General features: G+C 43.2%; 2 protein-coding genes across 5 annotated transcripts in view; both read left to right on the forward strand.

Annotated features, from left to right (window-relative positions):
- Nucleotides 1–12,811: 12,811 nt before the first annotated feature.
- Nucleotides 12,812–107,200, forward strand: Map4k5 (mitogen-activated protein kinase kinase kinase kinase 5). Of its 2 annotated transcripts, none has more exons than XM_076550550.1 (31): nt 12,812–13,087; nt 33,263–33,320; nt 46,652–46,742; nt 47,165–47,229; nt 49,798–49,853; nt 55,207–55,254; nt 55,341–55,383; nt 56,346–56,418; nt 59,874–60,005; nt 62,465–62,527; nt 64,171–64,252; nt 65,279–65,389; nt 70,166–70,244; nt 76,367–76,425; nt 77,163–77,230; nt 79,648–79,690; nt 80,265–80,418; nt 81,424–81,521; nt 82,027–82,068; nt 83,084–83,168; nt 84,451–84,530; nt 84,927–84,987; nt 89,409–89,523; nt 89,835–89,893; nt 91,909–92,012; nt 92,381–92,558; nt 96,809–96,877; nt 98,405–98,497; nt 101,730–101,800; nt 103,773–103,828; nt 105,601–107,200. In XM_076550550.1, the coding sequence occupies exons 1-31, from the start codon at nt 12,827–12,829 to the stop codon at nt 105,686–105,688; spliced, it is 2,685 nt and encodes an 894-aa protein (XP_076406665.1). In that variant the 5' UTR covers nt 12,812–12,826; the 3' UTR covers nt 105,689–107,200. The 2 variants fall into 2 exon arrangements, with proteins under 2 accessions (XP_076406665.1, XP_076406666.1); XM_076550551.1 differs by lacking the exon at nt 12,812–13,087 and adding an exon at nt 13,811–13,942.
- A 16,432-nt stretch (nt 107,201–123,632) lies between these two features.
- Nucleotides 123,633–144,179, forward strand: part of Cdkl1 (cyclin dependent kinase like 1) — a 44,138-nt gene continuing 23,591 nt past the window's right edge. For 2 of the 3 annotated variants that reach the window (XM_076550555.1, XM_076550554.1), the window contains exons 1-3: nt 123,633–123,773; nt 124,413–124,696; nt 142,511–142,632. In XM_076550555.1, coding sequence (XP_076406670.1) covers nt 124,529–124,696; nt 142,511–142,632 — 290 coding nt within the window. In that variant the 5' untranslated portion in view covers nt 123,633–123,773; nt 124,413–124,528. Of the gene's footprint in view, nt 123,774–124,043; nt 124,183–124,412; nt 124,697–142,510; nt 142,633–144,179 lie in introns of those variants that run through there. The other variant, XM_076550556.1, reaches the window with a different exon arrangement.

A 144,179-nucleotide genomic window follows, 5' to 3' on the forward strand; every position in this document is an offset into this window, starting at 1 on the left:
CAGAACTCTCAGCTCCTCTCCAGCACCAGGTCTGCCTGCACGCTGCCATGCTTTCCACCATGATGACAATGGACTAAACCTCTGGACTGTAACCTAGCCCAAATTAAATGTTTTCCTTTATAAGAGTTGTCATGGTCATGGTGTCTCTTCACAGGAATAAAACCCTAACTAAGACTGTTGTGGGATATTTGTTTACACTGTGTGAAGATGTGTCTGTCTTTGGCCTCACCTGCCTAAGGCACCTGATTGGTTTAATAAAGAGTTGAATGGTCAATAGCTAGGCAGGTGAGAAGAGACAGGACTTCTGGGCAGAGAGAGGAACTCAGAGGGTCAGAATCTGGTAAAGTGGGCGACACAGTGAGACACAGAGGGAGTCAGACGTACAGAATGGAAGAGATGTAAAAAGCCATGTAGAAGGTAGATTAGTAGAAACAGGTTAATTTAAGTTTTAAGAGCTTAGCTAAAGACCAAGCTTTCATAATTAATAATAAGTCTCTGCGTTGTTATTTGGGGACTGGTGATCCAAAGAAAGTCTGACAAGAAAGACTAGCTACATAAGACACAACTCAAATGCCAAATGACTAATGGGTAAACAAATGTAGTCTATCCATATGATGGAATACTATGTCATAAGGAAGAAGTACTGATACATGCTACAACATGAATTAACTCTGAGGTAAAGCTTTTGCATCTCTAACATCTTATATAACCTGTTTTCTACTCTGTATCCTCAATTTTCCTTCTATTGGTCCTTTCTCACATTCATTTTACCTTATCATAAATAAAGTCCTCCCTATGCCAGGAGTTTTTCTATCACTGATGCCCAAACTTAATGCTTCCCTCCATATTAAAGAGTCTATGATATACCATTTATGTTATAGAGTCTATAATAAGCAAATTTAAAGAGGCATTTGTATCGATCAACATGCTTTTACATGTATCTCAAAAAGGCTTAAATAAAATAGGACATTACTCTCATATGAAAATTTGTTTGAAGACAGGGTTGACCCTGGCTAATTCATCAGCTCAACATACCATGGATTATACTAGTTAGGGAGTGAACTGGGCTGCTGTAAAACAAACTCTAGTGGCTTAACTAGGAAAAGTATTCCCCTCTCATGGAACAACACGAGCACTGAACATGGTACCTTCAAAGGAAGATCAAGATTTGTACTTTCTTTCATCCTTTCCTTGGGGCTTCCATCATATGATCCAGGCTACTTGTTCTAGCTTGAGCATTAACATTATTATTCTAGCTAATGAGAGTATTAAGGGGCTCCAGATAGAGTTTCCTCCCTTTGTGGAACAATAACTAAGCCCAGCGTGTAGAGACAAAATTACAAATAATAAGTTATAAGGACAAAAACTCTCCAACAATTATTAGGAATAATCTAAAAGCAATGAGACTTCTAATCCTTGGTTCACAAGCCCATGAATTCTGATCATGGGTTACATATGACAAAATATGAATACTGGGTTAATTTGTATGCCATATCTTCATGGAGACCACATCTCAGTCAGCAGACAACCCCCCCCCCCCCATATCAAATTAGCCATTTCTGACTCACAGGTGCGAGGCCAAGCACCTAACTCCAAAGGCAGGACTGTACTGGCACACTGCATTCTTAGCAAACTCAGTTTCTTGTCCAAAGACAGTGATAAATGGAGACGAAACAAGGTGTTCTACGAGCCCCCGGGTTATGACACCAGAAGGAGTTTATGGACAGGGAAGGCAAACTCTGTGCAGTATGTGTCTGTTTCTGTGGAGGCCTTCCCATCAAAATAGAAACCATCTAGTACAATTAGATTACCATCAGATGGCTGGCTCATCTAGGCACCAATATCAGACTGGAGTCGCTGTACTGACCTCTGCTAAAGCCAGTTAAACACTCCATAGTGACAATACTGAATTACACCTGGCAAACAGACTTCCACACTGTTAAGTCTATTTAGCTTAGGTTCTTATTGCCATCTGGGGCAACTAAGAAGCACTACAGTGGCTGAAAGACTGGCTGGCTGACATCTAGGGCAGACTACCTTGGAGAATCACTCACTTCTCAGGGTGGCAATTCTCAGGTGGGGGGTCATACAGTTCACAAATATTTTCACGTTCTGTGTAATTCTAATAACCCACCCATCATCATACCTTATCTACCAACTTCCTTAATTTTAATCCTCTTTTTAAGTCACTGACCAAAGTATTACCTAATGTGCACAAATCAATATTGATTCATACCTCAGGCCAATTCTCCTTCCTAACAAAAAGGTCAATGAAATGTACTATCAACGTTGCACCCACTGGGAGAATCTTTCTTCACTGTCATTCCTCTTTGTGGAATCAGGGCCATAAATCAGCAGCAAGCTACTTCACATTGGTGCTAACACAGAATTCTGACTATTAATAAACCAGGTCTGCACATGTTCTCCCTCCACTAAATGACCCTGAGCCAGAATATGTAAGTAAAAGAAAAGGGGTGTGGGGTGGGCAGACACCATGGAAGCTTGTTAGAAATTTACCTGTGCTTCCAGAGAGTGCCACGTTTTTCCAGTATGTACTATTCCGTTCAACAATCAAATTCTGATGCCTGCATTTGTAATTCAGTAAACTAGATAACACACAGTTCCTAAGGACCAGTTTATGTCACAAAGCCACTTAGTACCCCATAGTCTGGTGTTAAATATCTACCAAATGCTTGGTAATAAGCCAGGAGTCGGCTTTCAGTAATGCAGTCATCACAGATTGGGCATGTTCATATTCCAGAAGCCTAGGTAGCATCCTTAGTGCTGCAATTCTCATTTGGGGTTTGCAAGAAACTCCGTATCATATTTGTGTTCACCATCAGGTCTGCTGAGCCCTAAAGGCCAAGTATCAGGACATTGCATGGCAAAGCACGGGTCATCAGCCAGGTGTTACGTTGTTAGAGGTCCCATGTAAACTGGTAGTCACGTGTTACGAGAGAAAGGACCACAGAGCAGTAAATGTAGTACACTGTCTTCAAAATCCAAACAGGACAGCTGAGCACATCAAGTCATCCTCTGAGATGGATACATTTCACTGATGTGCTAGGACCACGTGGATTTATGTTTCACCCTCTGGTATAAGGGTAATTTGTTTTTGTTTTGTTTTAAGGAATGAGTTAAAATATTTTTGCTCAGTTTGGTCCCAGACTCCTAGGCTCATGGATCTCCTGTCTTAAGTCCTAAATGGCCATGACGATATGTGCCAGATCACATCTGCCTTAATGGTCTTTCTAAAGTATGTAGGATAATAGATACTTCCTGTTCCTCAGGTCCTATTTATATAATGGAATCAAAATAATAAACTGCCATGATGTTCTTCTAGATAGTAAGGAGACATAGATCAGTCTACAATCACACTGTGTCACTGAGCAGAAAAGGTAGAACAGTGACGTGCTAACATAGCCCCAGGAAAGCAAAGTGCTTCAGATTATCCTTGTTGAACAGGAATTGAAAAAGATACATTCTGGGCTTTAAGTAAGCAGCCATGCTCAGGCTACCAAGTTTATGTTTATTAGCTCTAGAAAAGGTTCTAAATGCAGTATTTCAGATTAATTGACTGTTCATGTTTATGTGTGGTGTACATGTGTGCACATGTACAGGTAAGCTTTTCTATGTTTGCTCACTTATGTGTATGTATATGGAGGCCAGGGATTGACCATTTCTTCCTCAATTGCTTCTCTGCCTTTTTATTTTGTTGAGGCAAGGTCTCTCACTGAACCCCAAGTTCAGTTTCAACTAGATCGGCTGGCCAGCAAGCCCCTGAGATCCTCTTGTCTCTGCCTCCCTGGTGCTGGAGTTACGGGTGATACCACCATGCCTGGCTTTCAGATAATGCTGGAGACCTGAACTAGGTATGTTTATTTGATCAGCAAGTTCTTTACCTGTAGACACATTTCCCCTGAAACTGGTGAATTTTTTTTCCTAATTCACAAACATCTCCAAAGCTAATTTGTCTTTTAGGGGTGGTTTGGAAGTGTTCACCAAAGTTCATATGCTGGAAACTTAATCCCTATTGTGACCATGTCAAAAGATGGGCCCTTTAAGCGATGATTAGCTCATGAAGGCTGGGTCCACTTAAATTCTTTAATGATGAGTTTCCCTCATCTATTCATTTCACTAGCAAGTTCTTGTCCAGCTGCCTTCTGCTAAGTGATGCTAGAACCAGAGGTTTTGTCAGACACCAACACCTTGATATTGGACTGTAGAGCCTTCAGAACTAGGAGATGAATTCTCAGTCTGTGGTATTTTGTTATACCAACAAAAAATGGACCAAGACACTACTGAATGTCCCCAATGGATGTGCTAAAAGAGAAAGACCTCTGTCCCTCAGATTTAAAAAATTTTACTTTTTAGATTTTACTTAATGTGTATCTTGCCTACATGTATGGTGCCTGTAAAGGTCAGAAGAGAGTGTTGGATCCCCTGGAATGGAATTATATATGGTGTGTGGTGATATACTGTGTCCCCCAATATATTGTGCACTCTTAATAATGCTTATCTGAGGATCAGAGGAAAAAGCCATCTACTATATTAAACATAGAAGTCAGGCAATGGTAGCACATGCCTTTAATCCTAACATTCAGGAGGCAGAGATCCATCAGGATCTCTGTGAGTTCAAGGCCACACTGGGGAACAGAGCCAGGCATGGTGACACACGCCTTTAATCTCAGCACTAACCCAGAGGTCTGGAGGTCTGTACAGACAGACAGGAAGTGATGTAGCTGGGCGAAGAGAGGAAGTGAGATGCAGAACAGAAAGGCTTATAGGCTTGGGTATGCAGGGAGTAGGTCTCTTTGGCTGAGGATTTCCAAGTGGCTTCTTTCTGTTTTTCTGATCTCTCAAGTTTTTACCCCAATATCTGGCTCCAGGTTTTTTATTAATAAGACCATTTAGCAAGTTGTCTTACAATGGTGACCACCATGTGGGTGCTGGAAAACAAACCTGGGTCCTCTGAAGGAGCAGCAAGTGCTCTTACCTCTGAGCCATCCCTCTAGCAACCCCTCTCAGATTTTTAAGGAATGCACTCATGTCTTTCAGATCTTTAACAGTGACACTAAACTAATTTCCCAAGTAATAAGGTTTAATTGATTTACTACTTTACGCCCAGGGGTCACACTGGTCCTACCAGTCCTACAAGTTCACATCCCAGGGTTGACATTCACAAGCCTCTTGCAGAGTTTCCTCTGTGCAGTGTGCCCATTCTCACATACACTCTGTAAATTGGAGAGCAACCTCAGCATTTATGAGCTTCTTCTAGACCTTTCATGAAAGACATCTGCTTTCTTCAACCTCTACTAAGATCACTGGAATTCTGATATATTACACTCATGCTTCAGGGAATGTTGTTCAGGCTACTACCCTCTAAATTGTGAGAATTTCACATTCCTCAATTCTTATTCTCCCGGGTGAAAGGTCACATGTCTCTCTGGAAATAGCCTCAGGAAAGGATCAATCATCGTATGTAGCCATAGGCAACATCCTTCCTCAAAGAAACCTGCCTTCCACCCTTTAATTAAAGGATTCCAGGTTTACGAACTGGCTTACGATCATAGGTTAGATAATGTTCTATATCTCTACTATAGTGACCAGTTCCTTTTCTGCTCACCATTTCTGTAACTCTTCTACTCACATATATTAAGTAGCAATTAGGCAGGCCACTGGTTTCATTCATTCCAGAGATCTGAGGATCAAGAGGCCACCACTATAATCCCTTGTGATCCCTTCTTTTTGAGGGTTATCAACAGTAACTGTACTCAGCATGCCTTTGAGAGTTCGTCTTCTGGTCTCTCCAAGGATCTCCCTGTGTTACTGTGGCAACATCATCTCTAACCTACTGAGGACAGTCACCAGAGAAGTTGGCAAGCATCTCTCTGCTCCCCTTCACTCAGGGTTGGTTGGGTAACTTCTGTGGGCCCTCCCAGGGGAGCTGTGCACAAAGCATAGCTGTACAGGACGGACACAGGACAGCGTATGAGTCTTCTTTCTGTCACTGCGACAAACAGTTGACAAAAACAACAGAAAACTTAACTCAGAGGTTATGAGCCACAGTCAACCGGCTCCATCGTGTTGTGTTCTGAGGGAAGGGATCATGGCAGAAGAACCTGCTGAAGCAAAGCTGCTCACCTCATGGCAGCCAGGAAGGACCGAGAAACAGAGTAGGGAGCTGGGCACAAAAAATACCCTTCAAAGGCATGTTCCCAGTGATCTTCCTCCAATGAGGCTCCACCCTCCATAGTTTCCAACACCTTAGAAAGTCCATTCAGATTTTGATACTATCAATGAATCAATCCATCAGCTGAGTCAGAGCCCTCACAAACCTATCATCTTCCAGTGACTGGATCTACCAGCTATGAAGAAAACCTTACACACCTAAGCACTTGGAGGTACACGTCCTATCTAAAACAAAGTGCAATACTTCCATCTTCCTGAACCTACAGAGTCCTTCCTTTACAACAGACGAGGGAATTCTGACACTTCCATATAGATACTGTAAGTCATTGTCGTGGTCTGGATGAAAATGGCCCCCATAAGCCCATATATTTTAACATCTGGTCCGCAGCTGGCAGAACTGTTTGGGAAGGATTAGGAAGTATGGCCCTGTTGGAGAAGGTGTGTCCCTAAGGGTAGGCTTTCAGGTTTCCAAAGACAACTATGATTCCCAGTGACTGCTCTTTCTGCCTGGCTGTTGTGGATCAAGATGCAAGCTCTCGGCTGTCCCTTCACCCCACCATCATGAACTCTAATATTCTGAGACTGTAAGCCAAACTCAATCCTTTCTTTAGTCTTTCTTGCCTTGGTCATGGTTTTTGATCACAGCAATAAAAAAGTAAGACAGCCTTATTAAGTAGCAGCTTCAACTGACCCATGTGGAAGGGCTTCCAGATGCTCAGTCAACACAGACATCTCAATTCTAGGCAAGTATTTGGCAAGACTCTGTAACACCTTCAAGTATATGAGCTCTTCCATCCAAGACCAGGCTAGAACTTCTCCATCTGGGCTATGCTAAAACTCTAACCCACAGTCAAGACTTTGATCCTGACTCCTATCTGCTCAAATGCCCTGGCACAAGGTTCTAGACCTTCCCCTCCAGCGCCTGCCTTTACCTTCGCCTAACAGACACAGATCTTGGAGTTACTGAGTTTGCAACTCTGTAGCTCTTGCAGTCAGGCCCCAGCCTTGATCCTTAGCCATTGGTGGCTGACAGTTATAAGAGACAATAGAATTCTTCACAGCTATTCCCCCCCCCAAAAAAAAAAATATCTTTGGAGTGTCTGCGTATACTTTAAGTACAGAACTCAAGTCTCTCAGTCTCCACCCTGGGCCCCACACACCGTGTGTGTGTGTGTGTGTGTGTGTGTGTGTGTGTGTGTGTGTGTGTGTGTGTGTGTGTGTATGTGTGCTTTCTCACAGAAGCAGTAAGACCACACTAATGGCATTACAGTCTTAGGAACCGTTATTATCATCACCAGCTGAGTGCTGGGGATGCAGCGCTGATGCCATGCCCTCAGCCGGCACTCCGGCTCACATCACTACTAATGCCATGTGGAGCATGCACACTATGGAGCATCACTGCTTCACTTTCCTCTGCAGGTTTTAGTAGTTCACCACCAGATATGTAGCACCCCCGAGTGCAATCTCGAAGGTCTTTTTTTTTTCTGAGACTATTTCCAGCTCATATAATTTTACCAATCAGGATTTGGAGAGGAAAAAAAGACATAAAGAGAAGCTAATAAAAGAACTTCTCATAAAAGTAAAGACAGGTTAGGGAAATCAAGAAGTCAGTGTCCCACCTTCCCTGGGTGTATACTTGAACCAGGGACCTGTTGCTCCATCTTGGTGGCACCTGTGTGTGACATGGAGCCTCTCCAGTGTCTCATCCTCCAGTGTCTGCACATAAGCAACACAACAGCTGGGCCACAGATGTCCACCTACCACCCCTAGCAAACAGCTTGGGTGTACTAGCATTTCTGAAATTACAGTATGACAGCCCCTGCGAGGAGAGGGTGCCCTTGCCTTGCTTCATTTGTTTGTTAAAGTAACTTCTTCCAAGCAGCCACCTTCTCCGGGCCCCTGGAGTACAGGAATGCTGAGGGTGGCTGTGCAATCACGACTCCGTCCTAATCCCTGAGCCGATGTGTTTGTGAGAGGAGGAATTTCCACAGGGCTAATTTAAGGGGAGTCGGGGGCCCCATAGCCCTGTGCTGGGAAGTTTTAAATTACTGACTTTGTATAATCTGTTTGCTAGGGCGGAGGACAGAGTCTCAAGGCCTTGACTGAAGTTTGCAGATGTGTTTCTGTGACCCTGATGTGAGTGTGGGGGTGGGAGTTGTTTAATGAGATGTCTGGAGGTCTTTTTTATACAGACATTTCAATTAAATTATATATCTGTGTGTGTATGTGTTTATATATATATATATAAACACATACACACACACACCACACACCTATTAAGAAGGCATAGTGAAGGGCTGGTAAAATGGCTCAGTGGTTAAGAGCACGTGCTGACCTTGTAAAGTACCATGGTTCAATTCCCAGCACACAAGTGGTAGCTCACAACTGGCTGTAACTCCAGTTCCAGGGATCAACCCTCTTCTGGCCTCCCTGGGCACCGGGCTTCCACATGGAATATATATATATATATATATATATATATATATATATATATATATGTGTGTGTGTGTGTGTGTGTGTGTGTGTGTGTGTGTGTGTGTGTGTGTGTGTGTTTGTGTGTGTGTGTAAAACATATATATAAAACATATATATATGTAAAACATTCATACACATACATACATACACACACACACACACACAAATAAATAAAAATCTTTTGGGTGGTGGTGGCACATGCCTTTAATCCTAGTACTCGGGAGGCAGAGCCAGGCGTATCTCTGTGAGTTGGAGGACAGCCTGGTCTACAGAGTGACATCCAGGACAGGCACCAAAACTACACAGAAAAACCTTGTCTCAAAAAGAGAAAAAAAAAATCTTTTAAAAAAATAGGAAGGCATAGTGATACATCCTGAGATAAAAGGAGATCTTGCTGGAATCCTGTAAGAAATATAATTGGGCCAGATGTGGTAGTGCATACATTTAAACCCAGCACTAGGGAGGCAGGTCTCTGTGAATTTGAGGCCAGACTGGTCTACAAAACGAGTTTCAGGACAGCCAGAGGTGTGTATGCATGTGTATGTATGTATGTATGTATGTATGTATAGATAGATGATAGATATAGAAAGATAGATAGACAGATAGACAGACAGATAGATAGATAGACAGACACATATATAGAGAGAGAGGGGGGAGGGAGAGAGAGAGAGGGAGTGCACTTGTCTCCAAAGAGGGGGCGGGGTAGCTGTAAGATAGGGCCATAGCCAGGCACCATGGCCTCTTCTGCTCACAATTCTTGTCCATGTGATATAAAGGCAACCTTTGGGTATCCTTCCAAACATTTTACCTGTTACAAAGTGAAGATAAGGAACAGCAGGAGATTATTTGTAATTTGTTTTCTTCTCTTAGCTACTGAATTTTCAGACAGAACAATTTGTGAGCCAAATATAGAAGGAAACCCCTTTTCCAATCCCAGTATACTCCCCTAAGCCACCCCCTGGTTAAAATAGTAGAAACAGCTTCTTAACATGTCCAAAGATAATTCCAGCTGCATTATCTGTGAACCACTTTCATATCTTCTGAAAACTTACATCACAGTGACCAGATCTGAATTCTAAACGAAGTCCATGTTCTAGTGCTAGCCAGGACAAACTATAAGAACCACCCTATACTTTGAAAATATGGTTTTCTCCTTAAAAGACTTCTCCTTATAACAAGTAACAGAAAGAATGATTTAATATCAACTATCTAAAAATTCAGATCATAATTGTCACAATGTCTTCTGACAACTGATTAATTTGTTAGATTGATATCTAACAACTACAAGGAGCTATTTGTTTAATCATATAAAAATACTGCAGCTGCACACACCTTTGATCCCAGAACTCGGAAAGTAGAGGCAGCTGGTCCTCTGTGAGTTTCAGGCCAGCCAGGACTACACAGTGAAACCCTGTCTCAAACAGCCCAGGGTGGAGCCAGGGAGGGGTGGGTAGAGATGTTACATTGCTAAAATCTGTATGTTCTAAGACAGTGTAGCCCTGGCTGGCCTGAGCTCACTCTGCAGACCAGGCTGGCTTTGGAACTAACAGAGCTCTGCCTGCTTCTGCTTCCTGAGTGTTGGGGTTAAAGGCGTGCACCACCACATTCAGCAGCCTAATTTTAGCATTTTATTAAGCCAGTTTTGCTTGGATAATAAATTTGAACCTTAGCTACATAAAACGTAAAACATTCCAAGGCCTTGGTTTTTGTTGTCATTTAGTCTTGGCTAAAATTCAAGTTGACTTTAGGATGACCAATCACAAGCAGCACGTTACTGAAGAAGATTAAGAGAGGGCAGCATTACAAGCAGACAGTAAACCACCACCGTTTGCTACATGGAACAGAGAAAGAGCTGGAAACACGGAGGCAAGACACTCAGCCTGTACAGGCCCTTGCCTCCACCAGATGGCCTCAGCTTGATCTACATGGTAGAAAGACAGAATCGACTCCCACAAGTTGTCCTCCAACCTACACACACACACACACACACACACACACACACACACTGGCATTAGCACTGCCCCCCACCAAAAAAATAAATTCTATCAAAAATAAAATTTTTCAAAACTGGAAAACATTTTCATGTCAAGTATTGTGTGTGTGTGTGTGTGTGTATATGTGTATATATATATATATATATATATATATATATATATATATATACACACACACACACACATATATATTAGTTTTGAATGAGATACTTAAGTCATGTTTCATGTTTCTTCTCATTCCATATCTTGTCATTATAAAACTGAGCAATTTGTAGGAGTTCTTTCAATGTTAGCTCCAATGATTTACTGTTATATAACTTTTAACCTTGAAATTATATGCATAATTGTTTAATATACAAACTAAACCTATTCATAGTTTGTTCATAAGTAAATTGAATTTAAATTTCTTTAACAAACAACCTTTATCAGCTGATCTTATTAAAATTAACTCAGCTAGCTCTGAAAAAGAAAAATCTTTAAAATTCCTTTCGAGTTAGTATAAAGCAAATGTTTTCCTATTTGCATCATCTGTGGTACAAGTAAAATAATGATTATTGCAGACACTGTTTTAACCACCACTCGGGATCTTGGCTTCCCGGGATATCCGCTTCATGGTTGATGGTCGAAGCATATGGATCTGCCATTACTGGCCACATACAACATCTCCACTTGTGACTTCAAACTCTTTATTACCTAATTCATTTTAAATATTGTGTTTCAAAAATAATACATTAAAGGGTTGTCACAGGGCATTTATTCTTGTCTCAGACTGGTTATTTGGAGTTTCCACTTTGTGACAGCTTAGGAGAGAAACTTTTCTGAGGCCTTAGCATCAGGGATGATCAGCTTGTTCATCTTTATTTCAAAAACAAACAAAAAAACCCACTATCAAACCTTCTGCACTTTTTTTTTTTGGTTGCATTGTTCTAGTTTCCTGTTTCCCCCCTTTCAAATTTCACGCAGTTTCCTCTCACTTATTCTTATCTTGTGTAAAAATAAGTATCTTGTGTGAGCCGATCAAACTCTCTATGGGATAACGTAGACATAAATAAGGACAAATACATTTCATGCTAGAGAAAGGATCAATGCTCCCCTTTTGACCCTGACCGTGGAAGGCTGCTTTCCCATCACCCTCCAATTTTACACCCTCCAAGTTTACCTGATTATGCTGGGGACAGTCTGGTGGAGGGCTCTCAACCCATGAATGCCCCTCAACCCATGAATGCCCCACAACGAGCCTAGTCTCAGAGTGGGTAAGGGTGGGTTTGACTACATGACCAACATAAATCCATGACAGTAAACAAGTACTAAGATACCAATTGAACATTTGAAGCGATTTTGAGTCATCGAAGCCAAAAGTATGTGCCCACCAAAACAAGTGCCAAGAAGCTTTGAAAGACAGAACTGTTCTTCAGCAATTTTTTTTCGAGGCAGCACACACAGGCTTTGTCCCTGGAGCATGTAAGCCTGGGCTTTACTTATGTTCCCTAAATAAGTGCCCTTTGTGTGTGGAACACAAGAAAATGCATATATTCCCTGTTCTAGTAAGGTGTTAATTTAATTTCTTCATTTATTGACTATAAGAAGCACATTTCTCAAAAACAGAATTGGATTGTGTCTGGAGCCACACACCATCTGAAACTTGTTGTAATTTTCCAGTCATTAAACATACAGTAGCCAATTATCAACCTGGTTTTTCCAATTTTTCTTAAATTTTTCTTTAATTTTATGTTTTGCCTGCATGTATGTCTGTACACCATGTGTGTGCCTGGTGCCTGCAGAGGCCAGAAGAGGGCGTCGGATTCCCCTGACTTAACAGTTACAGACAGTTGTGAGTCTGTGTAGGTGCTGAGAATCAACCCAAGTCCTCTCTCTGTAGAGCAGCGGGTGTTTTTAAGCACTGAGCCATCTCTTCAGTCCTTATCTGGTTTTTCTACTGAAAATCTCTGCAGGACTCTAGAAATAACTTTACCCGTCTACCTAAAGATGGTATCTTAATTTCAACCTTCAGAACAAGATTGGAACTCAACAGACTGTGAAACATTAACCAAACCACTTCTCTTGATTCCTGTTCAACATTCTGTGGATTGTTAAGCGTTTCAAAAACCTCTTACGTTTGATGATCCTCTTTACAGAAAGCTTTACAAACATTTCCCGGGTGCCAAATGCAAAAACCTCATCTTCTCCCAACTACAGATAAGGACACTGAGATGTTGCCAAGCATTCCTTGTCCCAGATCACCTACATGGGAAGTGTTGGAGCCAGAACCAGACCCAGAGCCCGAGCTTTCTTTTAGCATCTCCAGAACTCCTGGTCCCATGACAATTGCATCACAGCGGTGGTGCCCAGAGACCACCGGAACTTCGTGGGAACTGGGGGTTTTCAGAAATGGGTCGGAAAACCCGGGTGGAAGACAGGTTGTGCAGGTAGGTGTGCGGTCCAGCCTCAGAACCGGTACCACGGGGAACAACAGTCTGTAAAACAGGAAGGTGCAGTCGGGTGTGCCGGCGTTTAGTTAACCCGGCACTCCCCCACCTCCTGCCCGGGCGGCCTCAGTTTACCTTGACGGCTGTAGAACTAGGAAGGCAGCGCTCCCGCGGCCTGCATCCAAGCCTCCTCCTCCTCTGGTCCCCGCGGGCAACCGGACGAATCCCGGCCAGGCCTGGGCGGGTCAGAAGCCGCACGAACGCCCCCGGGCGCCCCGCAAGGCGCTGGGAGGCGGAGCGCGACGGCGACGAGGGTGTCGTGCGCTCGGCGGGCCTCAGGGCGGCACTCTGGGCCTGCGGCCTGTGCTCTCGGGCGGGCCGGCTCGATCCACGCCGGCCGCGAACGTGTCTCCCGGTGACGCAGCCGCGGGTGGGGAACGTGGTGCGGCGGCGGCGGCGACTGTGCGCACGGCCGACTTGGAGCGGACGCGGGTCTCCGGCGCGGTGTTCGTCCGGGAACGGGCGGCCCTTCGCGTGCGGACGGCTCGGGGCCCGGCGGGGCCGGGGAAGGCCCGGAGGCCGCCGGGGTCGCGGCCCGTGACGCCCCCGCGCTCGCTCCCTCGCTCGCTCGCTCTCGCGGGTGCAGGCGCAGCGGCGCGCCGAGGCTCCATGTTGGGAAGCGCCGCGCGCCCTCGTTAGCGGGATCCGGGCGCCGCGGGCAGGAGCCCCGGGCTGGGCGCCGCGAAGATGGAGGCCCCGCTGCGGCCTGTCGCCGACATCCTGAGGCGGAACCCGCAGCACGACTACGAGCTGGTGCAGAGGGTCGGCAGCGGCACCTACGGGGACGTGTACAAGGTGAGGCCCGGGCCCCGGCCTGCGAGCGTGCGGCGCCCCCCCCGGGATGCGCCGGACCGCAGCGTCCGGCCAGGAAGCGGCCCGGACCCCCGCGGCACCGTTCCGAGCACCCTGGGTTCCCCACCGCTTCTAACGCTGCCGACGGGCAGGGAGAGGGCTAACCGCACCTTCCAAACCGCGGCTGGGCTTTTTTGTGGTTTTGTTTTTTTTTTTTTAAAAAAAAAAAGGCGTATTGTTTGGTATTGAAGTTACTCGGAAGGATGTTCTGGTGTCAGCGCGGAAAAAAAAAAAAATGCTTCGCGGAAGGCGGTAGACGGGAGAGAATATTGCAAATCCAGACACTTGTAGTCTCAGTTATTGTTATGGATGAACTTGACATAAAAAGCACTGTGGAACCTGGGTGTAAATTGTGAACTGTAAGCAGTCTGGTTCTGGAGTAGAACGATAGGTGTGTAAACGTGACGGCCTGTAGGAAGATGTTTTTAGGGACTGGTGAGATGGCTTAGCAGGAAAAGGCGCTTGCTGCCAAGCCTTCCGATCCCAGATCGGTCCTCGGGTTCTCCCGGTGGCAGCAAGTCGTCCTCTGACCTCTACACGCATGCCCCCCACCCCACACTCTCACTCTCACTCTCACACTCTCTCTCTCTCTCACACACACACACACACACTCACACACTCACACACTCACACACACACCCAATAAATAAGTAAAATGCAATTAAATTTAAACAAATTTAAAGATGTTTTTCACCTGGCAGAAGTTTAAGCATTTTTGCCTGGTTGGTAATAAGAAATAAAACTTAATGGGTTTCCCTACTCCAGCAATTCCTCTTTTCGGGATTTATAGCATTCCATAACCCTGAGTAGATAAGACCTGCTGTCATTTTAGTGCACTCTTATATTAAGATAAATAATAATTCGTAATTTGCCATTACAAAAACAACAGCAAAAGCCACGCCGTTGCAAAGCACATCAGATTCTTAAGTCAGCTATGTTCCGGAAGGGTTCGGAAGGAAAAGATTGTCCAGGATTCTCTTATGGCTTTTGTTCTTTGTCCCCAAAGGATAGACTTACTGCAAGCCGTTCCTTATGGGTATTAAGAAAAAGTTTCTTTTTGCAGCAGCTTGATATTTTGACCTATGTATCAGTCTGTTCCAAAAAGCAATCTACATATATAGCCCAAATGGCTTGTTTCAGGAGCCATCACTTGGTTCCACTGAGGTATGTTGACTTGCTCAGGTGGTCCAATGCAAGGAGAACATCTCTTTTCTCTACTTGGTTCTGAGTGATTTTGTTAGGAGTACCTGGGGGTGACGTCAGGATACCACTAGCACTGATTCTGAGGTGAGGGCTCTCTGGTGAGGCTGTTTACCACCATAAAAACCAGCACTTGAGTCTAACCAGACAGTGTTCCAGATACTGGGCTGCTCCACCAGTGAGCGCAGCCCCAACGCTGGGCTTGAATACCTCGGATGCAAAGTGCACAGTTATAAAGGACTCTCCTTCCTTATGTAAATTGGAGTAGTTAGTGCATCCTTGGTTATCTGGGCATTTAGGAAACGCTTGCTCTTTAAGAAACAGAAACTCCTGTTTGCTTTCTCAGTCCCATCCTAAATCATCTTTGTCTTATGATTCACTGTAAGTTAGACCAGTTCTGTTCATGTAATTATACAATAATCTAAATTCTAGTTCTTGCTTCACACACTGCCCCCCCCCACTACAGAAATTTAAAGGGAATATTTTCTTCCAAAGGATCTTGCCAAGACCTCCACGGTTTTCTTTACAGAGGACCAGAGCAGCTCTCTGGAAGGACTGTATTCTTGCCTGTGGAGAGCAGAGTTTGTGTTAAAAGGACAGCTGACTGCCTGCTTCTTCTCCAGCTGCTTCCTGGCCCTGCAGCTCCCTTTTACACCGGACAATCAGAGGCGAAATACTTCCCACCTCAGCCTCCCACCTTTCCCAGCCAAGCTCACATCATATGTATTCTCCTCACACGCTAGGCCAGCCTTGGAGTCTCAAACGGCCTTTAGACATTCATGTGGCCTGCCTTCTGTTTGGTTTTGTTCTAATTACCCGGGATCACCTCCCTCCCCCATTCTCCACCTGTTACCACTGTTGCTGTCCAGGAAAGCCATACTCCCTCCCTGACCTCCAGCCTCACCCACCACTCTCTTCTCCCTTTCTGCTCTGACCACACCGGCTTGCTCGCTGTTCCTTAAACGATAAACATCTTCCCACTTTGGAGTCTTTGTTCTTGCTGCTTCCTCTGCTCAGCATCTTTTCCCAGACAGTAAGTGTCTTGTTGCCTTCCTTTTAGAGTACCTGACCATCTCTGTACTTACTGCTGGCAGACACGGTGTTTGTTCTTTTGTCTGTTTTGGTCCAGTGAAATACTTCACAGACACAGAACACCCCCCCACCCCCCACCCCCGTTTTGTTGTATCTTAGCACCTAGAATTAGGCTGGGCACAGAGAGTACATGGTCCCTGGAAGGTTGACAGGGGAAGACAAAGGAATAAATGACTCCAGGTGAGTCTGTTACCGAGTTGTCTGAGCACTGAATTTTGACACCACAACAGTGTGTGTACAGTTCTCTGTATCCTGCACTGCTCTTTGTGGTAGCTATATCCCTGTTTTTATTACAAATTTCAATAACTTGTGTTCCCTGGGAAAACATCTCTGAAAAGCTGTTTCATGGCATATTTATTGTCAGTGATCTAAGTCCTGTGGAATTTTGTGAGTTTATACTTATTCCTTCATATGCCTAGAACATGAAACTGTGGAATTTTTTAAGGCAGAGTGATTATATTTTGATTGTGTATTTTTAAGAAACTGAAAATCCTAGGGAGCTTTAAAAGTGTTTTCCATTCCTGATACAAACTAGTAAAATAATCACGGTGAAAAATAATGTAGTCCCTTCCACCACTTACTGGACCTAGGTTGTTTTTATACCTGAGCTATATTATGAACTAATAACTTTAAAAGGCCTTGAGATTCTTTGTGAATTATTTTCACACCCTGCAAACACACAGGGTTTGTTGGAACCTCTGGTCTTTCCTAGAACTCCCTAAGAGGTGCACACTCCATCCTAAATGGCTCTTCTCTGCTTGAAAGAAAAGGAATGTAAGATTAAGCTAAATGCAGGAAATCTTTGTGGACAGAGCAGGAAGTGGTGGCGGGGCAATCCCAGAAGAGAAGAAGAATGTGGTGGATGGGACGAAGGACTGAGTTCCATCGAGGCAGATCCTGTTTGTAAAATTGAACACTTGCTAACAGGAAGGGGGACTCTGAAGATAAGTGTCTCCTACCTTCTGTCCACAGATGATTTGGGCACACTGAGCGGTCGGCGGGTCATTATCATGATTCACAGCCAGCAGCCGGAGCTGTTCTACCATTTTGTACCAAAATTGCTTCCAGTTTAGTTTCCAGAGAATTCTAAGATCTTTCCACTTTTTGGAGGATGTAAATTTAGAGTAGGGCACCAAGGTGCCTCTTTTAAACTCTTATTCTTTAATTGATCATCTAAGTGTGACATGTTTAGTTCCAGGACGACTGTACGATAGCAAACAGAACGATTCTTGGGAAATATTTGTTTAATGATATTAGTGGTAGTAAGTTGCCTGGATATAATAATAAATACTGCTAATAATATAGGGTTTCCCCCCAGGCCTTTTAAGTGTTTTTAAATGAATCTGTTTCTGACTTACATTGTTTTGTGATGCCAGCCATGATATAGCATGTGCTTGGAATGACCAACAGTTTTCTTTAAAATTGCTGTTTTTAAAAGGACCCATTGAATGAATCTCTGAATTTCACATTAGTTATTTCCAATTTTTAAGATTCTTTTGCCATTACAAATGACATAATTTGTATAGAAATCTTTTGTCATACGGTCACCATTTCTGTGGGTTCTTCTGGAATTAGATGTGTTAGAGCTGCGGTAATGAATCTCTCTTTTCTTCAAGGCCTCCCTTTCTCTCCCGCCAGCCCACAGTCAGGATTCTGGACTGGCTTTAGGCATTGGAAACCTATGCTAGGATCCATTGTAAAGAAGCAGCTTAGTGCCTCCCGGCACTGGATAGTGGTAGAGAGTGCTGACCTGTGCTGAGGTCTAGAGATGCAGGCCTGAGGAAGAGAAAGCATACTATCAGAAGGAGTGTGTCATTTGTCAGGAAAGGAGACATTCAGTAATTGATAAGTGCCATGACAGATATGGAAGAAATACTCAACCCTGTCTTCAGTAGGGATGGGGCAGGGTGGTCAGCTGAGGAAGATTAACAGAAGAGTCAGAAACTGGAGTTCTGGGGTTGTCGTTGTTGTTTATGCAGATTGGTTATTAGCTTGACGAGATAGGAAAAGAGATTTCAGATTGTTGGACTACTATGTGCAAGCACCTAGGAACCTAGGGACTGGGGGAAGCCCTGATGAGTCTTGATGGGCATGCATCCTCCCAGGTCCCTTGCATCACGCCTTTCAGAAGAGTTGGTAATGAGGGCAGAAAAAGACAGAATGGCAGATCTTGTATGCTGCTGAGATGGAATTTGTATCTTTTTCTGTAGTCTGAAGAAGTATTTTAGGAGGAAGTTTTCCTTGGTATAACGGTAGATAATACAGAGTGGTTGGAATGGAGAGAATAGTCTGGATGAGAGTTGATGTAAGTTTGAATGCTGGTATAGGAGACCAAAGAGTGATGGATTTGAGTTCAGATTTATACGCTGGTTTTTTAAAAACACACGTGATCTGTAAGAGAAAGAGAAGGTAATTGGTGGCATTTAAAGTGTTTTGTTTGTTTGCTTTTGTTTGTCTTGGGTGACAGTTTTGTTACTGTTAACAGGAAATACAAATTTTCTGTGATCTGAATTTGGGTTTGGGTTTGACCGTCAGACATTGTGTAAGTGATTGTGTCTCTTGGGTAGGAGGAAATGGGGTTCCAGCCCTGGGAGCTCTGAACTGGGGATACAGGTTTAGGAGTCATCTCGGTGCATGTGATGTGTAGTGAGGTCACCCAGGAAGTGTTTAGGAGAGCCAAGGAGACTCTCCTTAGCAAGGGCGCAGAAGAAACAGGGCCCAAGGAGGTCCTTTCCTGCTTCCAGCTGCCCTGATTGTAATGAGGAAACATGGCGGTCTTCCAATTATTACTATTATTATTTTATTAATAATTTTTATTAAATTTCAATTATAATAATAGCTATTATTATTATTATTGAAACCACATGAAAACAGTGACCTTACATGTACCACTGTATCAGTTAGCCTAGCGTGGTGCCAGCACACAGTATCTGCTTAATAAAGAGTTTTTTGTTGTTGTTGTTGTTGTTGTTGGTTTTTTGTTGTTGTTGATGTTTTGCTTTCTTGAGACAGGGTCTCTCTGAGTAACCCTGGCTGTCCTATAACTCACTCTGTAGCCCAGGCTGGCCTTGAACTCAAAGATCTGCCTGCCTCTGCCTCTCAAGTGCTGGGATTAAAGGCGTGAGCCGCCGCCGCCGCCGCCACCACCACCACCACCACCCACCCTGTAAATAGACCTTGAAGAAGAGAGCAGTGTAGTCGTCATGGAAAGCCACGGGTTTGTTAAGAATGGAGGTGTGGGGCCGTTAAGATGGCTCAGCAAGTAAAGGCTCCTGCTGCCAAACCTGAGGAGCTGAGTCTGAGCCCAGAACCCACTCGGTGGATGGCTAGAGGCAGCTCCTCCAGTGAGTGCCAGCCCGTTTTCCCCGAGATGGTTCGGGTGAGGCACATTGATTGATGAGGAAGTGATGGAGAGCTGGGAGAGCAAGGTGAAGGGGATGCTTCTACAGGTTTCTGTAGGGTCCCTTATAGAACAGACACTGCCCTTGGGCACGTCAAGTGAACAAGGTAAGGATTGCCACCGTCATGGAACTGATATTCTAGCATGCAGGAGAGAGACAATACATGTGTGTTATGTTGGAGCCACTAAAGAGGAAGAGGAAGAAATAAGTGAACAGGTTAAGGGGATCTGGAATGCCTGGGAGGGATGCAGGAGGCAGGTGGAGGAATCAGCAGCATCGTCAGGATCAGCTTCTTTGAGATGCTCAGATTCGAGCAAAGCCTTGGAGTGAGGGAGTTAGCCAAGTGCTCATCTGAGGACTCAGGGGTGGGAGATACGACTCTGCTCTGTTGACTCACCTGAGTCTGGTTCCACAGCTAAATTGTGAGCTCAGGGGCCAGCACTGGAGCTAAGACAGAAACTGCCATCTTACAACTTTTGGGGAAGAACTACAAGTTATTGTAATTAATATAAATATTTCATGTTGTTAAATAAAGTTCACTAGTTGCATGACCAAATCTTGTGTTACTCTTTGAAGCCTGATTTTGTAGGCAAAGACAGGTCTTAGTCTTTTCTTAGTCCTGCTCTATGTGTATTCTCTCATCCTTACATCTAATAAAGCCTGTCAGTGTACCTAATGGCCTCAACCCTGAAGTTAAGAGAGAATGGGACATGATTAAAGTGTGTTCTCTTGGTGTCCTGGGTGGCTACATTGAAGAGAACATTGGTTTTCACATTGGAGTTAGAGGGTAACTTGGAAGTAAGGCTAACAGTAAGAGATGAAGGAATGCACTTCCAAAATCTCATCCTAAATTACATTTTTGTTAAGCTGCGATACCTTATTGAAAGCTTTTAAAGTAGAGCTTATATTACATAGTCTGTTACTATGAAAATAAAACATGTTTTGTTGAGATGAAGTGTTATAACTGTTTACTATTTTACAAGTCATCTGGTTAAGATCTTACTTAGTATTTATTTTTATTACAGTTCTGAAATAAGTATTTTTTAAAACTGTCTGAAAAAAAAAAAAAACATGGTTCCAATGATGGGTGTGAGTCTCTGAACCATAGCTGGGAGCAAATTATTTCAAAACGTTTTTCTGCTTGCCTAGAAATGTGAAAGCTAGGAAAGAAATCTTTCAAGTATTTCAGCATGGAGAAGATAGATGTGAGATGGATGGTCATCAGCGTGGGGACACAGATTCTACAACTACATGTCACCCCAGCCTTGCACAGAGCTACTTCCTTTTCTACACAAGTTAAGCATTTTTACTTGGAGCATTTCCAGTGGTTTTGATGAAGATATGTAGGATAGAATGCAGGTTAGCTGATTTTTTTTTTCCCTCAGTTTTGCTTTCAAAAATTAAAAGTTTCACTTCTAAACTTTAAATTGTGGTTTGGGGCCAAGAACACATGAAAAGAAAGATGAAGCCTGTTAAAAGTGATACTTGTGTTTTCAGGGCTTCCTTAGCGATTTGAGAACTTCCCCAACACCAGGTGAACCAGAGCAAAGCACTTGCTCTTGGGGCTTTGGACCATTTTCACTGTTTGTGCATTTTAGAGTACTTTTAGAAGGCTTTTGCTTCCTGATTTTGCAAAGTACTAGTTAAAGTGAAGAAAGTGCATGACCTTTGAAAAGGGCAAAAATGTATGGCTGATGTAACTATTTCTCTTGAATATCACTATCTCTCTGGGAGATTTTCAGATGTCTGATGGCCGGGTCTATCCTCACAGGTGTTTGAGCTCATGAATCATAGTAGCCCCCACCTTCCAACATTTTTTAAAAATAAAATCGGATTACAGTGACTAAGAGTGACTAATGTTTGCATAACCCTCCAGGACATTATTTGTTTCTCGAAGTAATCCTGTGAAGTAGGTGGGACAGACGTGTTTTCATCCCTATTTCACTCAGAAAAGAAACTGGTTTCTGCCCTGTTGGTAGATGGCACACTCTTAGGACTTGAATCTAGATCTCCTAGTCTTGGAGTTTCTGCTTTTTGTCTTTATCCCAGGTTTCCTGGAAACTGCATCTTTTCATTCACTAGTTAACATTTAAATCCACGGCCCTGCACACACTGCCTGGTACATGATAAGCTCTATACAAATTGTGGTGAGGCTTGGCAGGCTCCCTCCCCCGCTGAGAGGTGTAGGGTTTTATGGACTAATGTTTGATTATGCACATAAGCACCAGTTTGTAAAAGCACTTCCTCCTGGATTTTCTGTGGTCATCTCTCACCCTGATGGTTCCCAGGCTCAGCCCCGGCTCAGAGTGTCTTTACTTTTCCTAGCCAGACTGCTGCTATCCGCCAGACAATCCAAGCAGCACTGCCAGGAGACTGCCCCCCTCTTCTGGCGTGGTTGGACCCCTGCCTGCCTTGCTGTCTTTTGCCCTCTGTTTTGGAATTTTGGATTTCTGGTTACTGTTACTGAAGTTATTGGGACCCATAGACTAGTTGTAAATGCAAATATAAACGAAACAAAATGCTAAGCATTTTAGACAAAATCCTGATTCCGCAGCAAAGGGTGCTTGTCTGTCTCTAAGGAAAGGAGGACTGTCTGAGCAGACTTCACCCATGCAACTGCCAACCCCGCTTTGGCTGCCCCATACCTTCCTCCCCACCCCTTTAATCCTCCTTGTCATTGAAATCAACCGTGTGTGTGTGTGTGTGTGTGTGTGTGTGTGTGTGTGTGTGTGTGTGTGTGACCTTTAACATTTGAGACAGGTCTTACTCTGTAGCTTGGCTGGCCTCAAACTCTCAGACCTCCTGCCTCCACTTTCTGAGTTGTGGGATCCCAGTGTGTGTTAAGTGCCCTGCGTGGATTAGTACATTGTAAAACAAGCAACTTGGACCGAATGGCTGAGAACTTTCCAGCCTGTGGCAGCTGCTTGGGCCTTCGTGGGTATTTCTGCAGCAGTGCAGGCTCACTGTAGGACTCAGTCTGTGTGGCTTTTCTTTTCTTTGCCTGTGGGTAGGTTGTTTTCTCTTTACTACCGTAAAAAATTTTTAAGTCATATAGGTTCGTTTTAGAGAACTGAAACAGTGAGAATTTCCTTGTGTTTTCTTTACTAGCAGTTAGACATTGTTAAATATCATCCTATACTTCAAATATGCCTATTAAGGACATAGGTCTCCTATCAGTTGTCAATTTGACACAGCCTAGAGTAGCAGTTCTCAGCCTGTGGGTCAGTTATCTTGCATATCAGATATTCACATTATAATTTGTAACAGTAGCAAAATCAGAGTTATGAAGTAGCAATGAAATAATTTTGAGGTTAGGGGGTCACCAGAACTTGAACTGTATTCAAGAGTTGCAGCATTAAGAAGGTTGAGTACCACCCGTGTACAATATCTGAGAAAGTCTCAGTTGGGGATTGCTTAGATCAGATAGGCCTGTGGACACGTCTGGGGGATATTTTCCTAATCACTAATTGATGTAGCATGGCCTGGCCCGCTGTGGGCGGTCCCGCCCCACTCAGATCCTGGGATGTGTATGAAATGCAGCTGAGCAGAGGCTAAGGAACAAGCAGTAAGCGTGGCTCCTCTGTGATGTCTCCTTCAGTTCCCGCCCAAGCTCCTGCCCAGACCTCTTTCAAAGATGGATTGTAACCTGGAATTGTAAACCAAATGATTCCTTTCCTCCACAAATTGGTTTTGGTCAGAATGTATAATCACAGCTACAGAAAGCAAACTAGAACAATAGGTATAGATGATAGCCTAGACATCATGTATAATCATTAAAATATGAGTTGTATAGACATATTTGGGATGTTTCTTAAGTAGTGTGCCAAACTTTTAGTTTCAGTAAATATACATTTTTAATTTCTTGTATTATTTCTTTATATGGTTGTATAATTTTTTTCGTGTGTGTGTGTGTGTGTGTGTGTGTGTGTGTGTGTGTGTGTGTGTGTGTGTGTGTGTTTGTTTGTAAGACAGGGTATCCTGCTGTAGTCCAGGTTAGTCCTGAACTCCAAGTTTTCCTGTCTAAGTCTCCCAAGTGCTAAGATTACAGATAGCACCACCATGCCATGCTAGTTTTTTTTCCCCTTTAAAAACTTGTGTTTTTATTTTTTATATATATATGTGAATGCCTGTGTGCACATATGTATACCATGTGCATGCCTGACACCAGAAGCCAGAAGAGAGAGTCGGATCCTCTGGAACTGGAGTTACAGATGGATGTGAGCTGTCATGTGGGCACTGGGAACCCAGCCTGGGTCCTCTGCTAGGTCACAAAGTGCACTTAAACCCTGAACCATCTCTCTGGCCTCCCTGGTAGTTTTTAAATGCATTCTGTAGTTCCTTCTTATAAACAAAGCTGTGGTGGGTACCCACGAGCAAATTCTTTTCATGCATTCTTAATTATTTAAGAACATTTCTAGAATTAAGTTTTCTATGTTGTTTTAAAGTTTTAGTGAATTTTGACCATTGTCTCTAAAGGAGTTGGACCCATCAGCAGTGACTAAAAGTCGGTATCTTTCCTACTTTACAAGTCACACCCTTTCTGGCTAGCAAGATCCTTGTTGGGTAAAAGCACTTCCTGCCACCTTGACTACCTGAGTTCCGTCCCCAGCACCATGAGGATCAACTTCGTAAATTGTCCACTGTGTGCATGCGCACGAATGCACACTAAATAAATGGTTATAAAGGTAAGCCTTTGCGACCTCCAGATAAGAGTTCAACTTGGATGATCCTCCGAAGCAGCCTGCCTCTCCGTAAAAGCAGTCCACATTAGAAGAGTTAGTCTTTTCAGGGACAAACAAGCATCCTAGCAGACTAAATGGAAGGCTTTAGTTGCCTGGAGATAAAATCATGTCCTCCGGGTCCGGGGTCTGCACCAGATGGGGTCCCCGCACCGAGAGGAGAAATGGACACAAGTTCCCTTACCTAACCCTAAGCCTTCTCCACTTGACCACAGCTTACTTTTCTCCAGTGGTCTCACAGGCTCACCACTCTTAAGGCCAGGCCCTGCGCTCAGCAATGATGGCCAACACAAAACAAACTCATGGTAATTTTGGAGGGTTTTTGGTTTTTTGTTTTTGTTTTTGATCTCAGAATGCTTTGTCTGAGCCTCCCCCCCCCATACCCTATGGGTGTGTGTGTGTGTGTGTGTGTGTGTGTGTGTGTGTGTGTGTGTGTGTATAAAATGGCTCCAGGTTTTATGGTTTTAGAGTTGGGGGAGGGGCAACTATAATCAGAATATATTGTATGAAAAAAATCTGTTTTCAATTAAAAAAATAAAATTGAAAGCCGGGCGGTAGTGGCGCACGCCTTTAATCCCAGCACTTGGGAGGCAGAGCCAGGCGGATCTCTGTGAGTTCAAGGCCAGCCTGGGCTACCAAGTGATCTCCAGGAAAGGCGCAAAGCTACGCAGAGAAACCCTGTCTCAAAAAACCTAAATAAATAAATAAATAAAATTGAAAAAAATCATGTGCTCAGATTCTGGCTAGAGAATCTGAATTGGTCTGCCTAACTGTGGGAGAAACCCTGCAAGTACAGACTTCTCCTGTGACAGGATTCTCCTGTCCAGATTTCTTCAACTGTGTGGAAGCAGGCACGTCAAAACTATGGAGCTTCGTTGGTGCAGTGAAAGGATCTCTGCAATGGGCAGGTTGAGGGACAGGGAGCAAATATGTGTGAAAGGCTGGGTGTGCCAGTGCATGACTAACTTCAGACTCAGGAGGCAGAGGCAGAGGGATCACTGCAAGTCCAAGGCCAGCTGAGGCTACACAGTGAGCTCCAAGCCTGCTTGGGCTACAGATGAGACCTTGTCTCAAAATAATAAGGTAAACAAAAATTAATATAATTTTGGCTCATGATAAAGCCTTGCATGCACAAAGTCCTGGGTTCATTCCCCAGCACTGTGTAAACTGGACTTGGGGGTGCGCCATGTGATTCCCCAGCACTGGGCAAGGAGAATCAGAAATTGAGAGGTCAGCAGGTGGAACTAAGTGTTGAGAGCAGCAGGAGTAGGGTAGAGAGGAAACTGCCAGGGGTTGTTTACTGAGCTGTAGGAGGGAAGGACTCGTGTCTAGAATTTAGTGGGTAATCACTACAGAAAAACAGAAGGTGGTGCAGTCCGTCCCGGGCTGCAAAGCATCCTTACCTGTCACCTCGCATGGGCTATGACCAGTTAGTGGCAGACGTGTTGACTTCTTGGAACTGCCCATCTTGTCTCCTGTCCTTGGGCTATTGCATGGGACTCTGCTACCCATAACCCTATAACAGTGCCTTCCCCTCCACCGAGGAAATCTTTTCTATGGTCTCATTTTGGATTTATTTTTCCCTCTTGGAAACTTTTTCTCCAATCTACTGTCTGTGGGCCAAGAACACTCCCATGCTTTGAAATGCTCAGGATTTAACATATTATGGTGTATTGGCCTTCTATGTCTATATCTCCTCTCCTCCTCCAGTAAAAATCCCCTGTTGTGGAATAATCCTGTTGTATACGGTAAAGATTTGTCACTCGAATTGGTTTAATAAAACGCTGATTGGCCAGTAGCTTAGGCGGGAAAACCTAACTAAGAGTGCTGGGAAGAGGAAGGACAGAGAGTCAGCAGTCACCAGCCAGACACAGAGGAAACAAGATAGGACTGTCGTAATGAGAAAAGGTACCAAGCCACGTGGCTAAACATAGATAAGAATTATGGGTTGATTTAAGCTTAAGAGCTAGTTAGTAATAAGCCTGAGTTACTGGCCAAACATTTATTATTAATTTAAGCCTATAAGTGGTTATTTGGGAATTGGCAGGCAGAAGAGAACCATCTGTTTGCAGTCCCCAAAGACAGCACAGGTTTTATTATGCCACTGGTACCTGGAACAGTGCCTGGCACTTAGTAAATGCTCTGTAGTGTTGTGGTATGAATGAACTGGTCGAAAAATAATATCCTTAAAGAATTGGGCATAGAACTTTAAAGTGTGAGGCATACTTCTTTTGTGTGTGAACCAGCTACTATTCCTCTTTTAAACCTTGTAGATGCTATGTTGCTATTTTTGTAGTATTATTCCAGTTCTTAAATCTCAGGTCTTTAGTCCTGACCCTAACAAATACTGGACACTAGAGATAGCTTACTAAATATTGAGACTCTCATTTTCTAGTTATTAAAAAATATTTGTAGGAAGAGGGCATGTGTAAGATGAAAGCCTCAAGTTGGCATCATGAAGTTTTGTGACCCTAAAAATATTCCAGAAGAAAGTTAATTTGGAGTAGGATGAGGCATCTAATGTGAAGGGCAGTAAAGCCTATTTAGTAGGAATTTATCTTTTTTCCATCTAATGATCTCAGTACTGGCTGGTAAGCATTAACTAAGGTGTGTAACTATACTAACTAACTACATTGATTAGATTCCTGGGTGCTCACCATGCTTGCCTGCTTATACCAATAACCTACTAAAACGAGAATTAGCAATACACCGAGCTTTTTTTGTAGAGGTGCTGTGGGATTTTAGTTCCTTTTGTAAGCAGTGCAAGATCTTCAAATTCTGTGTGTTAGTTTAAAAAGTACACTGGGCAATAATTTGTTGCATGGGAATGTTGAACTTTAAAATTCAGTATTCTAAAATCCAGTACCCCTTTGAATTATATTGTGAAGTTACATAGTTAAATTTCTGAAAGATCTCTTGATTTGAATTGAATCTGAAGTCTCTCTGTGTGTGCATGTGCGTGTGCCCCCGCCCCTCCCCCCAAGCCTCTTTGCCTTTCATTATAAAAGAGCCTGGTACTGCTTTCTGTTTTAAAAATTCAGCTGGAAAATTACAGAGTACAAACATTTGCCCATCAGTTCTTCCTTTGGAGATGACAGAAATATGTCTTCCAAGTACAAACTGACATTTGAATATTTCTGTTTGTGGGAGTTGTAGTTTGTGGTTCTCCGTGTGTTCTTCTATAACTACATGTATTCAGGCTTCTACACAGTGCAACTGAGTTTTAAAACACCATCTTTCTGTGGTTCCATAGTTGTTTTCAAATTTTCCAAAGCTGTGTTTCTTTCTGAGCAACTGGGGGGGCGGGAGCATCAGTCCTTGGACCTTGCTTTTTTATCAGGTCCAAAGGAAACTCCACTTCCCCAAACCCCAAAAGCCTGTCCATATATCCAGAAATGAGCTCAACCTGGGCTACAGGAGGATTTCTGGTGGTTAGATAAAAGCCAGCATTCCTCAGGAACTTGAGAGACTAGTTCCCATCTACCAAAGGAGTCCTTTCCCTTACTTCTGGCCGAAGGGACATGGCTACCTGTGGCGCCTATCAGCATATCAAAGCCCATGCCCCCTCAGCATCACAAGTACCGACCACACATTTCAGAGTCCAGGCTGGCATGCTAGTTCTCCTCTCCTCTTCTGCCCTACACTCCGTCCAGCTCATGGGCTTCCCTCCCCACAGCTACTCATTCTCTTTCTAACCCTGCTAGTCGCTCTCTGGTTTTTTTTCTCTCTCAATGCTCCGTTCCTGCCTGTCACTGTTTTCTCTGTTCTCTACCCCCTGCTCTTCTCCCCTCCCTCACAGATTTCCCTGGCCGTGGCCAGTCTGCTGGCCATGTTCAGTCTACTTCTTTCTCTTTCTGCTCTGGACTCTTTCAGATGCCTCTGGATGTTCTCTCTCACACATCTACAATAAAACCTCCCCCTTAACCATACCATAGAGCAGTCATGTTGTCAGTTTATACAGTTCCAATCTTAAAAAGTGATTTTTAAAATGTGTCTGAACAGATATATTCTTAAAAAATATTTTAATTTTTTTATTGGTAGACTTTTTATATTTACAAAATTGATCAGATAGTACATAGAACTGTATTTTCCTATCCCTAACCCATATACAACTTCAGCTTTTATTATCATCTTGCATTAGTGTGGTATGTGTCTTATAATTACTATGTTTCCGTATCCTTTAGTTTACATAAAGGTTTACTCCTAGCATTGTGCTTCTGGGGTTACATCTTCACACACAACACCTTGACTGCCCCAAGAAGCCTCTGCATGCCACCTATTTATTTCTCCTTCTAACCACCTGAAAACAGTATTTACTTTGGCTTTTGTTGTGGTTGTTTGGTTAGTTTTGGTATGGAGGTTGTGAGTGAAGTCGTTTTTTCCCATTTCTGAAGCTTTGCCTTTTCACATCATATAGGTGGGATTATATGTATAGCTTATTATATTATATTTATACCTTCTTCAAATGGCTTCTTTAGTTTACCATCTATATTTTAGGTGTCTCCATCTGTGTTCATGGCTTATTGGCGTCTATCTTTTTAATACCAGTAGATACACCAGTTATCTATGTATCTATTGAGTGACATCATGAATGTCACCTAATTTCATTATGGATTGACTGCTGTAAACATTTGTACGTAGCAGTAAGTCTTCAGTTCAGCTGGGTACCTGCCTCAAAGCGGAGAGTGCTTGGTCATGCTAAGACTGCTTAGCTTTGTGAGAGACAGACACATTTTCAGTGCCCATGTCTGTACATGTGTGCTATTAATTAAAAATCAGTCTAATCCAGGCTGGAGAGATGTTCAGCACCTAAGAGCACTTTCAGAAGACCTAGATTTGAGTCCCAGAACCCACATGGCAGCCCATCGATAGATGTCACTCCGGTTCCCGGAGCTCCGAATCCCTCTTCTGTCTTCTGTGACCACCAGCATGTGAATGGTATACAAACACATATGCAGACAAAACACCCATACACAGATAATAAAAATAAGCCTTGAGAGAATGTCAGCCTGATCAAAAGCCTGGAAGCATGAACTCTAAACTATCAGCAGTAGTCACCTAGGAGGGTGAGATGGGATGGAGAGGACACCATGTTTGCTGACTCATATTTTTAATTCTTTTTACAACAAAATCTTTATAATTTTTATAGCCTCTCCCCCCCAATTTTTTTTAATTTGTGGAAATAAAAATAGCAATGAATCAACATACACACACACACACAAAAATGCTTCAGTGTGTTTTCACTCTCATAACATATCCTAGTGTCCAGAGATTGGAGCATTTCATTCTCTGTATTCACAGGATTGGTAGAGTACCTACCAATGACTCTCCTCCAAAGGCTCATGTCCTGGGGACAACACACTTAACTGGCTTTGAGATACCAGCAAGACTTGGAATACTGACTATCCTGAGACTAGTTTGTGGTTGGAATTGTGTTAGTCAGTCAACGTCTCATGCATTCAGCCTTGTGTGTCCTACCTAAGACTCCCAGGTATGCATGTTGCTTAAGTGCTGTCTGTGGTTTTATGTGTTACTTCCTGGTGTTCTCTGTTGCCTCTGTTCTTAAGCCCCTCTTCCCAATAAGGAAACTTCTGTGTCCGTGGAGGATTTCCTGTTTTCTATAGAATTCTAGTGAACAGTTTAAAAGATCCTCCTAGAGGAGGAATGCAGGTCAGGAAACGTGCGGACATGCACGTGTGCGGGCGCCTGGTTGGCCCCAGGCGGCTAAGAGAAGAGTTCAGTCTGAACTTGATTTTATCCCAGCCTTCAAGGGGCGGGCGTGTGTGTGTGTGTGTGTGTGTGTGTGTGTGTGTGTGTGTGTGTGTGTGTGTGTATTTAAAAGAATATTTTCTGTGGATGAAGTTTAGCTTTTAAGATTTTTAAAAAGATTTTAATGCATAATAATTCAAATTCTGTGACATTAAAAATCACTAAAAGGACCTAGGAATGTAGCTTGTCTAGCATACATTTATTCCCACTATACATGCATCAGTGTATGAATAAATAAATAAAATCCTCTTGGAAGCATTAATTCAATGTAAAAGATGATTGTATTAGTGGATTTTTTTCAATAAAAGTCATCAATGTTAGATAGTGTACAGTTAATACTTCACCAAGTACCTGTTACATGTTAAATGGGAAGAGAGACACTCATTCTGGAAAGAAGCCCTGTCACCTTCACGGTGCCCAGTTGGTTGGTTTTGAATCTGACCCTGCCATTGGCAGCTTGGCCTTGGACAGTCATTTGATTTTACTGAGCTGAATCTTTTTATGATAAATTAAATAATGTAAAGCACTCTGCAAACCATAAAATAGTACAGGTGTAATTGCCGTCATTGTTGTGGACTCTGTCTTCTAAAACACATTTTATAATCCACCAAGTAAGTCTCTCAGGAGGTCAGTTAACTACCATTCTGTAACCTCTTACCATGGCTTTTGCACCCGGGTCTCAGGAGGTCAGTTAACTACCATCCTGTAACCTCTTACCATGGCTTCTGCACCCGGGTCTCAGGAGGTCAGTTAACTACCATTCTGTAACCTCTTACCATGGCTTCTGCACCTGGGTCTCAGAAAGGTCAGTTAACTACCATTCTGTAACCTCTTACCATGGCTTCTGCACCCGGGTCTCACTGGCGTGAGGACAGCCTCAGTGTATATGAACCAGTCTTTCTACAACCCAGGAGAGATAAAAAGCTGCAAGACCTGAGTTAATGGGCAGTCAGTCCTTTTATTCAAGGACAGAAGGAAGGTGTCGGAATGTTGTGAGCGTCTGTGCTCCTGTTTTCTCTAAATATGTCCATGGTCTGGGGTAGGGTGGCTAGGGATGAGGGAGTTACAATGAGTGGTCACAGTTCACCTCGGGAGGAGCACGTGAACTCATCGTGTTGGACGTCGCCGTTGAAGATAACAGTCGTCCTCCATTCTGCTTGTCTCTCTCTCCCATCTTGCCCATCTTTCAGCCTCCAGCTCGTTCTGAAGGCCTCTCTGCTAGCATTCTTCTCGCTGCATTCGTTCCCCGAGTCCCTTTCCTTTTTCGTGTGTATCTGATGAATGATCTACCCAATCCAGCAAATTACCAAAACCATTCTTGCCTCTTCTATCGTATAATACTTATTTTTATGACAAAAGTTGTCATTTAAATCTAATATAATAGTAAAAATGTTATCAGTAATTAAATTTAATTTTCACATACAGAATGCATCTGGTCATAGTGAAAATGAGCTCTGATATTAATAATAAGAATATAATATTCTTACGTTGTTTTAACTGTGTAAACAGCTTTAAGTATTCATAAGCTTTGATATGAAAGTCTATTGTCTTAGAAACCATCTGGAAGAAATAATTTAAATAGTGAAAAGATGTATAGAATCAATAAGGATTATAACATCTGTGATATTAGTAGGAACTGCAAATGGACTATTATATGGACTGTTTTAGAATAGCTACTTAAGATTATGCATAGCAGGTAGAGAGCATATTATTTTTAAAGCACTAAAAATTCGTGCCTACACTAGACCTTGATAGACTGCTTATACCATCCAAGGTGATAAGAGTATAAATTCAGATTTTTCAAATCAGCATGTATGTTAGATACCATGTGAAAAAATAAACGATGCTTTCATGGCTCTCTTGCCATATTCTTTTCTGAAGTTTTTAGAGCATTGTGGGAGCATAGACATTTTAAGTCACATATCTTTTAAACTAAGAATTCTATGTCTAGGTTACTATATTGATAAGCTTAAAATACTTGCAGGGATATTCATTGCAGCACTGATTATAGTTTGTCCATGATAATTATAAAATAGTAATTTTTCTACTAACGATTTGTGTGAAGGTAATAATCAAAGCTATGGGTAGAGAGAAAGCTACGATATATGTATTCCTTTGTTAATAATTACAGAGTGTTAAAAGCGGGAGTGAGTTATAAATTGTGTATCCTGTTGGTGAAAATTAGGTAGCACTGCAAATGTTGTAGAAGACTATGATGGGATCCTCATCTTGCATCACACACGTGCACACACAGTCACATACGTGTATACATGGGGAGGAGTCAGCACGGGAAAGGTTGCTTTTTCTCTGGATGCTTAGATATGAGTCATTTAGATTTATTTTTCCTTTAGCGGCTTGTGGTTATAATTATAGTATACAATAAACATGAATGTTCTGTTTTTGTGGTTTTGGCTGTATAGAAATTTCTGTTTGTTTATTCATTTATTGAGTACTTACCGCTCTGTGCTGCCAGCTGGTCTCAGATCCTGAGTTCAAGGATCATTTCTGCGCCCCCCCCCCCCTCCCAGCAGTTAGGACTGCAGCGTGTGCCCTGGTGCCCAGCTTCTTTGTTAGTGTGTAAGCCGACACATGATGATCGTATGCACTTCCGAGGTCAGACTGACAGATGGGTACGCTGCGTATGCCGACCTGTCACTTGAAACCCGCGTCATCTCTGTCTCTAATGTACCACACGTAATTACCTGTGGTCACGTGTCCTGCAGTAGAACACGGGGACTGTCTCCCCCATCCAGCTGTAGTTTTTTTCTGAGAAATAATACTGAGAAAATAGCCCACATATAAAGAAAAAATATTATAAGAAATATACTACAAAATTTAAACAGTAGCTGTTTTTGAGGAGTGGGACTAAAGTCATTTTTAAAAAGACTTTTGTTTCTTTTCTATATTTTTCCTTAATGAGAAAATGACTTATATCCATTTTACTGGAAAAAAGATTTGGGGTTTTGTTTTGTTAAAACCATGGTTGATAAGCAGTTTTTAGGACAGTATATTGTAATATTTATACACCTAACAAACCTGAATTTTTCTATTTTCATTTTTAGGCCAGAAATGTACATACAGGAGAATTAGCTGCAGTAAAAATCATCAAGTTGGAGCCTGGTATGTATATATATATATTGTGTGTGTGTGTGTGTGTGTGTGTGTGTGTGTGTGTGTGTTGCTAGGGATTAAACCGTGCCTGGTGTGGGTATGTATTAAAAATACTTTATACAATTTTTTATGTAATTCTAAGTCTTACATGCATATTCTATATTTCTTTCCCTTTTTTTTCTTCTTCCTAAAATAAATCTTTATGTGTTCTTTCAGGTCAGTAGAACATTTCCAATATGATCATATTAAATTGCATCAAAGATAGTCAAAGTTATTTTTAATGTGACAGTTTTGTTGCTAAAGGGAATTAGAGATGTACATGCTCAAAAATTAAAAGCTTTATCAACTCACAGTGACAAAGTATTTTTCTTTTGCCACTATAGTGAACATTTTAACTTTAACTTTCGCTGTTAAAAAGTGTAGTTGGAAGTCACAGAGACAGTCCTAATTAAACTCTGGGGGACACTAAATGAAACCCAAACTAGTAAATAGGGAAAGAGATCATGGGCAGGAGACAGGGCTGGTAGAGGTGAGAGAGAACTAGAAGGTGAAAGAGAATGCCCAGACTCCGCAATATACATGTATGAAATTGTGAAAGAACAAAATGTACTGATAAAGAGGAATTTAAAGGAAAAGTCAGTTAATATTCAACATAATGATATTCTGTATATAAGCTGTTCTCTAATTGACTCAGTTTTCATAAATCACTTCTCAGTTCAATGCTTATTTTATCAGCACCTCGTGTATTTCAGAAGACAGTGTATTTTAAAACACACGGAGAGATCAGTTTTGAAAACAAAAACCGTATAAAGCTGGCCAGTCCCTGCAGTGTCTGATGAGGGAGGGAAGTCGTAGAGCAGGGAGGCGAGCGTCTGGTGGTCCTGCTCATTTGCTGCTTCATAAACGGAGACCTGTGTGATCACATGTGGTTATAATTATGTGGGATTCTTAATTTGAGCACCTCTTACATTTCAAATACATTTTTGGATCATCATCCATATTACTTCAATAAATAGCTGATACTTTGAAATAGCCTGTTTTGGAACAGTTTAAAATCATATTTTCAGACATGACACAATACCTTTTCCTCTGACAGAAATTGTTGTGATATTTCAGAATTCTGTTACTATTCCATGTGATGGTATAGACTGATCTCTAAAATGTCACTAACTAAAGAGACGGGACTATGAACAGACTTCCCTGGAGGAGTCATTTGAGTGAATGGGTCATAGTGGGTCACATTGTATCACATCATGTCCAAGGGCTGTGGATAGTCTAGGTTCTGGGCTGGGCTGTAAGAGGAAGCATGATGTTTATCCTTTTGCTGCCCACAGGAAGTACACGAGGCTGGGTTCTGTACTGATTGATTGACTTATACGTGACTTACTTTTCATTATAATTCACATTAATAAGTATATTTTTAAAGTCTGCAAGTCTCACTTATCAGGTAACCATATATTGTGAATAATGCAGAAACTTGATTCAATAAAAAGGAAAAAAAATCAAGGCTAAGGAGATGACTTACTAGATAATTACTGGCCTTGCAAACATAAGGCCAATGTTTGGATCCCAGCACCCTCAATGCTGGGTGGGCATGGAGGCCTTACTGTGATCCCAGCACCATCCGGACAGAGCAAGGATCCTGGAGCAAGCTGGCTAGCTAGACTAGCTCAATCAATAAACTCTAAGCTCAAAAGAGAGCTCCTGCCTCCGTGTATAAGGTGACAGGCCATCAGAAAAGATGCCCACTGTCAGTCTCTGGTCTGTATACATGCACACACACACACACACACACACACACACACACACACACACACACGTATGCACACCAAGGAAAGAGAGAACTATACCATGCATGGTGGTGGTGTTTTAGCTTAGTGGTTAAATATGGGGTCATAAATTAAGACTCTAGGAAGGGCTGGAATTCTCACTTCCTTGTTTTGTAAAAGCCCTTGGTTTCATATTAGAGGTCACTTATAAAGACTGATGTTTAAACTCTCCCTCATTCAGAAAATATTGACGATGTGATCTCAGTATTTTACCATTTTGTCTGGATATGTGTATGATTGTGTGTGTGTGTGTGTGTGTGTGTGTGTGTGTGTGTGCACATGTGTGAGTGTGTGTTGCGGGCGGGGGGGGGGGGGGGTCGGCCTGTATTGTTAATCACTATATACACTCAAGCTCTCCATGGCACTTGTGGGGATCCTCCTGTCTCCACCGCCATCTCACTGTAGCACTGGATTACAGACACATGTATCCACACCTAGCCCTATAAGGTTCCAGGGATTTGAACTTAGGTCCTCAGGCTTGTGCAGCCAACACTTTTCCCAGGGAGCCGTCTCCTCGGTAGACGACATTTCTGTATTTAGTTGATGGCTTGTCGGCTGCTCTGCCTGCCTCTGTCGGGTTATTCTTCCTCATGACTGACTTTTAGATGTTCGCGTCTGTAGCGTCCCGAGCCTGGCCTTATCTCTGCTCTACTTCTGGTCTTTGTCTTGTTTGCACAGAGAGATGTCTTTTCCACTTCTCAGCCTTTCCTTTCTTTTTCTTTGTCCCCGTTTTCAGGCCTTTTCTGTTAGATAATTATATATATTTTTTAAATTAACTGAAATTTCTAAGAGTTGTCTCCTTCCAGATTTAAATATCTTATCCATCAGAACACTTCTAAATAGTGAGCAAGCGCTAGGTGTGTGTGTATGTTTTTCAAACTGTTGAACAGTTTCCACAGCCATCACCACAAAAGCTCCCTTTATTGACAGATTTGAAGTGTGTTGGTTGGATTTATATCATGATACAGTGGTTTCTGCTTTCTATTTTAAGTTCAGTAACATCCTGGTTTTGAGTAAAATAACTTTTTATTATCTATTAAAATCCTCTCTTATTTTTCAAATGTTTGCTTTTTTTATTATTTATTTATTTGGTTTTCTGAGACAAGGTTTCTCTATATAACAGGCCTGGCTGTCCTGGATCTCGCTCTGTAGACCAGGCTGGCCCTGAACTCAGAGATCCACCTGCCTCCACCTCCTGAGTGCTGGGATTAAAGGTGCACAGCACTGCTGCCTGGCTTATTTATTTATTTTACAGTAATATTAAATCTTTTTGTTTGTTTTGTTCTGGAGACAGGAGTCTCACTATTTGCCTAGGTGGTCTCAAACTCCTAGGCTCAGGCAATCCTCCTGCCTCGGCTTTGAGTAGTTACAACTACAGCTGTCTGCCACTTCCTGTGCCTGACTGTAGAGGGGAACTTCTTGAGTCTCAGTGTTGTCTCTGGCCGTCTTGTAGAACTGATGTCATTCCTGATAGTCTTCACATCTCTAAAGTTACTGGTACATGTACACATCATATAGGTGTATGGGTGCTGCTGATTTGGGATCCAGGCTTCCGGATCTTGGGATAGTGCTCTCACTGTTGTGTAGTGAGCATCAAGGGCCGCCGGGTTCAATTTCCAGCACCCACATGACAGCACACAACTATCTGTAACTCCAGTTCCAGGGTATCCAACACCCTTACATAGAAAAGCAAGCAAGCAAAACACCAATGCACATAAAATTAAATAAATAATTTTTCTTAAGAGAAAGAAGATTCCTTGCCATTCAGAACTCAGCTGAGATGTTATGTCTGCACAGGCCAACTTAACCCAAACCCATGTAGATTTGTAATTTTGCATAGCATGTGACTGCTTGGTACTTTTCCTATATGAATACTCATTTGTCTCTCCTAAAATGTATGATCCGTAAGAATTTGATCCTACGTCTCCACTGCTGTATTTGAGCATGTAGGACAGTATAGGCTCATACTGGAGACTCCTATTCTTCCTACAAAAGTACCTGTGTTTCTGTTGCCTTTGAAGAATGGCCGTTGACTAGTAGGATGGTTGTGTACTCATTCTTCTGTCAGAAAGTCAGTAGCAGGTCTCCTTTGAATGTTGGAGGAGCATGCTGTTGGGCCAGCCTGGAGGTGGATTTCTCCCCTTATTGGGAAATTGCTGTTTCTGTGTTAGGGGAAGTTGGCAGTCTGCCCTGGTCTTTAAAGCTAGGTTCTTCATGGAATACATCTAGATCTTTGAGAATTATTTGCAGGATTCTTCCTCCCAAAAAATACAGTGAGTCAATTATTTAAAATTTTGTTCTTTCTCTCTTTCACAAAATTTTATCATTCTTATATTTTTTTAAAAAAGAATTTCGTCGCTTTTAAGAATGTCAGTTTCTGGGGGCTGGAGAGATGGCTCAACAGTTAAGAGCACCGGCTACTCTTCCAGAGGACCTGGGTTCAATTCCCAGCAACCACATGGTGGCTCACAACCATCTATCATGGGATCTGATGCCCTCTTCTGGAATAAAGGCATACATGGAGATAGAGCACTCATACATTAAATGAATGAATGAATGAATGAATGAATCTTATAAAAGAAAAAAGAATGACAGATTCAAGCTGAAGAAATGACGTGGTAGTTAAGAGTTCATACTGTTCTTTCAGAGCACCCGAATCAGTTCCCAGCACCCACTTTGGGCAGCTCACGCCCACCTGTTAACTCCAATTCCAGGGATCTGTGCTAGAGAGAGAGAGAGAGAGAGAGAGAGAGAGAGAGAGAGAGAGAGAGAGAGAGAGAGAGAGAGAGAATTTTTTAAAAACTAATGCCAGTTAAAATCACGGAGCTCTCACCTTCCCTGTTTTTTCCTTGCAGGCATGTTTGCTTTGGGCTGTGTGTGTGTGTGTGTGTGTGTGTGTGTGTGTGTGTGTGTGTGTGTGTGTGTGTGTGTATGCATTTGTGCTCTCCTTCAGGGCTTCCTTTGTCTCTAGTTGGTTCTGTACACATGTTGCTTCTCCTCAGCTTCTCGACTGGACTCTCCCAGCGTTCTTTATTTCATCTGTAGCCTAGGCATTCCTGTATTCCCTCCTTTCATTTCCTTCAAAGTTCAAAACTCTGTTGTCTAAAAATTTCTTTCCAAGGGAATTCTTACGGCTTTTGCATCCCGTAGTTACTTTCTTTTCATGATACATTTTTGAGCAGAATCATTGTTTTTTTCTTTCAGCATTGGCAGTAAAGCCAAAGTGGATAGTAGTGGTTCCCTTGTTTTTATAGCAGACTTTGGGAATATTAACTCAAAAACAGTGACATGTTAATGAATTTTCCTAGCATTAAGTTGAGATATTTTTAAAAATTCTGCAGACAGCATTATTTCAAAGTTGAATTCTTAACTGTATTTAGCCTCTGAGGAAATTGTACTGAAGCCATATAATACAAAAGCACTTCCTTGTATGGACTTAGCAGATGAACTGGTTTAGAATTGTGTTAGACATGAAAAGGTAATTACTTGCCAGTATGACCAGAAAGAGCCTATGTCTGGTAGACCATAAACAAAAGAGGTTTATTATTATTACTACTATTCAGTGAATGGAATGCCAGTTGTAGACATAGTAATAATTTTCCTTCATAGTTAAAAATAGTGCTTATGATAATTTAGAGTCTCAAATTTTGTTATAGCCTTACTGACTTGCCCTTGGCAATTTAATTTTATAATATTTCAGTCAAAATTTTACTGAAATAGATTGCATTGGGGCTCTTCCTAATATTCATAAAAATGCTAAAGTAAACCTTTAAGAATGCAGATAAACACAGAAAATTGTTTGTTAGCCACAGAAATGATTTTGAAAGAAAGGGAAATCTGCTGTCCTTCTGTGGCCCTATGTTCACTTTGTGTTTTTTTTTTTTACAGAAAGACTATTTTCAGGAATGATTTGACTGTTTCTGTCTCATTCTCAGAGTAGGTACTGTGTTAACCGAAGTAGTCACCACCTTGCACACAGTGGCATGAGATAGGATTTGGCTTACCTGTGCTCACCTTAGCTGAGGCTCAGATGGTGGTGATGTGTGCCACCATGGCCTGTCTTATGTCTGGATGCTTACCTCAGCCTGCCGCCTGCTCAGCAGTCTGTAGCTGATGGTGGCCAGTAGCCAGAGCAGGAACAAAAACCCCAGGAAAGCTTCCTCTTCCTTTCTTCTCTCCTCTTATCCTGTTAGAGTGAAACTCCCCCGTGTGTTTGTTGGTGATTTGTTTATTGTGACAGGGTCCTGTGTAGCCCAGGCTGCCATCAGACTTGCTGTGCAGCCAAGGCCTCCTACCTCTGTCTCCCAAGTGCTGGAATTAGAAGGGTGTGTTACTGCTCCTGGCTCTACAAGTGTTTACTTATTTGCTTAGACAGTTTCACCATGTAATGCTGCCTGGCCCGAATTCACTGTGTAGACCAGACTGAACTCCTGCCTCTACCTTTTAGATGCTGGGGTTAAAGGTGTACGCCACCACTGCCTGGCTGTTTTTTGTTTTTGTTTTTTGTTTGTTTGTTTGGTTGGTTGGTTGGTTGGTTTTGGGGGGGGCGGTGTTTTAATGCTGTTAGGAATATTCATGAAATGATCTAGTATTTTAAAATAAAAAGTTGAGAGTACTTCCTTAGTTTAGGGTTTTCTAAATAAGTGGGAATGTGCTAATATCTTTCAATAGATGTTTAAAAGTTTTTTAATGCTACCAGGAAACCCTGTTTCCTGGAAGAATTAGAAGAGATTTTAGGGAGAAATGTCCAGACGTGTATAAAGATGTGCCTTGAATGAAACCATCAGCTGTTCTAGTTAAGTGGTACATTCTTGCTTTTTGAAACTATTTAAAAGCTTAATGACCTTTAAGAAAAAAGGGGAACTAAACAGTTTTATTTTTTTCTTTCTAAGGGGTGTATGTGTGGGGGGGTGGTTATGTAGGGGTGTGTGTGTGTGTGTGTGTGTGTGTGTGTGTGTGTGTGTGTGTGTGTAACATGGAGGTGCCTACCCTCATTCTGTCCTTTATTCCCATGAGACAGGGTCTCTCACTGAACCTGGAGCTAAGCTGGCAGCCAAAAAGTTCAGGTCATCCTCCTGTCTCTGCCTGCCCCCTGGCCCTGTGGTTAAAAGCATGTGCATGACCACATCTGCTTTTTATGTGGATTCTGGGAGTGAGAGCTCAGGTCCTTACACTTGTGCAGCAGATGCTCGTCTTTGCTGAGGAAGACCCATAGTTTCAGTCAAAAAGTTCTGTGTATATCCTCTGTGTGCATGTGTGTGTGCAGGCGTCCACAGATGAGCTACAGGGAGTTGTGAGTGCTGAGAACTGGAGCTCCAGTCCAAGGGAAGAGCAGCATGCCCTCCTAACTGCTGAGCCGTGTCTCAGCCTACAGTTTCCACCTTTAAAACGCTATAATATAAAATATTTGTAGCCCTCTCTTCACTGTTTGGATGCTTCAGTTCTGAACTGGGGAGATGTTAATAGTAATAATAATAAATTTCAGGGCACAAATGAACATCAGAATTTCGTTTTAGGGGCAGGAGAGATGGCTTGACATTAAGACCATTTTCTATGCAAGCAACAGAGCTCAGCAGTTAAGAGTCCTTTCTGCCTGTTCTGGTTTGTTGTATGTCAGCTTGGCACGAGCTAAGGTCATCTAAGAGAGAACCTCAGTGGAGAAAATGCCTCCCTAGGATTCGCCTGTAGGCAAGCCTGTGGGACAATTTATTAATTGATGATTGATATGGAAGGGCCCAGCCCACTGTGGGCAGTAACATCCATGGATAGGAGGTTCTAGGGTGTGTAAGAAAGCAAGCTGAGCAAGCCACGGGGAGCAAGACAATAAGCAGTACTCCTCCATGGTCTCTGCTTCAGTTCCTGCCTCTAGGTTCCTACGCCGGCTTCCCTCAGTAATGGACTGTGACCCGAGAGTTCTCAGATGAGATGAACTCTTCTTCCCAACGTTGCTTTTGGTCATGGTTTGTATCACAGAAATAGAAACTGAGACTGCTCTTCCAGAGGACTCAAATTTAGTTCCCAACATCCCTATCAGGTGGCTCACAACTCCTTGTAACTACAAGGGACCTAACACCTTCATCTAGCTTCCTCGAGTACCTGCACATGTGCACACACACATACACAGTAAATCTTTTTTAAAAAAAATTGTTCAATTTAGCCAGGTGGTAGTAGAGCATGCCTTTAATCCCAGCACTCTGGAGGCAGAGGCAGGCGAGAGTCACTGAGTTCAAGGCCAACATGGTTTACAGAGCAAGTTCTAGGACAAATCTTTATTTATTTATTTATTTTTAATTTCTAGCACCCATATAGAAAGCCTGCAGTCCAAACCTGTAACCCCAGCACTGTGAGGATGGATACAGACGATTCCTTCAGGCTTGCCGTCTTGCTGTCTAGCCTAAGTCCAAGTTCAGATTCAAAGAAATACGTTGAGTAGTGATAGAGTGGGGCATTGAACATCCTCCCCGGCCCCCACCTCTGCACGGGCACATGTTCTCACATGTGTACATATGCATGTACCCCACACACAAAAGTTCTGTTTTATTGTTAAGTAATAGAAAATGAATAAAGGCTAAGTAGAAAACTTTGTGCCAATTAAAGTGTAGGTAATCCTGTGTATTGTATTCCTAAGGCGCTCTGTTTCCCAGTTTGTCTTGGAACACAATATTAAAATTATTTTCATTTAAAAAAAAAAATCCATGACCTTCAATGCCAGGTTCTAAATTGGCCTCCAATGTCAGGTTCTACATTAGTAAATTTGAAACTTACAGAGATTTTCTAGGTTAAGAAAATTGAAGCAGAAAGATTGTAAGTTTAAGGCTTGCAGGTTACAGTGAGTTCAAGCCTAGCATGGTCAACTTAGCTAGACCCTGTCTTAAAATATTTTCTTAAACAGGGGAGGGGCTGGAGATGTAGCTCAGTAGTAGAGCATTTACCCAGAATGCAAGAGGCCCTAGTTTCAAGCCCCAATACTGTTTTTTTTTTGTTTTGTTTTTTTAATGTTTTTAAGGTACTTTATCAATAAGCATTCCACACTCACTTGGCTCAGTGGGAAAAAAAAACTCATGTTTCTTGATTACCACTTGAATCAACCAAACCTGCATGATCCCCAGTGTCACTGTTTTTCATTGCTGTTTGAAGCTTAGCAAATACAATATTTATATCCCTGATTTTACTGCATTTCTAAAAACAGTTAATTTTTTTAAACTGGGTGTGCATGGGTGTGCACGCAGTGTGTGTGAAGTATTCACACGTGTGTGTGTGTGTGTGTGTGTGTGTGTGTGTGTGTGTGTGTGTGTGGAGTAGGTGAGCATGGATGTGTGTACACCTGCATGAAGAAGCCAGAGATCAACCTCAGGATCCATTGTTCCTTGATCCTTGTTCCTCAGGATCCATTTACCTTATTTTCTGAGACAGGGTCCATCATTGGAACCTGGGGCTCTTTGTTAGCTAACTTGGCTGGTCCGCAGTCCCAGGGATCATCCTGAGTCTGCTTTCCTAGTCGTGGGATCACGGGCCCGCACCTCCGGCCCGGCATCTTACATAGATACTGGGGCTTGGACTCAGCAAGTGCTTTACCAGACTGAGCTGTCTTCCCCCCCTGAATTCCCCCTTTAAGGCTGCATCATTTCCGTGTGTGTGTGTGTGTGTGTGTGTGTGTGTGTGTGTGTGTGTGTGTTCCCACTTACCTCACAGTGAAGGTTGCGTCCACCTCTTGGCTACTTTGGATACCATTCTTTGACCGTGGGCATGCGTGTATCTCCTTGAGACTCCAGACGTGCTCTTCGGGTGTATACTTAGTTGCTTACTAGATAAATAACTAGATCATATAATCGTGCTGTATTTATTTTAAATTTCTTAGGCGCTGCCATACTGGTTTTTTGTAGTAGCTGCATCATTTTATGATTTCAGCAGTGCATAAGGGTTCCATCATCTCTACATCCCTATTGTTACTTTAAAAAAAAAAGGCTCATCCTTATGGACTTAGGTGATACTTCTTTGTGGTTTTCAGTTGTATTTTCTCTGATTTTCAAATGGTTAATATTTGTTGTCCTTGGATAGATGTTAACATCTGTTGCCTATTGTTTGATGAAGTTAATTTAATGTGTAGTTGTTGAGTTATAGGAGCTCTTTATATATTATGGATATTAACCCCTTATCAGATACATTGTTTTCACATATCATTTTTCCATTCTACAGGCTGCTTCTTAGTCTGTTAATTGTGTCCTTTGATGAATGTGAATTTTTAAAGTTTCATGTATTTTTGTCCTTTTTTTTTTCCACTTTAATTATGCTTTTGGAGTCATGCCTAGTAAATCTTTTACTAGGATTTCTTCTAGGAGTTTGAGTAATGTTTAGGTCTTTAATTCAATTTGAGTCCCTTGTTGCTTTCCAGTTTGGGAGTTTTTAAAGTGATTTTTAATGACAAGAACAGTGTTTACTTTATCATTGGCTGAAAGTAGTCTTGCTAGGCTATGGCATATAAGTCCCATTCATGTATATAGTGGAGGGAGCCTCATAATTACATACGTAAAGAAATGGAAGAAAACATCAAAATGCTAATTACCAATGTTTATCTAGTTGGTAAATTTATGAGTAATTTTAATTTTATTACTACTTCTCTATAGTGACAAAATATTTGCATTAATGTTGCAAACATTAGCCAGTCTTGGCTTTCAGTCATGTAGTTATTCCGGTGAGGGCTGGTCCAGTGTCTGTCATGTAGTGTGCGGAACTTCCATCTCTCTTTGATGTGGGATGGATTCCCTTCTTGGCTGATGTGTGAAACGTGATCCTAATTAGTCTTATCAATAAAAACAGGAGTCGAAAGATCAGAGAAGCAAAGGAGCAGCCACTACTGACTTCTTACCTCTCCCGAGCCTCAGATAGAATGGGGGCCTAGATCCTGTCTCCACCCACCTATATTCTGTCTCCACCTCCTGCTTGTGCTGGGATTAAAAAAGGTGTGAACCATTACCTGGGCCCTAAGGTTAACTAGTGGCTAGCTCTGCCCTCTAATCTCCAGGCAAGCTTTATTTGTCAGAACACAAACAAAATATCACACAATAGTTGTGGGTCACTCTTCCTGGGGTTCTCAGGCTACATTCTCCATCCCCAGGACTGAAAGAGGCCGGAGTGACAGTCACATGGCCTCCGTGGCGCCCAGCTTACTCTGGTCCGCTTTGGTGCAGCCAGCAGCTGCCCATATCAGAGTCAGAAAACACAGCAGAGGCTTCTCTGGGGGGCTCTCTGTTCCCCTGTCAGGACTTACTCAGCATGTGGTTTTCAGAGGACATCGAAAAGAACTGTAGCCAGATAACTCATAGCTTTGGTTGTAGATTCCAAAATTCTATATTCGATATTCCAGAGTATCTATATATCCAGATTCTATGTAGAGCAGAGTTATTGATTCTGCTAATAACTGAAAATAGACTCATTTTTCATATTTCAACTTGTAAAGACACCAAAGTGGTCTCCTGCCAGGTTGTAGATGAGTCCTGCCCCGTCCTGTTGTCTACCCAGGTACCATCAGCAGCCAGATAACTTGGCACAGACTGTAGCTCATGCTGAAGGGAGGAACATCATCTTAGAAGGGCGGGGCGGGGGGGGGGGGGGCGACTAGTAGAGGGGTAGTGGAGTCCTTTAAAGTGTGTTTAACATAAACAAAATAGGCCGGGAGTGAAGCTGGCTGTAAGAGAGACTGGAATCATAGTGAATGTCAAAGTGAAGGCACTTGAAGATACTACGTGGGAAGGAGGAGGCACTGAAACCAGAGGTAATGAGTCCTGTGGTTCTCAGCTAACGAGTCTCATCCTTAAAATGGCCTGGATAGGATGAAACTCACCTTGAGAACACAACCTAAAGTCCACTTCTGCAGGAGTAGAAGTAGCCTGCATCCTGCATGCCCAGTGTGCAAACCACAGCCTTTCCTGTGAACTAGCAATGAGCGTGCAGAGAAAGAAATCAGGGAAAACCAAACTAAGAATGAGTCTAACCAATTAGGTGAAAGATCTAGACAAAAAACCCTGAGCCAGGGCCAGGAGAGGGTTCAGCTCACTTGCCGCCAAGCCTAATGACCTGAGTTTAGAACCTGGAGCCTACATGGTGGAAGAAGAGAGCTGACCCCAGTTGTCTTCTCAACTCCACATGTGTGCAAATGTACACACACACACACACACACACACACACCCTCAAATGTAATTTTAAAAATACAAACACTGATTACATTAGGCAAAATTAAGCCAAACCTAGGAAGATCAACATCACATGTATTCTGTCATATGTAAAATGTAGATTTAAAAGTGTGTGTGTGTGTGTGTGTGTGTGTGTGTGTGTGTGTGTGTGAGCGTGTGTGTGTGTGTGTGTGTGTGTGAGCGTGTGTGTGTGTGTGTGTGTGTGTGTGTGTGTGTGTGTGTGTGTGTTTTATGAAAACAAAGGGGTATTATTTGGGAAGAGGAAGGACCGGTGGGAATGTGGTGGGAGAACAAGGGATGGGAATGTAGGAACAGGCATGAACAAAGTGCAATGATAGACACAGGAAATTGTCATAAGGAACCCATTGTTGTGGCCAGTTTTAGAGAGAGAAAGAAAATAAAGGTGCAGGCTCCGGGAACAGATAAGAAGCAAGAACCAACTGATGTCTGTCCACGAGAAACTAACCTCACCGGAAAAGGTGCACGTGAACTGAAAGTCTAATGCTGATGTTCCAGGCAGTTGGACTCTGAAAGCAAACATGAGTGGTTGTTCTCATGTTTGACAAAACCAATTAAAAATGAGTCAAGAGATAAAGAAGTTCATTTTATATTAACAAATGGAGCAGTCCAACTAGAAGATATGATTATAAATAGATATGTATTGAATGTTGGACCCAACTGCATAAAACAGGCACTGTTGTGCATATAGGGACTTTCAGTTCAGACACAATAGTAGTGAATGACTTTGGGGCTGGGAGGACGGCTCAGTGGGTAAATTGCTTATCATCCAAGAGTTGGCACCTGAGTTTGAAACCCTAGCATCCACATAAAAAAGCTGTTGCTGGTTGGGTGCCTGTAGCCCCAGTCCTGGGAGAAGGAGACAGGAACATCCCTGGGACTCACAGTCAGCAAGCTTCAGATTTATTGAGAGACCCTGTTTAAGAAGGAAATAGGGAAGTGGTAGAGGAAGACACCCAACATTGACCTCTCAACTGTACAGGTGTGTCCACAAATTCTCACTATCCCCTTCCTCTTCTTTGCTCAAATAAAAGTAGTGGGTGACTTCATTACCCCACTTTCATTAATGTGTAGATCACCCACAAAGAGTGAGCAAAGAGATAGGATGTAGTTCAGTGGTGGGAGCATCCTAGCATTCATGAGGTATATAATGTAGATTATGTACATAGAAAAACTTAAACTGTACCACAGATCAAGTGGGCATGACCATAACTACAGACTATTCCAACAGCTGCAAAATACAGTCTTCTCATATTTCTTCAAATTTGGAGTAGCGTAGTGACCAACTTACTTTCTTTTTCAGGTGATGATTTTTCTTTGATTCAACAAGAAATATTTATGGTTAAAGAATGTAAACATTGCAACATCGTGGCCTACTTTGGGAGCTATCTCAGGTAAAATCCAGACGCACCATCTCTTGATCTAGTTTTCCTGTTCTCTTCCTTACCCCCTCCCTCCATCTGTGCCAGCGCCCTCACGTGTGTGCGTCTTGAAAACGGTGTCCAGAATTCTAAGTCCTGTAGGGTTTCCCTCCATCTCCCTGCTGGGTTAACATGTGCACCCCCGTTTCTGTGGCCATGCCCTGTCTGGCAGCCTTAATGGGTCGTTACGAATGACGGTAACAGAAATCCTTTTTCAGATGCAAACCAGACGGACAGTGATGTGCTCTCATGTGTGCTGAGGAAGGACTGCTTGGCAGCCTCCTGTCGCCTTGTGCAGAGCGCCCAGTGTGCTGCCAAGAGTGAGAGCTGTAGAGTACTTACGTCAGTAGTTGAGGATTACAGGCCGCTATAATTTTCTTTCTCTCTCATTGTAGTAGGGAAAAACTGTGGATTTGCATGGAATACTGTGGTGGCGGATCACTTCAAGATATTTATCATGGTACTGTTAATACAATTTTACATCTTAAACTCTACTGTGGCTTTTATGATTGTTGTTGGGCATTTCTAGCTAACAAGGGAAATGATTTGGGTAGATTTATTCTCTGGCATTATTCTTCCTGTCCCCAGACACATATTTAAAAACTAAGAATCTTATTGTTGCCCTTGATTATTCAGCTAATTTTGCTTGGGGCAGAACTAAGAGAACCATAAATGCTTGTAGAGTGTCAATTTTACATGGTGTGTGTTCTTGTTACCCCAGATGCATGTAGGGCACAGTGAGAAGGGCCAGAGTTTAAGGCCAATCTGGACTGAGCATTGAAACTGCTAACAATTAAATCCTATTTAGAGTTAGTTTTAGTTAGTTCTCGTTTGTTTGTTTGTTTGGTTGGTTGGTTGGTTGTTTGGTTTGTTTTGTTTTTGAGACAGGGTTTCTCTGTGTAGTTTTGGTGCCTGTCCTGGATCTCGCTCTGTAGCCCAGGCTGGCCTTGAACTCACAGAGATACACCTGGCTCTGCCTCCCGACTGCTGGGATTAAAGGCGTGCGCCACCACCACCCGGCGAATTTTTATTTTTATAAATATACACAAATGTAAATGTATAGCAAAATGGGAGGACTGATATGCCAAAGTCTCAAGTCACTGCCTCTAAGGGAGGAAAAGTGGAGTCCAGAAGAAAGTTCTGAATTCCGATAAATATGTATTATTGTGTCATTCATTTATAAATTTTAAAATTGCCAATTTTGTCACAAGTAACCATAGCAAATAACAAAAAAAGTCTTGGCTACTCCTCTTTATTTTTTTCTAAAAGTTTACTGCATAAATATTACAAGCACACAAAATCCTGCGGTTTAGACTGTCTATTGAGAGTTTTAATAAGGGCCTATTTGGTGGTACACACCGAAATTCCAGCACTTGGGAGGCAAAAGTACAAAGTCAGAAGTTGAAGGTCATCCTTGATTACATGGGGATTGACTCAAGGCCAGCCCGGGCTACGTGAGACCCTGTCTCAAAAGAAAAAAAAACTTAGTAAGCTATAACCCTACTTTAAAAAAGAAAGAAAAACATTTTATTCTTTTAGTAATATGAAAGTTTTTCTATATTAAAACTACCAGAATAACTATTCTCTTTGTCCTTTTATTGATTTTAAAGAAATATTGATTAAATAACAACATCTCTATATCACTGACTTAAAATTCTTTTCTGTTTTTGCTTTGTTTTGTTTTGTTTTTCAAGAAAGAGTTTCTCTGGGTAGCCCTGGCTGTCCTGTAACTCACTCTATAGACCAGGCTGGCCTCAAACTCAGATATCGTCTGTCTCTGCCTTCTTGGTTCTGGGGCCACCACCACCTGGCAATTAAAATTCTTTTCTAAGATTTTTAAAGAATTATAATTTTTTATGAAAAGTTTTTACTTAATTACAATCTTTACCCACTTAACCTTTTATAAATGAGAGCTCTTGAAAATATGGAGAATACGGCTGATGGTTTTTCATTTTCCCTTTTATGCTTAAAGAATTATTCTGAGACATTTTTATGAAATTTCTGCTTGCAAAATTAAAACCTGATTACTATTTTTCCTAGTTAAATTGAATTTAAGGATTATTCCTATAAGTAGTATACTTTAAAAAAAAAAATGTCTGCACATAAGCAGATCTCTGAGTTTGAGGCCATCCTGATCTACATAGAGTAGTGAGTTCCAGGCCAGCCCAGGCTATGTAGTGAGACCTTATTTAAGAAAAATATGTGTGTGCACACATGTGTAAATTAGATGCTACTAATAAAATGACATCACTTCTTGCATCGCTATTTCATCAGCCTACTAAAAATCGAACTTTTATGTTCCTAATTAGGTGTAGCCAGCCAGCATTAAACGATGTAGTAAGTTATTTCTCTATACAAAGATCTCATGTCAGTTCTAGTTTGGATTGCAGCAGCAGCAGGCAGAACCCCAGATTCCCTCTCGTGAACCGAGAAGCATTGTTCAGAAGCCCCTGATAGTTGCATAAGGATTTTATATTTTATGTTAGAGAAAGATCTGCTTTCCAGAAGTAGTCTGGTTCCTTTTGATGCTTTGCATCAAGCCTCCTCCCTGTTCTGAGAATGTGTGAAGAGTTATACTAGAAAGAGTAACTCAGCCTCTAAAAACATGCCTGTAATACTCCTCGGTGAGTCCCAGCTAGTCTCCTTACGGGGCTCTGTGCCCGCAGATGTCTGATTCACACACGGCCAGTCCTGCTCGTGCCTGTTCTGAGACTGTGTTGAGCTTACGGCCTTGGCTTTCTGTGGGCCTTCCTGTGGCACTGGTACCAAGCTTTGCACATTATGGACACTTTACATTTTCACTGTCCAGAGCTGTCCAGGGATAAACCTCTTGTTTTCAAAATAGACTTTAAAATACTCAGTGTTGTGCTTCATTACTTAGTTACACAGACACTGTCTGCTCATGGTCAGAAGAAAAGGCATTCAGTGATGCATATAGATTCATATGCCGCTTCATCATTTTTCAGCCAGACTTGTTTTTAACGTTAGCATCAAACAACAATGTGGTTTTTTTGTTTTTTCTTCCTAGTTACTGGACCATTATCTGAATTGCAAATAGCCTATGTGTGCAGAGAGACGTTACAGGTAATGTATTTGCTTAAGTAGCTGGAAAGGCAGTTTCACACTTAGTAATTATAAGTAATGGTTTGCCCCAAAGCTAAAGAGTTAATAATAATCATCTCCCAATCCAGCTTCCATGTTTTAATTTTGTAAAGCTGCTAACGTTTTCACGAATGATTTACAAGAATTTACTCAAACAGCCTTTGAGAGGTGCAGTGGTCACATTTTATTTTGTTTTATTTTTGATAATGATACACAGATGGTCATGTGTGGTAGTGTACTTCGGTGGCATGGGTTGCTACCAAAACTAAGGAAAGCCATACCTATGGCTTGTTTAACGTGAATGGGTCTGTAGACTTATCGGTTGAAATGACTTGTCCAACCTTCACCTAAAGCTTGATGCGTGTGAGCAGGATGCTCTACAGAAGCAGGAGGTCTCTTGCCATATCTTAGTCCTGTGTGTCATTAAGACAGGTCATTGCTAGCAGATATCCCTTTCCTAAGTTTCATTAACAAATCAAAAGCATGCCTTTGCAAAATAAATAAATAAATGAAGCATGCCTTTGTTTTACTTAGAGCCTGTGAAAGCTTTGACACACTGTCTTCACTAAAGGTATAGCGTCTTGGCATTTCTACACTTTATTTCAGCCCTCTGAAAGATTATTCATTGCAAACATTAGTGATAACAGGACTGTTCATCTGTTTTAAGGCCTTTAAATGAGGTGTGGAGATTAAATAATGGTATTAATTCGGGAGGGGGAGCATTACAGCTGGTACTTGTTTAGTGAGGCTTCTCTCCGGTACTTCCTAGATTTTGTAGTTTGCTTAGAAATGAAATTGATTTCTGTATGTACATGTAGTTCTTTTAAAATAAACCTAGATTGATCAGATCCAAGAAAAATTCTAGTCAGTTTATAGAGGGCATATCCTTGTACTCCAAGACATACTATTCCCAGTCTACTATGAGATAAATACAAATAAATGCCCCTCTGGTGTGTGATTATCCTTAGTATCTAAGGTATTGTTTCCAGGACCTCCACCAATACTAGCATCTACAGCTACTCAAGTCTTTTACATAAAATGATGGAACATTTACACATAACCTGTGCACTTGCTCCTGTAGATCACTTACAATAGCTGGTGTACCAAACATACTGTGGAAGTCATTGCCACATTGCTGTTCAGGGGGTAAAAAGAGAAGCTGAATATACATTTAGAGATACCTTTTTTTCTCTCGAATATTTTCAATCTTTGTTTGGTTTAATCTGTGTATACAAGTAGGAGGAATGACTAGGAATAAATTTTTCCAAGATATATACCTAATAGAAATATATTGTTTAAAACGCAAACCTAATCATAGACTCATAGCAAAGAATTATTAGCAAATTAGTTTTAGTTTCTGAAGTCCATTGTTTCTTTAAGCAACAGATGGAGTGTCAACCAAAAAGAAAAAAAATGACATGGATTTATAGTTGGGCCCAGTAACTGACTTTAGCCTCTTACATATTTCTGGTTCCCTGGGTGTGAAACAAGGCTTCACAGCAATGGCCTCCCAAATCTGTTCCAGTTTTAAAGTTCTGTTATGCTAATGGACGTCTGCATTTGGTCAACATGGAGGAACAGAGGGTAGCAGTCACCATACCTCTCAAACAGGACAAGGAACAGTGTTTTTAAGAAATGAGCAGGAGGTCACGGCAGGAAGTCATGAGAGGTAGGACACAAGCAAGGAAAGTTTTGTTGCCATGAAGGCGGTGGGAACATGTCCAGACTGTGCTAAAGGAAGAGCCCACGTTGAGGGCAGGGAGACCAAGGCAGCTGAAATAGTCAGATCAGGATGCTGCAGAGTAATCTCAAAATACACAATATTCAAAAGTACAGTTTATTATGTTGATCGTCTAAAGATTATTGGGTATGCAAAGAAGCATCATAAGAAGGGGGAAAAAAATCAATGAACCTAACCTACAGCCAATAAGATGCCGTACTGACTAGAACAGAACAAAAAGTTTCAAGTTTAATGAAAACTGGGCCTGCCGATCCAAAGCATTGAGCACTCTTGTAAGTACAGGAAACAAAGGAAAATCCACACCGTCATCATCATCATTGAATTGCTCACATAAGGAGAAAATGTTAGAAACAGAGCAGTGGTTCTCAACCTTCCTGATGCTGCGACCCTTCAATACAGTTCCTCATGGTGTGCTGACCCCCCAACCATAAAGCTATTTTGTTGCTACTTCATAACTGTAATTTTGCTACTATTAGGAATCGTAACGTAAATATCTGATATGTACCCCAAAGGGGTCACAACCCATAGGCTGAGAACCGCTGACTTAGAACAAAAGATACACCATGTGCAAAAGAACAAAGAAAAGGATGCTGGGATGCTGGCATCTTCTGGTGTTAGTAGAAACATGCAAGGGAGGAAACAGATTGGGACGGGGGCTTTCCCTTCTCACTTACATCTAAAAGAAATGTCAGTGTAGACATAGAGGGGGAGACATAGACTTCGGTACCCAGAGGAAATAAAGACGAAATGAGGTGTGCTGGTTACTTGTCTCATTGTGACTCTGACGCAGAGACAAGGGAGGAAGGCTTCTGTTGGCTCACAGTTTCAGTGCCACCAGTCATGGCAGGAAAGCAGGGTGGCGCAGGGAGCAGGCAGCATGGCTCCTACATCCTGGAGATCAGGAAGCCAAGGGCTTGGGCCAGAATGGGGGAGGGGAGGGGGCGGGAGGATGCAGCCTTCAAGGTCCCAGTACCTCACGTGCCTGGATAGTCTCTGTGTCTCAAGGAACCAGATGTTCACACAAATGATCATCTGAGGGACAGCTCAGATGCAAACCATAACTAAATGTCTTCAGGTTTGTGAAAGGTAGTCACCAATGGGGCCCTCCGTCCGATACAGGGAAATTCTCCACACAAAATTAAAATACTATGTTGTTACCCAGGGTAACCATGTGGATAAATATACAAATAAATGTAAAGGCTTTTCAAAATGAGTTTATATTGAAAAGATTTTACAGCAGAGGTAATTGGTGTATTATAGCAGCTATGGCTTGTCTAAGTAAAATGAGTGACCATAATTTCATGTGGATCGAGAGTCGGAAGGCAGGGGCTGGAGAGATGGCTCAGTGGTTAAGAGCACTGGCTGCTCTTTCAGAGGACCTCCAGCCCCTACATGGTAGCTCAGAACTGTCTGAAACTCCAGCTGCAAGTGATCTGGCACCTTCACACAGACATACATACAGGCCAGACACAAATGCACGCAACATAAAAATAAATCATTTAAAAAAGTGGGAAGATGGATGAATACTCAGAAGATTTTTATTCTATAAATCATTCAAAGACAGTTATGCCATAAAACATACAGCAACATACACCAAAACTTTTTAAATAAGTTCCTGTTGTTGTTCATATTTTACTCTCTTTGGGGGGCCTGCCACCCAGCTCCCAAATAAATCACACACACGGAGACTTGGTCTTAATTATGAATGCTTGGCCTTGACTTGGTTTAGTTTCTAGCCAGTTTTCCTTAACTTTAAAAATTATCCCATCTACCTTTTGCCTCTGGGCTTTTCCCGTTCTCTTACTTCTGTAAATTTTATTCTTACTCCAAGGCTTGCTGTGTAGCTGGGTGGCTGCCCCTGGAGTCCTCCTTCCCACTTGTTCCTTCTCCTTAGTCCTCCATCTCTTTCTTCTCTTTATATATCTTCTCTCTGCCTGCCAGCCCCACCTATCCTTTCTTCTGCCTTGCTGTTGGCCGTTCAGTTCTTTATTAGACCATCAGTGTTTTAGACAGGCAGAGTAACAGCTTCACAGACTTAAACAAATGCAAAATAAACAAAAGTAACGCACCTTAAAATAATATTCTACTACAAGTTCCCAGGATAGTCCAACAAGATGTAAGAGCACACATTATATAAGAAGTGGATGGTCCTAGGAAGTATGCTCGTTTACAGTAAACTTTGGAGAAAGCTGCACAGTCAGCGAAGGGAACATTTAGTGCAGACAGTGCTTATTCCCAATAAATGTCTGAGCACCCAGAAAGACAAATACCGCATGGTTCTCCTTCATGTGGGGCCCTAGCTTCCGATCTTTATGTGCTTGTTTATGTGGCTACAGCTTCTAAGGAGGCCAGGAAACTGGGAAGGAGCCCTCAGGGAGAAAGGGCTTTGGGAGGCAAGGGGAGGAGAGCATTTGGTATGTGAAGGTAAGTGGGGAGTAGTGTGGGAAAGCTTTGGGAATGTGGTAAGGAAACTGAGGCAAGAGAAAAAGAGGAGGAGGCCTAGCCAACACTAAGAATGTGTGAAAAGCTGTAAGGAAAACGGCTGCTTTGTAAACTGATTTAAAAAATAAAATGTAAGCATCCAGCTATAACACATTTAAAAGGAGCTAGGTTAACTCAGTGCAGAGTATCCATGGAAACGCTGTGACCAAGTCATCTTTTCCCTGATACAAGACAAAGATGTCCACTCCAACCTTGTAGTCCAGGTTTCTGATAGTGTGAGAGGAAAAAAGAATAAAATAAAAAGGAATCTAGTTTTGAAAATAGCAAACAAAACTCTTCATTCACAAACTACAGAGTCATTTCTGTTGAAGAGAATCCACAAAGCAGCCCCTAGAGCTAACACGTTAAGTGAGAACCAACATTGGCAAGCTTCAGGTTGCTTTTCAAGTCAGGTGGATTTCAGAATTAGGAATTAAAATCTCAAGAGCAAGCTACTTTCATTAGCATAAGGGATATGACAGTCTCATGGATAAATACAGCAGAAGTACATAAACACCTACGTACTAAAGCCACAGAATTGCTGAGAGGAATTAAAGACCTAAGTGAGCTTATAACTGTGCTATCCCATGAGCTAGGAGATTAGTGGGGTTCTTCCCAAACAGAACCCCAGTTCCAGTTGAATCCACCCAGACTTTTTTTGTTGTTAAAGAAATTGACACTGGGCAGGAAAAGCATGAGTTTGAGGCCAGTCTAGGCTGCATAGGGAACTGTCTGGCAGGGCTGGCAGGGGCAGCAGGGCAATTGACAGCTGATTCTGGAATCCCTGTGGAAATGCAAAGCAGGAAGAATAGGCCAATAAGATTGGAAACTGGCGTAGAGTGGTGAGCAGTGTCGATGGAATGAGAAGGATTATAAAGCGCGGAAGAGGAGAACGCTTTGGGGAATGATCGGTATGTTCATTGTCTTAATCGTGGTGTTGATGCGTTAGGAAAATGTTTTCAGTTCTACCAGAAAATGAGTTAACAGTACTTCTTAACTAGTTTAAAGAAGCCTTTTATCCCCTGAAAAAGGCTGTTTAGTTTTTCTGATTCAGTAATCAAGGTAGACATTTTTGATACTATCCTGCTAATGCATATTCTTTTTTAACTTCAGGGTCTTGCCTATTTGCATACTAAAGGCAAAATGCATAGAGACATCAAAGTAAGTTCATCTCATATATTTACATTGCTGAGTTTTGAAAGAAATTTTATGATGCCAGCTTAATAGTATTTGTGCTTGTGTTTTAGGGTGCAAATATCTTATTAACAGACCATGGTGATGTAAAATTAGGTATGTTATTTTGAGTTTTTAATTTTTTTACCAAAAATACTAAATGATTTAAGTTTGAATAGACTTAATTTTTTTTTGTTTTTGTTTTTGTTTTTGTTTTTTTTGTTTTTGTTTTTGCTTTTCAAGACAGGGTTTCTCTGTGTAGCTTTGCGCCTTTCTTGAAACTCACTCTGTAGCCCAGGCTGGCTTCGAACTCACAGAGATCCGCCTGCCTCTGCCTCCCGAGTGCTGGGATTAAAGACATGAGCCACCACTGCCTGGCTAGACTTAATTTTTTTATATGTAATCATAATGATCACTGTTTGTGATATACTGATTTTATTCCTGAAGGAGTAAAATTCTACTCAAGGAAATTAATCTTATATGTGAAAAAACTCATATTCATAAAACTATTAATCATATTACTTAATAAAACTATTAATCATATTACTTATGTAGAAAAATACAAACCCATGGAATATTTTTCAGCCTGTCATTAATATTTATGAAAATGTGAGTAGATCTGATTTATTAAATGGCAAAAGTGAATTAAATAATGTATTTAATTTTTATTACCATGTTTAACAACAATTATAAAATTTTATATACATAGGAAAAATATTCTAAAAAGTAGCAACAAAACAATAACCTTGTACTGTTTTAGGATTAAAGGAACTAGGTGTATGTTTTGTATGCTTTCCCATGTTTTTAATTTCGTTACTTTTTTCCCCAAGTTAATTTCAGTGTGCTTATAATTAAAATAATTTAATTATCCTAATAAAGTACAGTTTTCATTCTAGTAAAACCAAGTAAGAATTAATCTTGGTACTAAATTTGTACACAGCTTCTTCACATTAGTATGTAAAATATTAATGACTGTGCCAAGGATGAGACTTAGAAATGCTGGTTGTGTTTTAAAAACAAAAAAACAAAAACAAAAAAACCACTACCCATTTTCTGCTCTGTTCCTTTTCCCTCACCAGCTGATTTTGGTGTGGCTGCAAAAATAACTGCTACCATTGCAAAGAGAAAGTCTTTCATCGGCACCCCTTATTGGTAAGACGTTATTGTGATTGCCTTCTGTTTTGATTTCTTTATGGTGTGTGCTCAACCTTAATTCTTGGTACTCGAAGCAGCCCTGGAAGGCCAAGAGCCTTGCGTGTTCCTAGCTACTTTCCCAGCGTTGATTATGTTAGGAGCCTTGATTCTTCACAGCATCCAGCCTGCCCCGTGGCAAAGGGCCTACCCAGAGTGGAGTTTTCAAAAGAAAGACTTTAGTGCCTCTTCTAATTTTGTTTTAATCAAGGACTATACTCGTGGTTGTTAAAACCCACACACTGACCTCCTGGTGACTACCGCAGTAATCTCTCTAAAACACTGCCTTCCTTACTGACCAATAGTTGAGGAGTAGCAGAAGACCTCATAGTAACCGTTAGTGTGAGCCTGGCATGTGGGCCATGCCTATAATCTCAGCATTAGGGAGGCTGAGGCAAGAGGGTTGCTATGAATTAAAGGGTAGCCTGAGCTTTAGTATGAGACCCTGACTCAAAAAAAAAAAAAAAAAAAAAGGCAATAACAAAATGTCTATTTAAAATAATCTAATAAATGCTACAACAGGTGGCATTCAGAGTTTGTTAATATATGCCGTTTGGATAATTTATTATTTTGAAAATAATTTAAAGTGACAAAGTAAACTGTATATGGGGGCTGAAGAGATGGCTCAGTGATTAAGAGCACTGGCTGCTCTTTCAGAGAATGGAGTTAAGTATAAAAGTGAAAACAGGGCTGGACATGGCAGCATTTGCTCTTGGGAGGCAGAGGCAAGCTCTGTAAGTTTGAGGCCAACCTGCACCATGTCCTAAGTCCCACACCAGCCAGGATTACATAGTGAGACCCTGTCAATAAAAAAAAAAAAAAATGAAGTAAAAACAAATGAATCGGGTTGGAGATGTAGCTTAGTTGTTAGGGTACTTCCTCAGTGTGCACATCCCAGGACCACGTGAACTCCACTGGGGAGGAGGCACACATATTTTTTTTTTTCTACACTTGGAAGTGAAGGAGAATCAGAAATTTTAAGGTCATCCTCAGCTAAAACCAAGTTTGAGACCAGTCGGGGGTGTATGAGATCCTGTCTTAGAAAAAAGGAAGGCAGGGGACAGCAAAGAAAGAGGAAAGATGTAAGAAGTTTTTGTCGGCATCAAACTTTAAAGGAAGAGATTGTTCACGTCACATGACAGCTTAAAGCTTTATAGCTGCAGCTGAAACAAAAATAAAAAGGCAAGCAAAATACAGGAAGGACTGACCAAATTGGCCAAACTATTTAATATCTTTAATATATCACTAAAAAGGATGCCTCTGAGCAGCAGTTATTATAACACATGTGACAAATCATAAAAGCGGAGAAGTGTTTCCCTCGATGAACACATAAGTGACTTTCTTTTCGGTCAGATCGGAAAGTCCTTGGAGCCCGTGAGTAACACGCCCATCGCTAAGTACACACAGTGACAGTCGGTGGAGTGGCGGGTCACTAAGGTTTTAAGGACCCTGAGTGGTGTCTGTGTCCTTTAGTCTCAACACTTTATCAGAGGCTTGTGCATTGTGACATACAAAGTGCTTTCCGGAATATTTTAAGAAAGAAAATAGTGGCTCCAGTAAGCTAAGGGGGTGTTGTTTGTCAGCTCAGGGGAATAGCATGATGGTCCTAAAAATGATGCTGTCAGAGATGAGTCGTTAGCAGACAGGCTCAAAGTGGACATGATTTTTAAAACTGAAGGTCAACATTGGCACATGCGATAGAATACTCTTAGGAAAGAGAATGTGTCTCCAAGTAAAATGTGTGGATGAAAATATGTAAGACAATGGCTGTATCTGATTGAGCTCACAACTTGTTTTCTTCCATATTTTTCCCTATATTCATAATTTTCTTCAGTTAACACATACCACTTTTAATTAAAAAAAAAAACCCAGTCGGTATCATTTAAATAAAGGTTAACTAGAAACATAGACAGGTGGGATTATCTCTGGCCTCTCCGAGACTTTCTGTGACTGTCCTCAGCTGTCACAAGTCAACTCTTGCATAAAAGTAGCTTGTCCATTTCCAGTCCCACCTTCACACTCTGTTTTAAACCATGTGCTTTCCAGTGGTTCCTAACCTGTGGGTCATGACCCCTTTGGGGTTACGTAGCAGACATCCTGCACATCAGATATTCACATTATGATTCAGAGCAGTAGCAAAATTACAGTTATGAAGTAGCAATGAAATAATTTTATGGTTTGGGGTCACCACAACACGAGGAACTGTATTAAGGGTCGCAGCATTGGGAAGGGTGAGACCCACTGCTCTAAGCCATCAGTTGTTAAGTTCTGTGGGGTTTTTTCCATTTCAGATCAGACCTACACTTTTGTAAAATAAAATGAGTTACTGAAAATTGGTGATGTGTTTAGACAAGAGAATGGGTGCCCTTTCTGTCCCCATCCCCAACAGTGACAGGCAGTGTATGGCCTCTCAGTGTGTAAGTCACAGGGTGAGTCCTGTCTGTGGTCCCTCTGCTCTCCAGATGTTGCGCTTGCTCTCCGCATTGTCCTGCATCTGCTGGAGTTTCCTCTGAAATGTGCAGACCACTCACTCTCTGCTTCCTGTCGGCTCATTCTCAAAGTTGTACCTGCTTTGGGAACTTTTCTTTGACCTACACGAGGTGTTTAGTACTCTTTAACAATGTCACCAACACAGAATAAAGCAGCAGTGTCCTTGGACCACGGTTATTCAGAAAAGGAAGTCGAGATTTTTAAATAGTGAATTTTACTTATTTTTTTATATAATTTTTATTTTAAAAATTTTTTCTTTCCTTTTATATACCAACCCCTGTTCCCCCTCCCTCCTCCTGCTTCTCCCCACCTACCCCCATCCCAAGGCAGTCCCCTCCTCATAGAGGGTAAGGCCTCCCTTGGGTAGTCAACACAGGCTGTCATACCATGTTGGGGCTGGACCTAGCCCCTCCCCCTGCATCACAGTGAGTAAGGCTTCGCACCATAGGGAATGGGCTCTAGAAAGCCAGTTCGTGTACCCGGGATAAGTCCTGGTCCATTGCCAGGGGACCCACAAGCACATCAAGTCACTCAACTTCACCCATATTCAGAGGGCCTACTTCGGTCCCATGCAGGCTCTCTTATTTTTTTATTTTTAGAGTTATTTTTATTGTGTATGTGTGGGTATTTTGCCTGCATGTATGTATGTTCACCACATGTGTGCCCACAGAGGTCTGAAGAAAGCATCAGCTCCCCTGGAGCTGGAGTTATGGGTGTTTGTGAACCACCATGTGGATGCTAGGAACTGAACCAAGGTCTTCGGCAAGAGTAACCCGTCTTTCCAACCACAACCAATTCTTTAGCCACCAAATAACGAATTTTAGAAGTGGCGGTGCAGAGCGGCTGGTGAGGTTTCTTTCCTACCAGCCTCTTTCTTCCCGTGTATGAGTATACGAAGTGGTGTGTCTCTGTCTGATTCCCTCTAGGATGGCCCCAGAGGTGGCAGCAGTGGAAAAGAATGGCGGCTACAACCAACTCTGTGATATCTGGGCGGTCGGAATCACGGCGATTGAACTTGGAGAACTGCAGCCGCCTATGTTTGACCTTCATCCAATGAGGTGTTCTCACTGTTCACAGCACTGACTCCTCTGGGTGCTGAGCTTGGTCTCAAGTGTGTCTCAGTAGTGAAAGGACTGTAAGGGACTCGGATGTGGTGTGTCGTATAACCTGTTTAGGGGCAAGAGCTTGTGCACGTGCACACAACACACGCACACGCACACGCACACGCACACGCACACACACACACACACACACACACACACACACAGTGCACATACATGCAGGGGCAAGCCTTCTTTCTCTCTCTCAGTCGCCTAGCTGCTCCTAAAACAACAGAACAATAGAGTGGGTGGCTGTCTTGCTTGAAGTTTTTCCATCATGCAAATTTCCCCAATAATTAAACTAGGAGATACCAGGTATTGTTAAGTCTTTTTTAGTCTTCACTTTATTCCTCTGTCAGTTCATCTTGTGTCTTTTTTGACCTATATGAAATTATAAGTAAATGATAGAAAAGACTGTTGAATTCTCTCTGACTTAAAATTTTTTTACTTTGTTTAATAAATAATGGAGTATCTAGGCTTGGTATAATAGTCATTTATGCTTTAAGATGGATTCTCTTCCAGAAAAAGAAGTGAAGGCTCTAGAAAAGATTTCTTATATATATATTTTGAAGGAAAGGATATATTGAGCTAAACTTCATAAACAACATAAAAATTAAATCATCAAGTGGAGGGAAATGGTCTCCTAATACATGATTGGCCACGGATTAACATAGACTACATTGAGAGCTATTCAAAGACTGTGAGCAAAAATAGTGTCTTAGATACTGTCCTTTGCTGTGAGGAGGCACCATAAACAACACAGCCCTTCTAAAGAAAGCATTTAACTGGGGACTTAGAGTTTCAGAGGGTTACCCCATTCTCATCATGGGGGGAGCATGGCGTCAGGGGTGCTGCTGGAACAGTACCTGAGCACCTCATCCTGATCGGCAGGCGGCAGAGACACTGGGCCTGACAGGGACTTCTGGACCCTCGAAGCCCACTCGCCAGCAAGGCCACCTCTCCTAACCCGTTCCAGGCAGTTCATTAACTAAGGACTGACCATGCAAATGTGCGAGCCTATGGGGACATTTTCATTCAAGCCAAATAGTTGATGCACAAGCACCAGCTACTAAAGAATCACAGGGGACACCACAGGCCTACAGTGTCCTGAAAGAAATTCTCCTGCAGACTAGAATGCCAGTAGATTCAGTCCTTGTCAAAATAACTTTATGCCCACTGTACATGAGCCAATCTAGAATTGGACTCAGGCTGGGCATTCATAGCATGCAAGTGTTTCAGTGATAACCCTCCTCAGGAAATTATACATGGGAGACGAGTGACTGAGTGATCCCAGGCCCCACGAGGTAGGAAGAGAGGACCAACTCCCACAAGCTGTCCTCAGCCATGCTCCTCTCACATGAACTATGTAAACGTAAAAGTGAAAAACATTTAAAGGCAGGAAAGTAAGAATGATCCACTTGTAATCAACCTGCGTGATAAATCTAAATATCTTTATACACTATCAAACAAATTCTTTAGCAGTTGGGCCAGCTGTTACATATTTAAAAACCAAAGGACCTGGGGAGTTGTTGGTAATGAAATCAGCAGAACATAATATTACCTAGTAATAATAACCATTTGGATAAAAAGCCTTTTAAAAGATACATTTTTATATAATATATAAAATAGTAAGAACATTGCTTTTTTTCCCCACTTCCAGTTTTTCACTGAATTATTTCATTTTTATAGAAAGAATATCTTTGCTAAATTCAATAAAAAAGATTGAAATTTTTGTAGCAAATGCAGAAATAAAACATTTTAAAAAGTCTTTAAGCCTTTATAGAAAAATAGATCAAAGGTGAATTCATAGAATACTCTATGAATTTAAAGACAGGAAAGTAAGAATGATCCACTTGTAGGCTAGCTTGTGTACAGTAAAACAATATGAGAATTTATTGTCCAAATAAAGGAAACATAATTTGCCAGAATAATAGTAATTTCAGGCTTTGTTTAAACCTATAACTTAATGTTAAAGTAACTTGCAATTGCTGTGTAACAGACTAATACATGATTATGTAAATACGCCTACAATTAATATCAGTTATATAGGTGATTGTGTGGTAATGAAACTTTGACATTTTATGGCTTGGTTTTATGAATAAGGGCCTGTGTGACATTTAAAGATCCCTTTTAAAGCTAGTGGAAATACTCCCTAACCTATGCGAAATGTAAAAGGCTAAGGGCTGTGGCACAGCTCCTCAGTAGAAGTGCTTGTCTGGCTCCTGCCACACCCATGATGTGACCCCCAGTGTCACCAGAGAACAAGACAGGAAAGGTTTCCACGTCCAAAGCAGTGTCTTCAGTACCCCCACCGTGAGGTAGTCTTATACAAGTTTATAACAGAACATTTATTCTGACTGTTGAGTACAATGATGAAAGTATCTTAATATTGCCCTTAACTGAAATTTTCATTTCAGGGCTCTCTTCTTAATGTCAAAAAGTAATTTCCAGCCTCCAAAACTAAAGGACAAAACAAAATGGTGAGTTAAGGACTCTACAGTCTTACAGAGTTCAGCAGTCGGTCCCCTTATGTTACAGATGGTGGAGCCAGAGCTTTGAGCAGCCTGCCGTGCATCTAAGAACGTGTGGCAAGAGCCAGCCGGGTTTATTTTCTAGTCATCCCTGCCCTTGACAAACAGCCACTTTCTAACATGCTTGAGTCAAGAAGTGTGCTGAGGGAAGGGATTTAAAATGAACACGTGAAGATTTTGGAAATTCATATTTTTCCCTGTATTTTTTACATCCTTTAATTACATATTGTCTTTCCTGGACTGTGATATTTGAAAGCTTCCCAGATGCTAGAATGCTTAAAATGAGTCCTCCCTGGCTTTGTTCTTCCTTCCTTAAGTCTAAAGGAATCACTGCTCATTTTCATGAGCTGTGCCCCCCCCCCCCCGCCCCATTGCTAGCATTGTAGCTCATAAGTAGTAGATGGTAAAAATGGAAAATTTTTCTGATAGAAATCGACAAGCATTTTATAAAATAAACCAGCAAATAAAAATTTCCAGTATCATCCACATAGTTCTTATGTAGATGTGTGGATTTTTGAAGGTCTGTGAGCCTCCAAATGTGTATGTCCATTTCTTTTTCTGATGAGACAGTCTATATTGTGAGGATTCAGATTCTAGTCTCCCCTCCCAGGGTAGACTCTGAACTGAGTTAGTGATGTGTCCTAACCTGTGTGGATGCAGTTTTATTCAGGAGCATCCGAAGGTGATTGTAGTGAAAGGCGAGTCACCCTGAAGTGACCTTCAGTACTGACACTGGCTGCTGCTTCTTCGTGCTTCTTGGTGCTCTAAGTTCCTAGGCATCTGGAACTGGAGGGCTTTGTGACAAGATTGCCGTAGTATTCGCTCAGGAACAGCAAATACTGTCTATCCACACAGCTAGCATCAGAGATCCCGTACCAGTCCGTCAGACTCTGGCTCTCACAAACACCATGGCACAGCCGAGATGTGCTGTGTGTTGTCTTTGCTAGTTACTATGGCAGCTTCCTTGGCTCTTGAGCTGTTCTCCCCTAGTGGAATCTTAACAGTGGCAGAAAGAAACCTGTTTGTCATTAGTAATGAAAATAGAATTCTTTTAATTTTTCCCTTCTTCCCTCTTTCCCCGCCTCGTCAATGCATGTAGCAGGGAAATCCTTTAGGTTGCTAAAATCACTCATTTTTCTTTACTTTTCCTTATGAATTTCAAAAATTCTTCTAGAATTTAAATTGTCTCATAATAGTCTCTCTACCCTCCATGTAATCTAACTTTCAGTGTAAAAAAGTTTTAGTGTTCCATAAATTAGGCAGTAAGAAAAGGACGTTTGACTTGGAAACCTGGAAAGAACTTAAATCTGCATCTGCTCACTTCTGACCTGTAGGGCGGTGTTTGGAGGTTGTCTAGTACTATTGCAGTTTAACTGCATATTACTTAAAAGACAAAACGGTTGCACAGGTGTCCAAGGGATACATTGTGTACTGTGGTTTTCTTTGGCCTGTATAGAACTAAGGGGGGGGGGTTGATGGTGTTTCTCACTTTTTATGTTAATTTTATATAAAATTCTTATGTTAATTTTATATAAAACCAGAGAAAACTAATACTAGTGAAATATTTTTATGCTGTCTCTCTTTATTTGAAGGTCATCGACATTCCATAATTTTGTCAAAATAGCACTAACTAAAAACCCTAAGAAAAGGCCAACTGCCGAGAGGCTTCTGACTGTGAGTCATTGGGTCACAGAGGGATTCTGGGTCATGTGCTAACTATATGGGTTCCTAAAAGCATGCATTGTAAAATGTTGTTATTCGGGTGGTGGTGGCACATGCCTTTAATCCTAGCACTTGGGAGGCAGAGGCAGGTGTGAGTTCAAGGCCAGCCTGGTCTACAGTGTGAGTGCCAGGACAGGCACAAAGCTACACAGAAAAACCCTGCCTCTAAATAAATAAATAAACAAACAAACAAACAAAATGAAATGTTACTCTCTTCAGCAGGGAGCAGCCGACTTCCTGTAGGGACCAGATGCTAAGCATTTCTACATTTGTGGACTGTACAGTTTCTGTCAGATCAGTCACAACTATGCAGTTCTGCCATTGGAACCTAAAAGTAGCTATAGACATTATACATCCATGGGTACAGCCTTAACGCCCAGGACAGCTTTCTTTACAAAAGTAGCCATACACCAGAGTTTGCCCGTACACTGTAGTTTGATGACCTCAGCCTCTGAGAAAACTCTCCAAAATGGTATCTAAAATGAGTTGTTTTTCTTAACTTACTATGCAGATTTATAATGTGCTCTACATGTATCTATAAGATACCTTTGTATGAGAAATTAATGAGTATAGCAACCTAAGAAAACTTTATAATTTAACTGAATTAAATGAATGCAGATATACAACAAACATACCTTTTCTTATTGTTTTGGAACATTCCCCCAGCATTCATTTATATACCAGTATATATAAATGAGCTTCATCATGTAGCTGGTTATAATTTTAAAGCCTGATATAGGCTAAATCACTTTACATAGAGAAATGGTTCACATTCTGATCTCATATACAAGTGTCTGAGCTGCGTATGATCATAGGCTCCCTGGTGGACGCTGTCACCGCTGCACTCTCCATGTCTCATGTAGACCCCACGCTCACCTCATCTTACACGTTTACTGACTAAAAAAAAAAGGCACATCGTTTGTATAAGCCATAGATGTGAAGGCACATTTGTGAAAATTTTCCGTTTGATTTTCTTAGCACACCTTTGTTGGACAGTCAGGTCTGTCCCGGGCCCTCGCCGTTGAACTGTTGGACAAGGTGAACAACCCAGACAACCATGCACACTACACCGACGACGATGACTTTGAGGTGAGAATGGGATGCAGGTGGATGCTGAGACCTTTCTGAGATGTTTTAATGTGGCTTTGGAGTGTCTTCTTTCATTTCAGTTTTTCCTCTACTTCTGGCTTTGTAGACAAGGTCTCACAGGATCCCAGTTGGTCTGGAGCTCAGTATGTAGACCAAGCTAACTTTGAATTCTCAAAGGTCCTCCTGTCTCAACCTCCCAAGTGCTGGGGTTACTGAATAAGCCACCACACCCAGTTGGGAATTATTTTCTAATTTACACCTTCAATTTAGTTAAAGGGGATTTAGTGACAAAAATTAAATCTGTAAATTATACATATGTTCACTCAATTATACCTGCTAAGACTTTTCCTAATCCTATTCTCATTCCAAATTCTGTGATTGGCTGAGGTTTAGATGAGATCCTCCTCCTCCAACCCTTACACACATGCCTGGAGATCCAGAGCTGCCTCCTCTCCAGAGATCAGCTCCTGTGGTGACATGTGATCTTCTTGTAGAACACACAGAAATGGATTCTGTTTCCTAGGAAATAACGCTGTAAGAACACTACTTTGGACCTTGAGGAAAAGGTTTAAGCACAACATGTGCATATAATTTTTCATAAAGACTCCTTAGAAGTTCAGTTGACCGTTTTTTAAATTTTTCTAGTTATGCATATTAACAAAATACAGATAATTGCAAAGGAGTAAGTTGAAATCCTCAATGGGAAAAAACATTCTTCACAGTATTTTTCATGAGTAGTTTTTTGTATAATTACGTGTAGGTATTAACTATGCATGTCTTCTCTGAAAATATTCCAGGAACATTTTAGTAGCGCAGCATGTAAATCAGGAATGAGGGACTTGCTGCTCATTGACAACACCATTAATAAATTAATAAATGTGGTCCTTAAAGAATCTTTAAAAGATAATGTTTGTTCCCCCAATGCCTCATATATATTATAATCCTGTTCTATGATTTTTTTTTTTTTGTTTGTTTTTTGTTTTTTGAGACAGGGTTTCTCTGTGTAGTTTTGGTTCCGGTCCTGGATCTTGCTCTGTAGACCAGGCTGGCCTCGAACTCACAGAGATCTACCTATCTCTGCCTCCCGAGTGCTGGGACTAAAGTCATGCATCAGCACCCCCTGGTCTGTTCTATAATTTTATTTGATGTTAAATTAACTTGAATTGCAAACATTAAATAAACCAGCCATACATAGATTGCACACACACACAGAGACCATTATTTGCAGGCTTAAGATTAATAAAGCTTTGGGCTGGCAAGCTATCTGAATGGATAAAGGTACTTTACTACAAAGCTTGATGACCTGAGAGCTGAGTTTGATTCCAGATACATAGTGAATGAGAAAACTGACTCTCACAAATTCTAGATCTCCACATGTGCACACATATGTGTACATGAATACATACACATAAGTCTTTTTTTTAGAAAATTAAGATTCACAAGATTTTTAAGGCAGGCATATTGACATCTAGCCTGTAAACCAAGGCCTCAGGAGGACGGGCACCAAGTGAGCTAGGGGACATTGTGGGTTCTGGGCTGGTTGGGGCTGCTTTGTGGAAAGCTGCCTGAAAAGAACAGATAGATTTAATCCTTTAACTTAAAACTTACAGCATAAATGTTGAGTTAAATATTACTTGATTCCCAACTAATCTTTCTGGTTATGTCAGAACACAAACCCCTCATTTACAAGGTGGCTGGGCTTCCCTCCTCCTGTCCGCTTTCTCAGTCCTCTGGTGGTGGTGGTGGTGGTGTTATTGCTGTGTAGTGATTTGACATTCTGTTTAGTCCTTGAAAGACAAAACCTTCTAGACTATCGTGGGGCACAGTGGTGTGAGAGACACTGTCCCCAGAGGTGGGAGTTACTATAAAGGAAGCCCAGAACTATCAACACATAATTTAGGACTGATAATCCTGTGGTGTGGGAACATAGAGCCCTACGGAGGGACCTCATAGGCAGGACAGGAAGGAGCTCAATGGAAAAGTGATATTTGAACCAAACATTTGAAAGATGACTTGGGATTAGAGGGAGAGAACAAGAATAAGCTTTGCTTGTTGTTTTGGTTGTTGTTTTAGTTTTAGATTTATCTTATCATTTTATGGGCACCAGTGTTTTTCCTGGACGAGGGTGTCAGACCTTCTAAGAGAGTTACAGACATTTGTAAGCTGCCACATGGGTCCTCTGAAAGAGCTGAGCCAACTCTCCAGCCCAATAATAGCTTTAATAGAGGAAATAATAGCATATCTTGAAAGCCTGATGGTAATAGAGAAAGTGGAATACTGGGGGACTGAAGAGAAGTCGGTCTGGGTGGAGCAGGGAACGAGCCCTGGGACAGAGCTACAAAGCTGTGCACTGTCCCCAGCCACTAAGACTTCAGACTCGGATGCCATTAAAGGGAAGGAAGTGACGTGACCAGATGTGTACTTTTCAAAGCATCTTGATGAATTCCTAATGGTGAGTCCGTTGACGGACAGCCCATTAAAGGACAACCAGGGTGAGCAGGACAGAGATGACAGTAGCTTAAACTAGGGATCGTCATCGTCAGAAAGCTGGTGACTGATTTGAGGCTCAGATGGAGGGGTGAGGAGAGAACCGCTCTTGACTTTGACTAGAAACCCCGGTGGATGTAACCGCTTCCTGGGGTAGAAACATGAGTAAAGTTGGGGAAGAATGATGAGTTTACCTTCCTGCTGAACAACGTGTTACATAAGAGGTCTAGTACGGAGCTAGGCAGAATCTGACTGAGTAGTTGTGAGTCACTGGGAAGGGGTAGCTTTGAGGAACAAACTGACCCCCCGGGGAAGAGAGTTAGGTTGACAAATGAAGAAAGCATAGGAGAGAGGACCCTGAGATGCCTCTCACCGTTTAAGGATCGACCGGGTGAAGAAGGCCAATAAAGACCGCAGAAGGGAAGAGGGCTCCCGTATAAACCTTGCCACAGCGATGGCTCAGCGGTCAAGGCCTGCACTGCCGCAGAGGTTGTTAGATGGCGGCAGTGTGAGGAGTGAATGGGAGAGCCCAGCTCAGTGTGTTCTCAGTGGGGTCTGCCGGGGAGCCCTGCCAGCAGCCGTCGGCACCCCAGATGTAAAGAAGGGTTAACCAGTTGAGCGCCCAGGGCTGGTGTTTTGCGGGGTCACTGTAGCGAAGGGCATGGGGAGTTTAAATATTGACAAGAGAGTACTTAAGATTTTAGACGACCAGGTATAAACTAGATAGGGGGAAGAGGGAAGGTCTGATGCCAATCAGTGGTGAGTAAGAGAGTAACAGATCAATGAAGTTAATATTCAAGCGGGAACATTAAATTAAGCAGCTATGATGAAAGTGAATGGAATGGCGTGCGGCACTTAGAGCTGATGCTGTGTCCAGGATGAACCCTTAGGAGTGGAATACTTCCACCTATCTGACCGTGTCTTAAACCCAGGTCTGTGCACTCACTTCAGCCTTTGGGAGCCTTTGGCATGCATGATGGGAGATCTTGAAATGAAGAAAGGAAAATCAGCAACTCAAGTCCCTTTCAGAGCCCTCAGTAACTGATGAGTCATCAGAGATTGGGTAGCTAAGGCTCCCTGGAGGCATAGCTTCAAAGGAGCCTGAGCTTAGGCTGAGAGGTGGAAATAACAGATTACTCATTTGGCTTGTATTTTCTTTCTTTAAATGTGTATCCGTGTTTTTGTTTATTTTATTGCCTACATGTGTGTCTGGTGCCTGTGGAGGTCAGAAAGGGCATCAGATCCTCTGGGATTGATTGGAGTTACAGATGGTTGTGAGCTGCCGTGTGGATGCTGAGAAATGAACGTGGGTCTTCTAGAAGAGCTAGAGGTGCTCTTAACTGCTGGGCGCTCTCTCCAGCCCATGGCTTAAAATACTCTTAATCTGCCTGTATCCAGGATTTCTCCTTTCTGTACCTTTATACACTTGCAAAAGTTCTCCACCTAAAGCTGGCTGTCCCTGGTGCTGCCATCTCCACACACTTCACTCTGCTCAAAAAATGAGAGCTAAGAGCCATCATGTGACATTCAGGGCCTTTTGTGATCTGTCTAACCCAGTCTGTCCACACGGTTCCCTCATCTTACCTCATTTTAGTGCACTCAAGTAATTTCCAAACCCCACTTCCTGCAAGTACTTCCTTCTTGCATCATGTGATCATGTTCTGTGTCTAATGCGTCTGCACGTCTGCACATCTGCACAGCCAGCACCTGCTGTACCGCAGCCCCAGGAGAGTGCATGCGGAGCCTCTGCTCTTCAGTCCAGTCCAGGAGTCGCTGCCTTGGCCGGCCTTTCACAGGAATTCTTTTATTTTTAATAAATGGCACTGACCATTGTCTAATTTTTACATGTCTATATCCTTTGTCGTCCCAGACTAAACTCTTGAGGACAAGGTTTGTGTCTGATTGTGGATCCCTTCGGTGTTTTTTTTTTTTTTGTTTTTTTTTTTTTGGTTTTTCGAGACAGGGTTTCTCTGTGTAGCTTTGCGCCTTTCCTGGAGCTCACTTGGTAGCCCAGGCTGGCCTCGAACTCACAGCGATCCGCCTGGCTCTGCCTCCCGAGTGCTGGGATTAAAGGCGTGCGCCACCACCGCCCGGCTTCCCTTCGGTGTTTTACAGGATGTCATGTAAACATGGATAAGTGAATGTATCTTTATTGTGTTTTTTCTTATGAGAATTATTTCAGTAGATAATCATGTTTGTCAATAAGCAATCATTTACAAAGAAATTTTAAATCTTTTATTTGTTGTTGAAATAAAATTTTAAGTGTGTATGTTATGCTTATATTCACAGCCCCATGCGATCATCCGTCACACCATTAGATCTACAAACAGGAATTCCAGAGCTGAACGGACAGCCTCAGAAATAAATTGTATGTGAATGCTATATATTTTTCATTGGTGGTCTTAGAGGATTGATCTCTGGGTATTCTTATATTTCTTACAGGATTATGAAATCTTAGACTAATTGAGGCTGCATACCTTATCATCTCAGAATCTGTTAAAATATAAGTTGCTGTTCTAGTTTTATTATAATTTTATTGATTATTGTTTTTAAATAGTTTTTATTTTTAATTATGAAGATAATTGTATCCATTATAGGAAATTAACAAGAAATAAAAATAGAAAATTTACCTTGCACATTATCACATAACCTACAGCCATCCCATTTTTTCCTGACTTCTTGTTTTGCCATGAATATTTCATGTGGCTAAACTGAATTTTGACACACTAGAGAAGCAGTTTCTGTTTGCTGGCACTGGCTTTATAACTCTATGTTGCAGGTTGAGTCATGATTGTTTCATGCTGTGGGATATAGTCATCTGTTATTGGGAGTTTGGGTGGGTTTTTAATATTTTTGATCAGTATGAAGATGACTCTCTACACATATTTCAAATGGAATTTCGATTTTTTTATTTAATGAGTTAATCATAAACAGACAAACATATCAACCACTTTTGTCACCTCAGCTACATTTAAAGAACAGAAGCTTTGGACACGGACCGGGTGGTAGTAATCCCAGCACTCGGGAGGCAGAGGCAGGCAGATCTCAGTTTGAGGCTAGCCTGGTCTACATAGTGAGTTCCAGGACAGCCAGGGCTACACAGAGAAACCCTGTCTCAACCCAAAAAAAAAAGGAGTTTTGGATATGGATTTCCTGGCTAGATGTGTATTGTTTCAAGAGATTCAAGTAGTTCATAATAAAATGAGGTGCATAAATAGCAATACAAATAGGATTTTAGCCATAATGAGATAATTCCTTAGGTATTTGAACCAATTAGAATTTTTACAGATGAGTATTAAATAGCTGTCTGTATTTTATTTTATTTTCATATTTTGGGAGGTGGCTGTACTGCCCAAGCCAGCTTAAAACTCACAGTGACTTTTCTTCCTCAGTCCCCAGGGTCCTGAGACTATAGGGTGTACCCCATGCATGGCTTAAGTCTCTTTTCTTCAAACCAAGTATTCCTAGCTGTTTAAAAGAATATCTCCCCTTACCCATTGCTCAACAGGACTTGTCATAGATAGGCCAGTAGTAACTCAAGATTCGGTGCCTCTGTTCATGCTAGTGCCCAGCTTGCTGTCTTCCTTCTAAAATAGTATTACATGCCTAGGGAACCACCTTCCCAGAGCCTTGTTGCTTCTTGTGAAAAATTTCTGAGGGCCCCAGATACCAAAGATATCCTTCTTTGACAAAGCAGTATTTACTTTTTTTTTTTTTTTAGCTATCTAACATTCTTTTAATGTAATCTAATTTGTCTTTTATTTATAGCCTTTGCATTTTATGTTATATTCTCTGTTTTAATATATTCACTTTTTATTTGTGTGTATGAGTGTTTTGCTTGCATGTATGTATGTGTCCCATGACTGTGCCTGGTGCCTGCAGTGGTCAGAAGAGGGCATAGGATCTCCTGGACCTGGAGTTAGCCATTGTTGTGAGCCACTGTGTGGGTGCTGGCAACCAAGTCTAGGTCTTCTGCAAGAGTAACAGATGCTCTTAACCACTGAGCCATTTCTTCAGCTCCTTGTGTTATATTCTTGAGTCTGAGGCTGCAAAAAGAACGTTCTAGGGTGTGTTTGTGTATTTTGCAATTCCGATTTTTACTTAGCCCTTTGACATGAAGTTAGAGGGTATCAAGTGAGGACTAGGCTTCTGTTCTTCTTCCTGGTGACAGCCCTTTGGGGTCAGTGTGTTTGTTAGGATCTGTAATCTTTTTTCTCATGGATTTAAGATACCATCTTTATTGTAAGACTAAATCCCATGCATGTCCTAGGCCTTGTTTCCGGGAATTCTGTTATGTTACTTTGAGATGTCTGTTCGTGTACAGCAGCACACTTGTGAGTGTTACAGACTGTGTCTCCTCCTACTCCTGCTTCTCTTTCCAGGTCCACAAACTGTTGTTCTTCTAACTATACCTGATTATTATATAAATACATTTTAGAATCTGGTTATCTAGTTTTAAAATTGATTTTTACTGATGTGTGATTAAATTTATATATTAACAGAGTTGGCATCTTTATAATGCTTAGTCTCAACTAAAATCTCTCTCTCTCCCCCTCTCCCTCCCTCCCTTCCTTCCTCCCTCTCTCTCTCCCTCTTCTTCCCTCTCTCCTTCCCTCCTTCTGTCCTTCCCTCCCTCCCACTAACTCTTTGGGTTGGGGGGAGATGGTCAAGATTTAGTTTTCTTCATGAGCATTCAGAATGCTGATATTTTCATGGAGTATGCCTTGGATAAAGTTGAGATCATTTTACTGGTGATTTTTTTTTTTTCTGTCTTTACATTTAAACAGTTCTCCTTTTGTAGATACCAGAGTGTTTTGTGGCTCTGTTCTTGCTTGCTTAATAGATTTCAGTTCTATTCTGGTTTTTGCTTCAGTTTTCTTAGGTTAGGCTGGTAAGATTTACAGTAAAATGATCAAATCTTACATGTGACACATGGTAAGAATTTAAAGATACGTACACCCATGCAGCAGTCTCCCTGCTCAGTATGTGGCATGTAACTGGAATCTCCGACTTTGCCATGCTCTATCACAGCCAGAACCCTTCCATCATGTTCTCCTCCACCTTCCCCTCTGTCCAGATTTATTGATATTATGGTCCCTGTCACATAGATTCCTTTTTAACTCATCTTGACGTTAGACAAATAGCATGACACAGTGGACCCCTGTCTTTAACTCACCCATATCTGTGAGAGTCTTTCACACCATTGTGTAGGAATACATGGAAGTGGAGTAGTACATTTATGAGTATATTACAACTCACCTGTCCTCCTGTTCACTTTGTTTGAGGCTATTTCGATCACTCTGTGTGTTCTTACTGTGTACTTTTAGTGGATATTAATAATTTTTTAACCTGGCTGTTGATATAACAAAGTATCAGAGGGAAACAGAGGGAGAAAGATTGGTTTGGCTCATGGTCTCTTGAGTTTCAGTCCATGGTCCCTTGGCTCTTTTGCTCTGGGCCTATAGTGAGGCAGAACAGTATAATCAAAGTTCACCATGATAGAGCTATTCACCACAGGGATGAGAAATGAGAGGAGGAAGATGAACTGGCCAGAGACAATATGCAGTCCCCAAAGGCTCACTCTCTGCACTTAGGCCCCACCTTCAACTTTCTGTCATCTCCCGTTTGTGAACCCATCATTGAATTCATCCATATTGGGGTCACAGCCCTCATGACCAGTCACTTCCCCAAAGTCCATCAGCTAGCAACCAGCCTTCGCATGTAGATTTTCATGGACATTTCACGTCAGAACCATCACATATCCAGTGTTAGACTGGCCAGGGATAAAGAAATAGTCCAACAAGGTCACATTTATTGATTCTTTGCGGTGGTATAAAACGTTCCATAGAAACCATGCGGCATCTTATCAAACAGAGAAACAGAAGATGCACAGAACAGGCAGAGCTCAGGGGAAGGTAAAGTGAAGGCGTGTGTATGGGAAAGGGTGAGGCGGGGTCGGTTCTGAAGTGGACTCTGGAACCTCCTGTTGCTGAGCGCTGCCTTCAGAAGTGCCTTCCTCTGGAGCTCAGTGTCTGGGTTGGATCTGAGTGACTTAGATCTTCCAGACATTCTACGATGATTCACTGTAATGAACATGATTTCACACAGGCAGGGCCCTGGCAGCCTGATTTAAAGAGCAGTTTCTCAGGGAGAAAGCAGTGTATCTCAGAGAGGGTGCTCATTTCATGAAACGTGACACGGGCAGAACATCCTTGGGAGGAATTACGTTCCTTCCGGCCCTTGCGTTTGGATTTGTTTGTCCTACCAGGCTGGTGAGTGCCAGGAAAGCCTTGTCTTCCTCTCTAACCAAAATATAGGCATATTATCATCGTGGGCGCATAGTCTCAGAATTCCTGAGGTTGAGACAGGAGACTGGCAAGTGTTCAGGCCAGCCAGGACTGTATGGTGAAACTCTTGCCTTTTTTTTTAAAGGCAAAAGACAAGTAAATGACAGTTTTAAACAAGCTGAGGGGACTTTTACTAACTTCTTACACTTCCACAGCCCAAGTGTTTTGTTTTCTTTGCCTGAATGACAGTGAAATCTGTTAAACCTCCTCACTGAACTAAACCCGAGCATCTTGTACATCTGGAAATGCTGCCCCCCACTCCAGTTTCTCCATCTGTCACAGCACCTGGGTCTGTTGTCGGGGTAGGGTTCATTAAACTGCGTAGGTCCAGGGAGCCGTGTTTCCCATTGTGTGCATGCTGTTTCTTTGGAACGTCTGCCGTGGTCTTTGCTCTGCTTCTGCGCCTCTTGTTAGTGTGAACTCACTGATGGCATGGATCACTCTCACAGCTGCTGTTAAGTCCATCAGTGAGTTTTATTTCAGGCACACTATTTTTCAAATATAAACTTCAGTCATATGCAGATCCTATATGTACATATATGTGCATATTTAGAAATGTAATTCTGTGTCTGTGCTGAAATTATCTGCTCACCCAGTGTCTGTCTCGTAAGTCCTCGAGCATGTTTCTGATATGTTTTTAAAGCTCCTATCTGCTGATTGCCTAGATCGTCTGAGTGTATTTCTTCTTTTCGTCAACTGTCTTTGTTTGGTTCCTGTTCTCCACCTATCTTGGACAATGTAACGCCATATTGAGCATCTAAATTTTGTCCTCTTCCTTTGAAGTCTTAATGACCTGGCAGCCAGGCTGACCCTTTTAAAGGCTCTAGACTGTTCACAAGGTTTCTCTGGACAGAAGCTCAGATGTCTGTCCTAATACCACAGGCTGTCCCATGAAGTGAGTGTGTCCTAATACCACAGGCTGTCCCATGCTCACAGTGCTGTCTTCCAGCTGTATACACAACTATCTGTAACTCCAGTTCCAGGTACTCATGTGAACACCAGTACGTACCTGGAGGCAAATCATTTATACACACAAAAACAATAAGTCTTTTTTAAAAAATATTTGTAGGTTATGTCAAATGTTATTAATGAATAGAAGCTTTTAGATTGTACTTAAGTAGATAACATATTTTATAAAATGTCTTCCTCTCCTGCTGAAATTGTTAACCCAGATGTGGTTGTGTGCACTTGTGATCTCATCCAGCACTGCTGAGTCTAAGGCTGGAGGAGGGTCCCGAGTGGAAAGCGCCTAAGCTGTCCACAGTGAGTTCCAGGCCAGTCTGGGTTATATGGAGGCCCTATCTTAAAAGATAAAAGAACAAACATTTTTAAAAAAGAGAGAAAGAAGGGGGAGGATGGAAAAATTTATGGTTTACTATTTTTGCTCCATATAACAAATTATGTTAGTGCTTTGTATTATTTTTTACAATTTTTTTTTTAGGGATAAATGCAGCTAGATCTTATTTGAAAGCCTTTTAGCAATTAGCTGAGATTGTATTTAGAAATCTTATATGTTTATGAGTGTAAGTGTTGAAAAAACTTTTTTGGACTTTTAGTCACATTCAATTTTTAAAAGTTTTAAAATTGTAACAACTGTAAGTGGGTAATGAAGTAGCTTTTCTCCATGTGAAAGAACTTGCTCTTTGAATCCTTGGAAGAATTATGAAAGTAGCCTGATGAGATCAAGTAGAATGCAGGGCAGAGTGTGGCCGTAGATGATAAACACCATTCTGACATCTCATTCACTCTCGTTAGATAATCTGCGAAAAGTGGCAGGGTTCTCTCTGCCATGAAACTGTTGCTAATCTCCAAACAGCCTCTGCAACTTGGAAAACAATCTCCGAAGCTTTTCCTTTGTCTACTTCCAATATATTTTAAACATTTTCTTTTACAAGCGCTTTTTAAATTTCCTGATTTCAGCCGAGAATTAAGCATAGAAGCTAGGGGAAATCCCAGATGGCTGCTTTTTCTGGGGAAGTGTGAAGGGGTTTATAGAAGAAGTGATGAGATTCTCTCCTGTGTCTCTGCTTTTCCTCCTCTCGACAGTGTTCATTCTCATTTCATTCCTGAAGTTAACCACTTGAGATGATGGATTTATGTGTGTGTCTGTCTATTTATGTATACTCTGTTCTATATTTTACAGTTGACAAGTTACAGTTTGAACCACCTCTGAGAAAAGAAACAGAAGCCCGAGATGAAATGGTAACTGTGACTTTAAAACATTTCCATGTTAAAATTGGAGAAAACTTAGAGTGAGATATATTTTAAGAAATTAAGTATATGTATGTAAAGAAATAAATAAATAAGATATTGGTAGGACTGGCCTAGAAGGTTCCTTCATGTATATTTCTTTTTAACCAATATAAGTGCAGTTTCAAGGCCAGGTGGTGGTGGCACACACCTTTAATCCCAGCACTAAGGAGGCAGAGGCAGGCAGCCTGCTCTACAGAGTTAGTTCCAGGACAGTCAGGGCTACACAGAGAAACCCTGTCCTGGGGTGGGGGTGGGAGGAGTACAATTTATAGCGGATTTTAATGGACATTCTTCTTACTGCTGGCTCCTGTATGCGCCAGCATTTTGCGTGCTTGTTAATGGGTTATATAGTTGTCCTGGCTGATGGAGTTATGCAGATAATTCAGATTTTTGTAGGTTGTCTTGTTTTGTTTGATTTTGGTTTTCAGATGGAAAGCTCTATTTAGTAGATGTGGGGAAGTTCTTAAGTTTACATCAAATGGTGATGAGTCATTGCTCCAAATGTGTGGAATGACAGAACAGATTGTGGAGACATAACACCTGACTGGATGCCATGATAGCTAACAGCCACGGCACTGGGTGTCTTGAACCACATAGGATGGCTGACGCGTAATAGTGAATCAGATGGTTGATAGTAACTTGATTAGTGTCTGTGAAAGTAACATTTTAAACTGTGACCTGCACAGGGACTGCCATCAGACCCAAATTTTATGTTACATTGGAATCCTTTTGTGGATGGTGCAAATACAGGCAGGTAAGTTGTTTTCTAATTAATAACTTGATTATGTGAACGGCTTTTATGGGGATTTGTCTCAAACTTGTCAATGTAGATAGAGCTTTGACTTATTGACAAAAAGCATCATGAACTATTAGTAAGATTTTTAAAGGGTCTCTTCTGTTTAGGGGGATTTTTGTTTATTTTCTTCAGTTTGTTTTTTGTTTTGTTTTTCAATTGTTTGCTTTGCAAGAGGATTGTATTATGTAGCCCTGGCTTGCTTGGCACTACCTAGTTAGGCCAGACTGGCCTTGAACTTGCAGCCATCTCCTGGCTCTGCCTCCCAAGTACTGGAGTTGCAGGTATGTGCCTCCATTCCTGGTGTGGTTTTGTTTTAGGCAGCACATGGTGTGTGTAATGATAATGTACTGAAAGATGACATTGGGGGAGAAATACTGTAGTGGTGGTCAGAAAACCTTCATTCTGCTTCTCTAATGTAGTTTCTTCATATTCTAGACCTGTCTTTATTCAGCAGTGAATTGAGGGGCTGGCCTCAGTGAGTCATTGAATTGTTTACATGTTTGTGCATTTCAGTTACCTAGAGATTCATTGAAAATGTAGACTTCTGGGTCCCCGGGTGAGGTCAGCAGAGCTGAGGTTGGCAAACTGCATCCTGTGGGTCCAATCTAGCTGCTGCCCATTCACTGAGAATGGTGTTTGGGGGGAGAGGAGAAAGAGTGTGGAAAGATGGCTCAGCAGTAAGGGTTTGTTCCAGCATCCAATCCGGCAGACACAGCTGCCTGTAATTCCATTTTCAGAGAAGCCAATGCCCTCTTCTGACCTCTGCAAGCACTGCACACATATGGTGTACACACACACACACACACACACACACACACACACACACACACATCCTCAGGCGCATATACATGGGCACACATACACATAAAATGAATAAATAAAATTTTAAGTTAAAAGAGGGTATTTGCGTTTTGAATGAATAAAAATAAAAATAAAATTTTGTTGGATGAAAAGATTACTTGAAATTAAATTACCAGCGTCAGTAAAGATGTGTTAGAACGCAAGCACATTAATCATTTTCTGTGCTGCTTATAGCTGCTTTCACACTCCGTCAGTAGGGCTGTGGCTGCTGTGCACCATCTGAGGAGGTCATATTTAGTGTCTGGCCCTCGTCAGAAGGTTGGCCAACCCCTGCTGTAGAATGCCGTCTTTGTGAATGGAACCGCAAGCCCGGGCAGTGTCCTGCTCCACTGAAAAGACTCTGGAGAAGCGCACGTGACCGCTGGGCTGCCACTGCCTCTCGAACTTGGTGTGCCCTGGTCACCTGCGCTCTTAACTGCAGGGTCTGGTTCAGAGGGTCTTCCAAGTGTCCGTTGGTCAACAAAGGGTTAATAGCATGCACTCACGGGCTCCAGAATTCTGAATTTCATTGTCGGTTGTTTTGGTTTTGTTTGCTTTATTCTCATGTGGCTGTTGTTGATGTTTGGGTTGGGGGGGGCGTTGTTTGTTTGTTTTTTCTTTTTTAAGGCAGGATCTCATGTAGCCCAGGCTGGCCCTGAGTCCCCTGTTCACCTTGCCTCTGCCATCGTGACGCTAGGATTACAGGCCTGTGCCTCCATAGCCCACTCGTGGTGGGACGTTTTCAGTTTTATTCTTTAATTGTTTATAAATACACAGTCCTGTTTTTGTTTATTTCCTTTTCATTAGTTTAAATCTTTTAGGGATACAGCATCACATGTATTCTCTATACAGTACTTTAGCAAAAAGGTAGCTTAGAGTGTGGCATGCACCATGTTACAGTTCCCATGCACATGAGTTCCCTCTCCCAGGTCACCCAGGTTCTGTTGGTTTGCTACCAGGCCTCCCAGCACTGTTCTTTGCCTTACACACATCAGCACATCTTTTGCTGAAGTAAAATTCCATTTCCCCCTCAAACGTCAACATCTTTCATTTTAAAAAGACTCTATATGTACCCTTGTTTCTGGGGACCCTGCTATTTATTGCCAGCAAAGTGGCTTGTACCCTCTCCTTCCAAACATGCACCTGCTCTTCTGAAGTTCTGTCCCAAGCAGGGCTCCACAGGCTCCAAGAGAGTGGAGGGGTTCCTGTTCGATGGGAAACGAAAGCAGAGCCTTGTCCATACTAACCACGTGCTCAGGCCCTGAAGCACCCAAAGCCTGAATTTATCTTTCTCTTTTAAGCTTAATCTAGTTTGAATTACACATTAAAGGCAGCAAAATGCAACTGGAAAAGACTTTGTGCCACTTTGTAGTTCTTTTCATTGTGCTGATGCAGTCTTAGATGCAAGGTCGTAGGTTTCCAGCATGCTCTGTTTGTCTCAGAGCCTCTGTTTGTAGACTTTTGAGTGCGTATTTGACGGTGTCGTCTGTGTGACATCACGTGATCATCTAAATTGAGTTTTTCTCTTTGATTAGATCAACCTCTAAGCGCGCAGTACCACCTCCCCTCCCTCCTAAGGTGAGCTGCTCCAGGATTTTGAACGATAAATCCTTCTTTATATAATCACATTTTAAAAATAATTTCATTGACTTTGTTCAAATTTTTAAGTTTATTAATTTTCTTTAGAAGGTAGATAAAGAAATATAAAGTACATAGCAAAGAAGATTTTGTGTGAAATACTATATAGTAAATATATATATATACATGTATATATACATACATATATATATACACACTTATTATATATACTATTATAATAGATGCCAAAAGGAAATAGGGTTTTGCTCTTTTGGACAAATATTTGACGACATGGTGGGAGATATAAAGTATATTCATCATCATCGTTTATTGCTATAATTTGACATTTCAATAGAATCATTCTTCATTAAGTCATTGTCAGTTTCTGCTTATTAAATATTTGGCAACTGCTTACATAATTTTATTGGTTATAAAAGTTTTATGATTTGGGGGTTGGGACTCATTTTCAAACCCACATGTTAAGTTCATAGTTCTGTTGAGCAGTGACTCACTTGAATACTGTGCTGAAGATTCCTGTGATGTTTATAGAGTGCTCTCTTCCTTCTGTCATTAGCCCAGGATAAACAGTTACCCCGAAGACAGCCTCCTAGATGAAGAGAAGTCAGCAACCGTGAAACGGTGCCCTGACCCAGAGACCAGAGCACCTCAAGTTCTCAGAAGACAGAGTAGTCCAAGTTGCATTCCCGTGGCAGAGGCATCCTCTGTAGGTATGAGCAGCAGGCCGGCAGCCCGCAGTGCAGCTGGGTGCCGTGGTCTGGGTGGGCAGACAGGTGGGGAGGAGGGCCCTTCTCTTCCCGGCTGCAATAATACCTTCTTCTCCGGTCCGTCCCTTGCAGTTCAGACCTGTGTTTCTGTGCTTTAACTACATACAAGTGGCTGTGATATCTCCAGACCATTTCACCCTAGTTCAACCCCTTAGTAATGTTAGGATCCAGAGGAAGTGCCCATGTTCCTGCCCTCCAGGAGTCGGAGGCCGTGTGCTCGAAACATTACAAAAGATAGCTGAGCCTGGTGCTGGCTGCCTGTCATGCCAGCGCTTGAGAGGCAGAGGCAGGCAGACCTCGGTTGAAAGCCAGCCTGGGCCTGTTCCAGGACAGCCAGGACTGTTACACAGAGAAATTCTGTCTCCAAAACAAAACAAAACAAACAAACAAACAAAAGGCAGGTCTCTGTAATTAATCAAAAGAAACAAATGACAGGATGGAGGGAGGAAAAGAAAGACTAGTGCGGGTGGAGCCCTGCGTCTCTAAGGGAGGCGAGGATGGAGGATAGTGGGCCGGGCTGTGGACGGTGGTAAAGGGCTTGATGAACTACAGAAGTAGAGCCAATGCTTAGGCCGTCTTGGAGAATAAGAAGGGCTGGACAAATACACTAACGCAGAAACGTCTGCCTCATGTTTGAAGCAGTCTGATATGGCATGAGAAGGTGGACTGCAGGTAGACCGAAACTCTGTTGGGAAGATCTCGAGTGTCACGGCCAGCGGCTGGATTTCATTTTGCTCACAGTATGTTTGGCATAATTTAAGGGCATGGCTAAGGACGCAGTGCACCAAAGAGTCTAGAGGACAAGAGCAGCGGTAAAGAACTCCTCTGACAGAAATGTGCTCCCGCAGAGACAACCCCAAGAGGAAGGGGAAGGATGGGGAGAAAGGTTGCTCTTCAGAGGATGTTCTTCTGTGTGTGCTCATTCTACCTTACCCACGGCTTCCTTAGGAAATGGTGATGGCATCTCAAAACTGATGAGCGAAAATACGGAGGGATCAGCACAAGCTCCGCAGTTACCTCGAAAAAAGGATAAGAGGGACTTCCCTGTGAGTACAGCAGGCACTCAGCCGTTGGCTGTGACTAACAGGTTTTCATAGGGGGCAGGAGTAAGGACTCAAGTAACTAGACTTGAGCATGGTGGCGTGGGCTGTTGTCCGCCTCACCGGAGCCTGGAGCGGAAAGACCACTGGAGCTCAGGGTTGGGTCAGGTAGACAACACAAAGACTTCCTTGTATATGTGGAGAGATGGCTCAGCAGTGAGAGCACTGGCTTCTCTTCAGGGGGCCTGGGTTCAATTCCCACACCCATGTGACAACTATCACCCGTCAGTAATTTCAGTCCCAGGGGATCTGACACCCTCTTCTGGCCTCCACAGGCACCAGGCACACACATGTTGCATATACATACATGCAGCAAACACTCATGTACATAAAATTAAAATAATTTTAAAATAAGTATTATAATAACTGAAACAGCAAATGACTAAAATTCTATTTTTAAACCTAGGGTTTCTTACATTATTAAAAATTACTTTAAATTTTTTTTTCACAGAAACCAACCATCAATGGCCTTCCACCCACCCCAAAAGTTTTGGTAAGGACTGTTTATGTGACCTGTTTGCTGATTTTTTTTTTAAATCTCTTTAAAAGCAGTAGGAGTAGATTTCCTGTCAAGTATATTGAACCACTAAAAGAAATAATATTGTGGAATATAAAGTTAGTAGATAGATTTAAATGTGCTGTAGTCAGATCACATACTCCAATTTGAGTGACATGGTTAAAATGTGGAGACCAAGTTGGGTGTAACAGCAGGTCTATAATCTTAGCACTCCATAGACTAAGGCAGAAGGATCATGGGTTCAAGGTCAGCCTGGCCCACATAGTGAGTTCCAGACTACATCTGAGCAATCAGATATTGAAAGGGAGGGAAGAAGGAAGGAAGGAAAGATAGGAAGGAAGGGAAAGGAGAAAGAACAAAAAGAAAAACAAAATTGAAGATTCATAAATTCTGTCAGTGCGTTCTCAGATTAGCATCTAAGCAGCAGTTTAATTTTACTGTGGTGTTAATACTGGGCCTTCTTCCTTACGAAGCCGTTCCCGCCTTGAGCGATGTCCAATGAGAAGGAAGGCAGTTTAGGTTAACACTTCTCTGTCGTCTCACAGTGCGATATCCGTGAGGTGGTGCTGCCAACCGTGGGAACGGGGTACTTTGTGAAATGTGCTACTGATGTAGTTAATGTCTAGAATACAGAGTTGCTCTTGTTGTCTGTTGCATATATTCTAGACTTACACTGCTGTTCTCATCACTGCAGTGGTACTGAAGAAAATGAAGTATGATTTCACTTTGATGTTAGTCCTGAAGTAATAACTTAAAATCCTGCAGCTCCTTAAATATGTAGATGTTTGGTAAATTTGGTACTTTGACCCTAAAATGGAAAGAAAGGGAAGATTGGGACTCTTGGTAGAAAAAGTTTAACTGTGTTAAATTCTGTATTTTGTTTTGAGATAAAACCCCAAGTTTCTAAAAAAGAATTTGACATTGCATGATTTTCTAAGAATATTAAAATTATGTAATAAAATAAACCATGTTTTCTTTCTTTATAAACAAGATGGGAGCATGTTTTTCAAAAGTATTTGATGGCTGCCCTTTGAAAATTAATTGTGCAACATCCTGGATACACCCTGATACAAAAGGTACAAGTCTGAATTGTATATACACCTCCTATAAAACGTTTACTGTACAGCAGGTATTTATAATTAGTGAGTTGAGGTGGTTAACTCTAACATTATCACCTTAGGGACTAAAGGGCCTTACGACAAGGAAGTAAGTCGCTCGGCCCTGGTTCAAGTGCGTCAGAGTTGAGCAGTGTGCAGGAGCGGTTCTTGTCAAGGAGGCTAACGGCTTAGCACAGATGTTGTGTCCTTCGTCTGGAAGGACGAGGCGTTAGTTCCTAGCCCGCCATTGAGGTCTGTGGGCAGTGGGAATTCCTGTTTCAGTCTCGGTGTTCTATGGTTGCATAAAACTTATTTTTAAAAAAAATACACAGGTGAATATTTAGGAGTAAATATTTAGGGGTTTTGTGCTCATAGCTTAGCTTGGGGGTGTGAGTGGGCAAGAAAAAAACAATTCAAGACCAGTCTGGGCTATACTGGGACGATGTCTCAAATAAATAAATAAATAAATCAGGAAGCTTCTCCTTATTTATATCCTGCTGTCTCCACTCATTTTAATTTCTCCAATCTAACATTCAGTTTAAAATTCCATGTCAGTTTCATCAATTTGGATGTTGGAGTCTATGTTCAGTAAGATGTATCTACACTGTGACTTCTTTGGACACTTACATGTTTCTAGGATTTATGGGCAATGGCAGTGCCTGTCCCGTTCAGTGTGGGGACAATCCCTCACTTTCCTGTCCCGTTCAGTGTGGGGACAATCCCTCACTTTCCTGTCCCCTTCAGTGTGGGGACAATCCCTCACTTTCCTGTCCCCTTCAGCGTGGGGACAATCCCTCACTCTCCTGTCCCCTTCAGTGTGGGGACAATCCCTCACTTTCCTGGCAGTTTCAGCTTTCCTTCCTCAGAATCAGTCTTTGCTCCAAGAAGCTCTGGTTCTTTTTAGTGGTAATAGTATTTGGAAACCGACGTCTGAACAAAAAGTGTGTTCATTATTTGTGGTGTGTCATGGCTTATGGTTTATATTTTAAGGTATATTTGAGTATTTGGAGTGTCTTGCAAAAATGTACTACTATAACAGTTTAAAATTCAGTTGGAAGGCAGCATTGAGTTAAAGTCTTACACAGCTTATATTTACTTTTTAAAACATGGGAAAGAAACATGGTGGCATGAATGTTAAAAAATGCTTGTTCTTTGGTGAATGTGTGGCCATCTAATGCTAAATATCATCACTACATATAGCCCTTATCTGAGTGTGCAATTTCAGAAAATGATAATAAATTCTGGTAACTTGCTGTTATAGATCAGTACATTATTTTTGGAACTGAAGATGGTATTTACACATTGAATCTCAATGAGCTACATGAAGCAACTATGGAACAGGTACTAAAATTTTTAACTTAAAGAATTAGTTTGAGCAAATTGGATAAAAGAAGTATCATAATTTTAAATCCATTTATATGGGTTCTAATCTTAGTTTTTATGGTTTAAATACTTAAAGGATTGTTCATGTTAAAAGGTTTTTTTTTTTCTCTTAAGGTTTTAGTACTTTTCCCAAAGAAATTACCAAACTTTTTCTAGTACCGTTGGTTTCGTTTTGCCAGTTCTGAGGACTAATCCCAGGGCCCTGAGCATGCCCAGCCCATGCGCTGCCACTGAGTCCCGCCCCCGGCCGGCAGCCCTTTACTGGGTTGGGATTTGGGGACAGGGTAAGAGGAGAGAATCAAAGGTGTACAGTTTAATAATCTTCTTCTTCTTCCTCCTCCCCCTCCTCCTCAGTTGTTTCCACGGAAATGTACATGGCTCTACGTCATCAATAACACGCTGATGTCATTGTCAGGTATGCGTGACGGGGAAAACCATAGGCCGGCAGAGACGTGAAATTTAGTGCAGTGTGTGACAGTGCGTTTGCTCTTTGAGAGAGGATCCCGTCTCCCGTGGGGACTGCATTCCTACCCCTTCCCCAGCATCGGACACTGGGGGGGACACCAGTGATCTGAGCCGTTTCCTTGCACAGCCTGCACCCCTGCAGGCTGGCCCTGGCTGCCTGAGAGTGTTGGCAGTCAGTGGGAGGAAGCCGAGAGCCAAGCAAAACACAACAATAACAACAAAACAGCCTTGAGATTATTGGGAGGGTTAAATAAAGCAACAGCCCAAAGTGCTAAGTAAATGGTGAAGTCTTATACAAATGTTGTTCTGGACCACAAGTACCTCAGACTGGTGCTGTAGAGTCCTCGCATCCAGGGGTCTAGGGAGATGATAGCTCAGTCTGTAGAGAGCTTTCCAGCAAGCCCGAGGGCCTGGGTTCTGCCCCCAGCACCCGTGTAGAAAGGTCGGTGTAGTGGGGCTCACCAGGCAGCAGGCCCCGCCTGGTAGGCGAGTTCGGACCGTGGAGAGAACTTGTCTCGTTGACTAAAGAACAACATTCAGTGTTGACCTCTGGCCTGCACATGCACATGGATCTGTACTCACACATGCACTCGCGTGCACACCGACACACACACACACACACACACACACACACACACACACACACACACACACACAACTACTCTAAACAAGGAGATTCTAGAGCAGCCTGTTCTGGTTTTAGCGTTGTCGGTCTTTTGGTAGCTGGTGGTAATGAGAGGACTGGATAAGTTACTGTATCGTTAGCCTTTTTTTTTGTAACTCTTACCCACTGTCTTAGTCACTGTTCTGTTGCTGTGAAGAAACACCATGACCACAACAGTTCCTACAAAGGAAAGCATTTAATTGTGGCTGGCTTACAGTTTCGGAGGATTAATCCATCATCACGGCAGAACATGGTGGCAGGCGGGGAGGCACCGGAGCAGTAGCTGAGAGCCACATCCTGATCTCTAGACAGAGAGAGACACAAGGGCTGCCGTGGGCTTGGAAACCACACCCACCGAACAGTAGTTTCTCACACATTAGACTTACATGGCTGCCTGGAGACGGACTAATTGATTCCCATTTGTAGTGCAACATAGCCAGAGTTTTCCTGCGTGGCCCAGTCAGGACAAATCTCTCTCACCCTCCCACAGCTGCTCAGACCCAACCAAGTAAACACAGACTTATATTGCTTACAAACTGTATGGCCGTGGCAGGCTTCTTGCTAACTGTTCTTATATCTTAAATCAACCCATTTCTATTAATCTATAAGTTGCCACGTGGCTCGTGGCTTACCGGTATCTTAACATCTTCTCATGGTGGCAGCTGGCAGCGTCTCTCTGCCTCAGCCTTCCACTTCCCAGAATTCTTCTCTCTCCTTGTCCCACCTATACTTCTTGCCTGGCTACTGGCCAATCAGTATTTTATTTATCAACCAATCAGAGCAACACATTTAACATACAGAACATCCCACAGCAGTACAAGACAAGTATTATTCCTCTCTGTATTTGAGCTAATGACAATGTTTATAAAAATACAGCCTTGTGTGTAAATGACTTGTTAAGAAGTGGAGTCCTCTAAAGCAGTGGGTCTCCACCTTCCTAATGCTGTGACCCTTTAATACAGATCCTCATGTTGAGGTAACCCCCAACCACAAAATTATTTTCATTTCTACTTTATAACTGTAATTTTACTATTATTATGAATCATAATGTAAACATCCATATTTTCTGGTGGTCTTAGATGACCCTTCTGAAAAGGTCATTCCATCCTCCAAAGAGGTCATAACCCCCAGTTTGGGAAACGCTGCTCTCTTTGGTTTTAATTAATGATTAGCCTGTCATTTTTTACTTCATTTAGTAAATATTCATATATTACTCTTGTGAAAGGAAACAAACCCAATTCTGGTTGAATGACTTCTGTATTTTTTAGCAGACTTAATTCAGTTTCTTTTTCTGGTGGAAAATCCCTACGTGGGAGCCATAGCTGGAGCCCGGGTCCTGTGAACCAGGCTCTGGTGTGGGTTTTCACATGATGGTCAGTGAATTCCTCATGGGGAGACTTGGTGAACAGTCTCCTTGCAGGTGTGGTCGGGTAGCTGTAGGTGTTGGAGATGACAGACGTCATCAGAGGTGACGTTGCCCAGGGTGACATGCAGCCCTGGCTGACATGCAGCAGTCATCAGTACCGGCCATCAGCAGCAGTGTCTGGGGCACAGGAGCAGAGATGATGCCGGGCCTCTGGGAGCAGGACGAAGCACACCTGCACAGAGCAGTAGTTGTGGAAGTCTGTCAGAGTCCAGCTCCGCCCTGTCAAAGGTTCTTGTGGGGGGGAGAGAGGAATGAGGAAGTATTAGATAGAAAGATAGAAGGAGATGACAAGAAAGACAGAGACACTGGATAGCTTCGGGAGGGCCCTGCGTCAATACAGAGTCGCCTCAAGGTTTATTCCAAAGGGCTTTTTATACAATGCCAAGGGGCGAGGCAAAAGACCTCACCTGTTCAAGATCAAAGCACAATGCACAGCCAAGTGCAGACCTTTCAAAACACCTGGTAACCACCCCTGTGGCCAAATCATCCCATTATGTAGCCCTGCTGGATAAAGCCAGCTCAGACCCTGAGTAAGGTCTCACTAGAGAGCATCTGTGGGCCATCACAAACAGTGGCCTGTCACCTTGGATGACAGGGTGTGGGGTTTGCCTATCTTGGTACCCCAGTAGTCTCTCCAGACAGGGGACAGTGTGTCCACTTGACTAAGATGATGGCCCCTCGGATGGCAGGGGCTACCTCCTTGGAGCACTTACCACCAAGCCCAGCATGAGCATTGTAGTCCCAGTAGTGACAAGCCCTGAAGCTGGCCCATCGCCCTGAGTCTCCTTCTGTACTGGCAAGATTAGAACCTCATCCTGGAGGAATGCTCAGGAAAAATGTGACTGCAGATTCCTTGATGGCAGGGAGGCAGGTGGCCCTCCGGGGATTTGACCAGGCATTCCATCTCAGTAAAAGGAATCCACTCCTTGTCTTCCACTGTCCCTCCATGAGCCCCAGTGGAAACTGCCATGGCCTCTCACTCCTGGGCCTCCTAGTCTACCAGGCCCTCCTGCTGCACATCTGAGCAGCAACTCTGAATTTTGTACATAGTTTTGTACATAACTTTTCTTAACTCTTGCTACTTTTATCATTAGACATAGCTGTCTTCAGACATAAAGACACTGAACATTTAAAACCGCACATAGTACACATGAAATAAAATGGGATAGCGGGAAATCATTTATGATTAGTTCATTTCTGTAGTGCAGTTAGAGTTACTCCTAAAATGGAAAGAGCATAGGTACCAGAGATAGTGAGTATAGAGAGACGTAAAAAGAAGGATGCTGTGTTGGCCGGAACGTTTCTGTTCTGAGAAAACACAGTTGTGAGGATGAAATACCCTGGGTAATGTGTTTCTGCTAGTGAAAGGGTTAGTGTTGTCACTCTGTCTGTCACACCGTTGGTGAGGAATCAGATGATGTTTACATGTCTCTCCTGTTAAGCGTGGCTGCAATTGGCTATGTATAGTACTGGCTTGTTTCACTTTTCCTGGTATGATAATCTATACTTTTAAATATTTATCACAATCAATTTTAATTGAAGGTAAATCTATGGATTGCTGATGGGTAGATCTGTCCCAAAGAGATATCACAGTATTATAGAATTGTGTGTGTGTGTGTGTGTATGTGTGTGTGTGTGTACTTGTAACTGTAACACACGTGTACACTAGTGTTTAACAGTTTATCTTTCATCATTAGTATCCATCAGGTTTACTTTTATTCTTCCCAGATCACCTAGTTGTGAGAATGTGCCTAGACAGAATGATCTGCTTGCTTAAAAGTAATTTTACCCTTTCCTTTCAAAATAATATTAACCAGGCTTGTTTGTTGTGTTCTTACATGTTTTTCTGTTTTGCTTGGTCCTTGAACATTACTGGATTCATCATTTTAGAAGGTAATTTTATTTTTCTTTTCTTTTTGGTGGTTTTGAGACAGGGTCTCCCTGGCTGTCCTGGAACTCACTGTGTAGGCCAGGCTGGCCGTGAACTCAACAGAGATCTGCCTGCCTCTGCCTCCTAATTCCTGGGACTAAAGGCATGCACCACCACACCCAGCTAACTGTGTTTTATTTTACTTGAAATTGTCTTTTTTCTCTCCTGAAATGTATTCTAGTAAAAGTAACTTTCTTCTTCTTCTTCTTCTTCTTCTTCTTCTTCTTCTTCTTCTTCTTCTTCTTCTTCTTCTTCTCCTCCTCCTCCTCCTCCTCCTCCTCCTCCTCCTCCTCCTCCTCTTCCTCTTCCTCCCCTCCTCCTCCTCCTCCTTCTTCTTTTTTTTTTTTACAGGAAAAACCTCTCAGCTCTACTCTCACAATCTTATCGCTTTGTTTGAACAAGCCAAGAAACCAGGATTAGCTGCCCATATCCAAACTCATAGGTTTCCTGACCGCATTCTGCCAAGGTACAGAATACCATTTCAATCCTCCTGGGGGTGAGGGTATTTGTGTCTATTTTTAAGCTTCCTGTTCTTAACTTACATGTCATCCAAACTGGAAATAATTCATGCTTCCTGCATGAAAATCACTTATGGAAATTTTATAACAAATTCTTCATCTTATAAAACCACAGTCTGCAGGCAGAGTCCAAGGCAGTGTTTTGTTTTTCTTGTTTTTGTTTGTTAAGCCCCTTCCTGTCTGATTCTGGTACAGCTGGTTCATATGTCACCATATGGAGGCCACAACAGAGTTCATTCATATTGTCTTATATTTGCAGAAAGTTTGCCTTGACCACGAAGATCCCCGATACAAAAGGCTGCCATAAGTGCTGCATCGGTGAGTAAACCCTGCTTCTCCCGCCGGACGGTCACAGCTTTCGGTATCTTTATTACCTGAGGAATCTCACAGTACAAATAAGATGAAAAGTCAGGAGGAGAGCGTAACCAGCTGTGGCCTAGCATCATCTGTGTTGGTATTAACCCTGAACTACCCTCGGATTCAAAAACTGGCTAGAAGGACTCACAGACTCACTGACAGGAGTGATGTCTGCGGCTGTGATTGCACGGTAGAATACAGGTTCAAACCCGCTGTGTGAAGGAGAGCGGGAGGCAGGGGCAGGCCTGCCCGTGGTGGTGCTGCTGAAGTAGTGGACACCAGTGTGGTCCCTCATGGTGTGACTGTGTGGCAGTTCACACAGCATCACCACTCAGCTGTTGATTCCAGCATCCTGAGTTTTTACTGAGGCTCCATCATGAAGGTGTGAGATGACCCACATGGCCATTCTCCCATCTGACCCCTCCATTGACCAGCTGACGCTAGTGAGTCAAAGCCCCCCACCCAGAGGCACACTCTTGGTCTCTGGCATGACCAGCTCCTCGTACTAAAATTGTCTGCTGTTGCTGACCCTGCCCTAAATTGTGTTGTTAGATATAAGGCATGATGAGGGCTCAAGCATAGCATTCCAAAGGCTTAGCGGCTGTCTCTCGGGACAGGAATGGTAGAGGATGGACTTCTTTTGAAGCAGCAGTTATGTTCCTTACTACATGACTATCACACTTATCCCTCAACAGTTCTGGACAGTGATGATGTCACAAGGGAGTAATAGAACCTAGAATCAGATCTGGGTCTTGGACTCCTAACTTCCAGGGTTTGTTTGTTTGCTAAGGGAGCTTACGTGTTTATCTTCATGAAAAGATACTCTGTAGAACAAACGCCTCAACCCCAGTGTGCCTGTCTGCAGTCATGTGTCCCTTGTGATGCGTATGTCATTGGGCGACTTCAACCGTTGTGCTTAAGTGACATGTCACCAAGTGATGTAATCCCTGGAACCACCACGGTATACTCAGGCTTTCACTGACTGAGAAATTGCACAGTGCGAGACGATATAACCAGATTTCAGCTTCCTGGGGAGAGTCATTTGTCTGTCGTCATCCCAAGATCTGTGGCCCAGAAAAGTCTAGAAGCTTATAGTCCTAAGACTTGACACAGTTCTACAGAACTTAGAGCTAGTACCTGCTCACATAACCATTGTATATTGTGGTTGTTGGGAGTCACACTCGGGAGAGAAAACGACCCAGATGATTTTTGTAGATTTGAGCCAAGGGTGTTACAAAAAGATGAATTAATACATGCATATCCAATCAACATGGTAAGTTATCTTCATCATCCCTCAAGCTGCTCTGTCATAGAAACATTATGTATCAGTTCCAGTTGTCCCTGGACCTCAGATTTTATCATTTCAGATTATTTAGAAGCAGGTTTTGGGTTTATAGAGTAGCTTCCATGTTTTAGAACTGACAGTATAGATCACATCAAAAATTCCCATGGCTAAGTACTCAGCATATTAAAGACATTTAGAAAGAAATATCTGTCATCTCCAATTGGTATTTTTTGTTTAAATAAAAATGAAAGGCAACATTTATTTTCTACCCATTCTTATCATCTTGGTTAAGACAGTAGTTTGTCAGCTAAAAAAAAAGTCACTTCAAATAATTTTTCCTTCTGCACTACAGTTGATTCACAACACACCACTGGCATTTCCTCATACCAGCATCTGCCTTCATAAAGAAAAATAACCTGAGCAGGAGAGGGAGTGCACATCTGTAATCCCAGCACTCGGGAGGCAGAGGCAGGGGGATCTCTGTGAGTTCAAGGCCAGCCCAGTCTACAGAGTGGGGTCCAGACCATCCAGAACTATATAGTAAGAGCCTGTCTCAAAAGAAAAGAAAGAAACGCCTCTTAGCTGTTAAGTGAATGTAGTTCAGCTGTCATTTTAGATGAACTATTTTCTCACAAAAGCATTCAGTGTTGTGCACGTGGGTGGGTTTTTTATCTTTTTTCTTTCTTTTCAGTTAGAAACCCTTACACGGGACATAAATACCTCTGCGGAGCTTTGCAGTCTGGAATTGTTCTGCTGCAGTGGTATGAACCGATGCAGAAATTCATGTTGATAAAGGTACATGTGGCTTTTTTACATTTTCCTTCTTGACAAAACACTGTGAGTAGCTACACTAGGCTAAAGCTGTAATTACTACTATAGACACAACCCCTGAGAGTTTGTGGGAACTGTGTGTGATGTTGAGGTGCTTCGTAATACCTTCTCTGTAACTCACTGTTACTAATAAGCTCTGGACTCATCCTAGCCACAAACAGCAGTGTGGCCAGTACTCTAAGTCTCTCCAGAGGCACTCACACTCGTCATCAGAGAGGCGAACTTGTATAGAATGAGACAGGGTGACTCCAGCCTTTCAGCTGACTTCACTCAACACGGTGTGAACAGAAGATTGCTACATGTCTCTTATTTCTCTTGGTTTTTTGTTGCAGCATTTTGATTTTCCTTTGCCAAGTCCACTGAATGTCTTTGAAATGCTGGTAATACCAGAACAGGAGTACCCCATGGTTTGTGTGGCTATCAGCAAAGGCACCGAGTCAAACCAAGTAGTTCAGTTTGAGACAATCAACTTGAATTCTGCATCTTCCTGGTTTACAGAAATCGGTGCAGGTGAGTGTTTTTCACTTTATGTTACGATCCATGCTTTCGCCTATACTAGATGCAAAAGGCTTAATTTCAATCATTGTGGTCTCAGAAATGAAAAATGCAAGTGTAATGTTCCAAGTAAGCCCAAGAAATTCCCTACATGTAGTTGTGATCTCCATTTGCCCAAGGACTGTTTTTTTTTAGGTGTGGGTGGTGCACGTACTTGTGGGAGTCAGTTCTCCCCCTACACTGTGTGGATGCTAAGGATCGCCCTGACTGAGGTCATCAGGCTTCACAGCAAGCATCTCATTGGCCCCTTGCCCAAGGAATTTTTACACAAATTAATTTTACTGAAGAAGTTTTAAATATCCTTGGCATTTAAAAGTCTGAGTTGTTGACGTAATTGAAGATAGCTCCATGGTTAAGAGCTGGCTGCTCTTGCAGAGGACCCAGGTTCAATTCCTAGCACCTATGAGATGGCTCACAGCTCTAGTTCCAGGGGTCTGATGGCCTCTTGTGGCTTGCATGGGCACCAGGCAATGCTTGTGACACACAGACACACAGGCAGGCGAACATCATACACATAAATAAACTTTTTTCTTTTTCTATTTCAAGTCTGAGTTGTTACAAGTTTGCCTTTGGGCTTACTAAATAGTTATGTATCTCAAGCTAAGAAAGGTCCCTCCTGTCCCTGTCCTGTTTTTCTTATTCCCCACCACCATTACCTTTTACAACTGGTGGGTGTGCTCTCCAGACATGGATAGACATTTCTGAAGTGGCCTTCAAGCTTTTCCATTGGAATATTTATTGTTCTTTCTACGATTGGCTGGTTAATGTAGAAGTTTGTTACACGTATCTCAGTGAAAGCTCTGGAAGTTTTGCTCACAGTTCAGGTTTAGAAAAATCAGTCAATACATTTTTCCAATGAAAACAATACCCAGTACCACTAGATATAACCAACAGGGAAATGCAAGTCAGTAGTGGTGTGAGATGCCATCCAAGACCGAGCAGTAGCAAACTCAGGTGAGGATGCAGGGAGAAGCTGCTGGCGGAATTCAGTTAGTGCAGCCGTTACAGAAAGAATTCGAGGCCTTTCGAAGGCTAGAAATGGAACTGCTACATCACCCAGCAGTTACACTGTTAGGTATGACCTCTTTTCCAGAGAAAACAAAATCAGTATGCTGAAAAGAGAGCTGCACACACATAGTTATTGCCGCATTCTCCACAATAACCAAGATGTGGAATCACCCTAGATTGATTTCAGCTGATGGATAGGTGAAGAACTTGTACATCTCCACCATGGACTAGTACTCAACCATGACAGATGTGAACCTGTGTGGGCTGTGATGGCACAAGCCTGCAGTCTCAACACTTAGCGGGTGAAGGTGGGGGACAGTGAGCCAGGCCACCCCGGCTACATACGGGGATCCTGGGTCGAGGGAAGAAAGAGAAGGAGGCTGACTTGAACATGGAGCAAGTGAGAAGTCAAAGGACAGGCGCCGTGTGTTCTCACCTGTAGGCACTGAAAAGGATCCTTGCAAGCCCAATGGACTAGGCTGCGAAGACAGGAAGTCTGCAGGGTCCAGGCATGGGGAAGATGATTGACAGGCTGGGGCTGTGGTTGGGGATGATTCTGATGTTCGCTAACCCCCCAGGGTAACTGGTTAATGACAATGAAATGTCTGTTTCAAAAGCACTGTCCGAGGGGACTTTGAAGAATTTCTCTCTTAAATCTGTGGAGTATGAAGAGAGGGGACCCTCGCTTTCCTGCTTGTTGTGCTTCTGTGTTATTTTGTCATCTGTCAACCCTGATTTATGAGGCCACTTTGAAAAGAATTCAGGCGGTTTGTGGCGGCCTTCTTAGACCACTGTTCAGTCTCCACCACATTACAGTATTGCATCTGGTGCCTCCTGGCTTTGATAGCGTACGGACGGAGTTCTAAGAACTCACTAAGCATCCCCACTAGGGAAGCTTGCCGTCCACCCCACGTGAGTGTCACTTTCAGTATAAGCCTGGGGCGCAGCTCCGTGGTAGTGTCTGTAACTAGCATACGCAAGGCCTGTGTTTGATCACGCACATTACAGAGACAAATCAGTGTGACCCAGAGATGTCCTAGCTTTACAACATGACCTTTGCTGCAGCCATTTGTTGTGGTCACCTAAAGAGTGACACAGCCATCAGAGGCGGTCTCAGACCAACAGCCTGAGGTCACGTGACTGTTCCTGGAGATTTAACAAGCTGGCATGCCCTGAACTCTGAATTCCCCCGCTCGGACCAAGCCGTGGTTTCCTGTAGGGTAAAGAAGGAAGGCGTTTGCGCCTGTACCTTGCCTTTCCGTGTGGCTTGGCGGCTTCTGCAGTTGGGTGTGTGCCTCCTGTGAAGGTCACGGAAAGGTGTGAAGTAGCATTGCCTGCCTGTTGCCAAAGTAAGCAGTCTAGATAGAAATGGTTCCCTGTTAGGCAAGTGGCACTCAGAAAGCGGCTGTAGATCAGTTTAAAACAGCATGATTGGGCTGGGATGCTGGCGCACGCCTTTAATGCCGGCATTCCAGAGGCAAGAGCAGGCAGGGTCACATAATGAAACCCTGGCTCAAAAGGATTGAAAACAACAACAACAAAGACTGTTATCTTTAAAAATAACAATAAAAACTCAAATAATGGTTATCCATAGCCGCACAGGTTGTTTGCCGGTTGCTGTAGCGCCGCCCACCATTGCATGGTTCCCTGGTGGCGATGTACAGCCTCTTTCTTCCAGGTGGTGCTCTGGGGGCTCCAGTCCTCGGGGGAGAAATTTGTTGAATCTTTGGAATCTCAGAGTTTGAGTTGGTTTTTGAGGCTTTGTTGTGTTCTAATGCCTGAGGTCATATTATATCCAGCATTAACATTGTCCCAGCTAAAGTGAAAACAGACCAAAACTTACTTCCTGAGCTGAGCCAGGCCTCTGAGGCCATCATCAGATCTTCCTTGCACACAGGCGAGGCACCCTTTCTAGTCCAGCTTTTAGCCTATCATTAGGTTTCGTTTTCACAGGCAACTGTTAATCTAACTCCTAGCCATGGTTGTTGTTGAGCCGAGAGCCTGCAGTTGGCAAAGCTGGAGTATTGAAATGCCCTCTGTTCTAGGAGTCCTTCTAGGAGTCCTTCTTCCCAGATTCTGAGTCCTTACTGCGTACGTGATCCTTTATTGCATGGTCACTCCTTGTATCTGTTGAGTGAGTGAATGAACATGGGTTAGCTGAGAAAAATTACGGTTGGTGTATCACCTTAAAGATAATGTGTTGGTTGTATTGATGATGTGGTCTACTGTGCTACTCAGTGGTCGGTCTGTAAGAGGCACCATGTGCCTGTTGTATAAGCTGACGACATGACTGCTCATGGTATGGTTAAGGGGAAGGTTTTTATTGTAGATGTGAGAGAGAGAACAGCCAAAGGCACCTGCAAGAATCCAGAGCAGAAAGAGATAGACTGAATGTGGCCAGGAGACTGGACATGGCGGGACTGACTGAAAACAGGGGAGAAGAGCAGGGGGTGGAGAGTAGACGAAGCATAGAGACAGAAGCCTGTCAACACCAGTGGGGTTAGAAGGAGAAGGAGTAGCTGTGGGGAGGGAAGCCCATGAGCTGGACGGAGTGTAGGGCAGAGGAGGAGGTGAGAACTAGGATGCCAGCCTGGACTCTGAAATGTGTGGTCGGTACTTGTGATGCTGAGGGGGCCTGGAGCCAGCATGGGCTTTGATACGCTGATAGGCGCCAAAGGTAGCCATGTCCCTTCGGCCAGAAGTAAGGGAAAGGACTCCTTTGGTAGATGGGAACTAGTCTCTCAAGTTCCTGAGGAATGCTGGCTTCTATCTAACCACCAGAAATCCTCCTGTAGCCCAGGTTAAGCTCATTTCTGGATATATGGACGGGCTTTTGGGGTTTGGGGAAGTGGAGTTTCCTTTGGCCCTGACAGATTCCATCTCTCCTAAGTGTAGAACAAAAGCTAACTGATGTGTGTGTCTTCCTTTCCTTCCCCATATTTGCCCTCATCTGCCTTTCCAGAACAAGAGTAGTAATTAAAGCAATGCTACATTTCTCAGCTCAGTTTATCCATGTTAGAGCTGACATTTGTTCTCCTAAACTGGAATACATAGCTATTTTTTTAATGATAACATGACAAAGTGCAATTTGCACCATATTTTAAAGAGCAAATCACAGTGAGCGTCAGACTTTGTGCTGGTTTTCTGAGCCCTGGTTTACTGAAGCATGTTGCTAACTGTAACGTTTCCCCACTTAGGCAGCCAACAGCTGGATTCCATTCACGTGACGCAGTTGGAGAGAGATACTGTTTTGGTGTGTTTAGACAGTGAGTATTATTTTAAAGTTTATTTTGAGTGTTCTACTTCATAAAGCAGCCCCTTTAATGAAACTGACTCTGTCAGTCAAGCCTCCTCTTTAGGCGACCTGATTGTATTGACAAAGAGGGTCATTGCTCTGTCCCCTGGGGCCATCTTTTCGCTTTCCCTTTGGCTCACGTGGGGGATGGACCTTAGCACTGTCCCACTCTTAGGGAATTTCTGAATAAGCGGCTCCCTCCCACTGTAATGAATGAGAGTAAAGGTCACAGTAAACTGTGACCCTAGGATCCTTGACATTAACTGTTGGAGGCTTGTCAGTTGACACTCCACCTGCCGCCCTTGACCTTGTGGTGCAGGGGAGACGGCATTAGTGGAAGTGTGTTGTGGGTAAGCAGGGAAGGCAGGAAAAAACAACTTAGCAGCAGTGTTACTTTGATTTGGCAGATGAGGCACTCTGGTTCTTAAAACCCATCTGATCTTTATGTAGTTAGTACTGCAGGACAGACTGGACCAGTCTTGGGATTATGTTTGAAACATGGCTGTCTTTGCTCTGATTAGTCTATTTTCAGTCTCCTGTTAGTGGCTGAACTAGCTGTGTGTGTAAGATCATCTAATACACCAACTGAGTAAACCAAGCCCACAAGGCTTCATGGCTACCATCCCTTGGCTAGGGGTTGACTCTAAACACCAGTCAAGTAAGAGCGTCACAAAGTTACCTAGAAGGACATTGCATCAGTTTTCTCATCCTAAAAGATACACATTTTGTTATTAACCAGATAAGCATAACCGGAATTTAAGAAGCCTAAGGCTTCCTGCTAAAGCCCTGCACCTTGTGAGTCATGGAAGGGAGGACCTCATGCTTACTGTTCGTCAGTGTCCTCCATTGTAACACAATGTTAGGAGCACATCGATGACCAAGGCTCGGTGGTTCCTGATTAAACCAGTTTCTGCTGTTACAGAAGTGGTCTTGGAAACTGTCTTCCCAGCTCTGTGGCTTATCAGTTGGTTTGGGTAGACAGCAGTGGAGATAAGCTTGTAATCTCGAATCATGGGAGTGGACAGTCGAAAAGCAAAGGGTGTTTTTCAGGCCTCCTTGAGGCTGTGTTGACATGTCCCCACGCAGAGCTTACTGCCCTGGGGCCCACTGTGCCTCACAGACCTGGAGCTCAAATGGCAGAGTCGGGAACTGAGCAAGTGCTGCTTGGCAAATGCTGTGGGATGTGAGGGAAAAAATCACAACTCATCACTAAATATTTGAGCATCAAAGTAGCCACTTTTAAAAATGAAGATATTGATGTTCGGTATATCTATTTAATTTTAAAAGTAGCAAAAATCTCACTTACTAAATAAACAGCACTGTAATTGTGTATCTTTTAAAACATTAATTCCAGTTTCTCACTAGGCATATCCCAATCAGGATAAATCTCTGAACCTTATTAAGAATATATTATTTGACCCCATATAAAATTCATTATATTGGTTTTAGGAAATTTTCATTTCCAGTCTTAACTTTTTTTTTTTTTATTTCTTTTAAGAATTTGTAAAAATTGTAAACCTACAAGGAAAACTAAAGTCAAGTAAGAAGCTGGCCTCTGAGCTAAGTTTTGACTTCCGCATTGAGTCTGTCGGTGAGTCCTGTTCTGTTACTGACTTGGATATTTGGAGACTTTGCTCATTCTCTACTGGGGTTGTGTAGACTAGCAGCTGTCCCGTAGCTCTGAGCCGATAGAAATACTGTTATCGGATGCACTAGTTCATGTGGCAAGTGCCACAAAGTACTTTCTAAATTTTCAGCTAATTTCATTTTGAGTTTTTATTCTGTCAGTTTCATATGTGGAGTTCACTTTGATCACGGTCTCCTTTTGATTGGACTTGACATAAACAGCCAGTTGCTGCCACAGTGGGCAGCACTGGTCTTGTCCGTGTCCTTGTTTCCTGGGTATTGGTTTTTAAAGATGCTCAGTATTACCGTTCTTGTACTGAGTGAATTATACTTTCCCAGTTCTTTCCACGTCATGAAGGTGCTTGTGTGATGTGACCATTCCGTTTGGTCCGCTGTACTTCGTTATCACCAGTGTCTAGTTCCCGTTATTGATGGTTAAGATTTTAGATCTGAGCCGGGCGGTGGTGGCGCACGCCTTTAATCCCAGCACTTGGGAGGCAGAGGCAGGCGGATCTCTGTGAGTTCGAGGCCAGCCTGGGCTACCAAGTGAGTCCCAGGAAAGGCGCAAAGCTACACAGAGAAACCCTGTCTCGAAAAAAAAAAAGAAAAGAAAAGAAAAAAAAAAAGATTTTAGATCTGTTTCTATATAAATAGTAAGTTTGGGGCCAAAGTGATGCCTCCAAGGTTAAAAGCACTGAATGCTCTTCTAGAGGACCTGGGTTCACATCCAAGGACCCACACGGCCACTCACATCCGTCTACAACTTCAATTTCAGGGGATCTGGTTCCCTATTCCTCCACAGGCCCTGCACACATGTGATGCACAGCCATGCATGCAGACAAAACACATAAAATAAAAGTAAGGAAATCTCGGAGCTGGAGAGACGGCCCATCACTTAGGAGCACTGTTGCTTGTGCGGAGGACCCAGGTTTGAGTCTCTGCACTCATAATGGTAGTTCACAACCGTCCAAAATACTGGTGTCTGGGTATCCCACAGGTACACATGTGGTACACATACATGAATGCCAGCAAAACATTCATAGACACAAAATAAAAATAAATCTTTAAAAACTATAAATGAATAGTGTTTCCTGAGGCTGTAGTAAGGAATGCGTTGTTTTGTTTCCTTGTTAGTAGTTTACTTTAGAGTGCTCATCCATTTTATGATTTTTTTTTTAAGCATTACAGGATCGGGTGTGGTGGTGCACACTTTTAAACCCCAGCACTTGGGAGGCAGAGGCAGGCAGGTCTCTGTGAGTTTGAGGCTAACCTGGTCTAGTTCCAAGCCAAACTATATAAGTGAAACTATATTGCCTCAAACAACAAAAAATTATAATTCCACATCCTTCTTTTTTGCTGGTAAGTCAGCATTTTCCCCAGGAGAAATAGAAGTTGTGAGAAAAATATTTTAAACAATTGATTCTATGATTTTACCATTTTAAAAAAAAGGATACACACACACACATATATCATATAATTACCTGCATATGGCTTTTAAAATTGTTGTAACTAGTTAAAAAAAAATACTCTAACCTGAGTTTCTCACATTAAACTAGAATTTTGCTATAACCTAGAGGGTAGGGCACAGGACATAGCTCAGTAGTAGAGTACACGAGGACCCTGGGTACTATCCCAGCACCAAAAATCAGTAAACTAGGTTGTGTTCTTGTGTGACCGCTAACAGAAAAATGCCTGGCTTGTGATGGAAGTGTAGCCTGCCGAAGCAGAGAGCCAGGCAGAAGGCGTCCTGGAGGCCTGCTTCCCCCTCACTCTATCAGATGCTGTGCTGCTGCATGCCAGGTCCCAGGATGTCACATTTTCACACAGGGATCTGGCGTAGGTCTAGGTCCTCGTCATCGGAGCTGAGATGTACTGATGTCTTATGTGTCACATTATTTGGAGAATTTTAATTGTTGTACAAAAGTTTGCTCCTCCTAAATCTCCATCACCTCATTCAAATAAATCTTAAAATGATCACAAGGATCCTCTCCCAGAGAATCTAAATCATTTCTCAAAATAAGGCAAGTAACTGGATTCTTCAGTTGTCACAACTAGTGGAACACATGTGACCTGTCATCGTCAAGTCCTTCTGTTTTTATTAGGTTGAATTATGTCCCAGACATTCTTACACTAACTACATCCTTGTTTCTCTAATAAGAAATACACGCTTGTCTGGCATACACTAGCCCTAAATTTACTCCCTAGCACAAGGGAAAAAAAAAACAAAAAAAGACAGTAGTTATTTTCTATCTTTTTTCACCGTTATGTTTCTTAATGTTTGTGTTTTTCTAATTCTATTTTTTAGACTAGTCAGTAAAACACTAAGATATTAATTCAGCAATTGACTGAGATCATAATATTCAATGTGTGATTAGCTTTTGGGTTGTGAAGCAAGTTTATTTTTGAATTAACTTTACAATATGAAAAATATGAACATAAAACTTACTTGCTTGATAGCTGCTTGAATAACTTCTTTTAAATTCAAAAGCCTAGCTGCATGTTTTTATTGTTTTAATAACTTAAAATAGAACATACAGCGTATGGAAGATAAATTAGTGTGCCGATATCCAGCTTAGCAGAAGTCAGCCCGTGTTGGAAGAATGCCTGTAACATACATCTTTGAAGGCTGCTTAACTGTCTCAGTAAATTACTTGAATTTAGACACGCCTTAGTCACAAAAATGTTGAGCAGTAATTGTCTAGACAGTGGAATTTTGCTCTGAGCACTTGAAAAGCCTTACATTATCATTTATTAAAAACAGTTGGGAAGGGGGCAGAAAGATGGCTCAGTGTTTAAGAGCGTGGACTGTGACCAGCATTTGGTTCCCAGCATCCATGTGGCTCAAAGCCACCTGTAACTCCAGTTTCAGGGGGATCCTTTGCCTATGGTCTCTTCAGGCACCTGCAGTCACACGTACATGTAATTAAAAGTAATAAAATCTTTTTTAAAAAACAGTACAGGGCCAGGCGGTGGTGGCGCACACCTTTAATCCCAGCACTCGGGAGGCAGAGCCAGGCAGATCTTTGTGAGTTCAAGGCCAGCCTGGTCTACAGAGGGAGATCCAAGAAAGGCACAAAGCTATACAGAGAAACCCTGTCTCAAAAAAACCAAAAAAAAAAAAAAAAAAAAAAACAGTACAGGGAAATCTGTAGTGTGATGCTCTGGGATTCCTTTTCATTTCCCCTCATCTTTTTCAGTGTGCCTTCAAGACAGCGTGTTGGCCTTCTGGAAGCATGGGATGCAGGGTAAAAGCTTCAAATCAGATGAGGTAAGTTCTCAGATTACCTCCGTTGACTCCCACACACGATTATTAATGGTGAAATGTTCGTTTTATGCATTCTTCTCTCAGTCACATTGCCTTGTTCAGTGCCTCTGATGTCATGAAGTGACAGGGTGCAAGCCTGTATTCTCTCCTCTCACTTTTATATTTTGGTTTTAAATACCCAGTAGCCACAAAGAACCCCAAAATGTTGAAGATACTGTTGTTATAAATAATGTGTAAGACCTATTCTCTTCCAGACAGTTTACAAATATTAGCATATTTAAAACTCAAAATGATCCAGGGAGTAGGCATTTTTACATGTCACATGACTAGTTAAATGGCATTTTTACATGTCACATGACTAGTTAAATGGCAGAGCATGGATCTGAAAGGTCTTCAAGTGTCACTTTTAGCTGAGATGATCCAATGCCCAGCTACAGCAGATAGACTTGGCTTCCACCTGAGGGAGGAATTCCATTCTGATAGGAGCATTTCCAGCAGTATGGTTCTTCTGTGCCAGAGGCTCATAAATCTGAAGCTACCTGAAAGCATGGAGTCCTCTCGTATTTGAATTTAGTTTATCTGTACCCTTATTTATATGTAAATGAATACTTCTACTTCTGAGAAAAAAAATGGTATAAGCCGGTGGTCTTTGAATGTGTGTTGGTTTATTTACTGATCCACGTCACTGAATGTCATCAGGTCCCCATATTTAATGAAATCTATAGTCTTACTTATTGCCACGAGGCTAATTGTTTCCTTCCTTTCTTTTTTTTTTTGGTTTTTCAAGACAAGCTTTCCCTAAGTTCACGTGCACTCCAGCATGGCACCACACCCAGCTGTACTAATTGTTCTTAAATGCTATGTCATTGTGTCAGTTTCCATCCTTGGGGAACTCAGACCCCGGGCCTCTCACGTGCTAGGAATGTGCTTTCTGCTCACGCGCATGCCCTGCTGTGTGGTGCCTGCTTGTGAGGCCTCTCAGCTGAGCGCCTCTCTGCACCTCTGTCTTTCTGCTGCTGGAGCTCTCATCCTTTGATGTAAGCCTGCTTGGAGTTTATCCTCCGGCGGAAAGTAGCATTCCACAGTAATTAGAGTATTTCAGCGTCATACATGACAGTTAGCTCCCTGGAGTGTACATAGCACTGAACTTCTTTGCAGATTGATGTTCACTCTGTCTTCACACAGACTACAAACTCCTGTTAATAAACTGTTCTACACTTATCATAGCCACATAGTTTGAGTTTCTCCAAGGGCCAACCCAAGATAACAACCCACGTGGAGGTAGTTTATCTGGGAATAGATTCTAGAAAACAAGTGATGTGGTGAGACACATAGAAATAGAAAGAAGGAGACATGGAAAGCTCGTCCACACGAGTGGGCGTCTGCTGTACAGCAGGGCTCAATCGTAGGGAGGGGTACAGAACGCACCTTGGAAGCGACTCCTTCAGAGGAGGGACAGGGGTCTAAGCATCAAGGCTGCCCATCTTGGATGAATGTCACACCCACACTCCCCGCTCTTTGGGGAATGCTCGTGCTTAGTGGTGCAGATTTTGCAGACCGCAGAAAGCTGCAGACGGGGTGGTCTAACCCTGGATGACAGCCTGGCCCATGGTGTCCCCATAGCCCTCACTGTAAAGTAAGACTTACATGACCTTGTACCTTACTTAACCCCTCTGGCCTCAGTTTGGTTGTTTTTGCTTTTGTTTTTCAACAATAGAAGAATTCAAAAGCATTTCCCACAGAGTTCTTAAGGGAAGTAGCTGGAAGAGACTAGGTGCTCTGTAATATCAGCCCGTTTCTACTCACAGGTAGTCAGAAAACTAACGTGCTGAAACATGTTTGATTTGGGGAGTCAATTTGGGGAATTATCTCTGAAATATTCCTTCTCTTCCATTGCTGTGTTGAAGTGATCGTTACCTTACTGTGTAAGCACTGTCAGGGCTACGGTGTTACTGACGGGTATTTTCTGTCCTAGGTCACCCAGGAAATTTCAGACGAGACCAGAGTTTTCCGCCTCTTGGGATCAGACAGGTAACAATTGGTTGTGGTGATTTAATTAGGTGGAAGTACCGAAGCTCACACTGATTACACTGCAGCCTGTGTTGAGTTCCGGTCGGGATTCTTAGAGGCTATCAACGTAGATTTTTGTGTGTTGGTGTTGCAGGCTTTTCAGGGTAAGGATTGTGCTTTGAGAGGCAGTTTATTCAGCCAAGACAAAACATGTCGATGGTAGTGTTCACACCCCTAGAACCGTGACACGACCGCACGTCCCTTTAGTTCCATCGTGTCTTCTTGGTGGGTTGCTCTCTACCAAGGATTACATGACCTCCTGATGGTAGTTTGATGTCATAAATGCTCAGCTCGGGCCTGGAGAGCAATGTTAGTTAGAAGGAATTAGGTATCCCAGCCATCATTGCTCAAGCGTTAGATGCATGAGGGAGGAGCAGGAGAATGGAACTAAAGACTCTAAAGGCTTTGAAGGGATTATAAGGAGAAAGGGGAATTTTTGAAAAACAATGACTACCTTAGTGAGTGAGAAAGGTAAGCCCCGGGCATAGCAGCCCAGTGAGTAATGTGGCAAGAAGACAGTAGGCAGCAGAACCTGGAAGAGATGCTTCCTGTGGAGGAACTGGCAGTGAAGTGTGGGTCTGTAATTCTGAGACCTCTGCTGGTGGAGGGTGAGGCCTCACAGCTGATGATTTTCTCTCCTCCCCTTAGCCCAGACGCCCATCCTTTTCTCCTTAACTATCCTTTAAGTTTTTATATCTTGTTTCCTCTCCCTCTTCCCCCACCCCTCTCTCTCTCCATCTCTCTCCATTTTAGTGTGTCTGTGTGTGCACACACACCCATGAAGGCACATTACAACAGTCATGTGCAGGTCAGAGGACATTTCCACCGTGTGGGTACCAAGAGTGAGACCGAGGTAGCGGGGCTCCTCAGCAAGCCCCTCTCCCTGCTGACTCACTAGTAGTGGCTAACCCTGGGCAGACAGGTGAATTTATGTTTGCCTTCTACATTTCCACAATGCACAGGCTGTATATTTATTGCCGTCAAAAGTAATGTGCCAATTTCATAAAATTCACATGCTACAAAAATATTCACTATGTGTTCACTGTCTCCTCCATCTGCCCTCTAGACTTCCTTATCTGTGTGGAATATCCCTTATTTTATTCTTAAACCTCTCCTCCAATTCAAATACTATGGGATGGCTCTTGATTTTTTTTTCTGTCAGTCTTTCAACTCTTTAGACCCTGCCTTTACACCTGGGAAAAGAGAGAGGTGGGGTATCATTCCATTCTTTTTTTATTTTGTTTTGTTGTTGTTGTTGTTGTTGTTTTCGAGATAGGGTTTCTCTGTATAACAGTCCTGGCTGTCCTGGAACTTGCTCTGTGGACCGGGCTGGCCTCAAACTCACAGAGATCGGCCTGCCTCTGCCTCACAAGTGCTGGGATTAAAGGTGTGCGACACCACCACCTGACTCCACTCTTTGTTTTAAACCATTTGTTTTCAAAGACCCTGAGCAGTTGAGATGACCTCTTAGGGCCCTGTTTATTCTCTAGCCTTCTTCCTGTGAGTGAGCAGATCTGGGTTTAGTTGGAATAAGCTAAGACTATCCTCACCGTTCCAATTCTTTGTATATAAAACAATTGTTACTCAGTTGTGTTTGAAGCTATAAAATACGGTAAGGACTTTGGCTGTGTTTCTGTGAACTTTATGTAATTATATGGCAGACTGCCGGTTTGACGCTATGAACACTGAAACCCATTTTCAACACTTAGACCTTTTCTTCTTTTTCTTTTCAGGGTTGTCGTTTTGGAAAGCAGACCAACAGAAAACCCCACGGCACACAGCAATCTCTACATCTTAGCTGGACATGAAAATAGTTACTAAGCAACAGAAAGGAATTCCAAGTGACAAGAAGATGAATATACTCCATGGAAAGCAAGAGTGTTTTCTGGGAATTCCATGTAGACTGCAGTATGACTCGCTTTAATTGTTGTGGGTTTATATCAAATGGTCTGTACAGTAGGGTAGAATTCAGTATTTTCTGTAGCTGGAAACAGCTAATCAATCTCTTGCCACTGTGTGGTGGTTATATCAAGTTTGCTTAATAAAAGCTATGAGACAAATAGTCCTCTAGTTCCAGGAAACACAGTCCTTTTTTTAAAAAAACAAAATAATGTTTGTAACAAGGTGCCATGGTGTTTTTAAATAACTCATGATTATCTTCAGAGAGAGGTTAGTGAGCATCCTATCATTTTATACCAGGTCTTATTCCTTCTTAGTGAACATAATTTGATAAGAAGTTATCAAACAAGCCTTCCACTTTGACATTGGCCGTTCTGTATGTTTTTGTAAGATAGATATTTAATCCTTATTTATTAATCTCTTGCTGGAATGGTGTAATGTTTCTAACTTTTAGCAAAGGAAGGTTGCAGAGCAGCTGGATTTTTTTTTACGATGTGTGAAATCTTGTTTACCTTTACAGAGTCATACTTTAGGGGCTACAGGCAATGTGTTTGGGGGTTCAGCACATGCAATTTCATTTAACAAAGTATTTTATGACACAGTTTCACACAGGGTTGCCTTAAAGGGAGTTTGTGTTTTCAACTGCAGGTGGTTGTAAGGGCTTGTGCAGAAGTACCACTGGTGGAGAAAGCCTTGGCAGGGATGTGTCATGTCTAGGTGTGACTACCATATTTTTGACAAGCAGTATAATATACCTGTGATTTTTTTACATTAGGGATAATGCACAAGAAATTAATCTTCATATATATCATGATCCCTAATGTTTGAGAGGAAAGTATTTAACTGCCCATATTATGTATTTTACTTATATTATGCCAACGGGGAAACTGCAAAGTAATTGCACGTGTATCTTGGGGTTTTCACATGCATAGGTGTTCATTGTGAGTAGGTTTAAGAAAAAAAAAATACTTTAAGTGAAATTGGAATTTTGGATGGGATAGTATAGATAAATGATGTTGTTTTTATATTTTTTAAAAAGCCACTATACTAAATAAAAAGATAGGGCCATTTTTTAGTTTGTTTTTCTTTTACAATTCTTAGTATTCAGAATTGACGTGTTCTGTTGGTACCAACTGTCTTAATGCGTTTATTAAGAACAGTTAGCACTGAGGTGATGAACAGGAGCTAGTAGCAGCAAACTATAGAAATAGTCTGACCAGATACTTGACAGGAAAACAATGTACCTATCTCATCGTTAGCAGTTCTACAGAGTACATGGTATCATCTCCATTTTTCCAATGAGGAAATAAGAGTTTAACCAAGTTAAGTAACTTAACCACTTCATCCTGGTTAGTTCTTGAGCCAGACCAAGAGCCTCCTGACTCTGCTCTTCTCACTATGCAATATACAAGTAATAAAATGTTATACAAGCCAGCTGTGAAGTGTTCGTTCTTTAACAATGCACCCGTCGGGTCAGGGCCAGCAGGATACTCACTGGATGGGGGCACTAGCCATGCAAACCTGGCTGCTGCCCAATTTCCATCCCCAGGACCCCTCCACGTGAAGGTAGAGGAGGAGGAACTGACTGACAGCCTTGTCATCTGGCCTGCACATGCGCGCGCACGCGCGCGCGCACACACACACACACACACACACACACACACACTAACAGTCAAATAGAATGCACATGTGACTGTTTATATGGGATATGTAAGCAGGTCCTCTGACTGAGAAATGCTGTATGCAATAGATGGCAGGAGGACAGTCCTCAGAATCGGGGAAATTCAAGGACAGCATCCTTTTTTCTCACTGGCCCCCACAGCCGTCCTAACAGAGTCTGGAAGGTGCCACTGTAGATGAAAGGGCATGAGGAGGAGCCAGCTGTCAGAGGCCCCCTGCTAATTAGCTGTGTGGCTAGAGACCATTACAGTAAAAATGGAATCCTCCCTGTGCCAGAGCAAGCAGTCAGTCAAGAGTGACGGCAGAGAAGGCAATGGGGTGAGCCCTAGAAGAAACCAATGGGTGGGGTGATGAGACCTCGGAAGATGTCACGACCAGATAGGTGTCATAACCACGACTTACAAGCAGACGCTTCAAGAAGAACTTTTGGAAAGAATACGAGTAGTTCAAGTTGAAGATTTATAATATAAAATTAAGGACATTTCTCAGAAAATAAATGTAAATATGAAAGAATAAAAGTTAAGAAAATTAAAGGGGAGGGAGAAATTATATAATTATATTTTAATTTGAAAAAAATTAAAACAAAAAAGAAAATAAATGGCTCAGGAGGCCCAACATCCAATCAGTTTAAAAAAAAAAAAATCAGTTGCATAGTGCCCCGGCATGGTGGTTACATACAACCCAGCACTCGGGAGGCTGAGGCAGATTGTGAGTGCTTCGGCCAGCCCAGGCTATGTATAGTGAGATTCTGTCTCAAAAAAACCAAATGATGTGTTTCAAGAAATGTTCCCAGCATTGAAGAACATTAGACTCTAGGTCAAAGAATGTAAGTGCTGAAATTAAAACACCAGGGTATGTGCATGTACATACCATGTACACACAACACACAAAATGAATGTAATGAAAAATATTGGGGAGAGTGAATATGATCAAAACACATGAAACCTGAAACTCAAAGATCTAATAAAAAACGAAAAAGAAACACAAAAATACATTAATTTCAAGGACATTGGCTTGAAAAGAAAAAGGGTTGGTAACGGCAAGGAATACAAATTCGAATGTCTGCAAATGTCAACATGAGGACTGCCTTCAGATCTCTAATAGAATTCTGACCACACCCAGCTACAGTCACCTGATCTTCCACTTTGGTGCCAAAAGCATAGATTAGAGAAATAGCAGCCTCTTCAAGAAATGCCACTGAGAAATCTGGACATCCACATCCAGAATGAAACTAGATTCTTATCTCTTGTCCTGTAAAAATGTTCAAAGTGGACCAAAGCCTGAATCATTGAAACTGCTAAGGAAAACAGGGAATATGTTTCAATATATAAGCATAGGAAAAGACATTATGAAAAGGATTCCAGCAGCACAAGCAATAGTGGAACTGGCAGGTGGAATTAGGTGAAATGAAGCATCTGCACAGCTGAGGAAGCAAGGAAAAAAGCATGCACAGTGGGAGAAAACCTTTCCTACCTATACCTCTAGTGGATTAGTATCTACATATACAAAGAACTCCAGAACTGGATATCAAAAAAATGCATCCAATCAGTAAGTGGACAAATAAATTGGACGGCTCTTAACAGGAAAAAATTACAAGTACATGAATAAAACTCACCATCAAAGAAAGGAAAATCAGAACTACCTTGAGGGCTGGAGAGGAGGCTCAGCGATTAAGAGCACTTATTGCACTTGCAAAGAACCTGGGTTTGATTCCCAGGATCCACTTGGGGTCTCACAACCATCTGTAACCCCAGTCCCAGGTATTCAGGTGGTACATATACTTGCATGCAGGCAAAACATTCATATGCATAAAGTAAAATCTTGAAAAAAGACTACATTGAGATCCCATGTCTTCTGCGATATGAATATCATGAAAACCAATGCTGGTGAAAATCTCGAGGTTTGGCAGTAAGGCCCTTATATGGTGTGCCCAACGTGGGCACCAACTGTAGCCAAAGTTTTACTGTGTCCCGCCCAGCCTGTAGCAGCTTATGAAATAATCACTCAGGACTTGATATTAATTGCAAACTATTTGGTCTATGACTCAGGCTTCTTGCTAGCTATCTCTTCTAAATTAACCCATTTCTGTTTATGTTTTGTCATATGACAGTGGCATTACTGGTCTGCTGGCATGTTGCTTCTTGGGCATCAGACTGGGGTCTGCTCTGAGTCTACCTTTCTTCTCCCTGCATCTTTGCTTGGATGTCCCACCTGGCTATAACCTATCTTGCCATAGGCCAAAGCAGCTTCTTTATTAACCAATGGTAGCAACATATATTCACAGCATACAAAAAGACCATCCCACAGCACTTCCCCCTTTCTGTCTAATCAAAGAAAAAGGTTTTCATTTTAACATAGTAAAATTACATATAACAAAACAGTATCAAGTAATAATTAGTTACAATATTGAGTCTATTTTTATTTGGCAGAATTAAGGAAAATATTCTATCCTGTTTTTGTGAGTCTAATGTTTCATATCTAAATTATCTTTTATTGTAATTAATGAAAATTATAACTATAGCTAGTCTTCATCAAAGACCCCAGAAGGATAAAATATTACCTAAGTAAACAGGAAGTGCATTGTAGGCAACTTCCAAAATTCTAGAAATGACAGACATCTGGGTGCCTAGACAGTCACTCAAAGTTCCTCTGCAATGTTGGGGCATCCATTTTCAGCCTACAGGCCTAGAATCTCTGACATACTTTTCAGTGAAGCAGGAGATTTGAAAGACTGTTCCATCTATTGGCAAAGTTCATCAGTTGCTTTTCTCTGTGTCCTGTAAAATGTCTGGCAGTTTCTTCTGTGAAGCAGGAACTTGAAGGACCATCCCACCTTGTTTTGGCAAAGTTCAGTGTAGATGTATCCAACCGTCTTATTAAATAAGAAACACAGAACAAATGTAAAGGAGAAAGCCGAGAGGTCAGAGCTCAGAGCTAAAATCTCACCCTTGCTCCTGCGGCGGTCCCAGCTTCCCGAAAGAGAGCTGTTTCCCTGTGTGTAAGTCGTTTCATAGTCATTCTGCTTTCTCATTGGTTGTAAACCCAAACACATGACTGCCTCGTCACTGTCTGTATGTACAGCCCTCCAGGTCTTAAAGGCATATGTCTCCAATGCTGGCTGTATCCCTGAACACACAGAGATCTATGGGGTTAAAGGCGTGCGCCACCACCGCCACACTCTGTCTATGGCTCTAATAGCTCTGACCCCCGGGCAACTTTATTTATTAACATACAATCAAAATCACATTTCAGTATAATTAGAATACCACCACAGTTCAGTGGTCATTTTCTTATGGGTCCTGCGTGTTCAGTTTATCAAGCAGTCCAGGCAAGAGCAGTTTCTTGCCCAAATGGCTAGCCTTTTCCATATTGCAATCAAACTCCATAACTAGTTTTTTTTGATGTCCGTCATCTACTTTCAAGTAATTGGTGCTGCCAGGAGCAGACATGTCTCATGGTCATAAAAAATCTTAAGTTCTTAAAATGCCATATTTTCAATGCCATATTCTGTAGGTCTTTGAAGTATTTGAAGATTACCTTACTTAATTAAATTATATATTTGTATACCTAGAAAACTTAACTAACATGACTATAAGTTTGATTATCGTTGATGATTAACTATTAATCTACTATATCTTAATAATATATTAAAATTTTAGATGAGTTGCATAAACATAATACCCTAAACAAGAGTAGAAATATACATGCAGTATAACAAAATTAACTTTAAATTTGTATCAATAAACTAAAATCCATACTGATACAAAATATGTAAGATTAACAGTTGTTTTTTTGGATTAAAGTAGATTTAATAATTATCGCTTTTCCTCATCATTTCTATATAATATCCCCATTTCTTCTTTTAGAAAGAGATTGACTATGACCAATAAAAATTTGTAACCAACCCCCCTAAATAAAGACAAATATCCATAATCCATTTTTTGGGAATGTAGGCATAGTTTTCTAGGCTACTTCCTGCTGATTGGGGGCACTGGTAATCTTTGGGGTACCCTAAGAAAATTTAGGATTATAGTCAAGTCCTGATTGGAGTAGTCTGTGCGGCTGGATCATTTTAGCCAGATGCTTTGAAGCTGTTCTGGATGTAGGATCATCTGGACCATAGCTTCCACTTGGAGACCTCTCAGGTGGGTCTTCATTGATGGAACTATATTAATCTGGAAGGAATCCACAGCTTCTCATCTTCTGTGGAAACAAAAGCAGAACCTCTTTCCCACAGCAACAGATCCTTAGATTCAAATTTTGAAATCAAGATACCTTTAAGATATATATGTTGGTTTAACTTAGCAGCCCCTAAAATCAAATGCAATTTAAAAAAAAAAATCCCAAAAACAATACAATAATATACAGTATCCAGACTCTCTGTATACTTTCCATCTTTATGTTTCTTTTTTTATTACTCTTTTTTTAGGGACTTTCTCTATCCTTTTTTTTTCTCTCTCAAGCCTATTATAGTTTTAAACATCTTGTAACCCTTTTAGAGTTGTTTTTTTTTCATTTAATCTGTCTTTATTGTATATCTGTAATCTTTTATTGACCAGAAGAGTTTTAAAACTGTTAAGCTGCAAGGCTAAAATGAAATTGGCAGCCCTGGCTGCTGGCTTCACCCCTTTCAGCTTTTCAACGTGGCAGAGGTATGTTCACCACCAACTCTGGGAAGCAGTGGGTCCATACCACCACCAAGCAGCTTGCAGCATTAAGGACTCCATAGCAGGACCTCTCAAAGAGTCATCTGTGCCACCAGCCTGAACCAGGAAGCCGTCTCTTAAAGGAGCTGAGCATCTGTTAGCTGCCAGTGACAGAGCCTATCTGGAAAAAAAAAAAATGTGGCTACCAAGAAGCTGAGTTTGACTCATATTTTTGTGGGTCTAGAATGCCTTTTTAAGCTTTTGTCAGGTTTTATGCAGCAATTCCAGCCCCATGTTGGGCGCCAGAAGATGCAAGAAATCCACAGATTTCTGGGAAGAAAACTTATTTATTAAGGGATAACATGGAGATCACACACTCACTTATACAAAATGAAGTGATGCTGTTGTCTCTTTGTCTCCCAGGGAGAGATGAGGAAAGCTCCAGACCAGGTCACCAAACCATGTGCCAGGAAGCCTTCCGCATCCAAGAGTCCAAGAGAGAGCTCTCAATCCCCTCCCTCTTCCCTTTTAAGAGGTCACATAGTCAGGCAAGAAGCACTGCCTCTATGGGGCCAGCTAGCCCACGGTCATGGTCAGAGCAAACTGCCCACTACACTTACCTTATATTCTGCTAGTGGGAATACAGTGCAACCACTACAGAAATCAGTGTGGAGCTTCCTCAAAATACTGAAGTTAGAGCCACTGTATGGTCGAACTATATTGCTTCAGGGTACACACAAAAGACTTAGAGTCAGCTTACCATAGAGTTAATGTGAATATCCATGTTCATTGTGGCACTATTGGCAAGAAACAAGTTCCAGATTCAGCCTGTCTATCATACGAACAGGTAAGTGAAGTACGTATGCAACAAAGTTCTATTTGGCCATAAGATTGAAATTTTGTCATTTTTCTGAAAGTATATGGAACTGGAAATCACCATATTAAGCAAAAATACACCAGAAATGAGATACTTCATGTAAAAACCTGACAGTACCTGGCACTGTGCAAGAGCCAATGCTGTTATCGGCACCTTTCTCTAGTAGAGCATAAACATCCCTTCCTGATGCCCACAGCCAGGGTGTTCGAGTAGGTGGGTATGGTGCAGTTTAAGAACCTCAGGAAAGCTCATGACCTCATAGCCTAACTAAGTTCCACAAGCTAAGTCCTCATCTTTAGAGAGTACAGACTACTAAGAGAGAATGTTGCCTTACCAGTTATGAGTTAATAGAAAGCATGTGTTATCTCTTTGCTATGGAGAAGAACATGTCTGCAAGGACCGTCCTACAGAGATTCCTATACCTTGCAGGAAGAGGAATGGATTCTGGACTGATGCTGTCAATGGATACTGAAGAAACTATAAATGACTGCTTAGTAAAGCATTAGCAGCAAAACCCTCTCCCACATGAGACAGGGGCATTTCGTCAAATCAACCCCACATGCCCAGTAACTGCAGCAAGCACAATGCTTAGCAAACTCTGAAAAGGACACTGAATTTGAGATCCATGAATTGCATCCTGGTTATGTTTCTCAAATCTGTCTGGATTTTCTACTTTTCTGTGATTATCTTGTGATGACTTAAAGATGCAATGGAGTAAATGGTAAATAGATTCATGTCCACCAAGTACCTGCCAACACATGCCGCCAGTTGCTACATTAGGTGTTCTCTGTAAAGCGCTGATTGTCAAACTTTCTAGAACACAATTATTTCTCAATCTCTAGGCTCTGAAAACTCAAAATGGATATGGTCCCTGAAGCCTGGGATCCCGTGAGCTGTTCACCCCCTCTCTGAAGCTGCTAGAACCCCTATGTGTCAAATTCTTTCTCGAAAACACTTGCCTGCCTGGGAACTAAATTCCTGACACATGGCATCGGGAATGGCATGTTAGTAAATTATATGCACAGTAGAATGACCACTGTGACTGTTACTGAGTAACTTGTTCATGGGTATAACTCATGGGGGGAAAATTATTTGGTCTTAGAATCCACTGTAAAATGGAAAGTACAAATGCCCACGGGTGTTCTGAAATGACAAAGTCAATACATTTTCCAGATGGATCGAGCTAAAAATGTCAGTCTAGGGAAGAAAAAAGAAATACATTAGATATTTTAAGAGGAAGGTGTTCATACAGAGAATTGTTACACAATGGAAGGGCTGGAGAAAAGGGCACAAAGATAATACAGGTAGCAGCTGCCTGATACCATGGGTAACAGCTGCGGGACGGCACAGCAGCTGTGGAAAAACACAGAGAGCGACTGCGGGGGAAACACAGGTAGCCACTTCAGGGTAACTTGGGTAGCAACTGCTGGAAGCAGTATCCATCCATCAGTCAGGCTGGAGATGCAGGGTGGTGAAGACAGGGATTGCCAAGGCCTAGGCCCTCTGGGAGTCCCACGTTAGTGCTGACACCCTAGGAAGCACTGCTACCTAGCTGATGCCAGCTTCTGGAGTCTAGAGTGAGGGTCCCGGGGAGCAGGAGCAGCCCTGGAGCAGAGGGAGCTGCTGACAGCTCTGAAGGTGGGAAATAAGGCTGGGGATGGGCTTCCGCCATTTGCACCTTGGTCTGAGGCTAGGGTCCTTGACATGATTGACTCATGTCAACAGCACACATTCCCTCAGGGCTTCCTCCACTCCCCACACATTGTAGGTATTTTAGTTAGGTAGTTAGTAGTCTGATTTTATGACTTTTTCAGACGTCACTTGCTGCTCTTGCAGAGAACCCAGGTTCAATTCCCAGCACATACAATGTGACACACAACCATCCATAACTCTAGTTCCAAGGGATCTAATACCTTCTGATCCCCATGGGCACCAGGCACACACATGGTATGCATACATATATGTAAGCAAAACATACACACACATAAAAATAGATATTTTTTTTAAAACAATGAAAGATCTGCCAGTGGCCATGTCAGAGGAGCAGCAGGTGGCAGTTGAAGTTCAGGAGGTCCCACCAGGAAGCAAAGCACTGATGGGCAAATCTTGGATAGCCAAGGCCCAGAGGGCTTCGGCTCCAGAACGTCTCTTGCTACTGCTGTGCCTTTACATGTTTGCCGCTGCCATTTTTCTCTGGTGTCTGGTGTGAATGGGTGTGGGGGTTGCCCACTGCCTCTAATGGAGTGTGATTAGCTCTTGGAAATGACCTGTTCTACTGAGCATTTTTACCTGTGGATTATTAGGAAGATGATTTCCTCTTTAACTGTACTGTTTAAAGTATTGCCCCCTGCCGGTGATAAAAACAGGGGCTTCAGAGGACAGACAATAAGAACAAGGAAAGTCACACAGCTACTTCCTGTGGAGAAGCTGTATAGACTGTGGCTTAGGTTAATAAGAAAAACAACTGAGTCCCAGAAGCTAAGTTAGCTCAAATTCTTTTCATCTTAATATTGAGAGTTGTGTTCATGGGTTTCAGTGTGCATCGTAGCTGAAACAAAGCTTTAAAAAAACAACTTAAAGTTAGATTAGGATGTTTTTGTCAATAGCTTTGAGGTGAAAAACTCAAAGAAACAATCCAATGTTTTAGAAAGGCACGCAGTTGAGTGAGGGACTTGTTGAAGTTGGGGAACAAGAACAAAGTAGCCCGGTTATTACCAGCTGACTTGTCTGTCTTGCTAGTATGGGTTGGCGATCAAAGATGATGATTAATTCCTTGTGCCCATTTCTGCCCTCAGCTTCCTGATATAAAAAACTGTTGATGAATGGGTGTGCACACTGAGGATTTAAAGTAGAGATGATTGGTTGTTTTTCATGTATAAAAGTTTAGGTTTGTGATTCTTTTAAGATTCCTTATAACATTACCTTTTGAGATAAATAATGAAATGATTGATCTTTTCTTTGTATCCACAAAATACAGCCTGCCAGTAAAAGAACTGGCTGAGAAAAAATACCTTGTTTGCTTACACTGTTATCCATAGCAAGTTGCTTGGATATAAATGTATGTGGGTTCTTGGGATAATTTGTTTTTAATCTATAGTGTATGGTGTGTTCAATTATGTAAGGGAAATGGGAAATGTGTTTTTACCTGTATTCATTATAATCATTCACTTAAAAAATAGAATGTAACCACATTGTAATTTTTATATTGCCTGAAAGATTTTGTTGGGATATATAAGCTGTAAAGGAAAAATAAAGACATGAAAGAACAGATAAAGACCCTAAATGAGTGTGTGTGTGTGTGTGTGTGTGTGTGTGTGTGTGTGTGTGTGTGTGTTCCCTTTTGCCAGCCCCAAAGAATTAAGTTTTACTCCCTCAGATAGAAAAGTCAAACTGAGTGATTAGTCCGCCATCTCCATGGCTCCCCTTCAATCCCTGAGCTGCTCGAGGCTGGTCCTCACAGTAAAGAATCCTAGAACACTGGTTCTGAACCTTCCTAATGCAGCAGCCTTTTAATACAGCTCCTCGTGTTGTGGTGACCCCCCAGCCATAATATTATTTCATAACTACTACTTCATAACTGTGCTTTTGCTACTGTTATAAATCATAATGTAAATATTTTTGGAGATAGAGGTTTGCTGAAGAGATCACAACCCACAGGTTGAGAACTGCTGTCCTAAAGAAGACTTGTTTTTTGTTTATTATTTTTTTTTCCAGAGCTGGGGACCGAACTCAGGGCCTAGCACTTGCTAGGCAAGCACTCTACCACTGAGCTAAATCCCCAACCAGAAGACCTGTTTTGAAAGGATTGGTTTCCATATTTCGTGAAAAGAACTAAGGTCATGTTTATCGGGAGATGAAGCATTTCACTCAATCATTAGCTGAGCCCATGTGTGAAGCCAGAGACACTCGGCTCTTTTAAACTTAAGTTGTTTTACCCAATACTTAAACTGATCCACTGGCCTTGGTGACATCAATGAACAATAAAAGCATTCTTCCCTGCCTGGGTCTTTAGTGTTTTTGCAGGACTGGCGAGGAAGACTGTCTGTAGCTTCTCTTCAAGTTGCTGCACATTGAGATTGGACCATCAGGTCTGCTCCAGTGTCCACAGCTCCGAAGGTCAAAGGCAGAGGATGCTTCCCAACCTGTTCTTAGGTGTTCTGACGCCGTTTGGAAACAGGTAGAGCTGATTGCGAAACTTGCTTCAACCCCAGATGGCAGAGTGACCCTCTACACACTGGTGAGCATCTCAGCTCCTTGCCAACGGCTATAGAACAGATAATGACTGTTATCTCTTTAGTAACTACTAATGCTGATGCAGGCCTGTGGGGTTGCTGTGAAGATCAGAGAAAGCATGGACACCGAGTCTGAAATGTAAGTGTTCCCATGGTAATGACTAAGGATTATTTTTATGTGCCCTGAAAACAATTTCCTTTCCAAATTCACTTAAAGTGGGGGAAAATCAATGCAAGCAGTTTCCTCCAGCAGCTAAATACTGTCATTTTCCAGTGTCTGTGACTCAACTCCCTCCTCCTTATAAGAAACCAAACTGGGGGAGATACAGCTAGTGTTGCTGGTCCTAGGATCCACACACAGACAAAACACCCACATCCTGTCCAACTCAATGGAGGTGGGCTCTCCTGAGTGTTGGGCCTGCTGCACATGGATGAGCATGGATGAGAAGGAAGGGCAGCAGCAGGGCTCATCTCCCAGGAAGGAAGGGCAGCCGCGAGGCGCATCTCCCAGGAAGGCTAACCACGGAAGAAGGGTTGTGCTACATTGCACATGAGAAGAACACTGAGGCTAACTGAAGGACCCCAGTGCCTACTCCTATGCCTTTGGCAGGATTGGCAAACAGGAAGGAAGGTTCTAGAGTCGAACTGCCAGCATTCTAACATTGACTACACAGCCTGTGAGTTGTGCCTCCTGACGTACTCATCCTCTCTGACTCTTATTTCTCCTCTGAATCCTCAGGACAGTATTGCCTATGACATGCTTACATAAGGCTACGGTAAGGATCATATGCAAAAACATGCTTAGCACAGTGCCTGTCTTGAAGTCAGCGTTCATCAGCTGTTGCACATGGCCGATGCTGTTGTCCAGGCAACAGCAATCACTATGCCTGGGATCCAACACGGGTAAGAAGGTAGCAGTCCTAGAGTTCCAAACCTTATGCTCTTTCTGTTACCATGTGATGCTCCACTGTATATTAAATGACTGAAATTCCCCATTCTGTGTGTGCTCTCCCCGGGCAGCGCTGCAAAGAAAAGACCAGTGTAAGCAGCACACTATGTATGGTTTCGGTGTTCTCGGCACCTGCTTGAAGAAACCCCACATCCCAGGCTATCTCTCGGCTTCCCGAGACCTCCATCCCGGGAGTGGCACTTTGCTATCAAAACCGATTCTGCACTTGCCAGCTGAAAGGCCCTTTGCTTTGACAGTCTATTCCCAGTGTCATCTTCTGTGGTGACATGAACCGAGTGTCTCCCTTTCAAAGTTGTTCTGTGATATTTTGCTCCAATTTCTCTCCAAACAAAACAACTCACAGCTGGGAGCCACCCTAGCTTTCTGGTTCACTGCCTGCTTAGGCCTGAGCAGCTGGAGTATTCGTACATACTCTTAACCACCACCGGGCCTGGCCCTCTTCCACGGTCCTTGGGCACTGAACCTTGTGGAGTCCATAAAGTTAATTTTTCCAAGCAAACTTTACTTAACCTGATATGAACTTCGGACAAGGTAGCTCTGGAAAAATTCACATTGACATCCTCAGTTCATTTCAAAGTATTTTCTTAATTGTCAAAAAGAAACATTTACCAACACAAACCATATGATGGGCCATAAAACCAACCTTAACATATTTCAAATAACTTAAATTATGCACATCCAGTTCTCTGAAAACAATGGAATTAAACTGGAAATCAATTACAGAAAGATATGTGGAAAATTCTTAAGTTATTGGAAATTAAGCAACATATGTAAAAATAATCCTTAGGTCAAATATGAACTCACAATGGAAATTAGAAAATATTTTGAACTAAATGGAAATACAACACATTAAGATTTCTATGATGCTTTCATAATGGTTTGGGGATGGTAGCATTAAAGTCATATTAAAGAAGAAATACCTAAATTTAATGATCTAAGCTTCCATCTTTAAAAAAAACAGCTAAAATCAAAGCAAAACAGAACAGAAAAATTAAAGAGATAAAATCAATAATTAAAATACAAAAGAATAAGGAAATCAACAAAGGGGGGGAACTAGTTCTTTTAACAGACCAATAAAATTAATAAACCCAACTGATCAGAGAAAACATTTACCAGTATCAAGAATGAAACAAAGCCTGGTATGATGGCACAAGCCTGTAAAATCTTAGCACTCTGAAAGCTGAGGCAGGAGGATCACAAATTTCAAGGTTAGTCTGGGTGCCATAGTGAGACCCAGACCCCAACGAATGAACAAAAGCTAGAAAGAAGACGTCACTACAGATGTGACAGACAACAGTGGAATGTGACGACGTTGACCATCCAGTAAGTTCATCCATATGGGTGATGTAGACAAATTCATTGGGCAAAAGAAACAAACAGAGCTCTCTCAAGAATAAATAGATGTCTTAACAGTCCTCTAATTTCTTAAAGAACTAGAATTTGTAGTTACAATTTTTTCAACTAGGAAACCCCCAGGCCTATGTGGAGTTACTGCCAAATTTTACCACACACTGAAGGAATTCGTGGTATTGATCAAAAGCAAATATCGCTTCAATATACAAGAACAGGAAACATTTTCCAAATCATTTGTGAATCCGCTTCACTAGACAAAGAAGACTACAGATCAGTGTGTCTCGAAACAAGAATGCCTACCAATGAGACTAGAGAGTTGGCTCACAGTTAAAAGCATTTGTTGCTCTTGCGGAGAACCCAGCACCCACCTGATACTCACAAACGTCCATATCTCCAGCTCTAGGGGATCCAACACCCCCTTCTGACTTCTGTGAGGACAAGCAAGCATGTGGTGCATATACATACATACAGGTAAAACACTAACACATAAAATAGAAATGAATAAATCATATATATATATATATATATATATATATATATATATATATATATATATATACCAAAATTAAATATTCCTGCTCTAACCCAGGAATATATCAGAATCACAGAGCATAAGTGAGGTGGGTTTACCCTAGGAGTGAAAGGTTGGTTCAACATTCCTGCCTTGGAAGGCAGATCCGGGGTTCCACAGAGCAAGCTGGCTAGTGAGACTAGTCAGATGGGCAAGTTCCCGATGTAACTGAGAGATCCTGCTTTCAAAGAGTAAGATCGAAGAGCTACGGAAGACAACTCCCGACTTCCACCTCAGGCTTCCACACACATTCACACACACGTACCTGCTGCACACATGGGCATGTGCCTACATACCACACACACATGAACATGGAAAAAGACGTAGGTGGAGAAGAGAATTTGCTAAATTCAGCGCTCTTTGATTCAAAAAGTTATCTAAGGAAAGAGGAACTAAAGAGAACTTCTCAACATTATAAAAGGTTAGTTCTATTTATGCTCAACAAACCATCCAGAACACAACAAGTAACACTCACCTCACATTTTAGGTCTGGGTATCCAGGTGTGGCTCAGGTGGACCCTCGGCTTCTCGAGCTCCAGGTTTCACTGGTGGAACTGAGGTCATGGTGGTATGGCAACATCTTCCAGCTCACTCCCAGGGTTCCTAATAGGACTTACTTTTCAAGAATTCTTGTCGTAGGGCCCTAGTTCCTCTACCTCTTGGCCTGTCAACCTCTTTCCATGGAATACTCACAGCATGTCACCCAGCTTTCTTCAGGGCTGGTGAGTGAGGGTCCCCAAGGTAGAGTCATGGTCTCTTAAATGGCATTCCATCACTTTATCATGTTTGGGTCCTTAAAAATAAGTCATTAGATAGACATACGCATGGTTTCTCAAATGGTGGGTTGTGTAACTGATTGGGGGGTGTCAAGAAAAAAAAATCGGAAATAATGAAAGATTTCGGAATGCGCGACCACCAAAGGTTAATTCGAAATCAAACAAGTAGCCAATCCTAGGTGTTTCTGGGATGCTCAACTGTGATGGATCATGTGATTCGCAGTGTGCATACACGCTTTGCATTGTGGGCCCCTTCATTCTGCTCGGCTGAACCAGCACCACCGGAAACACTGCAGTTTAAGAGTCTTGCATGCTATGAGCACAGCACTTTTTCTGTAACTATCTGACCGTTTAATTATGGGAAAACAAACTAATGCTAATGCTTTGCTGTAGTTCTTCAGCTTTTAAGTATCTAATTAATATCTCACTAACTTGTATTGTTAGAACATTTGGGTTTTTTTTTTTTTTAAATCACTGTTTGAATTACTGACCTGTGTTTCATTTTATTTAAATGCCATTAAATGAAGTTTGGCTTGGGAAGTTTTGAAATGGCCCCAAAATACTTCTGCTGTTCTATAGCACATAGTTATGAAGAACAATGTCTCAGTGTTGAGTCTGATAAAAAAATCTAGGTATTGATCAACTCTGAAGAAATGTTGAAGATATTCTTGAAGCATTAAATATTCCTTATGTGAAAATGAACAAGCATGTCCATTTTGTCTTTAATATATTACAAAATTATATAGACACCAAGAATTGGTGTGTGTGTGTGGTGTGTGTGTATGGTGTGTGTGGTGTGTGGTGTGTGTGTATGTGTGTGGTGTGTGTGTGTATGGTGTGTATGTGTGTGTGTGTGTGTGTGTGTGTGTATATGATGTGTATGGTGTGTGTGGTGTGTGTGATGTGTGTGTATATGATGTGTATGGTGTGTGTGGTGTGTGGTGTGTGTGTGTATGTGTGTGGTGTGTGTGTATGGTGTGTATGTGTGTGGTGTGTGTGTGTGTGTGTGTGTGTGTGGTGTGTGTGATGTGTGTGTATATGATGTGTATGGTGTGTGTGGTGTGTGGTGTGTGTGTGTGTGTATGGTGTGTGTGGTGTGTGTGATGTGTGGTGTGTGTGTGTATATGATGTGTATGGTGTGTGGTGTCTGTGTGTGTGTGTGTGTGTGTGTGTGTGTGTGTGTGTGTGTGTGTGTAGGGTGGGGTTTTTTGAGACAGGATCTCACGTAGACTGGGCTGACTTGAGCTGCCTGTGTCGTCTAGGAAGATGACTTTAAACTCCTGATCCTCCTGTCTCTAGCTCCCGAGTGTTGGGTTTACAAGAACAAGCCACCGTGCCTGATTCCCAAAGAACTGTTTTAAATTTCTCCATGATTTAATTTCAGAAAACCTTTGTAAGTTTCATTTATACACCTATGTATCTGAGGCCAGGTAAAAATTTCTCATGTAAAAAGTGGACAGAGTGGGTAAAACTTAAGAAGGCCTGCTCCTGGGGAAGAGAGTCCATAAGGGCACAGCTGTCAGGAGGCAGAGTCATTAGGGTACTCTCAGAGGCTGCCTACAGAAGAAGGAGGAGGGGGGGGAGGAGGAGGAGAATGGATAGCCATCATTGTGCTTACTGTTCTAAGACTGAAGCAACAATACAAGACATGTGGTCTTGCCACTCTTAATATCACACTGATGAACCTACCCAGGGAAAAGAGAAGCAAGATCAAACTGATTAAGAAAAACTAAAATTGTCCCTATTTCGTGGTCTATACAAAAATCCCAAAGAACTTATGTAAGTTTCTCAGAACCCTGATGTGAAACACATCCAGAGGGCAAATAAGAGTCAAATTCATATTAAAACCGTTAGAAGTCATTAAGCGCCTATTTCAGCAGCTAAAGTCATAGGTACGGCAGAGATCCCGAGTTCTGGGAACATCGCTAACGGGAAGGTAAAATGGAACAGCCAGAAATGGAAACATGTTGGTGGTTACTTACAAGAGATAAACTTGATGTGCAACCCAGCAGTCCTCTTCTTAGTATTTCCCCCAAGAAAAATGAAAATATACGTTCATAGAAAGGGCTATGCACTGTATTTATAGTGGCTTCATAATCAATCCAAACTGGAAACAATTCAAATATTCTTCAACCAGGCGTGATAAACAAACACCTGCACATTCATACAACAGAACGCTACCCGACAATAAAAAGGTAGACTCTGATGATCAATGCAAGATGTGTGCGAATCTCAGATGCTTTCTGTGAAACGAAGAGGCTTATTATTCTCAAAAGCCGTGCAGTGTATACCCCCATTTATACGGCATTCTGGGAAAGGCAAAGCTATGGAGCAGACAAAATTCAAGAAATAGGGATTCACATTTGCACACCATTTCTGGGAGGGTCCCAAACCACCGCTAGTCCATCTCCAGACCTCATTATACGGCATACCCTATGCCAGGCGGCCGCCACGCCCTGTGTGCCCGGCCCCAGCTTCTTCCTGAGCTCGTGCAGATTTGCATCATTCCCTGGCCGGGGCTGGCCCGGGTTTTGCAGACATTTTCTCCGCTGAAGTCCTGTCGCTGGCGCACACGCACCTCGGCGCCTAACCTGAGCCGTGAGAGGGCTGACAAGGTGTTGAGACTGTCAGTCCGGTGGCGCTCTACCTTATTTCAAGATTTCTTACATCCATCGACTGCCGCTGTCGCCGCGCTCTAACAGGTTCAATAAGGAGGTGACTGGGGAAATCAAGGCAGGCTCTGCAAGGCCCCACTGCATGGGAGGGAAGGCCAACCGGCCTCCCTCGATTGCCTCTCTCGCATTCATTTTCTGAAGCCGCCGCACCGAGCAGGACCCACGCCGCAGGACCCCTCCAGGGGTTCCCAGGGGAGGAGGGGTCACCAAGGAGTGACCGATGTAAGGTATGGACCTGGCCACTGTTGCAGGAGCAGGCTGCTGGGAGGGCCCGGGTGCAGGAATCCTCCCCGCAGACGCCCCCACGCTGCGCCTTCCACGATCTAAATCCTGCGGACCTGCAGCGTGGGATCTGGGACCCTGCCAGGTGGCTGCGGGGACAGCAGGGCGGACGGCGGCCCCGCCCAGCCGGCGCGGTTCCCATGGGGATGGCGGTGGCGACCCAGCCGGGCTGCAGGCGGCTGGGCACGGGCTGGGCCGAGAGGCTCCGGGAGTCGGGGAGGGAGGTCCCTGCGGTCCCCGTCGCCCCGGGTTGCTCGCCCGGTGTCTTCTTCCGGAGGGAAATGAGACCCGAAATTAGAACCGGGGAAGCCCTTGGCCTTCGCGGTGCTCCAGCCAGCTCAAGTGTCTTAGATCGTATGAACCATAACGTTAAAAAGATAGATTATCTTACAGCTCGGCTCGTTTTAGGGTGATGGCTAGCCACATCTTTAGCTCGAGGGGGTGAAACAGACTATTTGAAATTGGGTCACCCGGCAGCCACCTGTAGGCTCCCAGCCTTGACCGCGATGTGATGTCATTGCTAGGGGTGGAGTCCACACCTGGCCGGTCCTAATTCTTTTAACTAGTGCCCTTGTTTTCTCCAGATCCTGGACCACAGCTATCTGATGGGGCTCCAGGGAGGTCCACCCTCCACCTATTTCGTAAACAGCTTTTAAACACTACATGAAAGCCCATTCCCAAGAAGACTTACTCCTCCGTGATGGAGAAATATGAAAAAATTGGGAAGATTGGAGAAGGCTCCTACGGGGTGGTGTTCAAGTGCAGAAACAGAGACACGGGTCAGATCGTGGCCATCAAGAGGTTTCTGGAAACCGAAGATGACCCAGTCATCAAGAAAATCGCCCTTCGAGAAATCCGCATGCTCAAGGTACTTGATTCGCTTTTTCTGGGTGAGATGACGCCGCGGGGGTGAGGTTATGGCCCCTTCCCTCACAGCCTTCTGTCCTCAGTGGCACAAACCCGAGTCTGTGTGCACGGAACTGATTATGTAAGAATGTAAGCAAGGGGAAAAGGAGAGGTTTGTGTGGCAGCCCTCTCTTGCAGAGAAACTGAGGTATTTCACTTCTCCCCCGGTCACCTGTCATCTGTCATCAGATCATCTGCAGACAGTCTTTTCCAGAGTCCCTGATATGCAGAATTTAAAACAACTCAACTTTGCTAGAGTTCTTGAATTTTAAGCTCCTAAACTGTTTTCAATTAATATTTAAATTCATTTTTTTTTCTGTTTTCTTGGGCTGCGGGGTGGTGTGTGTGCATCTGTATGAGTTTGAATATGTGTGGGAGCATGTGCTATGTACAAACCTCCGTGTTTCCTGAGCACACTCCGTGGCACCTGCTAGGCTACCAATAAACGTTCTTATTGAATTTTTTTAGGGTTTATGAAATAAACTGGTAAGGAAAAGTAGGTGTTACAGGTCAGTCCTAACTGAGTGAGAAAGAATCAGTTCCCCCAAGTTGACCTCTGACCCCACATTGCTCTGTAGCATCTGTGTGTTCCACCTACCAAAATGAATAAAAATGTAATATAGGGGGGAAAAAAAGGTGAGGCATGTGATGAGTATGGCAGCTGAAAGCCTGTGTGTTCAGGAGGTGGAACTGTACACCAGAGCTGATTTCAAAGCCGGAAGCCACCACCCTCTAAACTCAGTGTTTCTTCGATAGTCTAAGTAAGGTGGTGGGAGGTTACTGGTTTTCTGTCCCTTTAATCTGGCTCTTAAAAATTATGATATTCTGAGTACCTAGTATGTACTCAGTGCATATTTGGTAGCTAAGTGAGTGGAGGGTTTGTTAAGTGAACTCATATTTTCTTCGCTGATCCAGTCAGTTCTTACTGAGCCTAACTGTGCCTACACAGGCATTGCACACAGTTGTTTCAGAAGCTCAGCTCTTGGAAGGTAGGTGGAGAAAAATTCCCGCCAACCTCACTTCTGGTGTACTGAGACCCTAATGGGCAGTCTGTGTCGTCGTTGGTCTCCTGCCCCCATGGCTGGCAAGAGCCCTTCTGGTGCTGGGTTTTGTTTGTTTGTTTGTTTGTTTTGGTTTGGTTTTGGTTTTGGCTTTGGTTTTTCAAGACAGGGTTTCTCTGTGTAGCTTTGCGCCTTTCCTGGATCTCGCTCTGTAGACCAGGCTGGTCTCGAACTCACAGAGATCCGCCTGACTCTGCCTCCGAGTGCTGGGATTAAAGGCGTGCACCACCACCACCCGGCACTGGTGCTGTTGAATAAAGAAAGCATGTTGGAATTGGACTTTGAAGTTGAAGGGCACAAGGGATGAGATGAAGCAGCGTGTTTCAGGTGGGCTGAGCTGGAACTTGGGTGTGGCCGTGTGGCTCTCTCTAGGATACTAGCCAGGGTAGGAAATGCAAGGAGATGCTACAGGCAGACTGAAGCTAGCTGAGTTCCTATGGGGGTTATGGGATGTCCAGTGAGAAGCTGAGGCTTTTTGTGATCCCTGATGAGGTGAAGAGAAAAACTCTGAGACCTCTGAGCAAAGGGTTGAAAGAGCCTCAGTGACCCCAGCCCTGAGGATGAGGGCTGACCCCAGACTGCCCCATTGCAAAAACAGAAGAATGGCAGCTTGAGGCAGGAAGTGGGGCTTTGGCTGTCATGTTAGGGTATCTGTCTTTCTTCTGAATAGCCAAGATATTTACTTATTTATTTATCGAGACAGGGTTTCTCTATGTAGCCCTGGCTATCCTGGAACTCTCTCTGTAGACCATGCTAGCTTCCAACTCAGAGATCCACCTGCCTCTGCATTCCAAGTGCTGGGATTAAAGGCGTGCACCACCACTGCCCAGCCTGCCAAGATTGTTTGTTTTTTTTTTTTATTATTAAAAGTTGTCAGTTGCAGACTTTTGGACTCACAGACCACTGAAGTTTCAACACATACCTTTTTCTCTTTAGCAATGGAGGTAGAGTTATCAGGATTTCTCAGAGTCCTGTTAGCATTTGGATCACAGTCTTGCACCACCACGCGCTGCTATGCTTTCTCTTTCCATTCTTTGAAACAGGTGCTTATGCTGTAGACCAGGCTAGCCCTTGAACTCCATGCTAGGGATTGAACCCAGAGGCTCTCATAAACCTGGCAAGTGCTATACCCGGGCTGCACCCTCAGCCCAGTCAGGACTTAAAAACAACAACAGCAACCAACCTAACTACTATCTTAACCAACTCTTCTTAAAAAAAAAAAAATCAGACACTTTAATACTAAAATGGAAACTGGAAAAGTTACCCTTTGTGGGAAACACGACCTTCCTGAAAGAGAAAACAATTGGCAATAACATCTAACTTCACCTTCTCATGCTGTGCGGTGCATGTCGGTGTGTGTGTGTGTGTGTGCGTGTGCGTGTGCGTGTGCGTATGTTGCAGGCTTTTTTCTTTTTTCTTTTCTTAGCTTCACTATCCATCGATGAAACGGTGACATCATTTGTCTTGTGCACTGTAAATCTCATTACTGTTAATACTACACCTGGGGACAAAAAGAAACCAGATCAAGGGCTGTCCTACACAGAGGCTCTAAAGCTGGTCAAACAAAATGCCGTTTTTGTGGTTCCAGTTGCCTTGACGGGACATTCCTGGGAGTCCATATTGTAACAGACTTGGACTCTTTTCCAGGCTTTGCTTCACAGCATAAAGCAAGGCCAGTAACTGCTGCAAATTTCCTAACCATAGTTGTTTCTTTGTAAACAGATGGAAGTCTGGGAGGTAATTGTCTAGCAACCAGCTGGGCCGTTTTAAAGGAAGTACCTCTTCTGTGTTTCCCTTTCAGGTGTTAAGTCCCATCAGGAAGCTATGGCCAGGGGATTATAATACCAAGACCTCTATTCAAACTTGCTCAGTTTTCTTACTAGAGGCTTTCTTTTTATTTGTTTGTTTGTTTGTTTTTCCTAAAACTAGAAACACTACACATAGCATTATTTCAAACCAACTGGAGGGGGGAAAGTGTGACTCTTTTTTCACAAAACAAATTTGGTTTTGATAATAATATACCTCCACCTAAAGAAAATGTAACCCTGTGCTCACCAAGACACTCTGTGAAAGTCAACTCTTCAATATCGTAATTTTCAACTGGAATTTTCCTAGGTTATATAATTGAACTTGATTTAAAAAAAGAAAAGGAGAAAAGGTGAGTCTGTCTCCTCAGAGCAGTAGGCAGCACCACCATCTCCTAAAATTATAAAAAGCAAACAACTGCTCTGTTGAAAACAGATCATCCTCTGGGGACGAGTTAATATCACTCTTGTGATGGGAATAAAATTGTGCAGTGGTACATAAGCTCGGTGGACCTCTTTCAAGTCTACTTTCTATCACACGGAGAAAAGAGCGAATTGCATTCGGCTGGTATTTTTGGTGAGATACTTGTGCACAGGACAACTGACATCCATTTGGCAAGCATTTACAGAACTCTGCCACATCCCAGGCACTGTCCTTGGCTGCCACCCCCATGAACTTGTGTCTTAGCAAGAGAGACCAACAATAAGCACGTAAGAAAAGATGTGGTAAGGAAACAAGCAGGATCTGGGGAAAGGGCAGGGGTGTGGCATTCAACCCCTTTCTATAATGTGGTTTTAAACATGTTACTAACACACACATGTGTTAGAGACGTAGTGCATGGCAGGAAGAGCGGTCATGAGGGTAGCCAGAAGTCAGAGAGGGAAAAGGTCTCTAGTAGTGGCGCATGCCTTTGGTCCCAGCCTTCGGGAGGCAGAGGCAGGCAGATCTCCGTGAGTTCGAGGCCAGCCTGGTCTACAGAGTGAGTCCCAGGACAGCCAGGGCCACACAGAAAAAAAAAACCTGTCTTGAAAAAGAAAAAGGAAAAGAAAGAGGGAGGGAGGGAAGAAGAAAGAGAAAAAGAAAGAGGGAGGGAGGGAAGAAGAAAGAGAAAAAGAAAAAAAGAAAACAGAAAAGGAAATCACTTTGAATCATAAAGCCAGGGATCAGACTGCAGAGATGACCCAGTGGGTAAAGCTACCTGTTCCATAAGTGCTGGGATCTGAGTTTGGATGCCCAGAAACCACGTTTAAAACAAAACAAAACAAAAAAAGTCCCATGCTTAGGGAGACCAGCTACAATCCCCACAACCCCTACAGGGAGGTCGGAGGCGGAGCCAAGAGAATCTCCCAAAGCTTGTGGGCCAGCTAGCCTGGTGTATACAGCAGGAAAACGTACTGTCCTCTGACCTTCAAATGCGCACTGTGGCACACACAAATGAACTCACATATACACGTGAATGTGTAGGGTGTGTACACACACACACACACACACAAAGAAACCAGGCATCGTGGGCTAGAGCATCAGGGGCCCCGTGGTGAGAAGTGGCTTTAATAGGATACATGTAAGCGTATAAATGTGCTCTCATCCATCCCGCCCCCCCCCCCCCCGCCCCGTTCCGCCCCCAGTGAGAGCTACATATCCAGCAAAGGAAACCGTGTGGTTAAGGAAAACACAAAGCTGCCAACTCCGTCCTAGGCCCCTGGTCCCTGCGGCTGCCCTATTCCCTGTGGACTGAAGTGGTAGAGCTGTTGAGGAGGGAAGGACTCTATTCCATCCAGCCTTGATAGAGAGAACGGATGGCCCTGGGGCAGCTGGAGATCAAAAATAGTGTGACTGGGGGTGCCTGGGTGACCCACTTCCAGCAGGTGGTAAAAGGGACAATAGAGTAGGCTAGACCAACTTCAGTGGAACAGCCAGAAGCACACCTGGGACCGAGTGAGAGCTCTCTCTCTCCCTCCCAAGACAAGAAAAATGAGATAAAGAAGAGGGCATTGCATACTTTCACTGGGCAGGTAGGAGCTGGTGGCCCAGCAGACTCGGCTGAACTGCCAGTTCGATACCTAGGACGCAACAGTGAACACTAGTGAGCGCCTCGGAAGGTAGCTGTTGTGGCCTGTTCTGCATATTGGTTCGGGATGGTGAACGATTGGCCAGACCCCTCCTAGACAGGAAGCTGGAATGTAGACCCAGCTCTGTCCGTCCCTGAGACCAAGCTCTGGTGCTTTCACTTAGCAGACTCACCAGCCGTGGGTCCTCACCGCCTGTTTGTCCTCTCCCGAGGGGCCTGCTCCGTGAGACCTGTGGCTCCCACGGAAGTCTGAGCACAGACTGGGAATGAGCACAGTGGGAACAGGGGTTCCTCGCAATCCTCATTCCTTAACTCCAGAGATGATGATGATGATGATGATGAGAGACAGGTTTCTCTGTGTAGTTTTGGTGCCTGTCCTGGATCTCACTTTCTAGACCAGGCTGGCCTCGAACTCACAGAGATCCACCTGGCTCTGCCTCCCGAGTACCGGGATTAAAGGCGTGCGCTGCTACTGCCGCCGCCGCCGCCGCCGCCGCCGCCGCCACCACCACCACCACCACCCAACAGATTTTTTTTTTTAGGAAGGAAAAGTTACCATTTGCTACCAACAGAGATGAGAATTAGTGTGGGAGGAATGTGCACATCTGAAACTTTACTAGGGACTGGGGATATGTTGCTTAATGGTGGAGACCCGGCATGGCACACGCAAGGTCGTAGTGGGTGTCCAGCACCACAAAACTCACTCTGCTTTAAATGTTACAAAATTCATCACATGTGTTTGTTGGGATGGGGAGGGGTGGACACACCACACTAATGTGTACATGTGCTTGTATGTGCAAGTGGAAGCCAAAGGTCAACCTCCGTAGGTGCTGTCCACTTTGGTTTTTGTTTTGTTTTGTTTTGTTTTGTTTTGTTTTGTTTTGTTTTGTTTTGTTTTGTTTTGTTTTTTGAGACAGGGTCTTTCTTTGGCCTGGAGCTTGCCAATTAAGCTAGCCTGGCTAGCGGGTCAGCCCCAGGGATCTGCGTGTTTTTGCCTTCCCAGGGCTGGAACCATGTGCCACCATACCTGGCCTGTTTGTTTGTTTTGTTCTTGAGACAGGTTCTCTCTATATAGCCTTGGCTAACTTCAAACTACATATGTAGATCAGGCTAGCCTTGAACTCATGAAGCTGGGCCTATCTCTGCCTCCCCAGTGTTCAGATTAAAGGCATGCGCCACCTTGCCCAGCCTTGCCTAGCTTTTTCAGGTGGGTTCTAGGTATTGAACTCAGGTCCTCCCCCTTGCATAGCAAGCGCTTTACCAACTGAGCCGTTACCCAGTGCCTACAGTATGCATTCTCCTGAAAACAGTTTTATTCCGTTTATCTGTGTGTGTTTATGTGGGTATGTGTGCATGTGACACGGTGTACATGTGGACTTTAGAAGACAACCCGCAGTGACCGGGCCTCTCCTACCGTGAGCTCCTGAGGACTGAACCCGATCACCAGGCTTTCGGGCAACTGTCTTACTGTTGAGGCATTTTGCTGGCCCTCCAGGATGCATCTTTAATAAGAACAATATCACTCCCCCCCCCCCAAAAAAAAAAAGATCTAAATCACTTCTTACAGGAGGATGACAGAATGTCTAATCTTTTTTATTGTAGAAAGCACGGATACACATGCAATGTATGTACATCTCTCTGGTATATCTGTAGCATTAAGGTTTCTTCTGCAAGCAATTAGGGGTTGCTTTTGTAAGTAATCTTGTGGCGTTTGGTCCTTTCAAGAATAAAACGACACCTCAGGAAAACAAAACTGAGGAAGGTACGGAGATGTGAGTGAGGCTGGTATACACCGCCTGGCAGAAACAGCTCTCAGCTGACCTGAGTCATGACGGTGCTGGGAGACGCTGCTGTTCTCCTCCCCCTCCCCCACCCACCCCCGACCCTCCAGTGGGGACCCAGCTGTGTGACTGTGGGGCCCCAGAGCTGTGGCTAGGGACCTCAGTGTGGGATCCTGTTCCAGGCTGTCGGGTGACCTTGGACAAGCTCTCGTGCCTCCTGGAACCCTGCCCACCCTTATCTCCTGATTTATGTCTCTGCCTGGTACCGCTTCACTGACTTTTTGCTGAGGGGAGCACACAGCGCCCTCAGCCAAACACGGAACTGCGGCCAGGCAGCCTCAAGATGCAGGGACAGAGGAGGGAAGGGTCAAAAGCAGCCGGGGAGAGAAAACAAGCTAACGGAGAAAGGCAGAGTGGGGTTTGAACATGGGACTGTCTCCAAAGGGACATGCTCCATGCAGAGCAGAGCTTGCCCTGGGCTCCCCAGGAGGCTCACGCCTTGTAAACCTCAGATCCCGAATACTGTGGGGCGGCACCAGCTTGCTGTCAGGCATCCTTGGGAGGAAGAGGACCCCCTAAGGCGCCTTGGTATTCAACAAAAGCATTAACTCAGCACATAATATGAGCTCTGTGCCAGGCCCATGCCACTGAATACCACCAACACGCCACGTGAGTGCCCCCCCAGCACACGGCTTAGTCCACGCTTTCGTCTTTTGAAAGGCACCAGCTTGCCCAATGTTAGCTGGAGGAATATTTCACATGCAAGCAAAAAACCTCGGTGGGTCATCTTGGGGCATTTGGTCCTTTCAAAAATAAAAAGCCAGGAAAAAGAATTTAATCCTGCTGTGGCTAAATGGAGCCCTTTCTAGGTTTTCTTCTCTTCAACTCGTTCAATTTGCTTACAAAATTGGATTAATAACGCAATCCACTAGTCATGAAAATTACTATTAGTCTCCTCGTTGTCTCAGCCGTGTTCAGCATCGCTGTTATGGATCATAGGGGATCAGACGCGCAAACTCAAGTACTGGTAAGGATCACATTCATACCACAAATGTGCAAAGGTGGATGAATGGCCAGAAGGTGGACAGGGACCTGAGCAAACTGGGGGGCTGGTGTCTCTGAACGGGGCCCTGCTCAGCCCTGTAGGCTGCCCCCTCGGGAAGATAAATTTCCAGTTCTTTGGACAAGACACTGGAATTGTGTGGGACATCTCCTGAGATATTTGTCTCTGCAGTTTTTGAAAGAAAAAATTCAAAGCATTTGTTATTTTTGTGTGTGCGTGCGTGTGTGAGTGCATGCGTGCTGCGGCGTGCACACAGGGTCGCAGGACAGCCTTCGGGAGTCAGCAGCCCCGCCTTCGCCGTGTCAAGGTAGAGGCTCTCTTGTGTCCGCTCCTGTGCTTTGTATCCCGGGCTGAGTGGCTCACCGGCTTCCAGGCGGCCTGACTCCACCTCCCATCACACCAGAGGTGTGCTGAGACTTCAGATCCACACCATCGCACCCGACTCCACCGTCACACGGCTTCACCATCACACACAGACTTCACCATCACACACAGACTTCACCATCACACACAGACTTCACCATCACACAGACTTCACCATCACACACAGACTTCACCATCACACAGACTTCACCATCACAAACGGCTTCACCATCACACACAGACTTCACCATCACACACAGACTTCACCATCACACACAGACTTCACCATCACACAGACTCCGTCATCGCACACAGAGTTCACCATCACACAGACTTCACCATCACACAGACTTCACCATCACACAGACTTCACCATCACACAGACTTCACCATCACACACAGACTTCACCATCACACGGCTTCACCATCACACAGACTCCATCATTGCACACAGACTTCACCATCACACACAGACTTCACCATCACACGGCTTCACCATCACACAGACTCCATCATTGCACACAGACTTCACCATCACACACAGACTTCACCATCACACAGACTTCACCATCACACACAGACTTCACCATCACACACAGACTTCACCATCACACAGACTCCATCATTGCACACGGCTTCGTCATGTCGGTTCCAGGAGTAGATCTCAGGTCATCAAGCTTGTGAAGCCAGGCTTCTGCCCTCTGAACCATCCCCCTAGGCCCCAAATTCAAAATACTTAAAAGCAAAGAGAGTAGTGCAGTCGACACCCACAGACGTTTACCTGGACGTGTTCATCAGCCGGTGGAGCCTCGCTGCGTCCTCCCTCTGTCCCTGTCTCTGTTTCTTTCTCTTACCTCTGCCCTACCCGCACCCTTTTGCCTGGGCCATCTCTCTAGATATTTGGCACAAGGTCATTCTTCTATACAATAACCATGTTATGAAATTTATCAGCAACACAGTACCGTTACCTAATGCAGTTGGTTCCCAGACATTTCATACCGTCCCAACAGCAGCGACATAACTATGTGTGTTTAAAGTGCATGAAGACTAATATACAGGTGGGTGTGGTGATGTGTACAAGAGGCAGAGGCAGGAGGATCTCTGAGTTCAAGGCCAGCCTGGTCCACCTAGTGAGTCCCAGGCCAGTTAGGGCTACATAGTAAGACCCTGACTCAAAACAACAGTAACAACACCACCAAATACCCCGCAAGCAAAACAAAAATCCTAATAAATGTAGCTAACAGGTTCTACTGTGCATTGGTGGTCTTGCCTGAATCAATTTTTTCTAATAGTTGTTTTACTGTCCTTTCTTCTTATTAGTCTTTTCTGTTAGAAAAGGACTTTCACCCTCCAGACATATACACTTATTAATATCATTATATATTCCTGAATGTTTAAATTCAACACGTTTTATGCTGTTAGTATGGTATAATTACTCTTTTCCATTCCCAAAGCGTCACGTGTTTGGTTATTTGGCCTCCTTCAGCCTGCTCCTGGGTTCTGACAGGCGTCCCCCATGGTTTGAAGACTTTGCTCTGTGGTAGGCAAATAAAATGTCCTAGACTCATTTTCCGCTGACCCTGTGATCAGCCATTTTTCCAGGAACCTGATTCCTTTTAGTGACAGGTAACAAAATGTCCTGATTTTAAAGTGTTCAGTAATTTTTTAAAAAAATTCTCACGTCACTCAGGCCCAATACAACACAGGATCTGCAAACACTGTTTGGCCATCAGGCTGCCGGTTTGGGGCCTTTGGACTCTCTGGCTTTGCTCTGTGCATATTGGCTCCAAGGACTTGAGGAGCCAGGGCAGTGGAGGTTTGTTTTGTTTTGACAGCACAGACTGACACTGGACATTTATGTAAACCGGTCGTCAGTGTCACGGAAGACAACGGGAGCAATTTCTTGCCCACAGCAAAAGAAATCAAACAGCCCCTTATCACCCCCTCGATTTGCCCAACAAGTGGAGACCTGTCTAATCTCACTTCTACAAGATAACGTACACACTGCAAATAGTAACCGGCTCTTTTATTTGTTTACCCGAAGATGTTTTGGCTTAGCCCACGGGTGTTTATCCACACAGATTGTATTCTGGCTGCTAGTGAGAGCCCAGGCAATAAGCTGACAGGCAAATATTTCGAGCACAAAAGGAGCAGAGGTCAGCAAGCAGGTGCGTTACTGTCTTCGAGGCCCCCGCCCGGTCCACAAAGTGATTAAGCCCGTTCCCCAATCCATCAGTGTCACGGCATTGTGTCCTGTGTCACACACCAGACCCAAGAAAAAAAAATAGCCCGGAAAGGAGGAGAGAGAATACATTATTTTTAACAAATAATTTTGGATAGATTGGGTGGGTGTACGTGTTGGGAAATGAATAATTGTATTGTTCATAGATGCTATGTTTTGATACATGCTTATACTGTGGCACAATCAAATCAAGGTAATTAGCACACCTATCTCCTCAGATATTTGTCACGTCTTGGTGCACTTGTATGTGAGTGTGTGTGTGTGTGTGTGTGTGTGTGTGTGTGCGCGCGCGCGCACGCGCGTATGCAGGCGTGTTTGCATGAGTGTGTACATGCCGTGGGGGTCAGAGGACAGCCTTGGGTATTGTTGGCCAGACATCACCCACCTTGTGTTTCAAGGCAAGTTCTCTCACTGGCCTGGAACTTGATTAACTGAGGCTGTCTGGTCTCCTGTCTCCGCCTCCCCAGGGCTGGGACTACACGAAGTGAGTGATGTAGGGAGGTAGACCACCCCTGTGTCTGATCGTTTTATGTAGATTCTTGGGGCTGAGCTCAGGCAGGTCTTTATGCTTACAAACACTTTACCAACTGCAATATCTCCCTAGTCCCTGAATATTTGTTAAGTCTTTGCGATGAAAACATTTAAAAATCCCATCTTTGCATAATTTTGAATTATTATTATTATATAGTTATTAACTATACTCACTTTGTCGCAGAGCAGAATGTATAGGCCTTCAAAATGAGTGGCTGTATAATTCATCTTGATTTTTAAAACATTATCTTACTGCTTTCTTTCCCATTTAAATTATTTTTTTATTCCCAACCTACAAGATTTCTAGCCAGACATGCTATATGATACTTTATATCATAAAATAGCCAAGCCACACCTGAAGGTAGTAATTTTCCTGTAGAATGGAATTTGTTTTTAAACTGGGTCAGGGACATGCCTTTCACTTAGGCTTTTAAAATGTTTTCATTCAGTTGTACATTTGGCAGGATTAATGTTTTATTCTGCAAATTTGCTTTCAACAGGCATATTCCCTTGTTAATGATTATCCTTCTTCATTGTTTATTAACCTTAAGGGCCCTCTAGTAAAAATACCAGTGGGTAAAATTGCGTCTCTGAAAATCATTGAACTTGGTCTCCATATCTGCCGGGACAATAGAAAGTGGGAGTTTCTAAACCAACCCGCGTTACCAACCACATTGAGAAACGACGTGCTTCGTAACTGCCGGTGCGTGGTGTCCTCCTCCGTGCCGGCTCAGCGTTATTTTCCACTGTGACCACGGCCGTACCAATCATTCTTTCATGGTATTTTTCACAACAAAACAGCCCAATCGTCCACTGCACACTTCACTGGCCTGCTGGGTTTTCAGAAGGTTCCAGAAGAGATCTCAGGCCAGGAGTCCAGTCAGAAAAGCAGCCTGGCACATTCTGTCCCCCTGTGTGGCCTCCAGCAAGCCTGTGAACAATCCTTAGCCTGCCTTCAGTTTTCCCAGAATGGAGTTTTTCTTTTGACTGCTTTGTTCAGGGTTGTGCCAAGAGGAAGGCAGGCAGTTCTGAGTGCTTCCGTTGTCCCTCTCTTCCGGTGTAGGTCATGAAACTAATGTTTGCCGACTGCCAAGAGCGTCTACCCCAAATTTGCACTTGGGAGTGGAGGGAAGGTTCTTAAGCGTGGCTCTCTTGATCTGTTTGACCCTCTGTGAATCAGAACTCTAACCTGGGGCTCTGAGGACACATTGAGTCTGAGATATCCGTGCTCAGACCTCAGACTTGATCACTTTGTAGGTTCACTTGGAATTGGTCACAGGTCCATTTGGGAGTGCCTATGGTGGCATCGTAGGACCTTTCCACAAAGTTATTATGGTTTGTAAGCTGCATGAAGAACTTCAGTTTTCTATTCTAAAAGCCAACATACATTGGTATGTTTCCAGTTTTGTGTTGGTGTGCATTCCTAGCTACCCTGTGCCTCACGCAGTCTGCGGGCCACGGGAAGGACACCTGTGGTTGAAAGCTACAGACTGTGAACCAGCTTCAGGACCAAGGTGTCCTCCTGACCCCCTCGCCCAGGCCAGTGAATCATGGACAGAGAAGAAGAAGAAGGTGCCTTGAGATGCCAGATCCACACAGTCTGGTTCTGGTTCACTACCCACTGCAGGGATACCACAATGGGCCACAAAAGCCCCCAAACGAGAAGTCCTCTGGGTGCCTCTCGGTTGACTCTCCACCAGACCTTCCAGCAGCCCCATCACTGATGACCACTTCTCTTTTGATGACACACCAGTGGCATCATGCTCCCATCTTCTTTCTTGCCCGTGGGGACCCGCTGTCCTCTCTGCCTCTTCCCCTCGTCTCTGGGTATTCAGGTTCTTTGGACTTATTCCTGTCTTAGCCAACTCGACAGCTTCACCACCACATGGGCAGGGGGGCGGGGGGGGGCTCTCTGGCTTTGTCCGGTTCTAGCTCCAGGCCACAATGCTCAAAAACCCAATGGCACTGGGCAGTGGTGGCGCACACCTCTAATCCCAGCACTCAGGAGGCAGAGGCAAGTGGATCTTTATGAGTTCAAGGCCAGCCTGGTCTACAGAGCGAGATCCAGGAAAGGCGCAAAGCTGCACAGAGAAACCCTGTCTCGAACCCTGTCCCCCCGCCCCAAAAAAAAACCCAACGGCTACTTATCACAGCTTGCTGCACTTCCTTCCGTGGCTTCCCATTGCACCTAAGATAAAGTGCAGCCCTCCAGGCCCTGCAGGAGCCATGTTCTGACTGGCTGGCTGACATTGCCCATGAACTTCACCCTCAAGACACACTCTCCTTCAGTTCCTTAAGTGGCCTAAGGGAAGTCCTCTCCCGATACAGTCCAGCGGTCTTCACTGGTGTTCACAGGGGAAGGAGGTTATTTGTTTGGGCAGGGGTGTGATGGGGTAGGGGGCCAAGAGGAATCAGTGCTTTCTTGTGTTGGGGTGAGCATTCTTTGATGGATGCAATGTTTCAGTTTTGCACATAGAGTTCTAGAGATGGATTGGGTGTGAGAAATAATCCTCACTTTTTAATAAGAACACTGGAGTCTGGGAACACAGCAGTTTGCTTTACAACTTTGCTAAGCTGGGCATCAGCCCAGAGAAAAGGTCTTTGGATTCAGTACAAAATAGTGCTTTTAAAAATCCTCATCACAGGGCTCAGTGGTTAAGAGCACTGTTAAGTAGCTGTTCTGGCCGAGGACCAAGATTTGATTCCCAGCACCCACGTGGCAGCTCACAACCACCTGTACACTCCAACTCCAGGGGATCTGATGCCCTCTTCTGACCTCCACCAGGCACCAGGCACAAGCGTGGCAAACAGATAGACATGCAGGCAAAACATTCACACACACACACACACACACACACACACACACACACACACACACACATCGTTTCCCTGCCTGCTGAATTCATTGGTTGAGTTCTTCAGGGAGGTACAATCTTCCCAGTGTCTAGCACTGTCTCTCCTCAGAAGAGTCCCATCCTATTGGTTCAGGATGCAAAGCTTTATCTATTGTATATCCGGGGACTGGAGATTCCCATCAGGTCCAAAAGAAACTCTAATTCCCTAAACTCCAAAAGGCAGTGCCTATGTCCAAAAATGACAGTCTTGACCCAGCTCAAGCTGGACTGTGGAAGGATTTCTGGCGGGTAGATGAAAGAGAGTGTTCCTCAGGAGCTTGTGAAGTGGGTTCCCTTCCTGTCTGCCAAAGAGAGTCCTCCCCCCTGCCTCTGGCAGAAGGGGTAAGCAGCTCTCCATCGACATATATTTGTGGTTGCAAACTAAAGCCCATGCTGGCCTCCAGACTCCCGCAGCCCCTGTTCACAAGTGCCCGGTGTGTATTTCAACGAATACACTAGCATCGGGTTGCACCAGCAACTAGGCTTTCCTCCCCACGGCTGCTCACCCTCCTTATAACCTTCTACTCTCTACTATTCCCCCCACCACACACACACACACACACACACACATACACACCACACCACACACACACACCACACACACACACACACACACACATACACACACCACACCACACACACACACACCACACACACACACACACCACACCACACACACACACACCACACACACACACACACACACCACACACACACACACACACACCACACACACATACACACCACACCACACACCACACCACACACACACATACACACACACACACACACACACACACACCTTGCTTTCTCACTCTCCACTATTCCCTTGTTATTCTCTGCTCTCCTCACTTCCCTAGTCCCTCCCGGCCAGGTCCAGTCTGCTGGCCTTGTCCAGTCTACTTCTTTCTCTCCCTGCTCTGGACTCTTCCAGATGCCTCCAGCTGTTCTCTCTCTTTTCCACAAGAAAGATCTCTCCCCCAATGGAGCGGCCATTTCAGCAGTTCCTTTATTGTACAATTCTCTCCTTTTCTGGTAGGTGAGCTCAGCCCCGTGGCAGACTGCCTGTAACTCTTCAGCCCTAGGATGGCGTCAAAGTGCCTAGGCAAGCAGGTGCCTGTGGTGATACTGTGCTCCCCAAAATATTGTGCACCCCAATAAACTTATCTGGGGTCAGAGAACAGAACAGCCACTAGATATAGAGGCCAGAAAATGGTGGCACTCACGCCTTTAATCCTATCACTTGGGAGGCAGAGATCCATCTGGATCTCTGTGAGTTTAAAGCCACACCGGAAACAGCCAGGCATGGTGACTCACGCCTTTAATCCCAGAAAGCAGAAAGGTATATAAGGCGTGAGGACCAGGAACTAGATCTGGTTAAGCTTTGGGCCAGGTTAAGCTTGTAGACTTTTGAGCAGCACGGTTCAGCTGAGATCCATTTGGATGAGGACTCAGAGGCATCCAGTCTGAGGAAACAGAATCAGCTGAGGAAATAAGACCTTCTAAGATTCCTGGCAGCTAGTGAAAAAGGGCCTCCTGCTTATCTGTGATTCTCCAAGGAGCTCTAAACACACCTCCTGCTGAAAATGGACCATATGATTTATTTCTTACTGTGCTTATCATGCTTTAATACTTGAGGACTTAGTGTCACTGAACTAGACATTTTTAAGTGCTTACAAATTGGGTTGTATGAATTTTATTACTTGGGGGTCGGTATTTTGAGACAGGGTTTCTCTGTATATCCCTGGCTGTTCTGGAACTCACTCTGCAGACCAAGCTGGCCTCAAACTCATAGAGATCTGCCTGCCTCTGTCTCCGAGTGCTGGGATTAAAGGCGTGCACCTCCCCACGGGGCCACCCACCCACCCCCCACCCCCCACCCCCCCCACCCTCCCACCCCCCACCCCCCGCTCAGTTTATCAGGATGTTTTTGTTTTTTGTTTTTTGAGACAGGGTTTCTCTTGTGTAGCTTTGCGCCTTTCCTGGAACTCACTTGGTAGCCCAGGCTGGCCTTGAACTCACAGAGATCCGCCTGCCTCTGCCTCCCGAGTGCTGGGATTAAAGGCGTGCGCCGCCACTGCCACTGCCACTGCCACTGCCACTGCCACTGCCGCTGCCGCTGCCGCCGCCGCCGCCGCCGCCGCCGCCGCCGCCGCCGCCGCCGCCGCCGCCGCCGCCGCCGCCACCACCACCGCCCGGCCTCATGATGTTTTTAATCAGGGAGAAAAGTTGACATGATAAAGATAACACTTGACTACACAATCCTTGTAGAAAACCGTTAGCAGCTGTTGTGGTTTGAGTGTGAATGTTCTAAGAGACACATGCATTTGAACATTTGCTCACCAGCTGATGGCGTTGTTTGGAAGGCTGTGGAACCCTTAGGAGCTGGAGCCTCACAAGGCAGGTCACAGCGCACACGGAGGTGGGACTTGAGGTTTTATAGCCCAGACTCGCTTTGTGACATTCTCTGCTCTCTGACTGTCAGGCAATGGTATCAGCTGCCTCATACTCTCGTCCTGATGGACTGGGTCCCTTCAGACCGTAAGCCAAACAAACCCGTCTTCCTGTACGTTGCTTTTTGTCAGGTGTTTCAGCACAACAACAAGAAATGTAACAATTATCAAAGACTATTTGGAAAAAGAGGTGCAAAGGGCCAGTGTTAGAAATCAAGCAATAATCAAGCAGACACTAATGATAGTTATTGGTCATAAAGCAAGAATAGGCACTACAAAGAGAGAATTCACTGAGGTGTGTGTGTGTGTGTGTGTGTGTGTGTGTGTGTGTGTGTGTGGTGGTGGTGGTGGTGGTAGTGGTAGTGGTGGCGGTGGTGTTACGAATCTCTTTTTTCTTTAGAAAAAATTTGTATGCCAGGCATGGTGGCCCACACCTTTAATCATAGCACTTGGGAGGCAGACATGGGTAGATCTCCGTGAGTTGGAGGCCAGCCTGGGCTAGATAGTGAGTTGCAGGAAAACTAGAGCTACATAATAGAGAGACTCTGTCTCTGAAAGAAGGAAGGAAGGAAGGAAGGAAGGAAGGAAGGAAGGAAGGAAGGAAGGAAGGAAGGAAGGAAGGAAGGAAGGAAGGAGGAAATGAAAGAAAGAAGGAAGGAAGGGGTTGCTGTTGTGGATATCACTCTATATAAACAAAACACTGATGGCCAGTGACCAGACAGGAAGTATAGGCAGGACAAGGAGAGAGGAGAATTGGGGGAACAGGAAGAAGGAGGGAGAGACACTGCAGCCACCGCCAGGACAAGCCGCATGTAAAGACGCCGGTAAGCCACCAGCCACGTGGCAAGGTATAGATTTATAAAAATGGGTTAATTTAAGATATAAAAACAGTTAGCAAGAAGCCTGTCACGGCCATACAGTTTATAAGTGATATAACTGTCTGAGTGATTATTTTATACGTGGATTGTGGGACTGCGGGGTTTGGTGGAACCAGGAGAGAAGCCCTCCAGCAACAGGTTGCTACTGGATTTATCTATTCTATGTGTCGGTATCCATGAAACCAGAGAACATTAAACAGCTAAGTGAACATAGTTACTAATCACGTATTAGTAATTACTAATTATTTAGTACTATGAGAGTGTGAGCCCTCTGGGGATTCTGACCCAGGGGCATAGAGTCAGTCTGGGAGAACTCCTCAGAAGAGACACTTAACTAGAGTCCGCCTTGAAGGCTGAGCTTGTTTTACCTCAACCCCTCAGCATTCCCGTTCTTAGCCAGTCTTCTCAGATCTCTTTGCTTTCACAAACCACCTGGCCCCTGATCACACTTTACTCCTAAGTCACTGAGAAATGGTCCACAAACCTGATTACAGCCTCCTTCCACACAGAGAATGAAACTCCTGAAGGGAAACAGCTCGGTTTTTACTGGCTGGAGCTCAGCGAAAGACGCTCACTGCTCAGATAGAGAAAGACGCTCGCCACTCAGATTTACCTCCATGCCTCTTGTCCTTTCAGCAACTCAAGCACCCCAACCTCGTCAACCTCCTGGAGGTCTTCCGGAGGAAGCGGAGACTCCACCTGGTGTTCGAGTATTGTGACCACACAGTGCTCCATGAGCTGGACAGATACCAGAGAGGGTGAGTGGCCCATTCCTTACCACAGGGACAAAGCAAAGCTCACAGATGCTCGAGGGGAAAGTAGGTGCCGGGGCTTTTTCTTAAGGCAATGTGAGAAGCCATGCATGGTGGGTCGTGTGTGTGTGTGTGTGTGTGTGTGTGTGTGTGTGTGTGTGTGTGTGTTTGTGTGTATAATGGGGAGATAGAAACAGGACAATTGACGAGTGGAGGCCGCCCTGGGCCGTAAACCCCACCTCAAAAACAAACAAGCAAAAAAACCAAACAATGACAATAAAAAAAACAAATGAACAAAAGTAATGATCACCATGTCTCTGATGCTGAGTTAACAGCTGAGAAATTTTTTAAAAAATGTGAAATGAGTTATAATGTCATTTCCACGAAGAACCCATGGGTAACGTAATAACATGAGGGACAAGCCTTGGCTTCTTGGGTTCATATCTCTGCATTGAAGTTGTTGAGGCCTCAGAAAGAAACGAGAGGAAAGTAGTCCATATTTTGCATCCAACTAGGGAAGCATAGTGGCTTGGACTTCAGAAGAAAGCATTTCTAAAGTATTCACACACACCTATGACTCCAGCTCTTGGGAGGCTCAGGCAGGAGGATCACCAGTCTGAGGCGAGCCTGGGCTACACAGCAAGACTTTACCGCAAAATACATATATACATGCATGCATTCATGCATACATACATACATGGATAAATAAATAAGAAAAGAAGTACAAAAGTAATCGCTAAGAGGAAGTTCGAGGCTTTTTCCAAAGCCTACAGCAATCTAAGCGTTTGGTTTCCTGCATTAGTCAGGACTTCTTTGGTACCAAGTGACAGAAACTCAGCTTGAGGTGAGCGCCCCCAGAGAGCGCAGGCGTCGGTGGTTATAACCGGAAGGGTGGGCGTGACTGGTGTGCGTGGCGCAGGATAGAAAGAACCAGGAAAGGTAAAAGTGTGGGCTAGAGCGTGGCCATGGCTTATATAAGCACACACACAGTTTTTCCAGGAGAAGGAAACTTCTGGAAGAGGAAACGGCACATAAAATCCATCGAATTTCTGATTGGCCGGCAGGAATGGTACAACTATCCCTGGAGCCATTCGCCGTGGCTGGAAGGAGATAGAGAGAGAGAGAGAGAGAGAGAGAGAGAGAGAGAGAGAAATCATCAGGTCATGGGAGTTATAATTTAAAATGAGTCAAGATCAAAAAAGGCTTCATGGTGGAGGCGATATTCAGTTTGAAATGGGGAGAATTTAGAGAAGTTGGTAAGGGAAGAATATCCCATTCTCTTCTTTCACTCCGTTTCTGGGGGTGGGGTGTCCGCCTTTGGCTGGGGAGCTATGGAGAGTGTCTGGCAGGTCAGAGTTGTGGAATAGTAGAGTGACCTCTGCTGTGTCCTCACTCCAGTGGCCGGAGGATTCTTCTCACACTTCTTCTCAGCCTATTCTCCCTGTGACACTGGTTATAGATGATCTACCATGATCTCCCGGTAAATGAGATTAAAGTGGCTTGTGGCTTGTCGATGTCCATGAAGCATGCTTGTCATGTGTCCAGAGTGTTAG

Source organism: Peromyscus maniculatus, chromosome 14 (genome assembly GCF_049852395.1).
Source record: "Peromyscus maniculatus bairdii isolate BWxNUB_F1_BW_parent chromosome 14, HU_Pman_BW_mat_3.1, whole genome shotgun sequence".
NCBI lineage: Eukaryota > Metazoa > Chordata > Mammalia > Rodentia > Cricetidae > Peromyscus > Peromyscus maniculatus.

What these genes read in the sequence shown, in the direction of transcription:
- Map4k5 (XM_076550550.1), top strand. Translation starts at nt 12,827, where the DNA reads ATGCAAAAACCTCATCTTCTCCCAACTACAGATAAGGACACTGAGATG. An exon ending in ACTTCAAGATATTTATCATG is followed by an intron (nt 47,230 to 49,797) that starts GTACTGTTAATA and finishes TTTTCTTCCTAG; the next exon opens with TTACTGGACCATTATCTGAA. An exon ending in GACAGCCTCAGAAATAAATT is followed by an intron (nt 70,245 to 76,366) that starts GTATGTGAATGC and finishes TATATTTTACAG; the next exon opens with TTGACAAGTTACAGTTTGAA.